The sequence below is a fragment of the Phyllobates terribilis genome, unplaced genomic scaffold, assembly GCF_046119375.1.
Source record: "Phyllobates terribilis strain yellow unplaced genomic scaffold, ASM4611937v1 Scaffold_3__8_contigs__length_932513732, whole genome shotgun sequence".
NCBI lineage: Eukaryota > Metazoa > Chordata > Amphibia > Anura > Dendrobatidae > Phyllobates > Phyllobates terribilis.
Window position 1 is genome coordinate 10,080,132 of NW_027362763.1, and position 135,646 is coordinate 10,215,777.

A 135,646-nucleotide genomic window follows, 5' to 3' on the forward strand; every position below is an offset into this window, starting at 1 on the left:
AAAACTCCACCGATGGCGGGAAGAAAGCGGAAGATGGCGCCGGATGGCGGGAATCTTCACCACGGGTAAGTTTTCACAGTCTTTTTCAGGCACGCAGTACCCGGTGGTTGCGGGCACGAGATCCTGCCGACTACGCCAAAAGTTGACGCGCCCCTGGGCCTGTGTCGCGCTGCGTTGCGCACGCGGGAGCTTACTCGGAGCCGGATCTCTTGAGGGTTGTAGTCTCGTGGCGGTGATCCGGTCCGTGCCCAGGGAGTCAGACTAAGTGGCGCTGTATCAGCGGTAGATGATGGACGACTACGCCACCCGTTGAATGCAGCTATGGAGCTGCCGCTGCAGGGCAGACCGCTGAGGCCGGTGGAAGGATGGTGCAGCGTGGATGGTATAACCCCCAACGGGAGGGGTATGGCCTCAGGGCAGCCGACGTGGATGATGGGGTAGCAGGAACCACTCGGAGACGGTACTGTGTAGTTCAGGGTCTTTACTGGTGACAAAGATAGACCCTCCCGGAGTACTGGCTAGCGATTGGGGCCTGGTCAGTCCTTGAGCAGATGGGATCTCCCCTGGCCAGGCGGAGTTGTAGGCCTCCCAAACTAACGATACTCTTCTGGCTACCTTGCTAGAGGCGGGTATAAGTAGCCCACGTCCCTGAGTGTACCGTGTGGTGCTCACCCGTATGGCCGGTGACTCGGGGCCTTCGGGTTTCTGGGCCAGAGGACCTGCAATCCCCTGCCGGTCGGTTTCTGCTGCTGGATAGGAGTTAGTCCCCACAGCCTCGGACTCCGGGTCCGGTGATAACTTCTCAGTCAGGGCGAGCTCTGCAGCTGCCAGCCCCTGACTCCTTGTAACACTGCTCCCACAGAGCTCCTGTTGTTTCTTCCTACATTTGCTTCTTTTCTCTGCTTCTCTACTCACTCACCCTGCCTCAGCCCTAGGTTTATATAGGGGAAGTTCTTCCCCTCCCAGGACTGGGCAGGAGGTGTGGCATGCATAGGATCCCTGACCAAGAGACCTCCCACCTGCTCTCAGACATAACATTGCATTACTGTGGAAAACCAGACCCCTGGGGTGCCACACTTCTGATGAGGTTGTGTGTGGCCTCCACGTGCCTGTATGACCTCCCTACAACGCCTGGGCATGCTCCTGATGAGGTTGTGTGTGGCCTCCACGTGCCTGTATGACCTCCCTACAACGCCTGGGCATGCTCCTGATGAGGCTGAGTATTGTATGTGGCCTCCACGTGCCTGTATGACCTCCCTACAATGCCTGGGCATGCTCCTGATGAGGTTGTGTGTGGCCTCCACGTGCCTGTATGACCTACCTACAACGCCTGGGCATGCTCCTGATGAGGCTGAGTATTGTATGTGGCCTCCACGTGCCAGTATGACCTCCCTACAATGCCTGGGCATGCTCCTGATGAGGCTGAGTATTGTGTGTGGCCTCCAGGTGTCTGTATGACCTCCCTACAATGCCTGGGCATGCTCCTGAAGAGGCTGAGTATTGTGTGTGGCCTCCACGTGCCTGTATGACCTCCCTACAATGCCTGGGCATGCTCCTGATGAGGCTGAGTAATGTGTGTGGCCTCCACGTGCCTGTATGACCCCCCTACAACGCCTGGGCATGCTCTTGATGAGGCTCAGTATTGTGTGTGGCCTCCACGTGCCTGTATGACCTCCCTACAACACCTGGGCTTCCTCCTGATGAGGCTGAGTATTGTGTGTGGCCTCCACGTGCCTGTATGACCTCCCTACAACACCTGGGCATGCTCCTGATAAGGCTGAGTATTGTGTGTGGCCTCCATGTGCCTGTATGACCTCCCTACAACGCCTGGGCATGCTCCTGATGAGGCTGAGTATTGTGTGTGGCCTCCATGTGCCTGTATGACCTCCCTACAACGCCTGGGCATGCTCCTGATGAGGCTGAGTATTGTGTGTGGCCTCCACGTGCCTGTATGACCTCTCTACAACGCCTGGGTATGCTCCTGATGAGGCCGAGTATTGTGTGTGGCCTCCACGTGCCTGTATGACCTCCCTACAAAGCCTGGGCATGCTCCTGATGAGGCTGAGTATTGTGTGTGGCCTCCACGTGCCTGTATGACCTCTCTACAACGCCTGGGCATGCTCCTGATGAGGCTGAGTATTGTGTGTGGCCTCCACATGCCTGTATGACCTCCCTACAACGCCTGGGCATGCTCCTGATGAGGCTGAGTATTGTGTGTGGCCTCCACGTGCCTGTATGACCTCTCTACAACGCCTGGGCATGCTCCTGATGAGGCTGAGTATTGTGTGTGGCCCCCACGTGCCTGTATGACCTCCCTACAACGCCTGGGCATGCTCCTGATGAGGCTGAGTATTGTGTGTGGCCTCCACGTGCCGGTATGACCTCCCTACAACGCCTGGGCATGCTCCTGATGAGGCTGAGTATTGTGTGTGGCCTCCACGTGCCTGTATGACCTCCCTACAACGCCTGGGCATGCTCCTGATGAGGCTGAGTATTGTGTGTGGCCTCCATGTGCCTGTATGACCTCCCTACAACGCCTGGGCATGCTCCTGATGAGGCTCAGTATTGTGTGTGACCTCCACGTGCCTGTATGACCTCCGTACAATGCCTGGGCATGCTCCTGATGAGGCTGAGTATTGTGTGTGGCCTCCACGTGCCTGTATGACCTCCCTACAACGCCTGGGCACACTCCTGATGAGGCTGAGTATTGTGTGTGGCCTCCACGTGCCTGTATGACCTCCCTACAACGCCTGGGCATGCTCCTGATGAGGCTGAGTATTGTGTGTGGCCTCCACGTGCCTGTATGAACCCCCTACAACGCCTGGGCATGCTCTTGATGAGGCTCAGTATTGTGTGTGACCTCCACGTGCCTGTATGACCTCCCTACAACGCCTGGGCATGCTCCTGATGAGGCTGAGCATTGTGTGTGGCCTCCACGTGCCTGTATGACCTCCTTACAACGCCTGGGCATGCTCCTGATGAGGCTGAGTATTGTGTGTGGCCTCCATGTGCCTGTTTGACCTCCCTACAACGCCTGGGCATGCTCCTGATGAGGCTGAGTATTGTGTGTGGCCTCCACGTGCCTGTATGACCTCCCTACATCGCCTGGGCATGCTCCTGATGAGGCCGAGTATTGTGTGTGGCCTCCCCGTGCCTGTATGACCTTCCTACAACGCCTGGGCATGCTCCTGATGAGGCTGAGTATTGTGTGTGGCCTCCATGTGCCTGTATGACCTCTCTACAACGCCTGGGCATGCTCCTGATGAGGCTGAGTATTGTGTGTGGCCTCCACGTGCCTCTATGACCTCCCTACCACGCCTGGGCATGCTCCTGATGAGGCTGAGTATTGTGTGTGGCCTCCACGTGCTTGTATGACCTCCCTACAACGCCTGGGCATGCTCCTGATGAGGCTGAGTATTGTGTGTGGCCTCCACATGCCTGTATGACCTCCCTACAACGCCAGGGCATGCTCCTGATGAGGCTGAGTATTGTGTGTGGCCTCCACGTGCCTGTATGACCTCCCTACAACGCCTGGGCATGCTCCTGATGAGGCTGAGTATTGTGTGTGGCCTCCACGTGCCTGTATGACCTCCCTACAACGCCTGGGCATGCTCCTGATGAGGCTGAGTATTGTGTGTGGCCTCCACGTGCCTGTATGACCTCCCTACAACGCCTGGGCATGCTCCTGATGAGGATGAGTATTGTGTGTGGCCTCCACGTGCCTGTATGACCTCCCTACAACGCCTGGGCATACTCCTGATGAGGCTGAGTATTGTATGTGGCCTCCACGTGCCTGTATGACCTCCCTACAACGCCTGGGCATGCTCCTGATGTGGCTGAGTATTGTGTGAGGCCTCCACGTGCTTGTATGACCTCCCTACAACGCCTGGGCATGCTCCTGATGAGGCTGAGTATTGTGTGTGGCCTCCACATGCCTGTATGTCCTCCCTACAACGCCAGGGCATGCTCCTGATGAGGCTGAGTATTGTGTGTGGCCTCCACGTGCCTGTATGACCTCCCTACAACGCCTGGGCATGCTCCTGATGAGGCTGAGTATTGTGTGTGGCCTCCACGTGCCTGTATGACCTCCCTACAACGCCTGGGCATGCTCCTGATGAGGCTGAGTATTGTGTGTGGCCTCCACGTGCCTGTATGACCTCCCTACAACGCCTGGACATGCTCCTGATGAGGCTCAGTATTGTGTGTGGCCTCCAAGTGCCTGTATGACCTTCCTACAACGCCTGGGCATGCTCCTGATGAGGCTGAGTATTGTGTGTGGCCTCCACGTGCCTGTATGACCTCCCTACAACGCCTGGGCATGCTCCTGATGAGGCTGAGTATTGTGTGTGGCCTCCACGTGCCTGTATGACCTCCCTACAACGCCTGGGCATACTCCTGATGAGGCTGAGTATTGTATGTGGCCTCCACGTGCTTGTATGACCTCCCTACAACGCCAGGACATGCTCCTGATGTGGCTGAGTATTGTGTGAGGCCTCCACGTGCCTGTATGACCTCCCTACAACGCCTGGGCATGCTCCTGATGAGGCTGAGTATTGTGTGTGGCCCCCACGTGCCTGTATGACCTCCCTACAACGCCTGGGCATGCTCCTGATGAGGCTGAGTATTGTGTGTGGCCTCCACGTGCCTGTATGACCTCCCTACAACGCCTGGGCATGCTCCTGATGAGGCTGAGTATGGTGTGTGGCCTCCACGTGCCTGTATGACCTCCCTACAACGCCTGGGCATGCTCCTGATGAGGCTGAGTATTGTGTGTGGCCTCCATGTGCCTGTATGACCTCCCTACAACGCCTGGGCATGCTCCTGATGTGGCTGAGTATTGTGTGAGGCCTCCACGTGCTTGTATGACCTCCCTACAACGCCTGGGCATTCTCCTGATGAAGCTGAGTATTGTGTGTGGCCTCCACATGCCTGTATGACCTCCCTACAACGCCAGGGCATGCTCCTGATGAGGCTGAGTATTGTGTGTGGCCTCCACGTGCCTGTATGACCTCCCTACAACGCCTGGGCATACTCCTGATGAGGCTGAGTATTGTATGTGGCCTCCACGTGCTTGTATGACCTCCCTACAACGCCAGGGCATGCTCCTGATGTGGCTGAGTATTGTGTGAGGCCTCCACGTGCCTGTATGACCTCCCTACAACGCCTGGGCATGCTCCTGATGAGGCTGAGTATTGTGTGTGGCCCCCACGTGCCTGTATGACCTCCCTACAACGCCTGGGCATGCTCCTGATGAGGCTGAGTATTGTGTGTGGCCTCCACGTGCCTGTATGACCTCCCTACAACGCCTGGGCATGCTCCTGATGAGGCTGAGTATGGTGTGTGGCCTCCACGTGCCTGTATGACCTCCCTACAACGCCTGGGCATGCTCCTGATGAGGCTGAGTATTGTGTGTGGCCTCCATGTGCCTGTATGACCTACCTACAACGCCTGGGCATGCTCCTGATGTGGCTGAGTATTGTGTGAGGCCTCCACGTGCTTGTATGACCTCCCTACAACGCCTGGGCATGATCCTGATGAGGCTGAGTATTGTGTGTGGCCTCCACATGCCTGTATGACCTCCCTACAACGCCAGGGCATGCTCCTGATGAGGCTGAGTATTGTGTGTGGCCTCCACGTGCCTGTATGACCTCCCTACAACGCCTGGGCATGCTCCTGATGAGGCTCAGTATTGTGTGTGGCCTCCACGTGCCTGTATGACCTCCCTACAACGCCTGGGCATGCTCCTGATGAGGCTGAGTATTGTTTGTGGCCTCCACGTGCCTGTATGACCTCCCTACAACGCCTGGGCATACTCCTGATGAGGCTGAGTATTGTATGTGGCCTCCACGTGCCTGTATGACCTCCCTACAACACCTGGGCATGCTCCTGATGAGGCTGAGTATTGTGTGTGGCCTCCACGTGCCTGTATGACCTCCCTACAACACCTGGGCATGCTCCTGATGAGGCTGAGTATGGTGTTTGGCCTCCACGTGCCTGCATGACCTCCCTACAACGCCTGGGCATGCTCCTAATGAGGCTGAGTATTGTGTGTGGCCTCCATGTGCCTGTATGACCTCCCTACAACGCCTGGGCATGCTCCTGATGAGGCTGAGTATTGTGTGTGGCCTCCACGTGCCTGTATGACCTCCCTACAATGCCTGGGCATGCTCCTGATGAGGCCGAGTATTGTGTGTGGCCTCCACGTGCCTGTATGACCTCCCTACAACGCCTGGGCATGCTCCTGATGAGGCTGAGTATTGTGTGTGGCCTCAATGTGCCTGTATGACCTCTCTACAATGCCTGGGCATGCTCCTGATGAGGCTGAGTATTGTGTGTGGCCTCCACATGCCTGTATGACCTCCCCACAACGCCTGGGCATGCTCCTGATGAGGCTGAGTATTGTGTGTGACCTCCACGTGCCTGTATGACCTCTCTACAACGCCTGGGCATGCTCCTGATGAGGCTGAGTATTGTGTGTGGCCTCCACGTGCCTGTATGACCCCCCTACAACGCCTGGGCATGCTCTTGATGAGGCTCAGTATTGTGTCTGACCTCCACGTGCCTGTATGACCTCCCTACAACGCCTGGGCATGCTCCTGATGAGGCTCAGTATTGTGTGTAGTCTCCACATGCCTGTATGACCTCTCTACAACGCCTGGGCATGCTCCTGATGAGGCTGAGTATTGTGTGTAGCCTCCACGTGCCTGTATGACCTCTCTACAACGCCTGGGCATGCTCCTGATGAGGCTGAGTATTGTGTGTGGCCTCCACGTGCCTGTATGACCTCCCTACAACGCCTGGGCATGCTCCTGATGAGGCTAAGTATTGTGTGTGGCCTCCACTTGCCTGTATGACCTCCCTACAACGCCTGGGCATGCTCCTGATGAGGCTCAGTATTGTGTGTGGCCTCCACGTGCATGTATGACCTCCCTACAACACCTGGGCATGCTCCTGATGCGGCTCAGTATTGTGTGTGGTCTCCACGTGCCTGATTGACCTCCCTACAACGCCTGGGCATGCTCCAGATGAGGCTGAGTATTGTGTGTGGCCTCCACGTGCCTGTATGACCTCCGTACAACGCCTGGGCATGCTCCTGATGAGGCTGAGTATTGTGTGTGGCCTCCACGTGCCTGTATGACCTCCCTACAACGCCTGGGCATGCTCCTGATGAGGTTGTGTGTTGCCTACACGTGCCTGTATGACCTCCCTACAACGCCTGGGCATGCTCCTGATGAGGTTGTGTGTGGCCTCCACGTGCCTGTATGACCTCCCTACAACGCCTGGGCATGCTCCTGATGAGGTTGTGTGTGGCCTCCACGTGCCTGTATGACCTCCCTACAACGCCTGGGCATGCTCCTGATGAGGTTGTGTGTGGCCTCCACGTGCCTGTATGACCTCCCTACAACGCCTGGGCATGCTCCTGATGAGGCCCAGTATTGTGTGTGGCCTCCACGTGCCTGTATGACCTCCCTACAACGCCTGGGCATGCTCCAGATGAGGCTGAGTATTGTGTGTGGCCTCCACGTGCCTGTATGACCTCCCTACAACGCCTGGGCATGCTCCAGATGAGGCTGAGTATTGTGTGTGGCCTCCACGTGCCTGTATGACCTCCCTACAACGCCTGGGCATGCTCCTGATGAGGCTGAGTATTGTGTGTGGCCTCCACGTGCCTGTATGACCTCCCTACAACGCCTGGGCATGCTCCTGATGAGGTTGTGTGTTGCCTACACGTGCCTGTATGACCTCCCTACAACGCCTGGGCATGCTCCTGATAAGGTTGTGTGTGGCCTCCACGTGCCTGTATGACCTCCCTACAACGCCTGGGCATGCTCCTGATGAGGCTGAGTATTGTGTGTGGCCTCCACATGCCTGTATGACCTCCCTACAACGCCAGGGCATGCTCCTGATGAGGCTGAGTATTGTGTGTGGCCTCCACGTGCCTGTATGACCTCCCTACAACGCCTGGGCATGCTCCTGATGAGGCTCAGTATTGTGTGTGGCCTCCACGTGCCTGTATGACCTCCCTACAACGCCTGGGCATGCTCCTGATGAGGCTGAGTATTGTTTGTGGCCTCCACGTGCCTGTATGACCTCCCTACAACGCCTGGGCATACTCCTGATGAGGCTGAGTATTGTATGTGGCCTCCACGTGCCTGTATGACCTCCCTACAACGCCTGGGCATGCTCCTGATGTGGCTGAGTATTGTTTGAGGCCTCCACGTGCCTGTATGACCTCTCTACAACGCCTGGGCATGCTCCTGATGAGGCTGAGTATTGTGTGTGGCCCCCACGTGCCTGTATGACCTCCCTACAACGCCTGGGCATGCTCCTGATGAGGCTGAGTATTGTGTGTGGCCTCCACGTGCCTGTATGACCTCCCTACAACACCTGGGCATGCTCCTGATGAGGCTGAGTATGGTGTGTGGCCTCCACGTGCCTGCATGACCTCCCTACAACGCCTGGGCATGCTCCTAATGAGGCTGAGTATTGTGTGTGGCCTCCATGTGCCTGTATGACCTCCCTACAACGCCTGGGCATGCTCCTGATGAGGCTGAGTATTGTGTGTGGCCTCCACGTGCCTGTATGACCTCCCTACAATGCCTGGGCATGCTCCTGATGAGGCCGAGTATTGTGTGTGGCCTCCACGTGCCTGTATGACCTCCCTACAACGCCTGGGCATGCTCCTGATGAGGCTGAGTATTGTGTGTGGCCTCAATGTGCCTGTATGACCTCTCTACAATGCCTGGGCATGCTCCTGATGAGGCTGAGTATTGTGTGTGGCCTCCACATGCCTGTATGACCTCCCCACAACGCCTGGGCATGCTCCTGATGAGGCTGAGTATTGTGTGTGACCTCCACGTGCCTGTATGACCTCTCTACAACGCCTGGGCATGCTCCTGATGAGGCTGAGTATTGTGTGTGGCCTCCACGTGCCTGTATGACCCCCCTACAACGCCTGGGCATGCTCTTGATGAGGCTCAGTATTGTGTGTGACCTCCACGTGCCTGTATGACCTCCCTACAACGCCTGGGCATGCTCCTGATGAGGCTCAGTATTGTGTGTAGTCTCCACGTGCCTGTATGACCTCTCTACAACGCCTGGGCATGCTCCTGATGAGGCTGAGTATTGTGTGTAGCCTCCACGTGCCTGTATGACCTCTCTACAACGCCTGGGCATGCTCCTGATGAGGCTGAGTATTGTGTGTGGCCTCCACATGCCTGTATGACCTCCCTACAACGCCTGGGCATGCTCCTGATGAGGCTAAGTATTGTGTGTGGCCTCCACTTGCCTGTATGACCTCCCTACAACGCCTGGGCATGCTCCTGATGAGGCTCAGTATTGTGTGTGGCCTCCACGTGCATGTATGACCTCCCTACAACACCTGGGCATGCTCCTGATGAGGCTCAGTATTGTGTGTGGTCTCCACGTGCCTGATTGACCTCCCTACAACGCCTGGGCATGCTCCAGATGAGGCTGAGTATTGTGTGTGGCCTCCACGTGCCTGTATGACCTCCGTACAACGCCTGGGCATGCTCCTGATGAGGCTGAGTATTGTGTGTGGCCTCCACGTGCCTGTATGACCTCCCTACAACGCCTGGGCATGCTCCTGATGAGGTTGTGTGTTGCCTACACGTGCCTGTATGACCTCCCTACAACGCCTGGGCATGCTCCTGATGAGGTTGTGTGTGGCCTCCACGTGCCTGTATGACCTCCCTACAACGCCTGGGCATGCTCCTGATGAGGTTGTGTGTGGCCTCCACGTGCCTGTATGACCTCCCTACAACGCCTGGGCATGCTCCTGATGAGGTTGTGTGTGGCCTCCACGTGCCTGTATGACCTCCCTACAACGCCTGGGCATGCTCCTGATGAAGCTGAGTATTGTATGTGGCCTCCACGTGCCTGTATGACCTCCCTACAACGCCTGGGCATGCTCCTGATGAGGCTCAGTATTGTGTGTGGCCTCCACGTGCCTGTATGACCTCCCTACAACGCCTGGGCATGCTCCAGATGAGGCTGAGTATTGTGTGTGGCCTCCACGTGCCTGTATGACCTCCCTACAACGCCTGGGCATGCTCCAGATGAGGCTGAGTTTTGTGTGTGGCCTCCACGTGCCTGTATGACCTCCCTACAACGCCTGGGCATGCTCCTGATGAGGCTGAGTATTGTGTGTGGCCTCCACGTGCCTGTATGACCTCCCTACAACGCCTGGGCATGCTCCTGATGAGGTTGTGTGTTGCCTACACGTGCCTGTATGACCTCCCTACAATGCCTGGGCATGCTCCTGATAAGGTTGTGTGTGGCCTCCACGTGCCTGTATGACCTCCCTACAACGCCTGGGCATGCTCCTGATGAGGCTCAGTATTGTGTGTGGCCTCCACGTGCATGTATGACCTCCCTACAACAACTGGGCATGCTCCTGATGAGGCTCAGTATTGTGTGTGGCCTCCACGTGCCTGTATGACCTCCCTACAATGCCTGGGCATGCTCCAGATGAGGCTGAGTATTGTGTGTGGCCTCCACGTGCCTGTATGACCTCCCTACAACGCCTGGGCATGCTCCTGATGAGGCTGAGTATTGTGTGTGGCCTCCACGTGCCTGTATGACCTCCCTACAACGCCTGGGCATGCTCCTGATGAGGCTGAGTATTGTGTGTGGACTCCACGTGCCTGTATGACCTCCCTACAACGCCTGGGCATGCTCCTGATGAGGTTGTGTGTTGCCTACATGTGCCTGTATGACCTCCCTACAACGCCTGGGCATGCTCCTGATGAGGTTGTGTGTGGCCTCCACGTGCCTGTATGACCTCCCTACAACGCCTGGGCATGCTCCTGATGAGGTTGTGTGTGGCCTCCACGTGCCTGTATGACCTCCCTACAACGCCTGGGCATGCTCCTGATGAGGTTGTGTGTGGCCTCCACGTGCCTGTATGACCTCCCTACAACGCCTGGGCATGCTCCTGATGAGGCTGAGTATTGTATGTGGCCTCCACGTGCCTGTATGACCTCCCTACAACGCCTGGGCATGCTCCTGATGAGGTTGTGTGTGGCCTCCACGTGCCTGTATGACCTCCCTACAATGCCTGGGCATGCTCCTGATGAGGCTGAGTATTGTATGTGGCCTCCACGTGCCTGTATGACCTCCCTACAACGCCTGGGCATGCTCCTGATGAGGTTGTGTGTGGCCTCCACGTGCCTGTATGACCTCCCTACAACGCCTGGGCATGCTCCTGATGAGGCTGAGTATTGTATGTGGCCTCCACGTGCCAGTATGACCTCCCTACAATGCCTGGGCATGCTCCTGATGAGGCTGAGTATTGTGTGTGGCCTCCACGTGTCTGTATGACCTCCCTACAATGCCTGGGCATGCTCCTGATGAGGCTGAGTATTGTGTGTGGCCTCCACGTGCCTGTATGACCTCCCTACAACGCCTGGGCATGCTCCTGATGAGGCTGAGTATTGTGTGTGGCCTCCACGTGCCTGTATGACCCCCCTACAACGCCTGGGCATGCTCTTGATGAGGCTCAGTATTGTGTGTGACCTCCACGTGCCTGTATGACCTCCCTACAACGCCTGGGCATGCTCCTGATGAGGCTGAGTATTGTGTGTGGCCTCCACGTGCCTGTATGACCTCCCTACAACGCCTGGGCACGCTCCTGATGAGGCTGAGTATTGTGTGTGGCCTCCACGTGCCTGTATGACCTCCCTACAACGCATGGGCATGCTCCTGATGAGGCTGAGTATTGTGTGTGGCCTCCACGTGCCTGTATGACCTCCCTACAATGCCTGGGCAAGCTCCTGATGAGGCTGAGTATTGTGTGTGGCCTCCACGTGCCTGTATGACCTCCCTACAACGCCTGGGCACGCTCCTGATGAGGCTGAGTATTGTGTGTGGCCTCCACGTGCCTGTATGACCTCCTTACAATGCCTTGGCACGCTCCTGATGAGGCTGAGTATTGTGTGTGGCCTCCACGTGCCTGTATGACCTCCCTACAATGCCTGGACATGCTCCTGATGAGGCTGAGTATTGTGTGTGGCCTCCACGTGCCTGTATGACCTCCCTACAACGCCTGGGCATGCTCCTGATGAGGCTGAGTATTGTGTGTGGCCTCCACTTGCCGGTATGACCTCCCTACAAAGCCTGGGTATGCTCCTGATGAGGCTGAGTATTGTGTGTGGCCTCCACGTGCCTGCATGACCTCCCTACAACGCATGGGCATGCTCCTGATGAGGCTGAGTATTGTGTGTGGCCTCCACGTGCCTGTATGACCTCCCTACAACGCCTGGGCATGCTCCTGATGAGGCTGAGTATTGTGTGTGGCCTCCACGTGCCTGTATGACCTCCCTACAACGCCTGGGCATGCTCCTGATTAGGCTGAGTATTGTGTGTGGCCTCCACGTGCCTGTATGTGACGCGCCCCTGGGCCTGTGCTGAGTAGCGTTGCGCACGCGGGAGCCTACCCGGAGCCGGATCTGATAGGGGTAGTAGTCTCGTGGCGGTGACCCGGTCCGTGCCCAGGGAGTCAAGCTGAGTGGCGGTATATTAGCAGTAGATGTAGGACGACTACGCCACCCGTTGAATGCAGCTATGGAGCTGCCGCTGCAGGGCAGACCGCTGAGGCCGGTGGTAGGATAGTGCAGCGTAGATGGTATAACCCCCAACGGGAGGGGTATGGCCTCAGGGCAGCCGACGTGGATGATGGGGGTAGCAGGAACCACTCAGAGACGATGCGGTGTAGTTCAGGGTCTTTACTGGTGACAAAGATAGACCCTCCCGGAGTACTGGCTAGCGGTCGGGGCCTGGTCAGTCCTTGAGCAGATGGGATCCCCCTTGGCCAGGCGGAGTTGTAGGCCTCCCCAACTAATTGTACTCTTCTGGCTTCCTTGCTAGAGGCGGGTAAAGGTAGCCCACGTCCCTGAGTGTACCGTGTGGTGCTCACCCGTATGGCCGGTGACTCGGGGCCTTCTAGTGGCTTCCGCTCCACGACGGCGGTGCTGGTCCCACGCGTGTGACCGTGCCTTCGGGTTTCTTGGCCAGAGGACCTGAAATCCCCTGCCGGGCGGTTTCTGCTGCTGGGTCTGGGTTAATCCCCACAGCCGCCTCGGACTCCGGGTCCGGTGGTAACTCTTCAATCAGGGCGAGCTCTTCAGCTGCCAGCCCCTGATTCCTTTTTGCACTGCTCCCACAGAGCTCCTGATCTCTCTTTCCTATAGCTGCTTCTCTTCTTCTCTCTACTCTTCCCACTAACCCTGCCTCAGCCCCAGCTTTATATAGGGGAAGTTCTTCCCCTCCCAGGACTGGGCAGGAGGTGTGGCATGCATAGGATTCCTGACCAAGAGACCTCCCACCTGCTCTCAGACATAACATTGCTATTACTGTGGAGACCAGACCCCTGGGGTGCCACATTCCCCCCTAGTGAAATTTAGTACTCCGGGACTAAACATATTTTTGTAAAACATAACAAGTAAAAACAGAAACAGTACAATAAAGAAAAACACATTAGGATGGTCACGGAACGTCCGCAACCGGGTGCAGTTTTTGAAGAAAAGCAAGGTGTCCATTTCACCAAAATAGGGAGACGTAACCAGGTAGGGGTCTGTCCTGCCCTGAGTCCTTAACAGTCTTTAGTCCATTCTTAAGTTACGCTCCAACCAATTGTACAAGGATTCCCGGTAAATCCACCAAGGACTCCTAAAAATAACGCCGGAGAGTTCCACCTGTTGCCGTCGCATCAGTGCCCGGATCTCTTTTTGGAGCACTCGCTGCTGGCCGGAGCTGGCGTTCTTGGCAACCTGCTGTAAAATAAAAATCACCTCAGCAAGACAATTTTCAATCACATTAGTTCCTAGAGTTATCTTTGGGTGACTCTCGCGCTTGTCAATGTCCACAATGATCAGTCCCTGTGCTGCCAGTTCGACTCTACCGATTTTAATGGTCATTTCTTTAAATCCGATCTGCGGCACGGGTTGACCATTGCTGGCAATGATACTCAAGTCGTCGTCAGGGTAGCGGGTTATATCCGAGTCATTCCAGTACTGCTTGAAGAGCACGTACGGGATGGTGGTGACCTGTGACCCGGTGTCCAGTAGGGCACTCATAGGGATGCCATCCAGTACCACAGGCAAGACTGGACGTCCTCCCACATATTTGTCGCGCCAGTTCGATGGGCCTGGTGATCTTTTTCCTGGGGGTTGGCCCTCTACCCCAGGTTGTGCCAGTTTAAAGGACAGTACCTTGCCATATGTCCGGGTTGATTGCAGCGGCGGCAGATAGGTTGTCCGTCCTCGTTGTACCGGTCGCTGGGTCTTCCTCTGGCCGGTGGGGTCCTCCTTGGTCGACGCCACGGGATGTCCTCCGGTCCGGATGCCAGCTGGATCTTCCCTGGAGTGGAAACCTGTAAAGACTGCACAGTTCGGGTTAGCGCAGCAACGCTTTTAGCTAGCTCTTGGACCTGATGGTGCAGGTCTGGAGCCGGGTCATTGTTCAAAGCCTGCGCATCAGCCCCCACAGGCCCTGCCGACAAGGGCGCCGCCTCCTGGTGGTAAGTGATAGCTGGGCGCCTGTGGGTCACAACGCCACCCGGTGCCGGTTCTCGGAGCACCCGGATGGCTCTGTCCTTGAACTGTGCAAAGTCCAGATGAGGATCCTGTAAGGCTATGGCCCGCAACTGGGTTCGGTGGACATTGCAATATAGTCCCTCTATAAATTGTTCGGTCAACAGCCTGTCCTCGTTTCCCACGCTGTCGGGGTCGGTCTGCTTAATGGCTCTCAGGGCCTCTTGTAGGTTTAGTGCATAGTCCCTTATACTCTCATGTGCTCGCTGCTTGCACCCATAGAATCTAAGCTTAATCTCGGCTGAGGTGCGGGTATCAAAGGTGTCCCTCAGCCGGGTTAGTATCCCTGCGACAGTCCTCCTCCCAGGTGGCCAGGACTTTACCTCCCTTTGGGCTGCCCCGGTTAGTTGGGCCACCAGGATGCTCACTTTTTGCTCTTCTGTGAGGGGGTACACCTGGAAGAGGCTATCCAGCTTTTCTTTAAAGTCATTCAGGGTATGTGACTCCCCTGAGTACTGGGGTAGCCAGGCTGCTCCCGGGATATAGGGCATGGTGAAAGGCATGACTGCAGCAGCGCTGGCGCTGGCGGGGGTTGAGGCAGTGAAGCTCTCCTCCGTATCCGACATCTTCCTCCCCCCTAGTGGACCGTGGCCTACCTTGCGATGATCCTCTTCCGTAGGCCGCGGCTCTGCAGTGGATCGTCAGGGTTGAGGACCTTCCGTCGCGCTCCTGTGATGTCAGCGTCTGCTGGGCTCCTTCCAGGACCTTACGCGACGTCTGGACGTGAGACGGGGCTTCAGTTCTCGCGCGCTTTTGGAGTCCACGCCCCTCTTCTTCCCGCGCGGCGTCTTCAAGATGGCGTCCAACGGCGGGAAAACTCCACGGAAGGCGGGAAGAAGGCTGAAAATGGCGCCGGATGGCGGGAAAACTTCACGGATGGCGGGAAGAAGGCTGAAGATGGCGCCGGATGGCGGGAATCTTCGCGGATGGCGGGACGAAGGCTGAAGATGGTGCCGGATGGTGGGAATCTTCACCACAGGTTAGTTTAAAAGTCTCTTTTTCAGGCACGCAGTACCCGGCGGTTGCGGGCACGTAATCCTGCCGACTACGCCAAAAGCTGACGCGCCCCTGGGCCTGTGCTGAGTAGCGTTGCGCACGCGGGAGCCTACCCGGAGCCGGATCTGATAGGGGTAGTAGTCTCGTGGCGGTGACCCGGTCCGTGCCCAGGGAGTCAAGCTGAGTGGCGGTATATTAGCAGTAGATGTAGGACGACTACGCCACCCGTTGAATGCAGCTATGGAGCTGCCGCTGCAGCGCAGACCGCTGAGGCCGGTGGTAGGATAGTGCAGCGTAGATGGTATAACCCCCAACGGGAGGGGTATGGCCTCAGGGCAGCCGACGTGGATGATGGGGGTAGCAGGAACCACTCAGAGACGATGCGGTGTAGTTCAGGGTCTTTACTGGTGACAAAGATAGACCCTCCCGGAGTACTGGCTAGCGGTCGGGGCCTGGTCAGTCCTTGAGCAGATGGGATCCCCCTTGGCCAGGCGGAGTTGTAGGCCTCCCCAACTAATTGTACTCTTCTGGCTTCCTTGCTAGAGGCGGGTAAAGGTAGCCCACGTCCCTGAGTGTACCGTGTGGTGCTCACCCGTATGGCCGGTGACTCGGGGCCTTCTAGTGGCTTCCGCTCCACGACGGCGGTGCTGGTCCCACGCGTGTGACCGTGCTTTCGGGTTTCTTGGCCAGAGGACCTGAAATCCCCTGCCGGGCGGTTTCTGCTACTGGGTCTGGGTTAATCCCCACAGCCTCGGACTCCGGGTCCGGTGGTAACTCTTCAATCAGGGCGAGCTCTTCAGCTGCCAGCCCCTGATTCCTTTTTGCACTGCTCCCACAGAGCTCCTGATCTCTCTTTCCTATAGCTGCTTCTCTTCTTCTCTCTACTCTTCTCACTCTACTCACTAACCCTGCCTCAGCCCCAGCTTTATATAGGGGAAGTTCTTCCCCTCCCAGGACTGGGCAGGAGGTGTGGCATGCATAGGATTCCTGACCAAGAGACCTCCCACCTGCTCTCAGACATAACATTGCTATTACTGTGGAGACCAGACCCCTGGGGTGCCACATATGACCTCCCTACAACGCCTGGGCATGCTCTTGATGAGGCTCAGTATTGTGTGTGGCCTCCACGTGCCTGTATGACCTCCCTACAACGCCTGGGCATGCTCCTGATGAGGCTGAGTATTGTGTGTGGCCTTCACGTGCCTGTATGACCTCTATACAACGCCTGGGCATGCTCCTGATGAGGCTGAGTATTGTGTGTGGCCTTCACGTGCCTGTATGACCTCCCTACAACGCCTGGGCATGATCCTGATGAGGCTGAGTATTGTGTGTGGCCCCCACGTGCCTGTATGACCTCCCTACAACACCTGGGCATGCTCCTGATGAGGCTCAGTATTGTGTGTGGCCTCCACGTGCCTGTATGACCTCCCTACAACGCCTGGGCATGCTCCTGATGAGGCTGAGTATTGTGTGTGGCCTCCACGTGCCTGTATGACCTCCCTACAACGCCTGGGCACGCTCCTGATGAGGCTGAGTATTGTGTGTGGCCTCCACGTGCCTGTATGACCCCCCTACAACGCCTGGGCATGCTCTTGATGAGGCTCAGTATTGTGTGTGACCTCCACGTGCCTGTATGACCTCCCTACAACGCCTGGGCATGCTCCTGATGAGGCTGAGTATTGTGTGTGGCCTCCACGTGCCTGCATGACCTCCCTACAATGCCTGGGCACGCTCCTGATGAGGCTGAGTATTGTGTGTGGCCTCCACGTGCCTGTATGACCTCCCTACAACGCATGGGCATGCTCCTGATGAGGCTGAGTATTGTGTGTGGCCTCCACGTGCCTGTATGATCTCCCTAAGATGCCTGGGCACGCTCCTGATGAGGCTGAGTATTGTGTGTGGCCTCCACGTGCCTGTATGACCTCCCTACAACGCCTGGGCATGCTCCTGATGAGGCTGAGTATTGTGTGTGGCCTCCACGTGTCTGTATGACCTCCCTACAATGCCTGGGCATGCTCCTGATGAGGCTGAGTATTGTGTGTGGCCTCCACGTGCCTGTATGACCTCCCTACAACGCCTGGGCATGCTCCTGATGAGGCTGAGTATTGTGTGTGGCCCCCACGTGCCTGTATGACCTCCCTACAACACCTGGGCATGCTCCTGATGAGGCTCAGTATTGTGTGTGGCCTCCACGTGTCTGTATGACCTCCCTACAACGCCTGGGCATGCTCCTGATGAGGCTGAGTATTGTGTGTGGCCTCCACGTGCCTGTATGACCTCCCTACAACGCCTGGGCATGCTCCTGATGAGGCTGAGTATTGTGTGTGGCCTCCACGTGTCTGTATGACCTCCCTACAACGCCTGGGCATGCTCCTGATGAGGCTGAGTATTGTGTGTGGCCTCCACGTGCCTGTATGACCCCCCTACAACGCCTGGGCATGCTCCTGATGAGGCTGAGTATTGTGTGTGGCCTCCACGTGCCTGTATGACCTCCCTACAACGCCTGGGCATGCTCCTGATGAGGCTGAGTATTGTGTGTGGCCTCCACGTGCCTGTATGACCTCCCTACAACGCCTGGGCACGCTCCTGATGAGGCTGAGTATTGTGTTTGGCCTCCACGTGCCTGTATGACCTCCCTACAACGCCTGGGCACGCTCCTGATGAGGCTGAGTATTGTGTGTGGCCTCCACGTGCCTGTCTGACCTCCCCACAATGCCTGGACATGCTCCTGATGAGGCTGAGTATTGTGTGTGGCCTCCACGTACCTGTATGACCTCCCTACAACGCCTGGGCATGCTCCTGATGAGGCTCAGTATTGTGTTTGGCCTCCACGTGCCTGTATGACCTCCCTACAACGCCTGGGCATGCTCCTGATGAGGCTGAGTATTGTGTGTGACCTCCACGTGCCTGTATGACCTCTATACAACGCCTGGGCATGCTCCTGATGAGGCTGAGTATTGTGTGTGGCCTTCAAGTGCCTGTATGACCTCCCTACAATGCCTGGGCATGCTCCTGATGAGGCTGAGTATTGTGTGTGGCCCCTACGTGCCTGTATGACCTCCCTACAACGCCTGGGCATGCTCCTGATGAGGCTCAGTATTGTGTGTGGCCTCCACGTGCCTGTATGACCTCCCTACAACACCTGGGCATGCTCCTGATGAGGCTCAGTATTGTGTGTGGCCTCCACGTGCCTGTATGACCTCCCTACAACGCCTGGGCATGCTCCTGATGAGGCTGAGTATTGTGTGTGGCCTCCACGTGCCTGTATGACCTCCCTACAATGCCTGGGCATGCTCCTGATGAGGCTGAGTATTGTGTGTGGCCTCCACGTGCCTGTATGACCCCCCTACAATGCCTGGGCATGCTCTTGACGAGGCTCAGTATTGTGTGTGACCTCCACGTGCCTGTATGACCTCCCTACAACGCCTGGGCATGCTCCTGATGAGGCTGAGTATTGTGTGTGGCCTCCACGTGCCTGTATGACCTCCCTACAAAGCCTGGGCATGCTCCTGATGAGGCTGAGTATTGTGTGTGACATCCACGTGCCTGTATGACCTCCCTACAACGCCTGGGAATGCTCCTGATGAGGCTGAGTATTGTATGTGGCCTCCACGTGCCTGTATGACCTCCCTACAACGCCTGGGCATGCTCCTGATGAGGCTGAGTATTGTGTGTGGCCTCCACGTGCCTGTATGACCTCCCTACAATGCCTGGGCATGCTCCTGATGAGGCTGAGTATTGTGTGTGGCCTCCACATGCCTGTATGACCCCCCTACAACGCCTGGGCATGCTCTTGATGAGGCTCAGTATTGTGTCTGACCTCCACGTGCCTGTATGACCTCCCTACAACGCCTGGGCATGCTCCTGATGAGGCTGAGTATTGTGTGTGGCTTCCACGTGCCTGTATGACCTCCCTACAACGCATGGGCATGCTCCTGATGAGGCTGAGTATTGTGTGTGGCCTCCACGTGCCTGTATGACCTCCCTACAACGCCTGGGCATGCTCCTGATGAGGCTGAGTATTGTGTGTGGCCTCCACGTGCCTGTATGACCTCCCTACAACGCCTGGGCATGCTCCTGATGAGGCTCAGTATTGTGTGTGGCCTCCACGTGCATGTATGACCTCCCTAAAACACCTGGGCATGCTCCTGATGAGGCTGAGTATTGTGTGTGGCCTCCACGTGCCTTTATGATCTCCCTACAACGCCTGGGCATGCTCCTGATGACGCTGAGTATTGTGTGTGGCCTCCACGTGCCTGTATGACCTCCCTACAACGCCTGGGCATGCTCCTGATGAGGCTGAGTATTGTGTGTGGCCTCCACGTGCCTGTATGACCTCCCTACAACGCCTGGGCATGCTCCTGATGAGGCTCAGTATTGTGTGTGGCCTCCACGTGCATGTATGACCTCCCTAAAACACCTGGGCATGCTCCTGATGAGGCTGAGTATTGTGTGTGGCCTCCACGTGCCTGTATGACCTCCCTACAACACCTGGGCATGCTCCTGATGAGGCTCAGTATTGTGTGTGGCCTCCACGTGCCTGTATGACCTCCCTACAACGCCTGGGCATGCTCCTGATGAGGCTGAGTATTGTGTGTGGCCTCCACGTGCCTGTATGACCTCCCTACAATGCCTGGGCATGCTCCTGATGAGGCTGAGTATTGTGTGTGGCCTCCACGTGCCTGTATGACCCCCCTACAATGCCTGGGCATGCTCTTGACGAGGCTCAGTATTGTGTGTGACCTCCACGTACCTGTATGACCTCCCTACAACGCCTGGGCATGCTCCTGATGAGGCTGAGTATTGTGTGTGGCCTCCACGTGCCTGCATGACCTCCCTACAACGCCTGGGCATGCTCCTGATGAGGCCGAGTATTGCGTGTGGTCTCCACGTGCCTGTATGACCTCCCTACAACGCCTGGGCATGCTCCTCATGAGGCTGAGTATTGTGTGTGGCCTCCACGTGCCTGTATGACCTCCCTACAACGCCTGGGCATGCTCCTGATGAGGCTGAGTATTGTGTGTGGCCTCCACGTGCCTGTATGACCTCCCTACAAAGCCTGGGCATGCTCCTGATGAGGCTGAGTATTGTGTGTGGCCTCCACGTGCCTGTATGACCTCCCTACAACGCCTGGGAATGCTCCTGATGAGGCTGAGTATTGTATGTGGCCTCCACGTGCCTGTATGACCTCCCTACAACGCCTGGGCATGCTCCTGATGAGGCTGAGTATTGTGTGTGGCCTCCATGTGCCTGTATGACCTCCCTACAATGCCTGGGCATGCTCCTGATGAGGCTGAGTATTGTGTGTGGCCTCCACATGCCTGTATGACCCCCCTACAACGCCTGGGCATGCTCTTGATGAGGCTCAGTATTGTGTCTGACCTCCACGTGCCTGTATGACCTCCCTACAACGCCTGGGCATGCTCCTGATGAGGCTGAGTATTGTGTGTGGCTTCCACGTGCCTGTATGACCTCCCTACAACGCATGGGCATGCTCCTGATGAGGCTGAGTATTGTGTGTGGCCTCCACGTGCCTGTATGACCTCCCTACAACGCCTGGGCATGCTCCTGATGAGGCTGAGTATTGTGTGTGGCCTCCACGTGCCTGTATTACCTCCCTACAACGCCTGGGCATGCTCCTGATGAGGCTCAGTATTGTGTGTGGCCTCCACGTGCATGTATGACCTCCCTAAAACACCTGGGCATGCTCCTGATGAGGCTGAGTATTGTGTGTGGCCTCCACGTGCCTTTATGATCTCCCTACCACGCCTGGGCATGCTCCTGATGATGCTGAGTATTGTGTGTGGCCTCCACGTGCCTGTATGACCTCCCTACAACGCCTGGGCATGCTCCTGATGAGGCTGAGTATTGTGTGTGGCCTCCACGTGCCTGTATGACCTCCCTACAACGCCTGGGCATGCTCCTGATGAGGCTCAGTATTGTGTGTGGCCTCCACGTGTATGTATGACCTCCCTAAAACACCTGGGCATGCTCCTGATGAGGCTGAGTATTGTGTGTGGCCTCCACGTGCCTGTATGACCTCCCTACAACGCCTGGGCATGCTCCTGATGAGGCTGAGTATTGTGTGTGCCCTCCACGTGCCTGTATGACCCCCCTACAATGCCTGGGCATGCTCCTGATGAGGCTGAGTATTGTGTGTGGCCTCCACGTGCCTGTATGACCTCCCTACAATGCCTGGGCATGCTCCTGATGAGGCTGAGTATTGTGTTGGGCCTCCACGTGTCTGTATGACCTCCCTACAACGCCTGGGCATGCTCCTGATGAGGCTGAGTATTGTGTGTGGCCTCCACGTGCCTGTATGACCTCCCTACAACGCCTGGGCATGCTCCTGATGAGGTTGTGTGTGGCCTCCACGTGCCTGTATGACCTCCCTACAATGCCTGGGCATGCTCCTGATGAGGCTGAGTATTGTGTGTGGCCTCCACGTGCCTGTATGACCTCCCTACAACGCCTGGGCATGCTCCTGATGAGGCTGAGTATTGTGTGTGGCCTCCACGTGCCTGTATGACCTATCTACAACGCCTGGGCATGCTCCTGATGAGGCGGAGTATTGTGTGTGGCCTCCACGTGCCTGTATGACCTCCCTACAACGCCTGGGCATGCTCCTGATGAGGCTGAGTATTGTGTGTGGCCTCCACATGCCTGTATGACCTCCCTACAACGCCTGGGCATGCTCCTGATGAGGCTGAGTATTGTGTGTGGCCTCCACGTGCCTCTATGACCTCCCTACAACGCCTGGGCATGCTCCTGATGAGGCTGAGTATTGTGTGTGGCCTCCACGTGCCTGTATGACCTCCCTACAACGCCTGGGCATGCTCCTGATGAGGCTCAGTATTGTGTGTGGCCTCCACGTGCATGTATGACCTCCCTAAAACACCTGGGCATGCTCCTGATGAGGCTGAGTATTGTGTGTGACTTCCACGTGCCTGTATGACCTCCCTACAACACCTGGGCATGCTCCTGATGAGGCTGAGTATTGTGTGAGGCCTCCACGTGCCTGTATGACCTCCCTACAACGCCTGGGCATGCTCCTGATGAGGTTGAGTATTGTGTGTGGCCTCCACGTGCCTGTATGACCTCCCTACAACGCCTGGGCCTGCTCTTGATGAGGCTGAGTATTGTGTGTGGCCTCCACGTGCCTGTATTACCTCCCTACAAGGCCTGGGCATGCTCCTGATGAGGCTGAGTATTGTGTCTGGCCTCCACGTGCCTGTATGACCTCCCTACAATGCCTGGGCATGCTCCTGATGAGGCTGAGTATTGTGTGTGGCCTCCACGTGCCTGTATGACCTCCCTACAACGCCTGGGCATGCTCCTGATGAGGTTGAGTATTGTGTGTGGCCTCCACGTGCCTGTATGACCTCCCTACAACGCCTGGGCATGCTCCTGATGAGGCTGAGTATTGTGTGTGGCCTCCACGTGCCTGTATGACCTCCCTACAACGCCTGGGCATGCTCCTGATGAGGCTCAGTATTGTGTGTGGCCTCCACGTGCATGTATGACCTCCCTAAAACACCTGGGCATGCTCCTGATGAGGCTCAGTATTGTGTGTGACCTCCACGTGCCTGTATGACCTCCCTACAACGCCTGGGCATGCTTCTGATGAGGCTGAGTATTGTGTGAGGCCTCCACGTGCCTGTATGACCTCCCTACAACGCCTGGGCATGCTCCTGATGAGGCTGAGTATTGTGTGTGGCCTCCACGTGCCTGTATGACCTCCCTACAACGCCTGGGCATGCTCTTGATGAGGCTCAGTATTGTGTGTGACCTCCACGTGCCTGTTTGACCTCCCTACAATGCCTGGGCACGCTCCTGATGAGGCAGAGTATTGTGTGTGGCCTCCACGTGCCTGTATGACCTCCCTACAACGCCTGGGCATGCTCCTGATGAGGCTGAGTATTGTGTGTGGCCTCCACGTGCCTGTATGACCTCCCTACAACGCCTGGGCATGCTCCTGATGAGGCCGAGTATTGTGTGTGGCCTCCACGTGCCTGTATGACCTCCCTACAACGCCTGGGCATGCTCCTGATGAGACTGAGTATTGCATGTGGCCTCCACGAGCCTGTATGACCTCCCTACAATGCCTGGGCATGCTCCTGATGAGGCTGAGTATTGTGTGTGGCCTCCACGTGCCTGTATGACCTCCCTACAACGCCTGGGCATGCTCCTGATGAGGTTGTGGATGGTCACCTGTGGGATCTCCTCCCAGAACTGGACTAAAGCACCCGCCATCTCCTGGACAGTCTGTGGTGCAACGTGACGTTGGTGGATGGAGCGAGACATGATGTCCCAGATGAGCTCAATCGGATTCAGGTCTGGGGAACGGGTGGGCCAGTCCATAGCTTCAATGCCTTCACCTTGCAGGAACTGCTGACACACTCCAGCCACATGAGGTCTGGAATTGTCCTGCATTAGGAGGAACCCAGGGGCAACCGCACCAGCATATGGTCTCACAAGGGGTCTGAGGATCTCGTCTCGGTACCTAATGGCAGTCAGGCTACCTCTGGCGAGCACATGGAGGGCTGTGCAGCCCTCCAAAGATCCTCCTTCATAGATGACCTCAAATCTGACCTAATAATTTTAAGACTAGAGGACAACCTCTCTACACTAACTTGGGTTGGAGGCAAAGCCGTAACCACATGGGAACATCTCTAACAATTTCCGGGTATAAAGTTTTGATAACGGTTGAATTTTTCTATTTCTTTGAGAGCAAGTGAAACATTTTGCTGAAATCTGGTCAATCTGCTATAGGAGACGGAGTGAAATCTTTTTCCTTGCGGCAGCTGTTTGCCTTCTCCATGTCATCCGAATACTTGTCAAAGTCAAATTCCTCATCTGATGAGGATGAAGATATGGCAGCAGTGGCACTGTCAGGACCCAAGTCCTCCTGCGCCTAGCAGTCCTCCGGTAGGCCAGTCATCCTAACTGCTGCCTCAGTCAGAGCTTCTTTTCCTTTAGTAAGCTGTTGATCATCAAGCAGTATACGATGACTTGGGTCCACATAAACAGCTGCCAGAAAAATTTCATTTACCACTAGCTGTGTCTCTCTCCGTTTCATTGAAGCAGAAATGGCATCTGCGATTAAACCTCCTCTTTGGGACAGGAAAAATAGCAAGTTCTTCCACTCCCTTATGAAAATCCCAGGAGTTAAACCCTCAGCTTGTAATTTTTTAGTAAATGGGTGATTTAGCAATTCCTTCAATTCAGCCACCTGTGTCCATTGACCTTCATTTAGGGTTATTAGATGGTTCGCCATATCTATAAGAAACGGGTTTTAGTTCAAGCAATCGCTCAATCCTGAAATAAGTGCTGCCCCACTGAGAGGCTTGATCGACGATGGCCCCTTTCCCAGCGCATCTCTTCAAGATGGAATCAATTTTAGGGGTTCTGGCGGCAATAACCAATTTCCTCACTTTTCCAATCAGATTTCCAGCAGGTCCCTCCTGCAGACTATCTCTTATGTGATGCATGTGATGAATAGGAAAGAGGTGTGAAGCAGCTTCAACAAGATCATCTATTTCTAAAGTATCATTTTGCTGTTCTTCTGTTGTAATATGTTTGTTCCTCATGAACAGCACTGTGACCTTCCATCTCAAACATACTGAATCCTACACTTTCTTCTAGCTGTTGTCCATTCCTCTCATTCATCAGTGTCATTGTTCATTCCTCTCATTCATCAGTGTCATTGTTCATTCCTCTCATTCATCAGTGTCATTGTTCATTCCTCTCATTCATCAGTGTCATTGCACTTCTCATGGTTGAAGCATTGTTCGTAACAATAGCAAGAACCTGTTCTTTTTTGAGTTCCATAATCTTGCAGAACTTTTCCCACTAAGGCCTGGAGTAACCGGCTGGTGTCATCAGCTTCAGTATCTGTTACTGCCAGCGTCTCGGTAACAATTTCTTTGTTGTCACAAACATTGATGGCAAAATAGTTCACTCTGTGACGCGTCCATTTCAAGAAACATGAAGCGTCTCTTGAGAGTCTTTTTAAGATCTTCCTTTTGTTTAAGGGCTTCTTCGATCACTAATTTTCTAATACTTTCATTTTCCAGAGAAACACCAAGTTTGCGGCTATTACTCCATTAAGAGCTGTAAAAGCTGGTGGTGCAAATAATGATAATGGTACAGCGTCCTTCACAACAAGCTGGATGAGCTGTCTTATAACATATCTGCTGTCATTGTTACAGTAACTTACAAAATATCTTCTTAATGATGTTTCAGATGCTCTTTCCTCCTCCTTTGCCTGGAGGAAGTGCTGGGCGCTGGTTTCTAGGCGCTGGGCTCTGGTTTCTAGTTGCTAGGCTCTGGTTTCTTGGTGCTGGGCTCTGGTTTCTTGGTGCTGGGCTCTGGTTTCTTGGCGCTGGGCTCTGGTTTCTTGGTGCTGGGCTCTGGTTTCTAGTTGCTGGGCTCTGGTTTCTTGGTGCTGGGCTCTGGTTTCTTGGTGCTGGGCGATGATTTCTTGGCGCTGGGCTCTGGTTTCTTGGTGCTGGGCTCTGGTTTCTTGGTGCTGGGCTCTGGTTTCTTGGCGCTGGGCTCTGGTTTCTTGGTGCTGGGCTCTGGTTTCTAGGCGCTGGGCTCTGGTTTCTCGGCGCTGGGCTCTGGTTTCTTGGCGCTGGGCTCTGGTTTCTAGGTGCTGGGCTCTGGTTTCTTGTCGCTGGGCTCTGGTTTCTTGGTGCTGGGCTCTGGTTTCTAGGTGCTGGGCTCTGGTTTCTTGGCGCTGGGCTCTGGTTTCTTGGTGCTCGGCTCTGGTTTCTAGGTGCTGGGCTCTGGTTTCTACGTGCTGAGCGCTGGTTTCTTGGCGCTGGGCTCTGGTTTCTTGGTGCTGGGCTCTGGTTTCTAGGCTCTGTGCTCTGGTTTCTAGGCGCTGTGCTCTGATTTCTTGGTGCTGGGCTCTGGTTTCTAGGTGCTGGGCTCTGGTTTCTTAGTGCTGTGCTCTGGTTTCTAGGTGCTGGGCTCTGGTTTCTAGGTGCTGGGCGCTGGTTTATTGGCGCTGGGCTCTGGTTTCTAGTTGCTGGGCTCTGGTTTCTTGGTGCTGGGCTCTGGTTTCTAGGTGCTGGGCGCTGGTTTCTTGGTGCTGTGCTCTGGTTTCTAGGTGCTGGGCTCTGGTTTCTTGGTGCTGGGCTCTGGTTTCTAGGTGCTGGGCTCTGGTTTCTTGGCGCTGGGCTCTGGTTTCATGGTGCTGGGCTCTGGTTTCTTGGTGCTGGGCTCTGGTTTCTTGGCGCTGGGCTCTCGTTTCTTGGTGCTGGGCTCTCGTTTCTAGGTGCTGGGCTCTAGTTTCTCGGCGCTGGGCTCTGGTTTCTTGGCGCTGGGCTCTGGTTTCTAGGTGCTGGGATCTGGTTTCTTGTCGCTGGGCTCTGGTTTCTTGGTGCTGGGCTCTGGTTTCTAGGTGCTGGGCTCTGGTTTCTTGGCGCTGGGCTCTGGTTTCTTGGTGCTGGGCTCTGGTTTCTAGGTGCTGGGCTCTGGTTTCTAGGTGCTGAGCGCTGGTTTCTTGGCGCTGGGCTCTGGTTTCTTGGTGCTGGGCTCTGGTTTCTTGGTGCTGGGCTCTGGTTTCTAGGTGCTGGGCTCTGGTTTCTCGGCGCTAGGCTCTGGTTTCTTGGCACTGGGCTCTGGTTTCTAGGTGCTGGGCTCTGGTTTCTTGGTGCTGGGCTCTGGTTTCTAGGTGCTGGGCGCTGGTTTCTTGGTGCTGGGCTCAGGTTTCTAGGTGCTGGGCGCTGGTTTCTTGGTGCTGGGCTCAGGTTTCTAGGTGCTGGGCTCTGGTTTCTAGGCGCTGGGCTCTGGTTTCTTGGTGCTGGGCTCTGGTTTCTAGGTGCTGGGCTCTGGTTTCTAGGCGCTGGGCTCTGGTTTCTAGGTGCTGGGCTCTGGTTTCTTGGTGCTGGGCTCTGGTTTCTTGGCGCTGGGCTCTGGTTTCTTGGTGCTGGGCTCTGGTTTCTAGGTGCTGGGCTCTGGTTTCTAGGTGCTGGGCTCTGGTTTCTTGGCGCTGGGCTCTGGTTTCTAGTTGCTGGGCTCTGGATTCTTGGTGCTGGGCTCTGGTTTCTAGGTGCTGGGCGCTGGTTTCTTGGTGCTGGGCTCTGGTTTCTTAGTGCTGTGCTCTGGTTTCTAGGTGCTGGGCTCTGGTTTCTTAGTGCTGGGCTCTGGTTTCTAGGTGCTGGGCTCTGGTTTCTTGTCGCTGGGCTCTGGTTTCTTGGTGCTGGGCTCTGGTTTCTAGGTGCTGGGCTCTGGTTTCTTGGCGCTGGGCTCTGGTTTCTTGGTGCTGGGCTCTGGTTTCTAGGTGCTGGGCTCTGGTTTCTAGGTGCTGAGCGCTGGTTTCTTGGAGCTGGGCTCTGGTTTCTTGGTGCTGGGCTCTGGTTTCTAGGCTCGGTGCTCTGGTTTCTAGGCGCTGGGCTCTGGTTTCTTGGTGCTGGGTTCTGGTTTCTAGGTGCTGGGCTCTGGTTTCTTAGTGCTGTGCTCTGGTTTCTAGGTGCTGGGCTCTGGTTTCTAGGCGCTGGGCTCTGGTTTCTAGGTGCTGGGCTCTGGTTTCTTGGTGCTGGGCTCTGGTTTCTAGGTGCTGGGCGCCAGTTTCTTGGCGCTGGGCTCTGGTTTCTAGTTGCTGGGCTCTGGTTTCTTGGTGCTGGGCTCTGGTTTCTAGGTGCTGGGCGCTGGTTTCTTGGTGCTGGGCTCTGGTTTCTTAGTGCTGTGCTCTGGTTTCTAGGTGCTGGGCTCTGGTTTCTTGGTGCTGGGCTCTGGTTTCTAGGTGCTGGGCGCTGGTTTCTTGGCGCTGGGCTCTGGTTTCTTGGTGCTGGGCTCTGGTTTCTTGGTGTTGGGCTCTGGTTTCTTGGCGCTGGGCTCTGGTTTCTTGGCGCTGGGCTCTGGTTTCTAGGCGCTGGGCTCTGGTTTCTCGGCGCTGGGCTCTGGTTTCTCGGCGCTGGGCTCTGGTTTCTTGTCGCTGGGCTCTGGTTTCTTGGTGCTGGGCTCTGGTTTCTAGGTGCTGGGCTCTGGTTTCTTGGCACTGGGCTCTGGTTTCTTGGTGCTGGGCTCTGGTTTCTAGGTGCTGGGCTCTGGTTTCTAGGTGCTGAGCGCTGGTTTCTTGGCGCTGGGCTCTGGTTTCTAGTTGCTGGGCTCTGGTTTCTTGGTGCTGGGCTCTGGTTTCTAGGTGCTGGGCGCTGGTTTCTTGGTGCTGGGCTCTGGTTTCTTAGTGCTGTGCTCTGGTTTCTAGGTGCTGGGCTCTGGTTTCTTAGTGCTGGGCTCTGGTTTCTAGGTGCTGGGCTCTGGTTTCTTGGTGCTGGGCTCTGGTTTCTAGGTGCTGGGCTCTGGTTTCTTGGTGCTGGGCTCTGGTTTCTAGGTGCTGGGCGCTGGTTTCTTGGCGCTGGGCTCTGGTTTCTTGGTGCTGGGCTCTGGTTTCTTGGTGTTGGGCTCTGGTTTCTTGGCGCTGGGCTCTGGTTTCTTGGCGCTGGGCTCTGGTTTCTAGGCGCTGGGCTCTGGTTTCTCGGCGCTGGGCTCTGGTTTCTCGGCGCTGGGCTCTGGTTTCTTGTCGCTGGGCTCTGGTTTCTTGGTGCTGGGCTCTGGTTTCTAGGTGCTGGGCTCTGGTTTCTTGGCACTGGGCTCTGGTTTCTTGGTGCTGGGCTCTGGTTTCTAGGTGCTGGGCTCTGGTTTCTAGGTGCTGAGCGCTGGTTTCTTGGTGCTGGGCTCTGGTTTCTAGTTGCTGGGCTCTGGTTTCTTGGTGCTGGGCTCTGGTTTCTAGGTGCTGGGCGCTGGTTTCTTTGTGCTGGGCTCTGGTTTCTTAGTGCTGTGCTCTGGTTTCTAGGTGCTGGGCTCTGGTTTCTTAGTGCTGGGCTCTGGTTTCTAGGTGCTGGGCTCTGGTTTCTTGTCGCTGGGCTCTGGTTTCTTGGTGCTGGGCTCTGGTTTCTAGGTGCTGGGCTCTGGTTTCTTGGCGCTGGGCTCTGATTTCTTGGTGCTGGGCTCTGGTTTCTAGGTGCTGGGCTCTGGTTTCTAGGTGCTGAGCGCTGGTTTCTTGGAGCTGGGCTCTGGTTTCTTGGTGCTGGGCTCTGGTTTCTAGGCTCGGTGCTCTGGTTTCTTGGTGCTGGGCTCTGGTTTCTAGGTGCTGGGCTCTGGTTTCTTACTGCTGTGCTCTGGTTTCTAGGTGCTGGGCTCTGGTTTTTAGGCGCTGGGCTCTGGTTTCTAGGTGCTGGGCTCTGGTTTCTTGGTGCTGGGCTCTGGTTTCTAGGTGCTGGGCGCTGGTTTCTTGGCGCTGGGCTCTGGTTTCTAGTTGCTGGGCTCTGGTTTCTTGGTGCTGGGCTCTGGTTTCTAGGTGCTGGGCGCTGGTTTCTTGGTGCTGGGCTCTGGTTTCTTAGTGCTGTGCTCTGGTTTCTAGGTGCTGGGCTCTGGTTTCTTGGTGCTGGGCTCTGGTTTCTAGGTGCTGGGCGCTGGTTTCTTGGCACTGGGCTCTGGTTTCTTGGTGCTGGGCTCTAGTTTCTTGGCGTTGGGCTCTGGTTTCTTGGCGCTGGGCTCTGGTTTCTTGGTGCTGGGCTCTGGTTTCTAGGTGCTGGGCTCTGGTTTCTCGGCGCTGGGCTCTGGTTTCTTGGCGCTGGGCTCTGGTTTCTAGGTGCTGGGCTCTGGTTTCTTGTCGCTGGGCTCTGGTTTCTTGGTGCTGGGCTCTGGTTTGTAGGTGCTGGGCTCTGGTTTCTTGGCGCTGGGCTCTGGTTTCTTGGTGCTGGGCTCTGGTTTCTATGTGCTGGGCTCTGGTTTCTAGGTGCTGAGCGCTGGTTTCTTGGCGCTGGGCTCTGGTTTCTTGGTGCTGGGCTCTGGTTTCTTGGTGCTGGGCTCTGGTTTCTAGGTGCTGGGCTCTGGTTTCTCGGCGCTAGGCTCTGGTTTCTTGGCGCTGGGCTCTGGTTTCTAGGTGCTGGGCTCTGGTTTCTTGGTGCCGGGCTCAGGTTTCTAGTTGCTGGGCGCTGGTTTCTTGGTGCTGGGCTCAGGTTTCTAGGTGCTGGACTCTGGTTTCTAGGCGCTGGGCTCTGGTTTCTTGGTGCTGGGCTCAGGTTTCTAGGTGCTGGGCTCTGGTTTCTAGGCGCTGGGCTCTGGTTTCTAGGTGCTGGGCTCTGGTTTCTTGGTGCTAGGTTTTGGTTTCTTGGCGCTGGGCTCTGGTTTCTTGGTGCTGGGCTCCGGTTTCTAGGTGCTGGGCTCTGGTTTCTAGGTGCTGGGCACTGGTTTCTTTCTGGTTTCTCGGCGCTAGGCTCTGGTTTCTTGGCACTGGGCTCTGGTTTCTAGGTGCTGGGCTCTGGTTTCTTGGTGCTGGGCTCTGGTTTCTAGGTGCTGGGCGCTGGTTTCTTGGTGCTGGGCTCAGGTTTCTAGGTGCTGGGCGCTGGTTTCTTGGTGCTGGTCTCAGGTTTCTAGGTGCTGGGCTCTGGTTTCTAGGCGCTGGGCTCTGGTTTCTTGGTGCTGGGCTCTGGTTTCTAGGTGCTGGGCTCTGGTTTCTAGGCGCTGGGCTCTGGTTTCTAGGTGCTGGGCTCTGGTTTCTTGGTGCTGGGCTCTGGTTTCTAGGTGCTGGGCTCTGGTTTCTAGTTGCTGGGCGCTGGTTTCTTGGTGCTGGGCTCAGGTTTCTAGGTGCTGGGCTCTGGTTTCTAGGCGCTGGGCTCTGGTTTCTTGGTGCTGGGCTCAGGTTTCTAGGTGCTGGGCTCTGGTTTCTCGGCGCTGGGCTCTGGTTTCTTGGCGCTGGGCTCTGGTTTCTAGGTGCTGGGCTCTGGTTTCTTGTCGCTGGGCTCTGGTTTCTTGGTGCTGGGCTCTGGTTTGTAGGTGCTGGGCTCTGGTTTCTTGGCGCTGGGCTCTGGTTTCTTGGTGCTGGGCTCTGGTTTCTATGTGCTGGGCTCTGGTTTCTAGGTGCTGAGCGCTGGTTTCTTGGCGCTGGGCTCTGGTTTCTTGGTGCTGGGCTCTGGTTTCTTGGTGCTGGGCTCTGGTTTCTAGGTGCTGGGCTCTGGTTTCTCGGCGCTAGGCTCTGGTTTCTTGGCGCTGGGCTCTGGTTTCTAGGTGCTGGGCTCTGGTTTCTTGGTGCCGGGCTCAGGTTTCTAGTTGCTGGGCGCTGGTTTCTTGGTGCTGGGCTCAGGTTTCTAGGTGCTGGACTCTGGTTTCTAGGCGCTGGGCTCTGGTTTCTTGGTGCTGGGCTCAGGTTTCTAGGTGCTGGGCTCTGGTTTCTAGGCGCTGGGCTCTGGTTTCTAGGTGCTGGGCTCTGGTTTCTTGGTGCTAGGTTTTGGTTTCTTGGCGCTGGGCTCTGGTTTCTTGGTGCTGGGCTCCGGTTTCTAGGTGCTGGGCTCTGGTTTCTAGGTGCTGGGCACTGGTTTCTTTCTGGTTTCTCGGCGCTAGGCTCTGGTTTCTTGGCACTGGGCTCTGGTTTCTAGGTGCTGGGCTCTGGTTTCTTGGTGCTGGGCTCTGGTTTCTAGGTGCTGGGCGCTGGTTTCTTGGTGCTGGGCTCAGGTTTCTAGGTGCTGGGCGCTGGTTTCTTGGTGCTGGTCTCAGGTTTCTAGGTGCTGGGCTCTGGTTTCTAGGCGCTGGGCTCTGGTTTCTTGGTGCTGGGCTCTGGTTTCTAGGTGCTGGGCTCTGGTTTCTAGGCGCTGGGCTCTGGTTTCTAGGTGCTGGGCTCTGGTTTCTTGGTGCTGGGCTCTGGTTTCTAGGTGCTGGGCTCTGGTTTCTAGTTGCTGGGCGCTGGTTTCTTGGTGCTGGGCTCAGGTTTCTAGGTGCTGGGCTCTGGTTTCTAGGCGCTGGGCTCTGGTTTCTTGGTGCTGGGCTCAGGTTTCTAGGTGCTGGGCTCTGGTTTCTAGGCGCTGGACTCTGGTTTCTAGGTGCTGGGCTCTGGTTTCTTGGTGCTAGGTTTTGGTTTCTTGGCGCTGGGCTCTGGTTTCTTGGTGCTGGCCTCTGGTTTCTAGGTGCTGGGCTCTGGTTTCTTGGCGCTGGGCTCTGGTTTCTTGATGCTGGGCTCTGGTTTCTAGGTGCTGGGCTCTAGTTTCTAGGTGCTGAGCACTGGTTTCTTGGAGCTGGGCTCTGATTTCTTGGTGCTGGACTCTGGTTTCTAGGCTCGGTGCTCTGGTTTCTAGGCGCTGGGCTCTGGTTTCTTGGTGCTGGGCTCTGGTTTCTTGGTGCTGGGCTCTGGTTTCTAGGTGCTGGGCTCTGGTTTCTTAGTGCTGTGCTCTGGTTTCTAGGTGCTGGGCTCTGGTTTCTAGGCGCTGGGCTCTGGTTTCTAGGTGCTGGGCTCTGGTTTCTTGGTGCTGGGCTCTGGTTTCTAGGTGCTGGGCGCTGGTTTCTTGGCGCTGGGCTCTGGTTTCTAGTTGCTGGGCTCTGGTTTCTTGGTGCTGGGCTCTGGTTTCTAGGTGCTGGGTGCTGGTTTCTTGGTGCTGGGCTCTGGTTTCTTAGTGCTGTGCTCTGGTTTCTAGGTGCTGGGCTCTGGTTTCTTGGTGCTGGGCTCTGGTTTCTAGGTGCTGGGCTCTGGTTTCTCGGCGCTGGGCTCTGGTTTCTTGTCGCTGGGCTCTGGTTTCTAGGTGCTGGGCTCTGGTTTCTTGTCGCTGGGCTCTGGTTTCTTGGTGCTGGGCTCTGGTTTCTAGGTGCTGGGCTCTGGTTTCTTGGCGCTGGGCTCTGGTTTCTTGGTGCTGGGCTCTGGTTTCTAGGTGCTGGGCTCTGGTTTCTAGGTGCTGAGCGCTGGTTTCTTGGCGCTGGGCTCTGGTTTCTTGGTGCTGGGCTCTGGTTTCTTGGTGCTGGGCTCTGGTTTCTAGGTGCTGTGCTCTGGTTTCTCGGCGCTAGGCTCTGGTTTCTTGGCGCTGGGCTCTGGTTTCTAGGTGCTGGGCTCTGGTTTCTTGGTGCCGGGCTCATGTTTGTAGGTGCTGGGCGCTGGTTTCTTGGTGCTGAGCTCAGGTTTCTAGGTGCTGGGCTCTGGTTTCTAGGCGCTGGGCTCTGGTTTCTTGGTGCTGGGCTCAGGTTTCTAGGTGCTGGGCTCTGGTTTGTAGGCGCTGGGCTCTGGTTTCTAGGTGCTGGGCTCTGGTTTCTTGGTGCTAGGTTTTGGTTTCTTGGCGCTGGGCTCTGGTTTCTTGGTGCTGGGCTCTGGTTTCTTGGTGCTGGGTTCTGGTTTATAGGTGCTGGGTGCTGGTTTCTTGGTGCTGGGCTCTGGTTTCTTAGTGCTGTGCTCTGGTTTCTAGGTGCTGGGCTCTGGTTTCTTGGTGCTGGGCTCTGGTTTCTAGGTGCTGGGCGCTGGTTTCTTGGCGCTGGGCTCTGGTTTCTTGGTGCTTGGCTCTGGTTTCTTGGTGTTGGGCTCTGGTTTCTTGGCGCTGGGCTCTGGTTTCTTGGTGCTGGGCTCTGGTTTCTAGGTGCTGGGCTCTGGTTTCTCGGCGCTGGGCTCTGGTTTCTTGGCGCTGGGCTCTGGTTTCTAGGTGCTGGGCTCTGGTTTCTTGTCGCTGGGCTCTGGTTTCTTGGTGCTGGGCTCTGGTTTCTAGGTGCTGGGCTCTGGTTTCTTGGCGCTGGGCTCTGGTTTCTTGGTGCTGGGCTCTGGTTTCTAGGTGCTGGGCTCTGGTTTCTAGGTGCTGAGCGCTGGTTTCTTGGCGCTGGGCTCTGGTTTCTTGGTGCTGGGCTCTGGTTTCTTGATGCTGGGCTCTGGTTTCTAGGTGCTGGGCTCTGGTTTCTCCGCGCTAGGCTCTGGTTTCTTGGCGCTGGGCTCTGGTTTCTAGGTGCTGGGCTCTGGTTTCTTGGTGCCGGGCTCAGGTTTCTAGGTGCTGGGCGCTGGTTTCTTGGTGCTGGGCTCAGGTTTCTAGGTGCTGGGCTCTGGTTTCTAGACGCTGGGCTCTGGTTTCTTGGTGCTGGGCTCAGGTTTCTAGGTGCTGGGCTCTGGTTTCTAGGCGCTGGGCTCTGGTTTCTAGGTGCTGGGCTCTGGTTTCTTGGTGCTAGGTTTTGGTTTCTTGGCGCTGGGCTCTGGTTTCTTGGTGCTGGGCTCTGGTTTCTAGGTGCTGGGCTCTGGTTTCTAGGTGCTGGGCACTGGTTTCTTGGCGCTGGGCTCTGGTTTCTAGTTGCTGGGCTCTGGTTTCTTGGTGCTGGGCTCTGGTTTCTAGGTGCTGGGCGCTGGTTTCTTGGTGCTGGGCTCTGGTTTCTTAGTGCTGTGCTCTGGTTTCTAGGTGCTGGGCTCTGGTTTCTTAGTGCTGTGCTCTGGTTTCTAGGTGCTGGGCTCTGGTTTCTTGGTGCTGGGCTCTGGTTTCTAGGTGCTGGGCGCTGGTTTCTTGGCGCTGGGCTCTGGTTTCTTGGTGCTGGGCTCAGGTTTCTAGGTGCTGGGCTCTGGTTTCTAGGCACTGGGCTCTGGTTTCTAGGTGCTGGGCTCTGGTTTCTTGGTGCTGGGCTCTGGTTTCTTGGTGCTGGGCTCTGGTTTCTAGGTGCTGGGCTCAGGTTTCTTGGTGCTGGGCTCTGGTTTCTTGGTGCTGGGCTCTGGTTTCTAGGTGCTTGGCTCTGGTTTCTCGGCGCTAGGCTCTGGTTTCTAGGTGCTGGGCTCTGGTTTTTAGGCGCTGGGCTCTGGTTTCTAGGTGCTGGGCTCTGGTTTCTTGGTGCTAGGTTTTGGTTTCTTGGCGCTGGGCTCTGGTTTCTTGGTGCTGGGCTCTGGTTTCTAGGTGCTGGGCTCTGGTTTCTAGGTGCAGGGCACTGGTTTCTTGGCGCTGGGCTCTGGTTTCTAGTTGCTGGGCTCTGGTTTCTTGGTGCTGGGCTCTGGTTTCTAGGTGCTGGGCGCTGGTTTCTTGGTGCTGGGCTCTGGTTTCTTAGTGCTGTGCTCTGGTTTCTAGGTGCTGGGCTCTGGTTTCTTAGTGCTGTGCTCTGGTTTCTAGGTGCTGGGCTCTGGTTTCTTGGTGCTGGGCTCTGGTTTCTAGGTGCTGGGCGCTGGTTTCTTGGCGCTGGGCTCTGGTTTCTTGGTGCTGGGCTCAGGTTTCTAGGTGCTGGGCTCTGGTTTCTTGGTGCTGGGCTCTGGTTTCTAGGTGCTGGGCGCTGGTTTCTTGGCGCTGGGCTCTGGTTTCTAGTTGCTGGGCTCTGGTTTCTTGGTGCTGGGCTCTGGTTTCTAGGTGCTGGGTGCTGGTTTCTTGGTGCTGGGCTCTGGTTTCTTAGTGCTGTGCTCTGGTTTCTAGGTGCTGGGCTCTGGTTTCTTGGTGCTGGGCTCTGGTTTCTAGGTGCTGGGCTCTGGTTTCTCGGCGCTGGGCTCTGGTTTCTTGTCGCTGGGCTCTGGTTTCTAGGTGCTGGGCTCTGGTTTCTTGTCGCTGGGCTCTGGTTTCTTGGTGCTGGGCTCTGGTTTCTAGGTGCTGGGCTCTGGTTTCTTGGCGCTGGGCTCTGGTTTCTTGGTGCTGGGCTCTGGTTTCTAGGTGCTGGGCTCTGGTTTCTAGGTGCTGAGCGCTGGTTTCTTGGCGCTGGGCTCTGGTTTCTTGGTGCTGGGCTCTGGTTTCTTGGTGCTGGGCTCTGGTTTCTAGGTGCTGGGCTCTGGTTTCTCGGCGCTAGGCTCTGGTTTCTTGGCGCTGGGCTCTGGTTTCTAGGTGCTGGGCTCTGGTTTCTTGGTGCCGGGCTCATGTTTGTAGGTGCTGGGCGCTGGTTTCTTGGTGCTGAGCTCAGGTTTCTAGGTGCTGGGCTCTGGTTTCTAGGCGCTGGGCTCTGGTTTCTTGGTGCTGGGCTCAGGTTTCTAGGTGCTGGGCTCTGGTTTGTAGGCGCTGGGCTCTGGTTTCTAGGTGCTGGGCTCTGGTTTCTTGGTGCTAGGTTTTGGTTTCTTGGCGCTGGGCTCTGGTTTCTTGGTGCTGGGCTCTGGTTTCTTGGTGCTGGGTTCTGGTTTATAGGTGCTGGGTGCTGGTTTCTTGGTGCTGGGCTCTGGTTTCTTAGTGCTGTGCTCTGGTTTCTAGGTGCTGGGCTCTGGTTTCTTGGTGCTGGGCTCTGGTTTCTAGGTGCTGGGCGCTGGTTTCTTGGCGCTGGGCTCTGGTTTCTTGGTGCTTGGCTCTGGTTTCTTGGTGTTGGGCTCTGGTTTCTTGGCGCTGGGCTCTGGTTTCTTGGTGCTGGGCTCTGGTTTCTAGGTGCTGGGCTCTGGTTTCTCGGCGCTGGGCTCTGGTTTCTTGGCGCTGGGCTCTGGTTTCTAGGTGCTGGGCTCTGGTTTCTTGTCGCTGGGCTCTGGTTTCTTGGTGCTGGGCTCTGGTTTCTAGGTGCTGGGCTCTGGTTTCTTGGCGCTGGGCTCTGGTTTCTAGGTGCTGGGCTCTGGTTTCTAGGTGCTGAGCGCTGGTTTCTTGGCGCTGGGCTCTGGTTTCTTGGTGCTGGGCTCTGGTTTCTTGATGCTGGGCTCTGGTTTCTAGGTGCTGGGCTCTGGTTTCTCCGCGCTAGGCTCTGGTTTCTTGGCGCTGGGCTCTGGTTTCTAGGTGCTGGGCTCTGGTTTCTTGGTGCCGGGCTCAGGTTTGTAGGTGCTGGGCGCTGGTTTCTTGGTGCTGGGCTCAGGTTTCTAGGTGCTGGGCTCTGGTTTCTAGACGCTGGGCTCTGGTTTCTTGGTGCTGGGCTCAGGTTTCTAGGTGCTGGGCTCTGGTTTCTAGGCGCTGGGCTCTGGTTTCTAGGTGCTGGGCTCTGGTTTCTTGGTGCTAGGTTTTGGTTTCTTGGCGCTGGGCTCTGGTTTCTTGGTGCTGGGCTCTGGTTTCTAGGTGCTGGGCTCTGGTTTCTAGGTGCTGGGCACTGGTTTCTTGGCGCTGGGCTCTGGTTTCTAGTTGCTGGGCTCTGGTTTCTTGGTGCTGGGCTCTGGTTTCTAGGTGCTGGGCGCTGGTTTCTTGGTGCTGGGCTCTGGTTTCTTAGTGCTGTGCTCTGGTTTCTAGGTGCTGGGCTCTGGTTTCTTAGTGCTGTGCTCTGGTTTCTAGGTGCTGGGCTCTGGTTTCTTGGTGCTGGGCTCTGGTTTCTAGGTGCTGGGCGCTGGTTTCTTGGCGCTGGGCTCTGGTTTCTTGGTGCTGGGCTCAGGTTTCTAGGTGCTGGGCTCTGGTTTCTAGGCACTGGGCTCTGGTTTCTAGGTGCTGGGCTCTGGTTTCTTGGTGCTGGGCTCTGGTTTCTTGGTGCTGGGCTCTGGTTTCTAGGTGCTGGGCTCAGGTTTCTTGGTGCTGGGCTCTGGTTTCTTGGTGCTGGGCTCTGGTTTCTAGGTGCTTGGCTCTGGTTTCTCGGCGCTAGGCTCTGGTTTCTAGGTGCTGGGCTCTGGTTTTTAGGCGCTGGGCTCTGGTTTCTAGGTGCTGGGCTCTGGTTTCTTGGTGCTAGGTTTTGGTTTCTTGGCGCTGGGCTCTGGTTTCTTGGTGCTGGGCTCTGGTTTCTAGGTGCTGGGCTCTGGTTTCTAGGTGCAGGGCACTGGTTTCTTGGCGCTGGGCTCTGGTTTCTAGTTGCTGGGCTCTGGTTTCTTGGTGCTGGGCTCTGGTTTCTAGGTGCTGGGCGCTGGTTTCTTGGTGCTGGGCTCTGGTTTCTTAGTGCTGTGCTCTGGTTTCTAGGTGCTGGGCTCTGGTTTCTTAGTGCTGTGCTCTGGTTTCTAGGTGCTGGGCTCTGGTTTCTTGGTGCTGGGCTCTGGTTTCTAGGTGCTGGGCGCTGGTTTCTTGGCGCTGGGCTCTGGTTTCTTGGTGCTGGGCTCAGGTTTCTAGGTGCTGGGCTCTGGTTTCTAGGCACTGGGCTCTGGTTTCTAGGTGCTGGGCTCTGGTTTCTTGGCGCTGGGCTCTGGTTTCTAGTTGCTGGGCTCTGGATTCTTGGTGCTGGGCTCTGGTTTCTAGGTGCTGGGCGCTGGTTTTTGGTGCTGCGCTCTGGTTTCTTAGTGCTGTGCTCTGGTTTCTAGGTGCTGGGCTCTGGTTTCTTAGTGCTGGGCTCTGGTTTCTAGGTGCTGGGCTCTGGTTTCTTGTCGCTGGGCTCTGGTTTCTTGGTGCTGGGCTCTGGTTTCTAGGTGCTGGGCTCTGGTTTCTTGGCGCTGGGCTCTGGTTTCTTGGTGCTGGGCTCTGGTTTCTAGGTGCTGGGCTCTGGTTTCTAGGTGCTGAGCGCTGGTTTCTTGGAGCTGGGCTCTGGTTTCTTGGTGCTGGGCTCTGGTTTCTAGGCTCGGTGCTCTGGTTTCTAGGCGCTGGTCTCTGGTTTCTTGGTGCTGGGTTCTGGTTTCTAGGTGCTGGGCTCTGGTTTCTTAGTGCTGTGCTCTGGTTTCTAGGTGCTGGGCTCTGGTTTCTAGGCGCTGGGCTCTGGTTTCTAGGTGCTGGGCTCTGGTTTCTTGGTGCTGGGCTCTGGTTTCTAGGTGCTGGGCGCCAGTTTCTTGGCGCTGGGCTCTGGTTTCTAGTTGCTGGGCTCTGGTTTCTTGGTGCTGGGCTCTGGTTTCTAGGTGCTGGGCGCTGGTTTCTTAGTGCTGGGCTCTGGTTTCTTAGTGCTGTGCTCTGGTTTCTAGGTGCTGGGCTCTGGTTTCTTGGTGATGGGCTCTGGTTTCTAGGTGCTGGGCGCTGGTTTCTTGGCGCTGGGCTCTGGTTTCTTGGTGCTGGGCTCTGGTTTCTTGGTGTTGGGCTCTGCTTTCTTGGCGCTGGGCTCTGGTTTCTTGGCGCTGGGCTCTGGTTTCTAGGCGCTGGGCTCTGGTTTCTCGGCGCTGGGCTCTGGTTTCTCGGCGCTGGGCTCTGGTTTCTAGGTGCTGGGCTCTGGTTTCTTGGTGCTGGGCTCTGGTTTCTAGGTGCTGGGCTCTGGTTTCTTGGCGCTGGGCTGTGGTTTCTTGGTGCTGGGCTCTGGTTTCTAGGTGCTGGGCTCTGGTTTCTAGGTGCTGAGCGCTGGTTTCTTGGCGCTGGGCTCTGGTTTCTAGTTGCTGGGCGCTGGTTTCTTGGTGCTGGGCTCTGGTTTCTTAGTGCTGTGCTCTGGTTTCTAGGTGCTGGGCTCTGGTTTCTTAGTGCTGGGCTCTGGTTTCTAGGTGCTGGGCTCTGGTTTCTTGTCGCTGGGCTCTGGTTTCTTGGTGCTGGGCTCTGGTTTCTAGGTGCTGGGCTCTGGTTTCTTGGCGCTGGGCTCTGGTTTCTTGGTGCTGGGCTCTGGTTTCTAGGTGCTGGGCTCTGGTTTCTAGGTGCTGAGCGCTGGTTTCTTGGAGCTGGGCTCTGGTTTCTTGGTGCTGGGCTCTGGTTTCTAGGCTCGGTGCTCTGGTTTCTAGGCGCTGGGCTCTGGTTTCTTGGTGCTGGGCTCTGGTTTCTAGGTGCTGGGCTCTGGTTTCTTAGTGCTGTGCTCTGGTTTCTAGGTGCTGGGCTCTGGTTTTTAGGCGCTGGGCTCTGGTTTCTAGGTGCTGGGCTCTGGTTTCTTGGTGCTGGGCTCTGGTTTCTAGGTGCTGGGGGCTGGTTTCTTGGCGCTGGGCTCTGGTTTCTAGTTGCTGGGCTCTGGTTTCTTGGTGCTGGGCTCTGGTTTCTAGGTGCTGGGCGCTGGTTTCTTGGTGCTGGGCTCTGGTTTCTTAGTGCTGTGCTCTGGTTTCTAGGTGCTGGGCTCTGGTTTCTTGGTGCTGGGCTCTGGTTTCTAGGTGCTGGGCGCTGGTTTCTTGGCACTGGGCTCTGGTTTCTTGGTGCTGGGCTCTAGTTTCTTGGTGTTGGGCTCTGGTTTCTTGGCGCTGGGCTCTGGTTTCTTGGTGCTGGGCTCTGGTTTCTAGGTGCTGGGCTCTGGTTTCTTGGCGCTGGGCTCTGGTTTCTAGTTGCTGGGCTCTGGATTCTTGGTGCTGGGCTCTGGTTTCTAGGTGCTGGGCGCTGGTTTCTTGGTGCTGCGCTCTGGTTTCTTAGTGCTGTGCTCTGGTTTCTAGGTGCTGGGCTCTGGTTTCTTAGTGCTGGGCTCTGGTTTCTAGGTGCTGGGCTCTGGTTTCTTGTCGCTGGGCTCTGGTTTCTTGGTGCTGGGCTCTGGTTTCTAGGTGCTGGGCTCTGGTTTCTTGGCGCTGGGCTCTGGTTTCTTGGTGCTGGGCTCTGGTTTCTAGGTGCTGGGCTCTGGTTTCTAGGTGCTGAGCGCTGGTTTCTTGGAGCTGGGCTCTGGTTTCTTGGTGCTGGGCTCTGGTTTCTAGGCTCGGTGCTCTGGTTTCTAGGCGCTGGGCTCTGGTTTCTTGGTGCTGGGTTCTGGTTTCTAGGTGCTGGGCTCTGGTTTCTTAGTGCTGTGCTCTGGTTTCTAGGTGCTGGGCTCTGGTTTCTAGGCGCTGGGCTCTGGTTTCTAGGTGCTGGGCTCTGGTTTCTTGGTGCTGGGCTCTGGTTTCTAGGTGCTGGGCGCCAGTTTCTTGGCGCTGGGCTCTGGTTTCTAGTTGCTGGGCTCTGGTTTCTTGGTGCTGGGCTCTGGTTTCTAGGTGCTGGGCGCTGGTTTCTTGGTGCTGGGCTCTGGTTTCTTAGTGCTGTGCTCTGGTTTCTAGGTGCTGGGCTCTGGTTTCTTGGTACTGGGCTCTGGTTTCTAGGTGCTGGGCGCTGGTTTCTTGGCGCTGGGCTCTGGTTTCTTGGTGCTGGGCTCTGGTTTCTTGGTGTTGGGCTCTGGTTTCTTGGCGCTGGGCTCTGGTTTCTTGGCGCTGGGCTCTGGTTTCTAGGCGCTGGGCTCTGGTTTCTCGGCGCTGGGCTCTGGTTTCTCGGTGCTGGGCTCTGGTTTCTAGGTGCTGGGCTCTGGTTTCTTGGTGCTGGGCTCTGGTTTCTAGGTGCTGGGCTCTGGTTTCTTGGCGCTGGGCTGTGGTTTCTTGGTGCTGGGCTCTGGTTTCTAGGTGCTGGGCTCTGGTTTCTAGGTGCTGAGCGCTGGTTTCTTGGCGCTGGGCTCTGGTTTCTAGTTGCTGGGCGCTGGTTTATTGGTGCTGGGCTCTGGTTTCTTAGTGCTGTGCTCTGGTTTCTAGGTGCTGGGCTCTGGTTTCTTAGTGCTGGGCTCTGGTTTCTAGGTGCTGGGCTCTGGTTTCTTGTCGCTGGGCTCTGGTTTCTTGGTGCTGGGATCTGGTTTCTAGGTGCTGGGCTCTGGTTTCTTGGCGCTGGGCTCTGGTTTCTTGGTGCTGGGCTCTGGTTTCTAGGTGCTGGGCTCTGGTTTCTAGGTGCTGAGCGCTGGTTTCTTGGAGCTGGGCTCTGGTTTCTTGGTGCTGGGCTCTGGTTTCTAGGCTCGGTGCTCTGGTTTCTAGGTGCTGGGCTCTGGTTTCTTGGTGCTGGGCTCTGGTTTCTAGGTGCTGGGCTCTGGTTTCTTAGTGCTGTGCTCTGGTTTCTAGGTGCTGGGCTCTGGTTTTTAGGCTCTGGTTTCTAGGTGCTGGGCTCTGGTTTCTTGGTGCTGGGCTCTGGTTTCTAGGTGCTGGGCGCTGGTTTCTTGGCGCTGGGCTCTGGTTTCTAGTTGCTGGGCTCTGGTTTCTTGGTGCTGGGCTCTGGTTTCTAGGTGCTGGGCGCTGGTTTCTTGGTGCTGGGCTCTGGTTTCTTAGTGCTGTGCTCTGGTTTCTAGGTGCTGGGCTCTGGTTTCTTGGTGCTGGGCTCTGGTTTCTAGGTGCTGGGCGCTGATTTCTTGGCACTGGGCTCTGGTTTCTTGGTGCTGGGCTCTAGTTTCTTGGTGTTGGGCTCTGGTTTCTTGGCGCTGGGCTCTGGTTTCTTGGTGCTGGGCTCTGGTTTCTAGGTGCTGGGCTCTGGTTTCTCGGCGCTGGGCTCTGGTTTCTTGGCGCTGGGCTCTGGTTTCTAGATGCTGGGCTCTGGTTTCTTGTCGCTGGGCTCTGGTTTCTTGGTGCTGGGCTCTGGTTTGTAGGTGCTGGGCTCTGGTTTCTTGGCGCTGGGCTCTGGTTTCTTGGTGCTGGGCTCTGGTTTCTATGTGCTGGGCTCTGGTTTCTAGGTGCTGAGTGCTGGTTTCTTGGCGCTGGGCTCTTGTTTCTTGGTGCTGGGCTCTGGTTTCTTGGTGCTGGGCTCTGGTTTCTAGGTGCTGGGCTCTGGTTTCTCGGCGCTAGGCTCTGGTTTCTTGGCGCTGGGCTCTGGTTTCTAGGTGCTGGGCTCTGGTTTCTTGGTGCCGGGCTCAGGTTTCTAGTTGCTGGGCGCTGGTTTCTTGGTGCTGGGCTCAAGTTTCTAGGTGCTGGGCTCTGGTTTCTAGGCGCTGGGCTCTGGTTTCTTGGTGCTGGGCTATGGTTTCTAGGTGCTGGGCTCTGGTTTCTAGGCGCTGGGCTCTGGTTTCTAGGTGCTGGGCTCTGGTTTCTTGGTGCTAGGTTTTGGTTTCTTGGCGCTGGGCTCTGGTTTCTTGGTGCTGGGCTCCGGTTTCTAAGTGCTGGGCTCTGGTTTCTAGGTGCTGGGCACTGGTTTCTTTCTGGTTTCTCGGCGCTAGGCTCTGGTTTCTTGGCACTGGGCTCTGGTTTCTAGGTGCTGGGCTCTGGTTTCTTGGTGCTGGGCTCTGGTTTCTAGGTGCTGGGCGCTGGTTTCTTGGTGCTGGGCTCAGGTTTCTAGGTGCTGGGCGCTGGTTTCTTGGTGCTGGTCTCAGGTTTCTAGGTGCTGGGCTCTGGTTTCTAGGCGCTGGGCTCTGGTTTCTTGGTGCTGGGCTCTGGTTTCTAGGTGCTGGGCTCTGGTTTCTAGGCGCTGGGCTCTGGTTTCTAGGTGCTGGGCTCTGGTTTCTTGGTGCTGGTCTCTGGTTTCTAGGTGCTGGGCTCTGGTTTCTAGTTGCTGGGCGCTGGTTTCTTGGTGCTGGGCTCAGGTTTCTAGGTGCTGGGCTCTGGTTTCTAGGCGCTGGGCTCTGGTTTCTTGGTGCTGGGCTCAGGTGTCTAGGTGCTGGGCTCTGGTTTCTAGGCGCTGGACTCTGGTTTCTAGGTGCTGGGCTCTGGTTTCTTGGTGCTAGGTTTTGGTTTCTTGGCGCTGGGCTCTGGTTTCTTGGTGCTGGGCTCTGGTTTCTAGGTGCTGGGCTCTGGTTTCTAGGTGCAGGGCACTGGTTTCTTGGCGCTGGGCTCTGGTTTCTAGTTGCTGGGCTCTGGTTTCTTGGTGCTGGGCTCTGGTTTCTAGGTGCTGGGCGCTGGTTTCTTGGTGCTGGGCTCTGGTTTCTTAGTGCTGTGCTCTGGTTTCTAGGTGCTGGGCTCTCTTTTCTTAGTGCTGTGCTCTGGTTTCTAGGTGCTGGGCTCTGGTTTCTTGGTGCTGGGCTCTGGTTTCTAGGTGCTGGGCGCTGGTTTCTTGGCGCTGGGCTCTGGTTTCTTGGTGCTGGGCTCAGGTTTCTAGGTGCTGGGCTCTGGTTTCTAGGCACTGGGCTCTGGTTTCTAGGTGCTGGGCTCTGGTTTCTTGGCGCTGGGCTCTGGTTTCTAGTTGCTGTGCTCTGGATTCTTGGTGCTGGGCTCTGGTTTCTAGGTGCTGGGCGCTGGTTTCTTGGTGCTGCGCTCTGGTTTCTTAGTGCTGTGCTCTGGTTTCTAGGTGCTGGGCTCTGGTTTCTTAGTGCTGGGCTCTGGTTTCTAGGTGCTGGGCTCTGGTTTCTTGTCGCTGGGCTCTGGTTTCTTGGTGCTGGGCTCTGGTTTCTAGGTGCTGGGCTCTGGTTTCTTGGCGCTGGGCTCTGGTTTCTTGGTGCTGGGCTCTGGTTTCTAGGTGCTGGGCTCTGGTTTCTAGGTGCTGAGCGCTGGTTTCTTGGAGCTGGGCTCTGGTTTCTTGGTGCTGGGCTCTGGTTTCTTGGCTCGGTGCTCTGGTTTCTAGGCGCTGGGCTCTGGTTTCTTGGTGCTGGGTTCTGGTTTCTAGGTGCTGGGCTCTGGTTTCTTAGTGCTGTGCTCTGGTTTCTAGGTGCTGGGCTCTGGTTTCTAGGCGCTGGGCTCTGGTTTCTAGGTGCTGGGCTCTGGTTTCTTGGTGCTGGGCTCTGGTTTCTAGGTGCTGGGCGCCAGTTTCTTGGCGCTGGGCTCTGGTTTCTAGTTGCTGGGCTCTGGTTTCTTGGTGCTGGGCTCTGGTTTCTAGGTGCTGGGCGCTGGTTTCTTGGTGCTGGGCTCTGGTTCCTTAGTGCTGTGCTCTGGTTTCTAGGTGCTGGGCTCTGGTTTCTTGGTGCTGGGCTCTGGTTTCTAGGTGCTGGGCGCTGGTTTCTTGGCGCTGGGCTCTGGTTTCTTGGTGCTGGGCTCTGGTTTCTTGGTGTTGGGCTCTGGTTTCTTGGCGCTGGGCTCTGGTTTCTTGGCGCTGGGCTCTGGTTTCTAGGCGCTGGGCTCTGGTTTCTCGGCGCTGGGCTCTGGTTTCTCGGCGCTGGGCTCTGGTTTCTAGGTGCTGGGCTCTGGTTTCTTGGTGCTGGGCTCTGGTTTCTAGGTGCTGGGCTCTGGTTTCTTGGCGCTGGGCTGTGGTTTCTTGGTGCTGGGCTCTGGTTTCTAGGTGCTGGGCTCTGGTTTCTAGGTGCTGAGCGCTGGTTTCTTGGCGCTGGGCTCTGGTTTCTAGTTGCTGGGCGCTGGTTTCTTGGTGCTGGGCTCTGGTTTCTTAGTGCTGTGCTCTGGTTTCTAGGTGCTGGGCTCTGGTTTCTTAGTGCTGGGCTCTGGTTTCTAGGTGCTGGGCTCTGGTTTCTTGTCGCTGGGCTCTGGTTTCTTGGTGCTGGGCTCTGGTTTCTAGGTGCTGGGCTCTGGTTTCTTGGCGCTGGGCTCTGGTTTCTTGGTGCTGGGCTCTGGTTTCTAGGTGCTGGGCTCTGGTTTCTAGGTGCTGAGCGCTGGTTTCTTGGAGCTGGGCTCTGGTTTCTTGGTGCTGGGCTCTGGTTTCTAGGCTCGGTGCTCTGGTTTCTAGGCGCTGGGCTCTGGTTTCTTGGTGCTGGGCTCTGGTTTCTAGGTGCTGGGCTCTGGTTTCTTAGTGCTGTGCTCTGGTTTCTAGGTGCTGGGCTCTGGTTTTTAGGCGCTGGGCTCTGGTTTCTAGGTGCTGGGCTCTGGTTTCTTGGTGCTGGGCTCTGGTTTCTAGGTGCTGGGCGCTGGTTTCTCGGCGCTGGGCTCTGGTTTCTAGTTGCTGGGCTCTGGTTTCTTGGTGCTGGGCTCTGGTTTCTAGGTGCTGGGCGCTGGTTTCTTGGTGCTGGGCTCTGGTTTCTTAGTGCTGTGCTCTGGTTTCTAGGTGCTGGGCTCTGGTTTCTTGGTGCTGGGCTCTGGTTTCTAGGTGCTGGGCACTGGTTTCTTGGCACTGGGCTCTGGTTTCTTGGTGCTGGGCTCTAGTTTCTTGGTGTTGGGCTCTGGTTTCTTGGCGCTGGGCTCTGGTTTCTTGGTGCTGGGCTCTGGTTTCTAGGTGCTGGGCTCTGGTTTCTCGGCGCTGGGCTCTGGTTTCTTGGCGCTGGTCTCTGGTTTCTAGATGCTGGGCTCTGGTTTCTTGTCGCTAGGCTCTGGTTTCTTGGTGCTGGGCTCTGGTTTGTAGGTGCTGGGCTCTGGTTTCTTGGCGCTGGGCTCTGGTTTCTTGGTGCTGGGCTCTGGTTTCTATGTGCTGGGCTCTGGTTTCTAGGTGCTGAGCGCTGGTTTCTTGGCGCTGGGCTCTGGTTTCTTGGTGCTGGGCTCTGGTTTCTTGGTGCTGGGCTCTGGTTTCTAGGTGCTGGGCTCTGGTTTCTCGGCGCTAGGCTCTGGTTTCTTGGCGCTGGGCTCTGGTTTCTAGGTGCTGGGCTCTGGTTTCTTGGTGCCGGGCTCAGGTTTCTAGTTGCTGGGCGCTGGTTTCTTGGTGCTGGGCTCAGGTTTCTAGGTGCTGGGCTCTGGTTTCTAGGCGCTGGGCTCTGGTTTCTTGGTTCTGGGCTATGGTTTCTAGGTGCTGGGCTCTGGTTTCTAGGCGCTGGGCTCTGGTTTCTAGGTGCTGGGCTCTGGTTTATTGGTGCTAGGTTTTGGTTTCTTGGCGCTGGGCTCTGGTTTCTTGGTGCTGGGCTCCGGTTTCTAGGTGCTGGGCTCTGGTTTCTAGGTGCTGGGCACTGGTTTCTTTCTGGTTTCTAGGCGCTGGGCTCTGGTTTCTAGGCGCTGGGCTCTGGTTTCTTGGTGCTGGGCTCTGGTTTCTAGGTGCTGGGCTCTGGTTTCTAGGTGCTGGGCTCTGGTTTCTAGGTGCTGGGCTCTGGTTTTTAGGTGCTGGGCTCTGGTTTCTTGGTGCTGGGCTCTGGTTTCTAGGTGTTGGGCTCTAGTTTCTAGGAGCTGGGCTCTGGTTCCTAGGTGCTGGGCTCTGGTTTCTAGGTGCTGGGCTCTGGTTTCTTGGTGCTGGGCTCTAGTTTCTAGGTGTAGCGCCCGCGTCCCTGCCCTCTACTAGGCAGGGACGCTGTTCCCCTCACCCCTCTGCTCCGAGCCCGGCGTCCTCCTCCCACTCTGCTGGCGTCCTCCTCCCTCTTAAAGGGGCCGCGCTCGCCGTCCTAAGGAGTCCCCGGCCAATGGCCGGAGGACTTCTCCATATATAAGGCACCTCCTCCAAAATGGAGGTGCCCGAGCAATGTTGTTGCACTGTTCACTACTCTGCTTCAGCCCTCAGGTCCCGTTGCCAGTTACCTGCCAGTTACCTGCCAGAATCCTGCCAGTTTGCTGTCTGTTTCCTGCCTGACATTCCTCCTACCTGCTTGCTAGCCTGAGGTCCGACGGTCTGCCTTCCTACTCCTGTCAGTCTGTCTATGGACCAGCTTGCCCGCTCACCTGAGAGCGCACACCTGCTACCTGCCTGCTAGCCTACCTGGAGGCTCCGCTGTCACGTGCTGTGACCACCTGCCATTCCAGAGACTCCTGCCCGCTCACCTGGGAGCGCACACCTGTTACCTGCCTGCTAGCCTACCTGGAGGCTCCGCCGTCACGTGCTGTGACCACCTGCCATTCCAGAGACTCTCGCTTGCTCACCTGGGAGCACACATCTACCATCTGCCTGCTAGCCTACCTGGAGGCTCTGCCATCACAGGTCGTACCTACCCTTTACCCAGAGACTGCCCCGGTCACTTGCCGTGACCTCCTGCCCGTTCATCCAGAGACTGCCCCGGTCACTTGCCGTGACCTCCTGCCCGTTCATCCAGAGACTGCCCCGGTCACTTGCCATGACCTCCTGCCCGTTCATCCAGAGACTGCCCCGGTCACTTTCCGTGACCTCCTGCCCGTTCATCCAGAGACTGCCCCGGTCACTTGCCGTGACCTCCAGCCCGTTCACTCAGAGACTGTCCCGGTCACCTGCTGTGACTGCCTGCCCGTCTTCCCTGGTCGCCACCCGCTCCCTTACAAGGACCGCCCCCTTGTATAGTAGCTCAGAGGTTCCGCCTCCCAGACCCGTTACAGTTTGCTCGGGCCATGGAACCCGGTGGCACCCAAGCTCCCTCACTCTCGGACCTGTGTCATGAACTGTCCCGTCAGAGGTCCCAACAGGAGTCCATCCTGGGTCACCTGAGGAATGTCAATTCTCGCCTGGACACTCTGACTGCTCCACCAGCAACCACCGCCTGTGCCATGACTCGCAATCCGGCAGCTCCGCTGCCCACCAATACTATGGTATCCTACCCCGGACCCCGGCTTTCTGCACCTCCTCGCTTCGGAGGCGACTCCGCTCAGGCTCGGGGCTTTATAAATCAGTGCACCCTGCACTTTGAACTCCTGTCCCACCAGTTTAACTCCGACCGGGCCAAAATTACTTTCATCATGTCCCATCTCACCGGGGAGGCCCTGGCCTGGCTAAATCCTCTATGGGAGAGAGGAGACCCCCTGGTGTCCGACTTGCCTGCCTTTCTCACGGCTTTCCGGAAAGTCTTCGACGAACCTGGACGGAAGACCCCATCCGCATCATCTCTGCTACGCCTCCGTCAGGGAAGTCTCACCGTGGGCCAATATGCCATACGGTTCCGTACCCTTGCCTCGGAGCTGGCCTGGGATAACGACGCTCTGGTATCTGTCTTCTGGGAGGGTCTGTCCGGCCGTATTAAAGATGAACTCTCCGGTCGAGATATTCCTACCACTCTCGATGACCTAATAACTCTTGCCACCCGGATTGACCTACGGTTCCAGGAGCGTGCCAAAGAAGTCACCCGTGAGAGGAGGTTTCCACGTCTAGCTCCTACTTTTCAGAAACCCGTCACTCCCTCCGTTTCTCCCCAGGTACACTCTCCTGAGCCTATGCAGGTCAACCAGACCAAGATGGTCAAAACCCGTCAGGACTTACGCCGTGCCGAGGGGAGCTGCTTCTACTGTGGCAGTAAGGAGCACCGGATCCGTACCTGCCCGGAGACGTCGGGAAACGCCTGTGTCTAGGTTCGCTCAGAGAGGTCGACCTAGACAAGAATAAATCCTCTCCATCTCTGCTGCTGTCAGTCTCAATTATCTGCGGGGAGAATCGTTATTTCGAACTAGCCCAACTTGACTCTGGAGCGGCCGGGAATCTTATTTCACAGGCCCTGGTAGAAAAATACCGCATTCCCACCAAACCTCTGGCTATACCATTATCTGTCGCTGCTGTGGATGGGGGCCTCTTACCACGTCCCATCCAACTCATCACCGAATCCGTAACTCTGCAGGTGGGAATGCTTCATTCTGAGAGCATCTCTTTTCATGTTCTGCCTGGACTCTCACGCCCTCTTACTAGGTCTACCTTGGCTCCAGAGACATGCACCCGTGCTTGACTGGCAGACCGGAGAAGTCCTTCGCTGGGGACAGGACTGTCATAAGACTTGTTTGGTTCCTGTTCATCCCGCCCGTCCTTCTCCTACCCCAACTAATCTACCTGGACTTCCGATTCCCTATTGATCATTTGCTGATGTCTTTAATAAAAAGGAGGCAGAGACATTACCCCCTCATAGACCATACGACTGTCCTATCGACCTGTTACCCGGTACTACGCCTCCCCGTGGGCGTATTTACCCATTGTCCGCTGCTGAGACCCGGTCGATGTCCGAATATATTGAGGAGAATTTGGCCAGGGGATTCATCCGGAAATCTACCTCCCCGGCGGGAGCAGGCTTCTTTTTCGTAAAAAAGAAGGACGGCTCTCTCCGTCCCTGTATAGACTATAGAGGCCTTAACCTGATCACGGTGAAGAATAAGTACCCCCTTCCGCTCATTCCAGAATTATTTGATCGTCTGAGGGGGGCTAGAATCTTCACCAAACTGGACCTCCGTGGGGCGTACAACCTGGTCCGTATCCGTCAAGGGGATGAATGGAAGACTGCATTCAACACCCGGGACGGCCACTATGAATATCTGGTAAAGCCCTTTGGTCTCTGTAACGCTCCTGCCGTCTTTCAAGAGTTGGTCAATGACATCTTCCGGGACCTTCTCTACTCCTGCGTAGTGGTGTACCTGGACGACATCTTGGTCTTCTCTCCGGATCTCCAGACTCACCGGAGAGACGTTCGTCAGGTCCTGCTCAGGCTCAGGCAGAATCACCTCTTCGCTAAATATGAGAAGTGCCTCTTTGAGCAGACCTCGCTTCCGTTTTTGGGCTACATTATTTCTCAGACCGGCCTACGAATGGATCCAGAGAAACTGTCTGCCATCGAGAAATGGCCCCGACCGGAGGGGTTGAAGGCCATTCAGCGGTTCCTGGGCTTCGCCAACTACTACCGCCTCTTCATACCGCATTTCTCTTCCCGGACTGCCCCAATTTCCGCGCTCACCCGTAAGGGCACTAATCCCAGAGAGTGGCCGCCCGAAGCAGAGGAGGCCTTTCTTTCCTTTAAACAGGCCTTCTCTTCCGCCCCGGTGCTGCATCGCCCAGATGGCAACAAGCAGTTCTTCCTGGAGGTTGACGCCTCCTCCTCTGGAGCCGGAGCGGTACTTATCCAAAAATCATCTTCCGGGAGAATGGTAAGTTGTGGCTTCTTCTCCAAACTCTTCTCCTCTTCTGAGCGCAACTATTCCATAGGAGATCAAGAGTTATTGGCCATCAAGCTGGCATTGGAGGAGTGGCGTTACCTGCTCGAAGGGGCTCTTCACCCGGTAATAATTTATACTGACCACAAGAACTTGGCTTACCTCCAGCATGCCCAGAGACTTAACCCGCGCCAAGCTCGGTGGTCCTTGTTTTTTGCTCGCTTTGATTTTATTCTTCATTTTCGCCCGGCTGACAAAAACATCAAGGCGGACGCCTTGTCCCGATCCTTTCTGGTGTCTGATCTCGAGGAAGAACCGAAACACATCATCGATCCCGCCAGAGTAATGCAGGTGGCTCCCGTGAGTCTAAATCGTCTCCCTCCCGGTAAGACGTTCGTATCAGTACCTGATCGGGAGAAGATCCTACACTGGGGTCACTCGTCTAAACTAGCTGGCCACGCCGGTCAGAAAAAGACCCTCCAGCTTATTACCCGGCACTACTGGTGGCCTATAAATTGAAACTCCCGGCCAACTTGCGGATCCCTAACTCCTTCCATGTATCTCTCCTCAAACCTGTGGTACTTAACTCTTTTTCCAAGTCTACAGGTACGCCTCCTGCTCCGGTTTCCGCTGAAAACGAATTTGAGGTAGAGAACATTCTGGCCACCAAAAGGGTAAGAGGGAGGACCTTTTTTCTAGTAGATTGGAAGGGGTTTGGTCCTGAAGAGAGAACGTGGAAACCCTGGGAGAACATCCATGCCCCTCTCATCCTAGCTAAATTTCTCTCTGGCCTAAAAAAGGGGGGGGCCTAAAGGGGGGGGGGTACTGTAGCGCCGGCGTCCCTGCCCTCTCCTAGGCAGGGACGCTGTTCCCCTCACCCCTCTGCTCCGAGCCCGGCGTCCTCCTCCCGCTCTGCTGGCAGCGCGCGCTCCTTCCCGGCCACTGTGCTTAGGGCGCGCGCGCGCTCCCTCCCTCTTAAAGGGGCCGCGCGCGCCGTCCTAAGGAGTCCCCGGCCAATGGCCGGAGGACTTCACCATATATAAGGCACCTCCTCCAAAATGGAGGTGCCCGAGCAATGTTGTTGCACTGTTCACTACTCTGCTTCAGCCCTCAGGTCCCGTTGCCATTTACCTGCCAATTACCTGCCAGAATCCTGCCAGTTTGCTGTCTGTTTTCTGCCTGACATTCCTCCTACCTGCTTGCTAGCCTGAGGTCCGACGGTCTGCCTTCCTACTCCTGTCAGTCTGTCTATGGACCAGCTTGCCCGCTCACCTGGGAGCGCACACCTGTTACCTGCCTGCTAGCCTACCTGGAGGCTCTGTCGTCACGTGCTGTGACCACCTGCCATTCCAGAGACTCCTGCCCGCTCACCTGGGAGCGCACACCTGTTACCTGCCTGCTAGCCTACCTGGAGGCTCCGCCGTCACGTGCTGTGACCACCTGCCATTCCAGAGACTCCTGCCCGCTCACCTGGGAGCGCACACCTGTTACCTGCCTGCTAGCCTACCTGGAGGCTCCGCCGTCACGTGCTGTGACCCCCTGCCATTCCAGAGACTCTCGCTTGCTCACCTGGGAGCACACATCTACCATCTGCCTGCTAGCCTACCTGGAGGCTCTGCCATCACAGGTCGTACCTACCCTTTACCCAGAGACTGCCCCGGTCACTTGCCGTGACCTCCTGCCCGTTCATCCAGAGACTGCCCCGGTCACTTGCCGTGACCTCCTGCCCGTTCATCCAGAGACTGGCCCGGTCACTTGCCGTGACCTCCTGCCCGTTCATCCAGAGACTGCCCCGGTCACTTGCCGTGACCTCCTGCCCGTTCATCCAGAGACTGCCACGGTCACTTGCCGTGACCTCCAGCCCGTTCACTCAGAGACTGTCCCGGTCACCTGCTGTGACTGCCTGCCCGTCTTCCCTGGTCGCCACCCGCTCCCTTACAAGGACCGCCCCCTTGTATAGTAGCTCAGAGGTTCCGCCTCCCAGACCCGTTACACTAGGTGCTGGGCTCTGGTTTCATGGTGCTGGGCTCTGGTTTCTAGGTGATGGGCTCTGGTTTCTAGGTGCTGGGCTATGGTTCCTTGGTGCTGGGCTCTGATTTCTAGGTGCTGGGCTCTGGTTTCGAGGCGCTGGGCTCTGGTTTCTAGGTGCTGGGCTCTGGTTTCTTGGTGCTGGGCTCTGGTTTCTAGGTGCTGGGGTCTGGTTTCTTGGTGCTGGGCTCTGGTTTCTAGGCACTGGGCGCTGGTTTCTTGGTGCTGGGCTCTGGTTTCTAGGTGCTGGGCTCTGGTTTCTTGGTGCTGGGCTCTGGATACTTGGAGCTGGGTTCTGGTTTCTAGGTGCTGGGCTCTGGTTTCTTGGTGCTGGGCTCTGTTTTCTTGGTGCTGGGCTCTGGTTTCTAGGTGCTGGGCTCTGGTTTCTTGGTGCTGGGCTCTGGTTTCTAGGCGCTGGGCTCTGGTTTCTTGACGCTGGGCTCTGGTTTCTTGGTGCTGGGCTCTGGTTTCTAGGTGCTGGGCTCTGGTTTCTTGGTGCTGGGCTCTGGTTTCTAGGTGCTGGGCTCTGGTTTCTTGGTGCTGGGTTCTGGTTTCTAGGTGCTGGGCTCTGGTTTCTAGGTGCTGGGCTCTGGTTTCTAGGCGCTGGGCTCTGGTTCCTTGGTGCTGGGCTCTGGTTCCTTGGTGCTGGGCTCTGGTTTCTTGGTGCTGGGCTCTGGTTTCTAGTTGCTGGGCTCTGGTTTCTTGGTGCTGGGCTCTGGTTTCTTGTTGCTGGGCTCTGGTTTCTAGGTGCTGGGCTCTGGTTTCTTGGTGCTGGGCTCTGGTTTCTAGGTGCTGGGCGCTGGTTTCTTGGTTCTGGGCTCAGGTTTCTAGGTGCTGGGCTCTGGTTTCTAGGCACTGGGCTCTGGTTTCTTGGTGCTGGGCTCAGGTTTCTAGGCGCTGGGCTCTGGTTTCTATGCGCTGGGCTCTGGTTTCTAGGTGCTGGGCTCTGGTTTCTTGGTGCTGGGCTCTGGTTTCTAGGTGCTGGGCTTTGGTTTCTAGGTGCTGGGCTCTGGTTTTTAGGCGCTGGGCTCAGGTTTCTAGGTGCTGAGCTCTGGCTTCTAGGTGCTGGGCTCTGGTTCCTAGGTGCTGGGCTCTGGTCTCTAGGTGCTGGGCTCTGGTTTCTTGGTGCTGGGCTCTGGTTTCTAGGTGCTGGGCTCTGGTTTCTTGGTGCTGGGCTCTGGTTTCTTGTCGCTGGGCTCTGGTTTCTAGTTGCTGGGCTCTGGTTTCTTGGTGCTGGCTCTGGTTTCTAGGTGCTGGGCTCTGGTTTCTAGGCGCTGGGCTCTGGTTTCTTGGTGCTGGGCTCTGGTTTCTAGGTGCTGGGCTCAGGTTTCTAGGCTCTGAGCTCTGGTTTCTAGGCGCTGGGTTTGGTTTCTTGGTGCTGGGCTCAGGTTTCTAGGCGCTGGGCTCAGGTTTCTAGGCGCTGGGCTCTGGTTTATTGGTGCTGGGCTCTGGTTTCTAGGTGATGGGCTCTGGTTTCTTGGTGCTGGGCTCTGGTTTTTAGGTGCTGGGTTCTGGTTTCTAGGCGCTGGGCTCTGGTTTCTTGGTGCTGGGCTCAGGTTTCTAGGTGCTGGGCTCCGGTTTCTAGGTGCTGGGTTCTGGTTTCTTGGTGCTGGGATCAGGTTTCTAGGTGCTGCGCTCAGGTTTCTAGGTGCTGGGCTCTGGTTTCTAGGTGCTGGGCTCTGGTTTCTTGGTGCTGGGCTCTGGTTTCTAGGTGCTGGGCTCTGGTTTCTAGGTGCTGGGCTCTGGTTTCTAGGTGCTGGGCTCTGGTTTTTAGGCGCTGGGCTCAGGTTTCTTGGTGCTGGGCTCTGGTTTCTAGGTGCTGGGCTCTGGTTCCTAGGTGCTGGGCTCTGGTTTCTAGGTGCTGGGCTCTGGTTTCTTGGTGCTGGGCTCTGGTTTCTAGGTGCTGGGCTCTCGTTTCTTGGTGCTGGGCTCTGGTTTCTAGGTGCTGGGCTCTGGTTTCTAGTTGCTGGGCTCTGGTTTCTTGGTGCTGGGCTCTGGTTTCTAGGTGCTGGGCTCTGGTTTCTAGGCGCTGGGCTCTGGTTTCTTGATGCTGGGCTCTGATTTCTAGGTGCTGGGCTCTGGTTTCTAGGTGCTGGGCTCTGGTTTCAAGGTGCTGGGCTCTGGTTTTTAGGCGCTGGGCTCAGGTTTCTTGGTGCTGGGCTCTGGTTTCTAGGTGCTGGGCTCTGGTTTCTCGGCGCTAGGCTCTGGTTTCTTGGCGCTGGGCTCTGGTTTCTAGGTGCTGGGCTCTGGTTTCTTGGTGCCGGGCTCAGGTTTGTAGGTGCTGGGCGCTGGTTTCTTGGTGCTGGGCTCAGGTTTCTAGGTGCTGGGCTCTGGTTTCTAGGCGCTGGGCTCTGGTTTCTTGGTGCTGGGCTCAGGTTTCTAGGTGCTGGGCTCTGGTTTCTAGGCGCTGGGCTCTGGTTTCTAGGTGCTGGGCTCTGGTTTCTTGGTGCTAGGTTTTGGTTTCTTGGCGCTGGGCTCTGGTTTCTTGGTGCTGGGCTCTGGTTTCTTGGTGCTGGGCTCTGGTTTCTAGGTGCTGGGTGCTGGTTTCTTGGTGCTGGGCTCTGGTTTCTTAGTGCTGTGCTCTGGTTTCTAGGTGCTGGGCTCTGGTTTCTTGGTGCTGGGCTCTGGTTTCTAGGTGCTGGGCGCTGGTTTCTTGGTGCTTGGCTCTGGTTTCTTGGTGTTGGGCTCTGGTTTCTTGGCGCTGGGCTCTGGTTTCTTGGTGCTGGGCTCTGGTTTCTAGGTGCTGGGCTCTGGTTTCTCGGCGCTGGGCTCTGGTTTCTTGGCGCTGGGCTCTGGTTTCTAGGTGCTGGGCTCTGGTTTCTTGTCGCTGGGCTCTGGTTTCTTGGTGCTGGGCTCTGGTTTCTAGGTGCTGGGCTCTGGTTTCTTGGCGCTGGGCTCTGGTTTCTTGGTGCTGGGCTCTGGTTTCTAGGTGCTGGGCTCTGGTTTCTAGGTGCTGAGCGCTGGTTTCTTGGCGCTGGGCTCTGGTTTCTTGGTGCTGGGCTCTGGTTTCTTGATGCTGGGCTCTGGTTTCTAGGTGCTGGGCTCTGGTTTCTCCGCGCTAGGCTCTGGTTTCTTGGCGCTGGGCTCTGGTTTCTAGGTGCTGGGCTCTGGTTTCTTGGTGTCGGGCTCAGGTTTCTAGGTGCTGGGCGCTGGTTTCTTGGTGCTGGGCTCAGGTTTCTAGGTGCTGGGCTCTGGTTTCTAGACGCTGGGCTCTGGTTTCTTGGTGCTGGGCTCAGGTTTCTAGGTGCTGGGCTCTGGTTTCTAGGCGCTGGGCTCTGGTTTCTAGGTGCTGGGCTCTGGTTTCTTGGTGCTAGGTTTTGGTTTCTTGGCGCTGGGCTCTGGTTTCTTGGTGCTGGGCTCTGGTTTCTAGGTGCTGGGCTCTGGTTTCTAGGTGCTGGGCACTGGTTTCTTGGTGCTGGGCTCTGGTTTCTTAGTGCTGTGCTGTGGTTTCTAGGTGCTGGGCTCTGGTTTCTTAGTGCTGTGCTCTGGTTTCTAGGTGCTGGGCTCTGGTTTCTTGGTGCTGGGCTCTGGTTTCTAGGTGCTGGGCTCTGGTTTCTAGGTGCTGGGCACTGGTTTCTTGGCGCTGGGCTCTGGTTTCTAGTTGCTGGGCTCTGGTTTCTTGGTGCTGGGCTCTGGTTTCTAGGCGCTGGGCGCTGGTTTCTTGGTGCTGGGCTCTGGTTTCTTAGTGCTGTGCTCTGGTTTCTAGGTGCTGGGCTCTGGTTTCTTAGTGCTGTGCTCTGGTTTCTAGGTGCTGGGCTCTGGTTTCTTGGTGCTGGGCTCTGGTTTCTAGGTGCTGGGCGCTGGTTTCTTGGCGCTGGGCTCTGGTTTCTTGGTGCTGGGCTCAGGTTTCTAGGTGCTGGGCTCTGGTTTCTAGGCACTGGGCTCTGGTTTCTAGGTGCTGGGCTCTGGTTTCTTGGTGCTGGGCTCTGGTTTCTTGGTGCTGGGCTCTGGTTTCTAGGTGCTGGGCTCAGGTTTCTTGGTGCTGGGCTCTGGTTTCTTGGTGCTGGGCTCTGGTTTCTAGGTGCTGGGCTCTGGTTTCTCGGCGCTAGGCTCTGGTTTCTAGGTGCTGGGCTCTGGTTTTTAGGCGCTGGGCTCTGGTTTCTAGGTGCTGGGCTCTGGTTTCTTGGTGCTAGGTTTTGGTTTCTTGGCGTTGGGCTCTGGTTTCTTGGTGCTGGGCTCTGGTTTCTAGGTGCTGGGCTCTGGTTTCTAGGTGCTGGGCACTGGTTTCTTGGCGCTGGGCTCTGGTTTCTAGTTGCTGGGCTCTGGTTTCTTGGTGCTGGGCTCTGGTTTCTAGGTGCTGGGCGCTGGTTTCTTGGTGCTGGGTTCTGGTTTCTTAGTGCTGTGCTCTGGTTTCTAGGTGCTGGGCTCTGGTTTCTTAGTGCTGTGCTCTGGTTTCTAGGTGCTGGGCTCTGGTTTCTTGGTGCTGGGCTCTGGTTTCTAGGTGCTGGGCGCTGGTTTCTTGGCGCTGGGCTCTGGTTTCTTGGTGCTGGGCTCAGGTTTCTAGGTGCTGGGCTCTGGTTTCTAGGCACTGGGCTCTGGATTCTAGGTGCTGGGCTCTGGTTTCTTGGTGCTGGGCTCTGGTTTCTTGGTGCTGGGCTCTGTTTTCTAGGTGCTGGGCTCAGGTTTCTTGGTGCTGGGCTCTGGTTTCTTGGTGCTGGGCTCTGGTTTCTAGGTGCTGGGCTCTGGTTTCTCGGCGCTAGGCTCTGGTTTCTAGGTGCTGGGCTCTGGTTTTTAGGCGCTGGGCTCAGGTTTCTTGGTGCTGGGCTCTGGTTTCTAGTTGCTGGGCTCTGGTTTCTTGGGGCTGGCTCTGGTTTCTTGGTGCTGGGCTCTGGTTTCTAGGCGCTGGGCTCTGGTTTCTAGGTGCTGGGCTCTGGTTTCTAGGCGCTGGGCTCTGGTTTCTAGGCGCTGGGCTCTGGTTTCTTGGTGCTGGGCTCTGGTTTCTAGGTGCTGGGCTCTGGTTTCTAGGTGCTGGGCTCTGGTTTCTAGGTGCTGGGCTCTGGTTTTTAGGTGCTGGGCTCTGGTTTCTTGGTGCTGGGCTCTGGTTTCTAGGTGTTGGGCTCTAGTTTCTAGGAGCTGGGCTCTGGTTCCTAGGTGCTGGGCTCTGGTTTCTAGGTGCTGGGCTCTGGTTTCTTGGTGCTGGGCTCTAGTTTCTAGGTGTAGCGCCCGCGTCCCTGCCCTCTACTAGGCAGGGACGCTGTTCCCCTCACCCCTCTGCTCCGAGCCCGGCGTCCTCCTCCCACTCTGCTGGCGTCCTCCTCCCTCTTAAAGGGGCCGCGCTCGCCGTCCTAAGGAGTCCCCGGCCAATGGCCGGAGGACTTCTCCATATATAAGGCACCTCCTCCAAAATGGAGGTGCCCGAGCAATGTTGTTGCACTGTTCACTACTCTGCTTCAGCCCTCAGGTCCCGTTGCCAGTTACCTGCCAGTTACCTGCCAGAATCCTGCCAGTTTGCTGTCTGTTTCCTGCCTGACATTCCTCCTACCTGCTTGCTAGCCTGAGGTCCGACGGTCTGCCTTCCTACTCCTGTCAGTCTGTCTATGGACCAGCTTGCCCGCTCACCTGAGAGCGCACACCTGCTACCTGCCTGCTAGCCTACCTGGAGGCTCCGCCGTCACGTGCTGTGACCACCTGCCATTCCAGAGACTCCTGCCCGCTCACCTGGGAGCGCACACCTGTTACCTGCCTGCTAGCCTACCTGGAGGCTCCGCCGTCACGTGCTGTGACCACCTGCCATTCCAGAGACTCTCGCTTGCTCACCTGGGAGCACACATCTACCATCTGCCTGCTAGCCTACCTGGAGGCTCTGCCATCACAGGTCGTACCTACCCTTTACCCAGAGACTGCCCCGGTCACTTGCCGTGACCTCCTGCCCGTTCATCCAGAGACTGCCCCGGTCACTTGCCGTGACCTCCTGCCCGTTCATCCAGAGACTGCCCCGGTCACTTGCCATGACCTCCTGCCCGTTCATCCAGAGACTGCCCCGGTCACTTTCCGTGACCTCCTGCCCGTTCATCCAGAGACTGCCCCGGTCACTTGCCGTGACCTCCAGCCCGTTCACTCAGAGACTGTCCCGGTCACCTGCTGTGACTGCCTGCCCGTCTTCCCTGGTCGCCACCCGCTCCCTTACAAGGACCGCCCCCTTGTATAGTAGCTCAGAGGTTCCGCCTCCCAGACCCGTTACAGTTTGCTCGGGCCATGGAACCCGGTGGCACCCAAGCTCCCTCACTCTCGGACCTGTGTCATGAACTGTCCCGTCAGAGGTCCCAACAGGAGTCCATCCTGGGTCACCTGAGGAATGTCAATTCTCGCCTGGACACTCTGACTGCTCCACCAGCAACCACCGCCTGTGCCATGACTCGCAATCCGGCAGCTCCGCTGCCCACCAATACTATGGTATCCTACCCCGGACCCCGGCTTTCTGCACCTCCTCGCTTCGGAGGCGACTCCGCTCAGGCTCGGGGCTTTATAAATCAGTGCACCCTGCACTTTGAACTCCTGTCCCACCAGTTTAACTCCGACCGGGCCAAAATTACTTTCATCATGTCCCATCTCACCGGGGAGGCCCTGGCCTGGCTAAATCCTCTATGGGAGAGAGGAGACCCCCTGGTGTCCGACTTGCCTGCCTTTCTCACGGCTTTCCGGAAAGTCTTCGACGAACCTGGACGGAAGACCCCATCCGCATCATCTCTGCTACGCCTCCGTCAGGGAAGTCTCACCGTGGGCCAATATGCCATACGGTTCCGTACCCTTGCCTCGGAGCTGGCCTGGGATAACGACGCTCTGGTATCTGTCTTCTGGGAGGGTCTGTCCGGCCGTATTAAATATGAACTCTCCGGTCGAGATATTCCTACCACTCTCGATGACCTAATAACTCTTGCCACCCGGATTGACCTACGGTTCCAGGAGCGTGCCAAAGAAGTCACCCGTGAGAGGAGGTTTCCACGTCTAGCTCCTACTTTTCAGAAACCCGTCACTCCCTCCGTTTCTCCCCAGGTACACTCTCCTGAGCCTATGCAGGTCGACCAGACCAAGATGGTCAAAACCCGTCAGGACTTACGCTGTGCCGAGGGGAGCTGCTTCTACTGTGGCAGTAAGGAGCACCGGATCCGTACCTGCCCGGAGACGTCGGGAAACGCCTGTGTCTAGGTTCGCTCAGAGAGGTCGACCTAGACAAGAATAAATCCTCTCCATCTCTGCTGCTGTCAGTCTCAATTATCTGCGGGGAGAATCGTTATTTCGAACTAGCCCAACTTGACTCTGGAGCGGCCGGGAATCTTATTTCACAGGCCCTGGTAGAAAAATACCGCATTCCCACCAAACCTCTGGCTATACCATTATCTGTCGCTGCTGTGGATGGGGGCCTCTTACCACGTCCCATCCAACTCATCACCGAATCCGTAACTCTGCAGGTGGGAATGCTTCATTCTGAGAGCATCTCTTTTCATGTTCTGCCTGGACTCTCACGCCCTCTTACTAGGTCTACCTTGGCTCCAGAGACATGCACCCGTGCTTGACTGGCAGACCGGAGAAGTCCTTCGCTGGGGACAGGACTGTCATAAGACTTGTTTGGTTCCTGTTCATCCCGCCCGTCCTTCTCCTACCCCAACTAATCTACCTGGACTTCCGATTCCCTATTGATCATTTGCTGATGTCTTTAATAAAAAGGAGGCAGAGACATTACCCCCTCATAGACCATACGACTGTCCTATCGACCTGTTACCCGGTACTACGCCTCCCCGTGGGCGTATTTACCCATTGTCCGCTGCTGAGACCCGGTCGATGTCCGAATATATTGAGGAGAATTTGGCCAGGGGATTCATCCGGAAATCTACCTCCCCGGCGGGAGCAGGCTTCTTTTTCGTAAAAAAGAAGGACGGCTCTCTCCGTCCCTGTATAGACTATAGAGGCCTTAACCTGATCACGGTGAAGAATAAGTACCCCCTTCCGCTCATTCCAGAATTATTTGATCGTCTGAGGGGGGCTAGAATCTTCACCAAACTGGACCTCCGTGGGGCGTACAACCTGGTCCGTATCCGTCAAGGGGATGAATGGAAGACTGCATTCAACACCCGGGACGGCCACTATGAATATCTGGTAAAGCCCTTTGGTCTCTGTAACGCTCCTGCCGTCTTTCAAGAGTTGGTCAATGACATCTTCCAGGACCTTCTCTACTCCTGCGTAGTGGTGTACCTGGACGACATCTTGGTCTTCTCTCCGGATCTCCAGACTCACCGGAGAGACGTTCGTCAGGTCCTGCTCAGGCTCAGGCAGAATCACCTCTTCGCTAAATATGAGAAGTGCCTCTTTGAGCAGACCTCGCTTCCGTTTTTGGGCTACATTATTTCTCAGACCGGCCTACGAATGGATCCAGAGAAACTGTCTGCCATCGAGAAATGGCCCCGACCGGAGGGGTTGAAGGCCATTCAGCGGTTCCTGGGCTTCGCCAACTACTACCGCCTCTTCATACCGCACTTCTCTTCCCGGACTGCCCCAATTTCCGCGCTCACCCGTAAGGGCACTAATCCCAGAGAGTGGCCGCCCGAAGCAGAGGAGGCCTTTCTTTCCTTTAAACAGGCCTTCTCTTCCGCCCCGGTGCTGCATCGCCCAGATGGCAACAAGCAGTTCTTCCTGGAGGTTGACGCCTCCTCCTCTGGAGCCGGAGCGGTACTTATCCAAAAATCATCTTCCGGGAGAATGGTAAGTTGTGGCTTCTTCTCCAAACTCTTCTCCTCTTCTGAGCGCAACTATTCCATAGGAGATCGAGAGTTATTGGCCATCAAGCTGGCATTGGAGGAGTGGCGTTACCTGCTCGAAGGGGCTCTTCACCCGGTAATAATTTATACTGACCACAAGAACTTGGCTTACCTCCAGCATGCCCAGAGACTTAACCCGCGCCAAGCTCGGTGGTCCTTGCTTTTTGCTCGCTTTGATTTTATTCTTCATTTTCGCCCGGCTGACAAAAACATCAAGGCGGACGCCTTGTCCGGATCCTTTCTGGTGTCTGATCTCGAGGAAGAACCGAAACACATCATCGATCCCGCCAGAGTAATGCAGGTGGCTCCCGTGAGTCTAAATCGTCTCCCTCCCGGTAAGACGTTCGTATCAGTACCTGATCGGGAGAAGATCCTACACTGGGGTCACTCGTCTAAACTAGCTGGCCACGCCGGTCAGAAAAAGACCCTCCAGCTTATTACCCGGCACTACTGGTGGCCTATAAATTGAAACTCCCGGCCAACTTGCGGATCCCTAACTCCTTCCATGTATCTCTCCTCAAACCTGTGGTACTTAACTCTTTTTCCAAGTCTACAGGTACGCCTCCTGCTCCGGTTTCCGCTGAAAACGAATTTGAGGTAGAGAACATTCTGGCCACCAAAAGGGTAAGAGGGAGGACCTTTTTTCTAGTAGATTGGAAGGGGTTTGGTCCTGAAGAGAGAACGTGGAAACCCTGGGAGAACATCCATGCCCCTCTCATCCTAGCTAAATTTCTCTCTGGCCTAAAAAAGGGGGGGGCCTAAAGGGGGGGGGGGGTACTGTAGCGCCGGCGTCCCTGCCCTCTCCTAGGCAGGGACGCTGTTCCCCTCACCCCTCTGCTCCGAGCCCGGCGTCCTCCTCCCGCTCTGCTGGCAGCGCGCGCTCCTTCCCGGCCACTGTGCTTAGGGCGCGCGCGCGCTCCCTCCCTCTTAAAGGGGCCGCGCGCGCCGTCCTAAGGAGTCCCCGGCCAATGGCCGGAGGACTTCACCATATATAAGGCACCTCCTCCAAAATGGAGGTGCCCGAGCAATGTTGTTGCACTGTTCACTACTCTGCTTTAGCCCTCAGGTCCCGTTGCCATTTACCTGCCAATTACCTGCCAGAATCCTGCCAGTTTGCTGTCTGTTTTCTGCCTGACATTCCTCCTACCTGCTTGCTAGCCTGAGGTCCGACGGTCTGCCTTCCTACTCCTGTCAGTCTGTCTATGGACCAGCTTGCCCGCTCACCTGGGAGCGCACACCTGTTACCTGCCTGCTAGCCTACCTGGAGGCTCTGCCGTCACGTGCTGTGACCACCTGCCATTCCAGAGACTCCTGCCCGCTCACCTGGGAGCGCACACCTGTTACCTGCCTGCTAGCCTACCTGGAGGCTCCGCCGTCACGTGCTGTGACCACCTGCCATTCCAGAGACTCCTGCCCGCTCACCTGGGAGCGCACACCTGTTACCTGCCTGCTAGCCTACCTGGAGGCTCCGCCGTCACGTGCTGTGACCCCCTGCCATTCCAGAGACTCTCGCTTGCTCACCTGGGAGCACACATCTACCATCTGCCTGCTAGCCTACCTGGAGGCTCTGCCATCACAGGTCGTACCTACCCTTTACCCAGAGACTGCCCCGGTCACTTGCCGTGACCTCCTGCCCGTTCATCCAGAGACTGCCCTGGTCACTTGCCGTGACCTCCTGCCCGTTCATCCAGAGACTGCCCCGGTCACTTGCCGTGACCTCCTGCCCGTTCATCCAGAGACTGCCCCGGTCACTTGCCGTGACCTCCTGCCCGTTCATCCAGAGACTGCCACGGTCACTTGCCGTGACCTCCAGCCCGTTCACTCAGAGACTGTCCCGGTCACCTGCTGTGACTGCCTGCCCGTCTTCCCTGGTCGCCACCCGCTCCCTTACAAGGACCGCCCCCTTGTATAGTAGCTCAGAGGTTCCGCCTCCCAGACCCGTTACACTAGGTGCTGGGCTCTGGTTTCATGGTGCTGGGCTCTGGTTTCTAGGTGATGGGCTCTGGTTTCTAGGTGCTGGGCTATGGTTCCTTGGTGCTGGGCTCTGATTTCTAGGTGCTGGGCTCTGGTTTCGAGGCGCTGGGCTCTGGTTTCTAGGTGCTGGGCTCTGGTTTCTTGGTGCTGGGCTCTGGTTTCTAGGTGCTGGGGTCTGGTTTCTTGGTGCTGGGCTCTGGTTTCTAGGCACTGGGCGCTGGTTTCTTGGTGCTGGGCTCTGGTTTCTAGGTGCTGGGCTCTGGTTTCTTGGTGCTGGGCTCTGGATACTTGGAGCTGGGTTCTGGTTTCTAGGTGCTGGGCTCTGGTTTCTTGGTGCTGGGCTCTGGTTCCTAGGTGCTGGGCTCTGGTTTCTAGGTGCTGGGCTCTGGTTTCTTGGTGCTGGGCTCTGGTTTCTAGGCGCTGGGCTCTGGTTTCTTGACGCTGGGCTCTGGTTTCTTGGTGCTGGGCTCTGGTTTCTAGGTGCTGGGCTCTGGTTTCTTGGTGCTGGGCTCTGGTTTCTAGGTGCTGGGCTCTGGTTTCTTGGTGCTGGGTTCTGGTTTCTAGGTGCTGGGCTCTGGTTTCTAGGTGCTGGGCTCTGGTTTCTAGGCGCTGGGCTCTGGTTCCTTGGTGCTGGGCTCTGGTTCCTTGGTGCTGGGCTCTGGTTTCTTGGTGCTGGGCTCTGGTTTCTAGTTGCTGGGCTCTGGATTCTTGGTGCTGGGCTCTGGTTTCTAGGTGCTGGGCTCTGGTTTCTAGGTGCTGGGCTCTGGTTTCTTGGTGCTGGGCTCTGGTTTCTAGGTGCTGGGCGCTGGTTTCTTGGTTCTGGGCTCAGGTTTCTAGGTGCTGGGCTCTGGTTTCTAGGCACTGGGCTCTGGTTTCTTGGTGCTGGGCTCAGGTTTCTAGGTGCTGGGCTCTGGTTTCTATGCGCTGGGCTCTGGTTTCTAGGTGCTGGGCTCTGGTTTCTTGGTGCTGGGCTCTGGTTTCTAGGTGCTGGGCTTTGGTTTCTAGGTGCTGGGCTCTGGTTTTTAGGCGCTGGGCTCAGGTTTCTAGGTGCTGAGCTCTGGCTTCTAGGTGCTGGGCTCTGGTTCCTAGGTGCTGGGCTCTGGTCTCTAGGTGCTGGGCTCTGGTTTCTTGGTGCTGGGCTCTGGTTTCTAGGTGCTGGGCTCTGGTTTCTTGGTGCTGGGCTCTGGTTTCTTGTCGCTGGGCTCTGGTTTCTAGTTGCTGGGCTCTGGTTTCTTGGTGCTGGCTCTGGTTTCTAGGTGCTGGGCTCTGGTTTCTAGGCGCTGGGCTCTGGTTTCTTGGTGCTGGGCTCTGGTTTCTAGGTGCTGGGCTCAGGTTTCTAGGCTCTGAGCTCTGGTTTCTAGGCGCTGGGTTTGGTTTCTTGGTGCTGGGCTCAGGTTTCTAGGCGCTGGGCTCAGGTTTCTAGGCGCTGGGCTCTGGTTTCTTGGTGCTGGGCTCTGGTTTCTAGCTGATGGGCTCTGGTTTCTTGGTGCTGGGCTCTGGTTTTTAGGTGCTGGGTTCTGGTTTCTAGGCGCTGGGCTCTGGTTTCTTGGTGCTGGGCTCTGGTTTCTAGGTGCTGGGCTCTGGTTTCTAGGCGCTGGGCTCTGGTTTCTTGGTGCTGGGCTCTGATTTCTAGGTGCTGGGCTCTGGTTTCTAGGTGCTGGGCTCTGGTTTCAAGGTGCTGGGCTCTGGTTTTTAGGCGCTGGGCTCAGGTTTCTTGGTGCTGGGCTCTGGTTTCTAGGTGCTGGGCTCTGGTTTCTAGGTGCTAGGCTCCGGTTCCTAGGTGCTGGGCTTTGGTTTCTTGTTGCTGCGCTCTGGTTTCTATTTGCTGGGCTCTGGTTTCTTGGTGCTGGGCTCTGGTTTCTAGTTGCTGGGCTCTGGTTTCTAGTTGCTGGGCTCTGGTTTCTTGGTGCTGGGCTCTGGTTTCTAGGTGCTGGGCTCTGGTTTCTTGGTGCTGGGCTCAGGTTTCTAGGCGCTGGGCTCTGGTTTCTAGGCGCTGGGCTTTGGTTTCTTGGTGCTGGGCTCAGGTTTCTAGGCGCTGGGCTCAGGTTTCTTGGTGCTGGGCTCTGGTTTCTAGGTGCTGGGCTCTGGTTTCTTGGTGCTGGGCTCTGGTTTCTAGGTGCTGGGCTCTGGTTTCTAGGTGCTGGGCTCTGGTTTCTAGGCGCTGGGCTCTGGTTTCTTGGTGCTGGGCTCTGGTTTCTAGGTGCTGGGCTCTGGTTTCTAGGTGCTGGGCTCTGATTTCTTGGTGCTGGGCTCTGGTTTCTTGGCGCTGGGCTCTGGTTTCTTGGCGCTGGGCTCTGGTTTCTTGGCGCTGGGCTCTGGTTTCTTGGCGCTGGGCTCTGGTTTCTCGGTGCTGGGCTCTTGATTTCTAGGTGCTGGGCTCTTGGTTTCTAGGTGCTGGGCTCTGGTTTCTAGGTGCTGGGCTCTGGTTTCTAGGCGCTGGGCTCTGGTGTCTAGGCGCTGGGCTCTGGTTTCTAGGCGCTGGGCTCTGGTTTCTAGGTGCTGGGCTCTGGTTTCTAGGTGCTGGGCTCTGTTTTCTTGGTGCTGGGCTCTAGTTTCTAGGTGCTGGGCTCTGGTTTCATGGTGCTGGGCTCTGGTTTCTAGGTGCTGGGCTCTGGTTTCTAGGCGCTGGGCTCTGGTTTCTTGGTGCTGGGCTCTGGTTTCTAGGTGCTGGGCTCTGGTTTCTAGGCGCTGGGCTCTGGTTTCTAGGTGCTGGGCTCTTTGTTTCTAGGTGCTGGGCTCTGGTTTCTAGGCGCTGGGCTCTGGTTTCTTGGTGCTGGGCTATGGTTTCTTGGTGCTGGGCTCTGGTTTCTTGGTGCTGGGCTCTGGTTTCTAGGTGCTGGGCTCTGATTTCTAGGCGCTGGGCTCTGATTTCTAGGTTCTGGGCTCTGGTTTCTTGGTGCTGGGCTCTGGTTTCTAGGCGCTGGGCTCTGGTTTCTAGGCGCTGGGCTCTGGTTTCTCGGTACTGGGCTCTGGTTTCTCGGTGCTGGGCTCTGGTTTCTTGGCGCTGGGCTCTGGTTTCTATGCGCTGGGCTCTGGTTTCTTGGTGCTGGGCTCTGGTTTCTAGGCGCTGGGCTCTGGTTTCTTGGAGCTGGGCTCAGGTTTCTAGGTGCTGGGCTCTGGTTTCTAGGCGCTGGGCTCTGGTTTCTAGGTGCTGGGCTCTGGTTTCTAGGTGCTGGGCTCTGGTTTCTTGGTGCTGGGCTCTGGTTTCTTGTCGCTGGGCTCTGGTTTCTAGGTGCTGGGCTCTGGTTTCTTGGTGCTGGGCTCTGGTTTCTAGGTGCTGGGCTCTGGTTTCTAGGTGCTGGGCTCTGGTTTCTAGGCGCTGGGCTCTGGTTCCTTGGTGCTGGGCTCTGGTTTCTTGGTGCTGGGCTCTGGTTTCTAGTTGCTGGGCTCTGGTTTCTTGGTGCTGGGCTCTGGTTTCTTGTTGCTGGGCTCTGGTTTCTAGGTGCTGGGCTCTGGTTTCTTGGTGCTGGGCTCTGGTTTCTAGGTGCTGGGCTCAGGTTTCTAGGTGCTGGGCTCTGGTTTCTAGGCACTGGGCTCTAGTTTCTTGGTGCTGGGCTCAGGTTTCTAGGCGCTGGGCTCTGGTTTCTAGGCGCTGGGCTCTGGTTTCTAGGTGCTGGGCTCTGGTTTCTTGGTGCTGGGCTCTGGTTTCTTGGTGCTGGGCTCTGGTTTCTAGGTGCTGGGCTCTGGTTTCTAGGTGCTGGGCTCTGGTTTTTAGGCGCTGGGCTCAGGTTTCTTGGTGCTGGGCTCTGGTTTCTAGGTGCTGGGCTCTGGCTTCTAGGTGCTGGGCTCTGGTTCCTAGGTGCTGGGCTCTGGTTTCTAGGTGCTGGGCTCTGGTTTCTTGGTGCTGGGTTCTGGTTTCTAGGTGCTGGGCTCTGGTTTCTAGGTGCTGGGCTCTGGTTTCTTGTCGCTGGGCTCTGGTTTCTAGTTGCTGGGCTCTGGTTTCTTGGTGCTGGGCTCTGGTTTCTAGGTGCTGGGCTCTGGTTTCGAGGCGCTGGGCTCTGGTTTCTTGGTGCTGGGCTCTGGTTTCTTGGTGCTGGGCTCTGTTTTCTAGGTGCTGGGCTCAGGTTTCTAGGCTCTGGGCTCTGGTTTCTAGGCGCTGGGCTTTGGTTTCTTGGTGCTGGGCTCAGGTTTCTAGGCGCTGGGCTCTGGTTTCTTGGTGCTGGGCTCTGGTTTCTAGGTGATGGACTCTGGTTTCTTGGTGCTGGGCTCTGGTTTCTAGGTGCTGGGTTCTGGTTTCTTGGTGCTGGGCTCAGGTTTCTAGGTGCTGGGCTCTGGTTTCTAGGTGCTGGGTTCTGGTTTCTTGGTGCTGGGCTCAGGTTTCTAGGTGCTGGGCTCAGGTTTCTAGGTGCTGGGCTCTGGTTTCTAGGTGCTGGGCTCTGGTTTCTTGGTGCTGGGCTCTGGTTTCTAGGTGCTGGGCTCTGGTTTCTAGGTGCTGGGCTCTGGTTTTTAGGCGCTGGGCTCAGGTTTCTTGGTGCTGGGCTCTGGTTTCTAGGTGCTGGGCTCTGGTTCCTAGGTGCTGGGCTCTGGTTTCTAGGTGCTGGGCTCTGGTTTCTAGGTGCAGGGCTCTGGTTTCTAGGTGCTGGGCTCTGGTTTCTAGGTGCTGGGCTCTGGTTTCTTGGTGCTGGGCTCTGGTTTCTTGTCGCAGGGCTCTGGTTTCTAGGTGCTGGGCTCTGGTTTCTTGGTCCTGGGCTCTGGTTTCTTGTCGCTGGGCTCTGGTTTCTAGGTGCTGGGCTCTGGTTTCTTGGTGCTGGGCTCTGGTTTCTAGGTGCTGGGCTCTGGTTTCTAGGTGCTGGGCTCTGGTTTCTAGGTGCTGGGCTCTGGTTTCTAGGCGCTGGGCTCTGGTTCCTTGGTGCTGGGCTCTGGTTTCTTGGTGCTGGGCTCTGGTTTCTAGTTGCTGGGCTCTGGTTTCTTGGTGCTGGGCTCTGGTTTCTTGGTTCTGGGCTCAGGTTTCTAGGTGCTGGGCTCTGGTTTCTAGGCACTGGGCTCTGGTTTCTTGGTGCTGGGCTCAGGTTTCTAGGCGCTGGGCTCTGGTTTCTAGGCGCTGGGCTCTGGTTTCTAGGTGCTGGGCTCTGGTTTCTTGGTGCTGGGCTCTGGTTTCTTGGTGCTGGGCTCTGGTTTCTAGGTGCTGGGCTCTGGTTTCTAGGTGCTTGGCTCTGGTTTTTAGGCGCTGGGCTCAGGTTTCTTGGTGCTGGGCTCTGGTTTCTAGGTGCTGGGCTCTGGCTTCTAGGTGCTGGGCTCTGGTTCCTAAGTGCTGGGCTCTGGTTTCTAGGTGCTGGGCTCTGGTTTCTTGGTGCTGGGTTCTGGTTTCTAGGTGCTGGGCTTTGGTTTCTAGGTGCTGGGCTCTGGTTTCTTGTCGCTGGGCTCTGGTTTCTAGTTGCTGGGCTCTGGTTTCTTGGTGCTGGGCTCTGGTTTCTAGGTGCTGGGCTCTGGTTTCGAGGCGCTGGGCTCTGGTTTCTTGGTGCTGGGCTCTGGTTTCTTGGTGCTGGGCTCTGTTTTCTAGGTGCTGGGCTCAGGTTTCTAGGCTCTGGGCTCTGGTTTCTAGGCGCTGGGCTTTGGTTTCTTGGTGCTGGGCTCAGGATTCTAGGCGCTGGGCTCTGGTTTCTTGGTGCTGGGCTCTGGTTTCTAGGTGATGGGCTCTGGTTTCTTGGTGCTGGGCTCTGGTTTCTAGGTGCTGGGTTCTGGTTTCTAGGCGCTGGGCTCTGGTTTCTTGGTGCTGGGCTCAGGTTTCTAGGTGCTGGGCTCTGGTTTCTAGGTGCTGGGTTCTGGTTTCTTGGTGCTGGGCTCAGGTTTCTAGGTGCTGGGCTCAGGTTTCTAGGTGCTGGGCTCTGGTTTCTAGGTGCTGGGCTCTGGTTTCTTGGTGCTGGGCTCTGGTTTCTAGGTGCTGGGCTCTGGTTTCTAGGTGCTGGGCTCTGGTTTTTAGGCGCTGGGCTCAGGTTTCTTGGTGCTGGGCTCTGGTTTCTAGGTGCTGGGCTCTGGTTCCTAGGTGCTGGGCTCTGGTTTCTAGGTGCTGGGCTCTGGTTTCTTGGTGCTGGGCTCTGGTTTCTAGGTGCTGGGCTCTCGTTTCTTGGTGCTGGGCTCTGGTTTCTAGGTGCTTGGCTCTGGTTTCTAGTTGCTGGGCTCTGGTTTCTTGGTGCTGGGCTCTGGTTTCTAGGTGCTGGGCTCTGGTTTCTAGGCGCTGGGCTCTGGTTTCTAGGTGCTGGGCTCTGGTTTCTTGGTGCTGGGCTCTGGTTTCTAGGTGCTGGGCTCTGGTTTCTAGGTGCTGGGCTCTGGTTTCAAGGTGCTGGGCTCTGGTTTTTAGGCGCTGGGCTCAGGTTTCTAGGTGCTGGGCTCTGGTTTCTAGGTGCTGGGCTCTGGTTTCTAGGTGCTGGGCTCTGGTTCCTAGGTGCTGGGCTTTGGTTTCTTGTTGCTGCGCTCTGGTTTCTATTTGCTGGGCTCTGGTTTCTTGGTGCTGGGCTCTGGTTTCTAGTTGCTGGGCTCTGGTTTCTAGTTGCTGGGCTCTGGTTTCTTGGTGCTGGGCTCTGGTTTCTAGGTGCTGGGCTCTGGTTTCTTGGTGCTGGGCTCTGGTTTCTTGGTGCTGGGCTCAGGTTTCTAGGCGCTGGGCTCTGGTTTCTAGGCGCTGGGCTTTGGTTTCTTGGTGCTGGGCTCAGGTTTCTAGGCGCTGGGCTCAGGTTTCTTGGTGCTGGGCTCTGGTTTCTAGGTGCTGGGCTCTGGTTTCTTGGTGCTGGGCTCTGGTTTCTAGGTGCTGCGCTCTGGTTTCTAGGTGCTGGGCTCTGGTTTCTAGGCGCTGGGCTCTGGTTTCTTGGTGCTGGGCTCTGGTTTCTCGGTGCTGGGCTCTGGTTTTTAGGTGCTGGGCTCTGGTTTCTTGGTGCTGGGCTCTGGTTTCTTGGTGCTGGGCTCTGGTTTCTTGGCGCCTGGCTCTGGTTTCTTGGCGCTGGGCTCTGGTTTCTAGGTGCTGGGCTCTTGGTTTCTAGGTGCTGGGCTCTGGTTTCTAGGCGCTGGGCTCTGGTTCCTTGGTGCTGGGCTCTGGTTTCTAGGTGCTGGGCTCTGATTTCTAGGCGCTAGGCTCTGGTTTCTAGGTGCTGGGCTCTGGTTTCTAGGCGCTGGGCTCTGGTTTCTCGGCACTGGGCTCTGGTTTCTCGGCGCTGGGCTCTGGTTTCTCGGCGCTGGGCTCTGGTTTCTTGGCGCTGGGCGCTGGTTTCTTGGTGCTGGGCTCTGGTTTCTAGGCGCTGGGCTCTGGTTTCTTGGAGCTGGGCTCAGGTTTCTAGGTGCTGGGCTCTGGTTTCTAGGCGCTGGGCTCTGGTTTCTAGGCGCTGGGCTCTGGTTTCTAGGTGCTGGGCTCTGGTTTCTAGGTGCTGGGCTCTGTTTTCTAGGTGCTGGGCTCTAGTTTCTAGGTGCTGGGCTCTGGTTTCATGGTGCTGGGCTCTGGTTTCTAGGTGCTGGGCTCTGGTTTCTAGTTGCTGGGCTCTGGTTTCTTGGTGCTGGGCTCTGGTTTCTAGGTGCTGGGCTCTGGTTTCTAGGTGCTGGGCTCAGGTTTCTTGGTGCTGGGCTCTGGTTTCTAGGTGCTGGGCTCTGGTTCCTAGGTGCTGGGCTCTGGTTTCTAGGTGCTGGGCTCTGGTTTCTAGGTGCTGGGCTCTGGTTTCTAGGTGCTGGGCTCTGGTTTTTAGGCGCTGGGCTCAGGTTTCTTGGTGCTGGGCTCTGGTTCCTAGGTGCTGGGCTCTGGTTTCTAGGTGCTGGGCTCTGGTTTCTTGGTGCTGGGCTCTGGTTTCTAGGTGCTGGGCTCTCGTTTCTTGGTGCTGGGCTCTGGTTTCTAGGTGCTTGGCTCTGGTTTCTAGTTGCTGGGCTCTGGTTTCTTGGTGCTGGGCTCTGGTTTCTAGGTGCTGGGCTCTGGTTTCTAGGCGCTGGGCTCTGGTTTCTAGGTGCTGGGCTCTGGTTTCTTGGTGCTGGGCTCTGGTTTCTAGGTGCTGGGCTCTGGTTTCTAGGTGCTGGGCTCTGGTTTCAAGGTGCTGGGCTCTGGTTTTTAGGCGCTGGGCTCAGGTTTCTAGGTGCTGGGCTCTGGTTTCTAGGTGCTGGGCTCTGGTTTCTAGGTGCTGGGCTCTGGTTCCTAGGTGCTGGGCTTTGGTTTCTTCTTGCTGCGCTCTGGTTTCTATTTGCTGGGCTCTGGTTTCTTGGTGCTGGGCTCTGGTTTCTAGTTGCTGGGCTCTGGTTTCTAGTTGCTGGGCTCTGGTTTCTTGGTGCTGGGCTCTGGTTTCTAGGTGCTGGGCTCTGGTTTCTTGGTGCTGGGCTCTGGTTTCTTGGTGCTGGGCTCAGGTTTCTAGGCGCTGGGCTCTGGTTTCTAGGCGCTGGGCTTTGGTTTCTTGGTGCTGCGCTCAGGTTTCTAGGCGCTGGGCTCAGGTTTCTTGGTGCTGGGCTCTGGTTTCTAGGTGCTGGGCTCTGGTTTCTTGGTGCTGGGCTCTGGTTTCTAGGTGCTGCGCTCTGGTTTCTAGGTGCTGGGCTCTGGTTTCTAGGCGCTGGGCTCTGGTTTCTTGGTGCTGGGCTCTGGTTTCTAGGTGCTGGGCTCTGGTTTCTAGGTGCTGGGCTCTGGTTTCTTGGTGCTGGGCTCTGGTTTCTTGGCGCCTGGCTCTGGTTTCTTGGCGCTGGGCTCTGGTTTCTAGGTGCTGGGCTCTTGGTTTCTAGGTGCTGGGCTCTGGTTTCTAGGCGCTGGGCTCTGGTTCCTTGGTGCTGGGCTCTGGTTTCTAGGTGCTGGGCTCTGATTTCTAGGCGCTGGGCTCTGGTTTCTAGGTGCTGGGCTCTGGTTTCTAGGCGCTGGGCTCTGGTTTCTCGGCACTGGGCTCTGGTTTCTCGGCGCTGGGCTCTGGTTTCTCGGCGCTGGGCTCTGGTTTCTTGGCGCTGGGCGCTGGTTTCTTGGTGCTGGGCTCTGGTTTCTAGGCGCTGGGCTCTGGTTTCTTGGAGCTGGGCTCAGGTTTCTAGGTGCTGGGCTCTGGTTTCTAGGCGCTGGGCTCTGGTTTCTAGGCGCTGGGCTCTGGTTTCTAGGTGCTGGGCTCTGGTTTCTAGGTGCTGGGCTCTGTTTTCTTGGTGCTGGGCTCTAGTTTCTAGGTGCTGGGCTCTGGTTTCATGGTGCTGGGCTCTGGTTTCTAGGTGCTGGGCTCTGGTTTCTAGGCGCTGGGCTCTGGTTTCTTGGTGCTGGGCTCTGGTTTCTAGGTGCTGGGCTCTGGTTTCTAGGTGCTGGGCTCTGGTTTCTAGGTGCTGGGCTCTGGTTTCTTGGCGCTGGGCTCTGGTTTGTTGGCGCTGGGCTCTGGTTTCTAGGTGCTGGGCTCTTGGTTTCTAGGTGCTGGGCTCTGGTTTCTAGGCGCTTGGCTCTGGTTTCTTGGTGCTGGGCTCTGGTTTCTTGGTGCTGGGCTCTGGTTTCTTGGTGCTGGGCTCTGGTTTCTAGGTGCTGGGCTCTGATTTCTAGGTGCTGGGCTCTGGTTTCTTGGTGCTGGGCTCTGGTTTCTAGGCGCTGGGCTCTGGTTTCTAGGCGCTGGGCTCTGGTTTCTCGGTACTGGGCTCTGGTTTCTCGGTGCTGGGCTCTGGTTTCTTGGCGCTGGGCTCTGGTTTCTATGCGCTGGGATCTGGTTTCTTGGTGCTGGGCTCTGGTTTCTAGGCGCTGGGCTCTGGTTTCTTGGAGCTGGGCTCAGGTTTCCAGGCGCTGGGCTCTGGTTTCCAGGCGCTGGGCTCTGGTTTCTAGGTGCTGGGCTCTGGTTTCTAGGTGCTGGGCTCTGGTTTCTTGGTGCTGGGCTCTAGTTTCTAGGTGCTGGGCTCTGGTTTCTAGGTGCTGGGCTCTGGTTTCTAGATGCTGGGCTATGGTTCCTTGGTGCTGGGCTCTGATTTCTAGGTGCTGGGCTCTGGTTTCGAGGCGCTGGGCTCTGGTTTCTAGGTGCTGGGCTCTGGTTTCTTGGTGCTGGGCTCTGATTTCTAGGTGCTGGGCTCTGGTTTCTTGGTGCTGGGCTCAGGTTTCTAGGCGCTGGGCTCTGGTTTCTTGGTGCTGGGCTCTGGTTTCTTGGTGCTGGGCTCTGGTTTCTAGGTGCTGGGCTCTGGTTTCTTGGTGCTGGGCTCTGGTTTCTAGGTGCTGGGCTCTGGTTTTTAGGCGCTGGGCTCTGGTTTCTAGGTGCTGGGCTCTGGTTTCTTGGTGCTGGGCTCTGGTTTCTAGGTGCTGGGCTCTGGTTTCTTGGTGCTGGGCTCTGGTTTCTAAGTGCTGGGCTCTGGTTTCTTGGTGCTGGGCTCTGGTTTCTTGGTGCTGGGCTCTGGTTTCTAGGTGCTGGGCTCTGGTTTCTTGGTGCTGGGCTCTGGTTTCAAGGTGCTGGGCTCTGGTTTCTTGGCGCTGGGCTCTGGTTTGTTGGCGCTGGGCTCTGGTTTCTAGGTGCTGGGCTCTTGGTTTCTAGGTGCTGGGCTCTGGTTTCTAGGCGCTTGGCTCTGGTTTCTTGGTGCTGGGCTCTGGTTTCTTGGTGCTGGGCTCTGGTTTCTTGGTGCTGGGCTCTGGTTTCTAGGTGCTGGGCTCTGATTTCTAGGCGCTGGGCTCTGGTTTCTAGGTGCTGGGCTCTGGTTTCTTGGTGCTGGGCTCTGGTTTCTAGGCGCTGGGCTCTGGTTTCTAGGCGCTGGGCTCTGGTTTCTCGGTACTGGGCTCTGGTTTCTCGGTGCTGGGCTCTGGTTTCTTGGCGCTGGGCTCTGGTTTCTATGCGCTGGGATCTGGTTTCTTGGTGCTGGGCTCTGGTTTCTAGGCGCTGGGCTCTGGTTTCTTGGAGCTGGGCTCCGGTTTCTAGGTGCTGGGCTCTGGTTTCCAGGCGCTGGGCTCTGGTTTCTAGGTGCTGGGCTCTGGTTTCTAGGTGCTGGGCTCTGGTTTCTTGGTGCTGGGCTCTAGTTTCTAGGTGCTGGGCTCTGGTTTCTAGGTGCTGGGCTCTAGTTTCTAGATGCTGGGCTATGGTTCCTTGGTGCTGGGCTCTGATTTCTAGGTGCTGGGCTCTGGTTTCGAGGCGCTGGGCTCTGGTTTCTAGGTGCTGGGCTCTGGTTTCTTGGTGCTGGGCTCTGGTTTCTAGGTGCTGGGCTCTGGTTTCTTGGTGCTGGGCTCAGGTTTCTAGGCGCTGGGCTCTGGTTTCTTGGTGCTGGGCTCTGGTTTCTTGGTGCTGGGCTCTGGTTTCTAGGTGCTGGGCTCTGGTTTCTTGGTGCTGGGCTCTGGTTTCTAGGTGCTGGGCTCTGGTTTCTAGGCGCTGGGCTCTGGTTTCTAGGTGCTGGGCTCTGGTTTCTTGGCGCTGGGCTCTGGTTTCTTGGTGCTGGGCTGTGGTTTCTAGGTGCTGGGCTCTGGTTTCTTGGTGCTGGGCTCTGGTTTCTAAGTGCTGGGCTCTGGTTTCTAGGTGCTGGGCTCTGGTTTCTAGGCGCTGGGCTCTGGTTTCTTGGTGCTGGGCTCTGGTTTCTTGGTGCTGGGCTCTGGTTTCTAGTTGCTGGGCTCTGGTTTCTTGGTGCTGGGCTCTGGTTTCTTGGTGCTGGGCTCTGGTTTCAAGGTGCTGGGCTCTGGTTTCGAGGTGCTGGTCTCTGGTTTCTAGGCGCTGGACTCTGGTTTCTAGTTGCTGGGCTCTGGTTTCTTGGTGCTGGGCTCTGGTTTCTTGGCGCTGGGCTCTGGTTTCTAGGCGCTGGGCTCTGGTTTCTAGGTGCTGGGCTCTGGTTTCTAGGCGCTGGGCTCTGGTTTCTTGGTGCTGGGCTCTGGTTTCTAGGTGCTGGGCTCTGGTTTCTAGGTGCTGGGCTCTGGTTTCTTGGTGCTGGGCTCTGGTTTCTTGGTGCTGGGCTCTGGTTTCTTGGCGCCTGGCTCTGGTTTCTTGGCGCTGGGCTCTGGTTTCTAGGTGCTGGGCTCTTGGTTTCTAGGTGCTGGGCTCTGGTTTCTAGGCGCTGGGCTCTGGTTCCTTGGTGCTGGGCTCTGGTTTCTAGGTGCTGGGCTCTGATTTCTAGGCGCTGGGCTCTGGTTTCTAGGTGCTGGGCTCTGGTTTCTAGGCGCTGGGCTCTGGTTTCTCGGCACTGGGCTCTGGTTTCTCGGCGCTGGGCTCTGGTTTCTCGGCGCTGGGCTCTGGTTTCTTGGCGCTGGGCGCTGGTTTCTTGGTGCTGGGCTCTGGTTTCTAGGCGCTGGGCTCTGGTTTCTTGGAGCTGGGCTCAGGTTTCTAGGTGCTGGGCTCTGGTTTCTAGGCGCTGGGCTCTGGTTTCTAGGCGCTGGGCTCTGGTTTCTAGGTGCTGGGCTCTGGTTTCTAGGTGCTGGGCTCTGTTTTCTTGGTGCTGGGCTCTAGTTTCTAGGTGCTGGGCTCTGGTTTCATGGTGCTGGGCTCTGGTTTCTAGGTGCTGGGCTCTGGTTTCTAGGCGCTGGGCTCTGGTTTCTTGGTGCTGGGCTCTGGTTTCTAGGTGCTGGGCTCTGGTTTCTAGGTGCTGGGCTCTGGTTTCTAGGTGCTGGGCTCTGGTTTCTTGGCGCTGGGCTCTGGTTTGTTGGCGCTGGGCTCTGGTTTCTAGGTGCTGGGCTCTTGGTTTCTAGGTGCTGGGCTCTGGTTTCTAGGCGCTTGGCTCTGGTTTCTTGGTGCTGGGCTCTGGTTTCTTGGTGCTGGGCTCTGGTTTCTTGGTGCTGGGCTCTGGTTTCTAGGTGCTGGGCTCTGATTTCTAGGTGCTGGGCTCTGGTTTCTTGGTGCTGGGCTCTGGTTTCTAGGCGCTGGGCTCTGGTTTCTAGGCGCTGGGCTCTGGTTTCTCGGTACTGGGCTCTGGTTTCTCGGTGCTGGGCTCTGGTTTCTTGGCGCTGGGCTCTGGTTTCTATGCGCTGGGATCTGGTTTCTTGGTGCTGGGCTCTGGTTTCTAGGCGCTGGGCTCTGGTTTCTTGGAGCTGGGCTCAGGTTTCCAGGCGCTGGGCTCTGGTTTCCAGGCGCTGGGCTCTGGTTTCTAGGTGCTGGGCTCTGGTTTCTAGGTGCTGGGCTCTGGTTTCTTGGTGCTGGGCTCTAGTTTCTAGGTGCTGGGCTCTGGTTTCTAGGTGCTGGGCTCTGGTTTCTAGATGCTGGGCTATGGTTCCTTGGTGCTGGGCTCTGATTTCTAGGTGCTGGGCTCTGATTTCGAGGCGCTGGGCTCTGGTTTCTAGGTGCTGGGCTCTGGTTTCTTGGTGCTGGGCTCTGATTTCTAGGTGCTGGGCTCTGGTTTCTTGGTGCTGGGCTCAGGTTTCTAGGCGCTGGGCTCTGGTTTCTTGGTGCTGGGCTCTGGTTTCTTGGTGCTGGGCTCTGGTTTCTAGGTGCTGGGCTCTGGTTTCTTGGTGCTGGGCTCTGGTTTCTAGGTGCTGGGCTCTGGTTTTTAGGCGCTGGGCTCTGGTTTCTAGGTGCTGGGCTCTGGTTTCTTGGTGCTGGGCTCTGGTTTCTAGGTGCTGGGCTCTGGTTTCTTGGTGCTGGGCTCTGGTTTCTAAGTGCTGGGCTCTGGTTTCTTGGTGCTGGGCTCTGGTTTCTTGGTGCTGGGCTCTGGTTTCTAGGTGCTGGGCTCTGGTTTCTTGGTGCTGGGCTCTGGTTTCAAGGTGCTGGGCTCTGGTTTCTTGGCGCTGGGCTCTGGTTTGTTGGCGCTGGGCTCTGGTTTCTAGGTGCTGGGCTCTTGGTTTCTAGGTGCTGGGCTCTGGTTTCTAGGCGCTTGGCTCTGGTTTCTTGGTGCTGGGCTCTGGTTTCTTGGTGCTGGGCTCTGGTTTCTTGGTGCTGGGCTCTGGTTTCTAGGTGCTGGGCTCTGATTTCTAGGCGCTGGGCTCTGGTTTCTAGGTACTGGGCTCTGGTTTCTTGGTGCTGGGCTCTGGTTTCTAGGCGCTGGGCTCTGGTTTCTAGGCGCTGGGCTCTGGTTTCTCGGTACTGGGCTCTGGTTTCTCGGTGCTGGGCTCTGGTTTCTTGGCGCTGGGCTCTGGTTTCTATGCGCTGGGATCTGGTTTCTTGGTGCTGGGCTCTGGTTTCTAGGCGCTGGGCTCTGGTTTCTTGGAGCTGGGCTCCGGTTTCTAGGTGCTGGGCTCTGGTTTCCAGGCGCTGGGCTCTGGTTTCTAGGTGCTGGGCTCTGGTTTCTAGGTGCTGGGCTCTGGTTTCTTGGTGCTGGGCTCTAGTTTCTAGGTGCTGGGCTCTGGTTTCTAGGTGCTGGGCTCTAGTTTCTAGATGCTGGGCTATGGTTCCTTGGTGCTGGGCTCTGATTTCTAGGTGCTGGGCTCTGGTTTCGAGGCGCTGGGCTCTGGTTTCTAGGTGCTGGGCTCTGGTTTCTTGGTGCTGGGCTCTGGTTTCTAGGTGCTGGGCTCTGGTTTCTTGGTGCTGGGCTCAGGTTTCTAGGCGCTGGGCTCTGGTTTCTTGGTGCTGGGCTCTGGTTTCTTGGTGCTGGGCTCTGGTTTCTAGGTGCTGGGCTCTGGTTTCTTGGTGCTGGGCTCTGGTTTCTAGGTGCTGGGCTCTGGTTTCTAGGCGCTGGGCTCTGGTTTCTAGGTGCTGGGCTCTGGTTTCTTGGCGCTGGGCTCTGGTTTCTTGGTGCTGGGCTCTGGTTTCTAGGTGCTGGGCTCTGGTTTCTTGGTGCTGGGCTCTGGTTTCTAAGTGCTGGGCTCTGGTTTCTAGGTGCTGGGCTCTGGTTTCTAGGCGCTGGGCTCTGGTTTCTTGGTGCTGGGCTCTGGTTTCTTGGTGCTGGGCTCTGGTTTCTAGTTGCTGGGCTCTGGTTTCTTGGTGCTGGGCTCTGGTTTCTTGGTGCTGGGCTCTGGTTTCAAGGTGCTGGGCTCTGGTTTCGAGGTGCTGGTCTCTGGTTTCTAGGCGCTGGACTCTGGTTTCTAGTTGCTGGGCTCTGGTTTCTTGGTGCTGGGCTCTGGTTTCTTGGCGCTGGGCTCTGGTTTCTAGGCGCTGGGCTCTGGTTTCTTGGTGCTGGGCTCTGGTTTCTAGGTGCTGGGCTCTGGTTTCTTGGTGCTGGGCTCTGGTTTCTTGGTGCTGGGCTCTGGTTTCTAGGTGCTGGGCGCGGTTTCTTGGTGCTGGGCTCTGGTTTCTAGGCGCTGGGCTCTGGTTTCTTGGTGCTGGGCTCTGGTCTCTAGGTGCTGGGCTCTGGTTTCTTGGTGCTGGGCTCTGGTTTCTAGGTGCTGGGCTCTGGTTTCTAGTTGCTGGGCTCTGGTTTCTTGGTGCTGGGCTCTGGTTTCTAGGTGCTGGGCTCTGGTTTCTAGGCGCTGGGCTCTGGTTTTTAGGTGCTGGGCTCTGGTTTCTTGGTGCTGGGCTCTGGTTTCTAGGTGCTGGGCTCTGGTTTCTAGGTGCTGGGCTCTGGTTTTTAGGCGCTGGGCTCAGGTTTCTTGGTGCTGGGCTCTGGTTTCTAGGTGCTGGGCTCTGGTTCCTAGGTGCTGGGCTCTGGTTTCTAGGTGCTGGGCTCTGGTTTCTTGGTGCTGGGCTCTGGTTTCTAGGTGCTGGGCTCTGGTTTCTAGGTGCTGGGCTCTGGTTTCTTGGTGCTGGGCTCTGGTTTCTAGGTGCTGGGCTCTGGTTTCTAGTTGCTGGGCTCTGGTTTCTTGGTGTTGGGCTCTGGTTTCTAGGTGATGGGCTCTGGTTTCTAGGCGCTGGGCTCTGGTTTCTTGGCGCTGGGCTCTGGTTTCTTGGTGCTGGGCTGTGGTTTCTTGGTGCTGGGCTCAGGTTTCTAGGCGCTGGGCTCTGGTTTCTAGGCGCTGGGCTTTGGTTTCTTGGTGCTGGGCTCAGGTTTCTAGGCGCTGGGCTCAGGTTTCTTAGTGCTGGGCTCTGGTTTCTTTGTGCTGGGCTCTGGTTTCTTGGTGCTGGGCTCTGGTTTCTAGGTGCTGGGCTAGGGTTCCTTGTTGCTGGGCTCTGATTTCTAGGTGCTGGGCTCTGGTTTCGAGGCGCTGGGCTCTGGTTTCTAGGTGCTGGGCTCTGGTTTCTTGGTGCTGGGCTCTGGTTTCTAGGTGCTGGGCTCTGGTTTCTTGGTGCTGGGCTCTGGTTTCTAGGCGCTGGGCTCTGGTTTCTTGGTGCTGGGCTCTGGTTTCTAGGTGCTGGGCTCTGGTTTCTTGGTGCTGGGCTCTGGATTCTTGGTGCTGGGCTCTGGTTTCTAGGTGCTGGGCTCTGGTTTCTTGGTGCTGGGCTCTGGTTTCTTGGTGCTGGGCTCTGGTTTCTAGGTGCTGGGCTCTGGTTTCTAGGCGCTGGGCTCTGGTTTCTTGGTGCTGGGCTCTGGTTTCTAGGTGCTGAGCTCTGGTTTCTAGGTGCTGGGCTCTGGTTTCTTGGTGCTGGGCTCTGGTTTCTAGGTGCTGGGCTCTGGTTTCCAGGTGCTGGGCTCTGGTTTCTAGGCGCTGGGCTCTGGTTTCTTGGTGCTGGGCTCTGGTTTCTTGGTGCTGGGCTCTGGTTTCTTGGTGCTGGGCTCTGGTTTCTTGGTGCTGGGCTCTGGTTTCTAGGTGCTGGGCTCTGGTTTCTAGGTGATGGGCTCTGGTTTCTAGGCGCTGGACTCTGGTTTCTAGGTGCTGGGCTCTGGTATCTTGGTGCTGGGCTCTGGTTTCTAGGCGCTGGGCTCTGGTTTCTTGGTCCTGGGCTCTGGTTTCTAGGTGCTGGGCTCTGGTTTTTTGGTGCTGGGCTCTGGTTTCTAGGTGCTGGGCGCGGTTTCTTGGTGCTGGGCTCTGGTTTCTAGGCGCTGGGCTCTGGTTTGTTGGTGCTGGGCTCTGGTTTCTAGGTGCTGGGCTCTGGTTTCTTGGTGCTGGGCTCTGGTTTCTAGGTGCTGGGCTCTGGTTTCTAGTTGCTGGGCTCTGGTTTCTTGGTGCTGGGCTCTGGTTTCTAGGTGCTGGGCTCTGGTTTCTAGGCGCTGGGCTCTGGTTTTTAGGTGCTGGGCTCTGGTTTCTTGGTGCTGGGCTCTGGTTTCTAGGTGCTGGGCTCTGGTTTCTAGGTGCTGGGCTCTGGTTTCTAGGCGCTGGGCTCTGGTTTCTTGGTGCTGGGCTCTGGTTTCTAGGTGCTGGGCTCTGGTTTCTAGGTGCTGGGCTCTGGTTTCTAGGTGCTGGGCTCTGGTTTTTAGGCGCTGGGCTCTGGTTTCTAGGTGATGGGCTCTGGTTTCTAGGTGCTGGGCTCTGGTTTCTTGGTGCTGGGCTCTGGTTTCTAGGTGCTGGGCTCTGGTTTCTAGGAGCTGGGCTCTGGTTTCTAGGTGCTGGGCGCTGGTTTCTAGGTCCTGGGCTCTGGTTTCTAGGTGCTGGGCTCTGGTTTCTAGGTGCTGGGCTCTGGTTTCTAGGCGCTGGGCTCTGGTTTCTAGGCGCTGGGCTCTGGTTTCTTGGTGCTGGGCTCTGGTTTCTAGGTGCTGGGCTCTGGTTTTTTGGTGCTGGGCTCTGGTTTCCTGGTGCTGGGATCTGGTTTCTAGGTGCTGGGCGCGGTTTATTGGTGCTGGGCTCTGGTTTCTAGGCACTGGACTCTGGTTTCTTGGTGCTGGGCTCTGGTTTCTAGGTGCTGGGCTCTGGTTTCTAGGTGCTGGGCTCTGGTTTCTAGTTGCTGGGCTCTGGTTTCTTGGTGCTGGGCTCTGGTTTCTTGGTGCTGGGCTCTGGTTTCTAGGCGCTGGGCTCTGGTTTTTAGGTGCTGGGCTCTGGTTTCTTGGTGCTGGGCTCTGGTTTCTAGGTGCTGGGCTCTGGTTTCTAGGCGCTGGGCTCTGGTTTCTAGGCGCTGGGCTCTGGTTTCTTGGTGCTGGGCTCTGGTTTCTACGTGCTGGGCTCTGGTTTCTAGGTGCTGGGCTCTGGTTTTTAGGCGCTGGGCTCTGGTTTCTAGGTGCTGGGCTCTGGTTTCTAGGTGCTGGGCTCTGGTTTCTAGGTGCTGGGCTCTGGTTTCTAGGAGCTGGGCTCTGGTTTCTAGGTGCTGGGCGCTGGTTTCTAGGTGCTGGGCTCTGGTTTCTAGGTGCTGGGCTCTGGTTTCTAGGCGCTGGGCTCTGGTTTCTAGGCGCTGGGCTCTGGTTTCTAGGTGCTGGGCTCTGGTTTCTTGGTGCTGGGCTCTGGTTTCTAGGTGCTGGGCTCTGGTTTCTTGGTGCTGGGCTCTGGTTTCTAGGTGCTGGGCTCTGGTTTCTTGGTGCTGGGCTCTGGTTTCTAGGTGCTGGGCTCTGGTTTCTTGGTGCTGGGCTCTGGTTTCTAGGTGCTGGGCTCTGGTTTCTTGGTGCTGGGCTCTGGATTCTTGGTGCTGGGCTCTGGTTTCTAGGTGCTGGGCTCTGGTTTCTTGGTGCTGGGCTCTGGTTTCTTGGTGCTGGGCTCTGGTTTCTAGGTGCTGGGCTCTGGTTTCTAGGCGCTGGGCTCTGGTTTCTTGGCGCTGGGCTCTGGTTTCTTGGTGCTGGGCTCTGGTTTCTAGGTGCTGAGCTCTGGTTTCTAGGTGCTGGGCTCTGGTTTCTTGGTGCTGGGCTCTGGTTTCTAGGTGCTGGGCTCTGGTTTCCAGGTGCTGGGCTCTGGTTTCTAGGCGCTGGGCTCTGGTTTCTTGGTGCTGGGCTCTGGTTTCTTGGTGCTGGGCTCTGGTTTCTAGTTGCTGGGCTCTGGTTTCTTGGTGCTGGGCTCTGGTTTCTTGGTGCTGGGCTCTGGTTTCTAGGTGCTGGGCTCTGGTTTCTAGGTGATGGGCTCTGGTTTCTAGGCGCTGGACTCTGGTTTCTAGGTGCTGGGCTCTGGTATCTTGGTGCTGGGCTCTGGTTTCTAGGCGCTGGGCTCTGGTTTCTTGGTCCTGGGCTCTGGTTTCTAGGTGCTGGGCTCTGGTTTTTTGGTGCTGGGCTCTGGTTTCTTGGTGCTGGGCTCTGGTTTCTAGGTGCTGGGCGCGGTTTCTTGGTGCTGGGCTCTGGTTTCTAGGCGCTGGGCTCTGGTTTCTTGGTGCTGGGCTCTGGTTTCTAGGTGCTGGGCTCTGGTTTCTTGGTGCTGGGCTCTGGTTTCTAGGTGCTGGGCTCTGGTTTCTAGTTGCTGGGCTCTGGTTTCTTGGTGCTGGGCTCTGGTTTCTAGGTGCTGGGCTCTGGTTTCTAGGCGCTCGGCTCTGGTTTTTAGGTGCTGGGCTCTGGTTTCTTGGTGCTGGGCTCTGGTTTCTAGGTGCTGGGCTCTGGTTTCTAGGTGCTGGGCTCTGGTTTCTAGGTGCTGGGCTTTCGTTTCTAGGCGCTGGGCTCTGGTTTCTTGGTGCTGGGCTCTGGTTTCTAGGTGCTGGGCTCTGGTTTCTAGGTGCTGGGCTCTGGTTTCTAGGTGCTGGGCTCTGGTTTTTAGGCGCTGGGCTCTGGTTTCTAGGTGATGGGCTCTGGTTTCTAGGTGCTGGGCTCTGGTTTCTTGGTGCTGGGCTCTGGTTTCTAGGTGCTGGGCTCTGGTTTCTAGGAGCTGGGCTCTGGTTTCTAGGTGCTGGGCGCTGGTTTCTAGGTGCTGGGCTCTGGTTTCTAGGTGCTGGGCTCTGGTTTCTAGGCGCTGGACTCTGGTTTCTAGGTGCTGGGCTCTGGTTTCTTGGTGCTGGGCTCTGGTTTCTAGGCGTTGGGCTCTGGTTCCTAGGCGCTGGGCTCTGGTTTCTTGGTCCTGGGCTCTGGTTTCTAGGTGCTGGGCTCTGTTTTTTTGGTGCTGGGCTCTGGTTTCTTGGTGCTGGGCTCTGGTTTCTAGGTGCTGGGCGCGGTTTCTTGGTGCTGGGCTCTGGTTTCTAGGCGCTGGGCTCTGGTTTGTTGGTGCTGGGCTCTGGTTTCTTGGTGCTGGGCTCTGGTTTCTAGGTGCTGGGCTCTGGTTTCTAGTTGCTGGGCTCTGGTTTCTTGGTGCTGGGCTCTGGTTTCTAGGTGCTGGGCTCTGGTTTCTAGGCGCTGGGCTCTGGTTTTTAGGTGCTGGGCTCTGGTTTCCTGGTGCTGGGATCTGGTTTCTAGGTGCTGGGCGCGGTTTATTGGTGCTGGGCTCTGGTTTCTAGGCACTGGACTCTGGTTTCTTGGTGCTGGGCTCTGGTTTCTAGGTGCTGGGCTCTGGTTTCTAGGTGCTGGGCTCTGGTTTCTAGTTGCTGGGCTCTGGTTTCTTGGTGCTGGGCTCTGGTTTCTTGGTGCTGGGCTCTGGTTTCTAGGCGCTGGGCTCTGGTTTTTAGGTGCTGGGCTCTGGTTTCTTGGTGCTGGGCTCTGGTTTCTAGGTGCTGGGCTCTGGTTTCTAGGCGCTGGGCTCTGGTTTCTAGGCGCTGGGCTCTGGTTTCTTGGTGCTGGGCTCTGGTTTCTACGTGCTGGGCTCTGGTTTCTAGGTGCTGGGCTCTGGTTTTTAGGCGCTGGGCTCTGGTTTCTAGGTGCTGGGCTCTGGTTTCTAGGTGCTGGGCTCTGGTTTCTAGGTGCTGGGCTCTGGTTTCTAGGAGCTGGGCTCTGGTTTCTAGGTGCTGGGCGCTGGTTTCTAGGTGCTGGGCTCTGGTTTCTAGGTGCTGGGCTCTGGTTTCTAGGCGCTGGGCTCTGGTTTCTAGGCGCTGGGCTCTGGTTTCTAGGTGCTGGGCTCTGGTTTCTTGGTGCTGGGCTCTGGTTTCTAGGTGCTGGGCTCTGGTTTCTTGGTGCTGGGCTCTGGTTTCTAGGTGCTGGGCTCTGGTTTCTTGGTGCTGGGCTCTGGTTTCTAGGCGCTGGGCTCTGGTTTCTTGGTGCTGGGCTCTGGTTTCTAGGTGCTGGGCTCTGGTTTCTTGGTGCTGGGCTCTGGATTCTTGGTGCTGGGCTCTGGTTTCTAGGTGCTGGGCTCTGGTTTCTTGGTGCTGGGCTCTGGTTTCTTGGTGCTGGGCTCTGGTTTCTAGGTGCTGGGCTCTGGTTTCTAGGCGCTGGGCTCTGGTTTCTTGGCGCTGGGCTCTGGTTTCTTGGTGCTGGGCTCTGGTTTCTAGGTGCTGAGCTCTGGTTTCTAGGTGCTGGGCTCTGGTTTCTTGGTGCTGGGCTCTGGTTTCTAGGTGCTGGGCTCTGGTTTCCAGGTGCTGGGCTCTGGTTTCTAGGCGCTGGGCTCTGGTTTCTTGGTGCTGGGCTCTGGTTTCTTGGTGCTGGGCTCTGGTTTCTAGTTGCTGGGCTCTGGTTTCTTGGTGCTGGGCTCTGGTTTCTTGGTGCTGGGCTCTGGTTTCTAGGTGCTGGGCTCTGGTTTCTAGGTGATGGGCTCTGGTTTCTAGGCGCTGGACTCTGGTTTCTTGGTGCTGGGCTCTGGTTTCTTGGTGCTGGGCTCTGGTTTCTAGTTGCTGGGCTCTGGTTTCTTGGCGCTGGGCTCTGGTTTCTAGGTGCTGGGCTCTGGTATCTTGGTGCTGGGCTCTGGTTTCTAGGCGCTGGGCTCTGGTTTCTTGATCCTGGGCTCTGGTTTCTAGGTGCTGGGCTCTGGTTTTTTGGTGCTGGGCTCTGGTTTCTTGGTGCTGGGCTCTGGTTTCTAGGTGCTGGGCGCGGTTTCTTGGTGCTGGGCTCTGGTTTCTAGGCGCTGGGCTCTGGTTTCTTGGTGCTGGGCTCTGGTTTCTAGGTGCTGGGCTCTGGTTTCTTGGTGCTGGGCTCTGGTTTCTAGGTGCTGGGCTCTGGTTTCTAGTTGCTGGGCTCTGGTTTCTTGGTGCTGGGCTCTGGTTTCTAGGTGCTGGGCTCTGGTTTCTAGGCGCTCGGCTCTGGTTTTTAGGTGCTGGGCTCTGGTTTCTTGGTGCTGGGCTCTGGTTTCTAGGTGCTGGGCTCTGGTTTCTAGGTGCTGGGCTCTGGTTTCTAGGTGCTGGGCTTTCGTTTCTAGGCGCTGGGCTCTGGTTTCTTGGTGCTGGGCTCTGGTTTCTAGGTGCTGGGCTCTGGTTTCTAGGTGCTGGGCTCTGGTTTCTAGGTGCTGGGCTCTGGTTTTTAGGCGCTGGGCTCTGGTTTCTAGGTGATGGGCTCTGGTTTCTAGGTGCTGGGCTCTGGTTTCTTGGTGCTGGGCTCTGGTTTCTAGGTGCTGGGCTCTGGTTTCTAGGAGCTGGGCTCTGGTTTCTAGGTGCTGGGCGCTGGTTTCTAGGTGCTGGGCTCTGGTTTCTAGGTGCTGGGCTCTGGTTTCTAGGCGCTGGACTCTGGTTTCTAGGTGCTGGGCTCTGGTTTCTTGGTGCTGGGCTCTGGTTTCTAGGCGCTGGGCTCTGGTTCCTAGGCGCTGGGCTCTGGTTTCTTGGTCCTGGGCTCTGGTTTCTAGGTGCTGGGCTCTGTTTTTTTGGTGCTGGGCTCTGGTTTCTTGGTGCTGGGCTCTGGTTTCTAGGTGCTGGGCGCGGTTTCTTGGTGCTGGGCTCTGGTTTCTAGGCGCTGGGCTCTGGTTTGTTGGTGCTGGGCTCTGGTTTCTAGGTGCTGGGCTCTGGTTTCTTGGTGCTGGGCTCTGGTTTCTAGGTGCTGGGCTCTGGTTTCTAGTTGCTGGGCTCTGGTTTCTTGGTGCTGGGCTCTGGTTTCTAGGTGCTGGGCTCTGGTTTCTAGGCGCTGGGCTCTGGTTTTTAGGTGCTGGGCTCTGGTTTCTTGGTGCTGGGCTCTGGTTTCTAGGTGCTGGGCTCTGGTTTCTAGGTGCTGGGCTCTGGTTTCTAGGCGCTGGGCTCTGGTTTCTTGGTGCTGGGCTCTGGTTTCTAGGTGCTGGGCTCTGGTTTCTAGGTGCTGGGCTCTGGTTTCTAGGTGCTGGGCTCTGGTTTTTAGGCGCTGGGCTCTGGTTTCTAGGTGATGGGCTCTGGTTTCTAGGTGCTGGGCTCTGGTTTCTTGGTGCTGGGCTCTGGTTTCTAGGTGCTGGGCTCTGGTTTCTAGGAGCTGGGCTCTGGTTTCTAGGTGCTGGACGATGGTTTCTAGGTCCTGGGCTCTGGTTTCTAGGTGCTGGGCTCTGGTTTCTAGGCGCTGGGCTCTGGTTTCTAGGCGCTGGGCTCTGGTTTCTTGGTGCTGGGCTCTGGTTTCTAGGTGCTGGGCTCTGGTTTTTTGGTGCTGGGCTCTGGTTTCCTGGTGCTGGTATCTGGTTTCTAGGTGCTGGGCGCGGTTTATTGGTGCTGGGCTCTGGTTTCTAGGCGCTGGACTCTGGTTTCTTGGTGCTGGGCTCTGGTTTCTAGGTGCTGGGCTCTGGTTTCTAGGTGCTGGGCTCTGGTTTCTAGTTGCTGGGCTCTGGTTTCTTGGTGCTGGGCTCTGGTTTCTTGGTGCTGGGCTCTGGTTTCTAGGCGCTGGGCTCTGGTTTTTAGGTGCTGGGCTCTGGTTTCTTGGTGCTGGGCTCTGGTTTCTAGGTGCTGGGCTCTGGTTTCTAGGCGCTGGGCTCTGGTTTCTAGGCGCTGGGCTCTGGTTTCTTGGTGCTGGGCTCTGGTTTCTACGTGCTGGGCTCTGGTTTCTAGGTGCTGGGCTCTGGTTTTTAGGCGCTGGGCTCTGGTTTCTAGGTGCTGGGCTCTGGTTTCTAGGTGCTGGGCTCTGGTTTCTAGGTGCTGGGCTCTGGTTTCTAGGAGCTGGGCTCTGGTTTCTAGGTGCTGGGCGCTGGTTTCTAGGTGCTGGGCTCTGGTTTCTAGGTGCTGGGCTCTGGTTTCTAGGCGCTGGGCTCTGGTTTCTAGGCGCTGGGCTCTGGTTTCTAGGTGCTGGGCTCTGGTTTCTTGGTGCTGGGCTCTGGTTTCTAGGTGCTGGGCTCTGGTTTCCAGGTGCTGGGCTCTGGTTTCTTGGTGCTGGGCTCTGATTTCTAGGTGCTGGGCTCTGGTTTTTTGGTGCTGGGCTCTGGTTTCCTGGTGCTGGTATCTGGTTTCTAGGTGCTGGGCGCGGTTTATTGGTGCTGGGCTCTGGTTTCTAGGCGCTGGACTCTGGTTTCTTGGTGCTGGGCTCTGGTTTCTAGGTGCTGGGCTCTGGTTTCTAGGTGCTGGGCTCTGGTTTCTAGTTGCTGGGCTCTGGTTTCTTGGTGCTGGGCTCTGGTTTCTTGGTGCTGGGCTCTGGTTTCTAGGCGCTGGGCTCTGGTTTTTAGGTGCTGGGCTCTGGTTTCTTGGTGCTGGGCTCTGGTTTCTAGGTGCTGGGCTCTGGTTTCTAGGCGCTGGGCTCTGGTTTCTAGGCGCTGGGCTCTGGTTTCTTGGTGCTGGGCTCTGGTTTCTACGTGCTGGGCTCTGGTTTCTAGGTGCTGGGCTCTGGTTTTTAGGCGCTGGGCTCTGGTTTCTAGGTGCTGGGCTCTGGTTTCTAGGTGCTGGGCTCTGGTTTCTAGGTGCTGGGCTCTGGTTTCTAGGAGATGGGCTCTGGTTTCTAGGTGCTGGGCGCTGGTTTCTAGGTGCTGGGCTCTGGTTTCTAGGTGCTGGGCTCTGGTTTCTAGGCGCTGGGCTCTGGTTTCTAGGCGCTGGGCTCTGGTTTCTAGGTGCTGGGCTCTGGTTTCTTGGTGCTGGGCTCTGGTTTCTAGGTGCTGGGCTCTGGTTTCCAGGTGCTGGGCTCTGGTTTCTTGGTGCTGGGCTCTGATTTCTAGGTGCTGGGCTCTGGTTTCTTGGTACTGGGCTCTGGTTTCTAGGTGCTGGGCTCTGGTTTCTAGGTGCTGGGCTCTGGTTTCTTGGTGCTGGGTTCTGTTTTCTAGGTGCTGGGCTCTGGTTTCTAAGCTCTGGGCTCTGGTTTCTAGGCGCTGGGCTCTGCTTTCTTGGTGCTGGGCTCTGATTTCTAGGCGCTGGGCTCTGGTTTCTTGGTGCTGGGTTCTGGTTTGTAGGCGCTGGGCTCTGGTTTCTCGGCGCTGGGCTCTGGTTTCTAGGCGCTAGGCTCTGGTTTCTAGGTGCTGGGCTCTGGTTTCTTGGTGCTGGGCTCTGGTTTCTTGGTGCTGGGCTCTGGTTTCTAGGCGCTGGGCTCTGGTTTCTTGGTGCAGGGCTCTGGTTTCTTGGTGCTGGGCTCTGGTTTCTTGGTGCTGGGCTCTGGTTTCTAGGTGCTGGGCTCTGGTTTCTAGGTGCTCGGTTCTGGTTTCTTGGTGCTGGGCTCTGGTTTCTAGGTGCTGGGCTCTGGTTTCTCGGCACTGGGCTCTGGTTTCTAGGCGCTGGGCTCTGGTTTCTAGGTGCTGGGCTCTGGTTTCTAGGTGCTGGGCTCTGGTTTCTAGGACCTGGGTTCTGGTTTCTTGGTGCTGGGCTCTGGTTTCTAGGCGCTGGGATCTGGTTTCTTGGTGCTGGGCTCTGGTTTCTTGGTGCTGGGCTCTGGTTTCTAGGTGCTGGGCTCTGGTTTCTAGGCGCTGGGCTCTGGTTTCTTGGTGCTGGGCTCTGGTTTCTAGGTGCTGGATTCTGGTTTCTTGGTGCTGGGTTCTGGTTTCTTGGTGCTGGGCTCTGGTTTCTAGGTGCTGGGCTCTGATTTCTTGGTGCTGGGCTCTGGTTTCTAAGCTCTGGGCTCTGGTTTCTAGGTGCTGGGCTCTGGCTTCTTGGTGCTGGGCTCTGGTTTCTAGGTGCTCGGCTCTGGTTTCTAGGTGCTGGGCTCTGGTTTCTTGGTGCTGGGCTCTGGTTTCTAGGTGCTGGGCTCTGGTTTCTAGGTGCTGGGCTCTGGTTTCTAGGTGCTGGGCTCTGGTTTCTAGATGCTGGGCTCTGGTTTCTAGGCTCTGGGCTCTGGTTTCTAGGCGCTGGGCTCTGGCTTCTTGGTGCTGGGCTCTGGTGTCTTGGTGCTGGGCTCTGGTTTCTAGGTGCTGGGCTCTGGTTTCTAGGCGTTGGGCTCTGGTTTCTAGGTGCTGGGCTCTGGTTTCTTGGTGCTGGGCTCTGGTTTCTAGGCGCTGGGCTCTGGTTTCTAGGCGCTGGGCTCTGGTTTCTAGGCGCTGGGCTCTGGTTTCTAGGCGCTGGGCTCTGGTTTCTTGGTGCTGGGCTCTGGTTTCTAGGTGCTGGGCTCTGGTTTCTATGTGCTTGGCGCGGGTTTCTAGGTGCTGGGCTCTGGTTTCTAGGCGCTGGGCTCTGGTTTCTTGGTGCTGTGCTCTGGTTTCTTGGTGCTGGGCTTTGGTTTCTAGGTGCTGGGCTCTGGTTTCTTGGTGCTGGGCTCTGGTTTCTAGGTGCTGGGCTCTGGTTTCTTGTTGCTGGGTTCTGGTTTCTAGGTGCTGGGCTCTGGTTTCTAAGCTCTGGGCTCTGGTTTCTTGGTGCTGGGCTCTGGTTTCTAGGCACTGGGCTCTGGTTTCTAGGCACTGGGCTCTGCTTTCTTGGTGCTGGGCTCTGATTTCTAGGCGCTGGGCTCTGGTTTCTTGGTGCTGGGTTCTGGTTTGTAGGCGCTGGGCTCTGGTTTCTCGGCGCTGGGCTCTGGTTTCTAGGTGCTAGGCTCTGGTTTCTAGGTGCTGGGCTCTGGTTTCTTGGTGCTGGGCTCTGGTGTCTTGGTGCTGGGCTCTGGTTTCTAGGCGCTGGGCTCTGGTTTCTTGGTGCAGGGCTCTGGTTTCTTGGTGCTGGGCTCTGGTTTCTTGGTGCTGGGCTCTGGTTTCTAGGTGCTGGGCTCTGGTTTCTAGGTGCTCGGTTCTGGTTTCTTGGTGCTGGGCTCTGGTTTCTAGGTGCTGGGCTCTGGTTTCTCGGCACTGGGCTCTGGTTTCTAGGCGCTGGGCTCTGGTTTCTAGGTGCTGGGCTCTGGTTTCTAGGTGCTGGGCTCTGGTTTCTAGGACCTGGGTTCTGGTTTCTTGGTGCTGGGCTCTGGTTTCTAGGCGCTGGGATCTGGTTTCTTGGTGCTGGGCTCTGGTTTCTTGGTGCTGGGCTCTGGTTTCTAGGTGCTGGGCTCTGGTTTCTAGGCGCTGGGCTCTGGTTTCTTGGTGCTGGGCTCTGGTTTCTAGGTGCTGGATTCTGGTTTCTTGGTGCTGGGTTCTGGTTTCTTGGTGCTGGGCTCTGGTTTCTAGGTGCTGGGCTCTGATTTCTTGGTGCTGGGCTCTGGTTTCTAAGCTCTGGGCTCTGGTTTCTAGGTGCTGGGCTCTGGCTTCTTGGTGCTGGGCTCTGGTTTCTAGGTGCTCGGCTCTGGTTTCTAGGTGCTGGGCTCTGGTTTCTTGGTGCTGGGCTCTGGTTTCTAGGTGCTGGGCTCTGGTTTCTAGGTGCTGGGCTCTGGTTTCTAGGTGCTGGGCTCTGGTTTCTAGATGCTGGGCTCTGGTTTCTAGGCTCTGGGCTCTGGTTTCTAGGCGCTGGGCTCTGGCTTCTTGGTGCTGGGCTCTGGTTTCTTGGTGCTGGGCTCTGGTTTCTAGGTGCTGGGCTCTGGTTTCTAGGCGTTGGGCTCTGGTTTCTAGGTGCTGGGCTCTGGTTTCTTGGTGCTGGGCTCTGGTTTCTAGGCGTTGGGCTCTGGTTTCTAGGCGCTGGGCTCTGGTTTCTAGGCGCTGGGCTCTGGTTTCTAGGCGCTGGGCTCTGGTTTCTAGGTGCTGGGCTCTGGTTTCTATGTGCTTGGCGCGGGTTTCTAGGTGCTGGGCTCTGGTTTCTAGGCGCTGGGCTCTGGTTTCTTGGTGCTGTGCTCTGGTTTCTTGGTGCTGGGCTTTGGTTTCTAGGTGCTGGGCTCTGGTTTCTTGGTGCTGGGCTCTGGTTTCTAGGTGCTGGGCTCTGGTTTCTAGGCGCTGGGCTCTGGTTTCTTGGTGCTGGGCTCTGGTTTCTAGGTGCTGGATTCTGGTTTCTTAGTGCTGGACTCTGGTTTCTAGGTGCTGGGCTTTGGTTTCCAGGTGCTGGGCTCTGGTTTCTTGGTGCTGGGCGCAGGCTTTTAGGCGCTGGGCTCTGGTTTCTTGGTACTGGGCACAGGTTTCTTGGTGCTGGGCTCTGGTTTCTAGGTGCTGGGCTCTGGAATCTTGGTGCTGAGCACAGGTTTCTTGCTGCTGGGCTCTGGATTCTAGGCGCTGGGCTCTGGTTCCTAGGCGCTGGGCTCTGGTTCCTAGGCGCTGGGCTCTGGTTCCTAGGCACTGGGCTCTGGTTTCTAGGCTCTGGGCTCTGGTTTCTTGGTGCTGGACTCTGGTTTCTAGGTGCTGGACTCTGATTTCTTGGTGCTGGGCTCTGGTTTCTAGGCGCTGGGCTCTGGTTTCTTGGCGCTGGGTGCAGGTTTCTTGGCGCTGGGCTCTGGTTTCTTGGTGCTGGGCTCTGGTTTCTAGGCGCTGGGCTCTGGTTTCTAGGTGCTGGGCTCTGGTTTCTAGGTGCTGAGCTCTGGTTTCTAGGAGCTGGGCTCTGGTTTCTAGGTGCTGGGCGCTGGTTTCTAGGTGCTGGGCTCTGGTTTCTAGGCGCTGGGCTCTGGTTTCTAGGCGCTGGGCTCTGGTTTCTAGGTGCTGGGCTCTGGTTTCTTGGTGCTGGGCTCTGGTTTCTAGGTGCTGGGCTCTGGTTTTCAGGTGCTGGGCTCTGGTTTCTTGGTGCTGGGCTCTGATTTCTAGGTGCTGCGCTCTGGTATCTTGGTGCTGGGCTCTGGTTTCTAGGTGCTGGGCTCTGGTTTCTAGGTGCTGGGCTCTGGTTTCTTGGTGCTGGGTTCTGGTTTCTAGGTGCTGGGCTCTGGTTTCTAAGCTCTGGGCTCTGGTTTCTTGGTGCTGGGCTCTGGTTTCTAGGCACTGGGCTCTGGTTTCTAGGCGCTGGGCTCTGGTTTCTAGGCGCTGGGCTCTGCTTTCTTGGTGCTGGGCTCTGATTTCTAGGCGCTGGGCTCTGGTTTCTAGGTGCTGGGCTCTGGTTTCTTGGTGCTGGGTTCTGGTTTCTAGGCGCTGGGCTCTGGTTTCTAGGCGCTGGGCTCTGGTTTCTCGGCGCTGGGCTCTGGTTTCTAGGCGCTAGGCTCTGGTTTCTAGGTGCTGGGCTCTGGTTTCTTGGTGCTGGGCTCTGGTTTCTTGGTGCTGGGCTCTGGTTTCTTGGTGCTGGGCTCTGGTTTCTAGGCGCTGGGCTCTGGTTTCTTGGTGCAGGGCTCTGGTTTCTTGGTGCTGGGCTCTGGTTTCTTGGTGCTGGGCTCTGGTTTCTAGGTGCTGGGCTCTGGTTTCTAGGTGCTCGGTTCTGGTTTCTTGGTGCTGGGCTCTGGTTTCTAGGTGCTGGGCTCTGGTTTCTCGGCACTGGGCTCTGGTTTCTAGGCGCTGGGCTCTGGTTTCTAGGTACTGGGCTCTGGTTTCTAGGTGCTGGGCTCTGGTTTCTAGGACCTGGGCTCTGGTTTCTTGGTGCTGGGCTCTGGTTTCTAGGCGCTGGGATCTGGTTTCTTGGTGCTGGGCTCTGGTTTCTTGGTGCTGGGCTCTGGTTTCTAGGTGCTGGGCTCTGGTTTCTAGGCGCTGGGTTCTGGTTTCTTGGTGCTGGGCTCTGGTTTCTAGGTGCTGGGCTCTGATTTCTTGGTGCTGGGCTCTGGTTTCTAAGCTCTGGGCTCTGGTTTCCAGGTGCTGGGCTCTGGCTTCTTGGTGCTGGGCTCTGGTTTCTAGGTGCTCGGCTCTCGTTTCTAGGTGCTGGGCTCTGGTTTATAGGTGCTGGGCTCTGGTTTCTAGGTGCTGGGCTCTGGTTTCTAGGTGCTGGGCTCTGGTTTCTAGGTGCTGGGCTCTGGTTTCTAGGCGCTGGGCTCTGGTTTCTTGGTGCTGGGCTCTGGTTTCTAGGCGCTGGGCTCTGGCTTCTTGGTGCTGGGCTCTGGTTTCTTGGTGCTGGGCTCTGGTTTCTAGGTGCTGGGCTCTGGTTTCTAGGCGTTGGGCTCTGGTTTCTAGGTGCTGGGCTCTGGTTTCTTGGTGCTGGGCTCTGGTTTCTAGACGCTGGGCTCTGGTTTCTAGGCGCTGGGCTCTGGTTTCTAGGCGCTGGGCTCTGGTTTCTTGGTGCTGGGCTCTGGTTTGTAGGTGCTGGGCTCTGGTTTCTATGTGCTTGGCGTGGGTTTCTAGGTGCTGGGCTCTGGTTTCTAGGCGCTGGGCTCTGGTTTCTTGGTGCTGTGCTCTGGTTTCTTGGTGCTGGGCTTAGGTTTCTAGGTGCTGGGCTCTGGTTTCTTGGTGCTGGGCTCTGGTTTCTAGGTGCTGGGCTCTGGTTTCTAGGCGCTGGGCTCTGGTTTCTTGGTGCTGGGCTCTGGTTTCTAGGTGCTGGATTCTGGTTTCTTGGTGCTGGGCTCTGGTTTCTTGGTGCTGGGCTCTGGTTTCTTGGTGGTGGGCTCTGGTTTCTTGGTGCTGGGCTCTGGTTTCTTAGTGCTGGACTCTGATTTCTAGGTGCTGGGCTTTGGTTTCCAGGTGCTGGGCTCTGGTTTCTTGGTGCTGGGCGCAGGCTTTTAGGCGCTGGGCTCTGGTTTCTTGGTGCTGGGCACAGGTTTCTTGGTGCTGGGCTCTGGTTTCTAGGTGCTGGGCTCTGGTTTCTTGGTGCTGAGCACAGGTTTCTTGCTGCTGGGCTCTGGTTTCTAGGCGCTGGGCTCTGGATTCTAGGCGCTGGGCTCTGGTTCCTAGGCGCTGGGCTCTGGTTCCTAGACACTGGGCTCTGGTTTCTAGGCTCTGGGCTCTGGTTTCTTGGTGCTGGACTCTGATTTCTTGGTGCTGGGCTCTGGTTTCTAGGCGCTGGGCTCTGGTTTCTTGGCGCTGGGTGCAGGTTTCGTGGCGCTGGGCTCTGGTTTCTTGGTGCTGGGCTCTGGTTTCTAGGCGCTGGGCTCTGGTTTCTAGGTGCTGGGCTCTGGTTTCTAGGTGCTGGGCTCTGGTTTCTAGGTGCTGGGCTCTGGTTTCTAGGCTCTGTGCTCTGGTTTCTAGGTGCTGGGCTCTGGCTTCTTGGTGCTGGGCTCTGGTTTCTAGGAGCTGGGCTCTGGTTTCTAGGTGCTGGGCGCTGGTTTCTAGGTGCTGGGCTCTGGTTTCTAGGTGCTGGGCTCTGGTTTCTAGGCGCTGGGCTCTGGTTTCTAGGCGCTGGGCTCTGGTTTCTAGGTGCTGGGCTCTGGTTTCTTGGTGCTGGGCTCTGGTTTCTAGGTGCTGGGCTCTGGTTTCCAGGTGCTGGGCTCTGGTTTCTTGGTGCTGGGCTCTGATTTCTAGGTGCTGGGCTCTGGTATCTTGGTGCTGGGCTCTGGTTTCTAGGTGCTGGGCTCTGGTTTCTAGGTGCTGGGCTCTGGTTTCTTGGTGCTGGGTTCTGGTTTCTAGGTGCTGGGCTCTGGTTTCTAAGCTCTGGGCTCTGGTTTCTTGGTGCTGGGCTCTGGTTTCTAGGCACTGGGCTCTGGTTTCTAGGCGCTGGGCTCTGCTTTCTTGGTGCTGGGCTCTGATTTCTAGGCGCTGGGCTCTGGTTTCTAGGTGCTGGGCTCTGGTTTCTTGGTGCTGGGTTCTGGTTTCTAGGCGCTGGGCTCTGGTTTCTAGACGCTGGGCTCTGGTTTCTCGGCGCTGGGCTCTGGTTTCTAGGCGCTAGGCTCTGGTTTCTAGGTGCTGGGCTCTGGTTTCTTGGTGCTGGGCTCTGGTTTCTTGGTGCTGGGCTCTGGTTTCTGGGCGCTGGGCTCTGGTTTCTTGGTGCAGGGCTCTGGTTTCTTGGTGCTGGGCTCTGGTTTCTTGGTGCTGGGCTCTGGTTTCTAGGTGCTGGGCTCTGGTTTCTAGGTGCTCGGTTCTGGTTTCTTGGTGCTGGGCTCTGGTTTCTAGGTGCTGGGCTCTGGTTTCTCGGCACTGGGCTCTGGTTTCTAGGCGCTGGGCTCTGGTTTCTAGGTGCTGGGCTCTGGTTTCTAGGTGCTGGGCTCTGGTTTCTAGGACCTGGGCTCTGGTTTCTAGGCGCTGGGATCTGGTTTCTTGGTGCTGGGCTCTGGTTTCTTGGTGCTGGGCTCTGGTTTCTAGGTGCTGGGCTCTGGTTTCTAGGCGCTGGGCTCTGGTTTCTTGGTGCTGGGCTCTGGTTTCTAGGTGCTGGATTCTGGTTTCTTGGTGCTGGGTTCTGGTTTCTTGGTGCTGGGCTCTGGTTTCTAGGTGCTGGGCTCTGATTTCTTGGTGCTGGGCTCTGGTTTCTAAGCTCTGGGCTCTGGTTTCTAGGTGCTGGGCTCTGGCTTCTTGGTGCTGGGCTCTGGTTTCTAGGTGCTCGGCTCTCGTTTCTAGGTGCTGGGCTCTGGTTTATAGGTGCTGGGCTCTGGTTTCTAGGTGCTGGGCTCTGGTTTCTAGGTGCTGGGCTCTGGTTTCTAGGTGCTGGGCTCTGGTTTCTAGGCGCTGGGCTCTGGTTTCTTGGTGCTGGGCTCTGGTTTCTAGGCGCTGGGCTCTGGCTTCTTGGTGCTGGGCTCTGGTTTCTTGGTGCTGGGCTCTGGTTTCTAGGTGCTGGGCTCTGGTTTCTAGGCGTTGGGCTCTGGTTTCTAGGTGCTGGGCTCTGGTTTCTTGGTGCTGGGCTCTGGTTTCTAGACGCTGGGCTCTGGTTTCTAGGCGCTGGGCTCTGGTTTCTAGGCGCTGGGCTCTGGTTTCTTGGTGCTGGGCTCTGGTTTCTAGGTGCTGGGCTCTGGTTTCTATGTGCTTGGCGTGGGTTTCTAGGTGCTGGGCTCTGGTTTCTAGGCGCTGGGCTCTGGTTTCTTGGTGCTGTGCTCTGGTTTCTTGGTGCTGGGCTTAGGTTTCTAGGTGCTGGGCTCTGGTTTCTTGGTGCTGGGCTCTGGTTTCTAGGTGCTGGGCTCTGGTTTCTAGGCGCTGGGCTCTGGTTTCTTGGTGCTGGGCTCTGGTTTCTAGGTGCTGGATTCTGGTTTCTTGGTGCTGGGCTCTGGTTTCTTGGTGCTGGGCTCTGGTTTCTTGGTGGTGGGCTCTGGTTTCTTGGTGCTGGGCTCTGGTTTCTTAGTGCTGGACTCTGATTTCTAGGTGCTGGGCTTTGGTTTCCAGGTGCTGGGCTCTGGTTTCTTGGTGCTGGGCGCAGGCTTTTAGGCGCTGGGCTCTGGTTTCTTGGTGCTGGGCACAGGTTTCTTGGTGCTGGGCTCTGGTTTCTAGGTGCTGGGCTCTGGTTTCTTGGTGCTGAGCACAGGTTTCTTGCTGCTGGGCTCTGGTTTCTAGGCGCTGGGCTCTGGATTCTAGGCGCTGGGCTCTGGTTCCTAGGCGCTGGGCTCTGGTTCCTAGACACTGGGCTCTGGTTTCTAGGCTCTGGGCTCTGGTTTCTTGGTGCTGGACTCTGATTTCTTGGTGCTGGGCTCTGGTTTCTAGGCGCTGGGCTCTGGTTTCTTGGCGCTGGGTGCAGGTTTCGTGGCGCTGGGCTCTGGTTTCTTGGTGCTGGGCTCTGGTTTCTAGGCGCTGGGCTCTGGTTTCTAGGTGCTGGGCTCTGGTTTCTAGGTGCTGGGCTCTGGTTTCTAGGTGCTGGGCTCTGGTTTCTAGGCTCTGTGCTCTGGTTTCTAGGTGCTGGGCTCTGGCTTCTTGGTGCTGGGCTCTGGTTTCTAGGAGCTGGGCTCTGGTTTCTAGGTGCTGGGCGCTGGTTTCTAGGTGCTGGGCTCTGGTTTCTAGGTGCTGGGCTCTGGTTTCTAGGCGCTGGGCTCTGGTTTCTAGGCGCTGGGCTCTGGTTTCTAGGTGCTGGGCTCTGGTTTCTTGGTGCTGGGCTCTGGTTTCTAGGTGCTGGGCTCTGGTTTCCAGGTGCTGGGCTCTGGTTTCTTGGTGCTGGGCTCTGATTTCTAGGTGCTGGGCTCTGGTATCTTGGTGCTGGGCTCTGGTTTCTAGGTGCTGGGCTCTGGTTTCTAGGTGCTGGGCTCTGGTTTCTTGGTGCTGGGTTCTGGTTTCTAGGTGCTGGGCTCTGGTTTCTAAGCTCTGGGCTCTGGTTTCTTGGTGCTGGGCTCTGGTTTCTAGGCACTGGGCTCTGGTTTCTAGGCGCTGGGCTCTGCTTTCTTGGTGCTGGGCTCTGATTTCTAGGCGCTGGGCTCTGGTTTCTAGGTGCTGGGCTCTGGTTTCTTGGTGCTGGGTTCTGGTTTCTAGGCGCTGGGCTCTGGTTTCTAGGCGCTGGGCTCTGGTTTCTCGGCGCTGGGCTCTGGTTTCTAGGCGCTAGGCTCTGGTTTCTAGGTGCTGGGCTCTGGTTTCTTGGTGCTGGGCTCTGGTTTCTTGGTGCTGGGCTCTGGTTTCTGGGCGCTGGGCTCTGGTTTCTTGGTGCAGGGCTCTGGTTTCTTGGTGCTGGGCTCTGGTTTCTTGGTGCTGGGCTCTGGTTTCTAGGTGCTGGGCTCTGGTTTCTAGGTGCTCGGTTCTGGTTTCTTGGTGCTGGGCTCTGGTTTCTAGGTGCTGGGCTCTGGTTTCTCGGCACTGGGCTCTGGTTTCTAGGCGCTGGGCTCTGGTTTCTAGGTGCTGGGCTCTGGTTTCTAGGTGCTGGGCTCTGGTTTCTAGGACCTGGGCTCTGGTTTCTAGGCGCTGGGATCTGGTTTCTTGGTGCTGGGCTCTGGTTTCTTGGTGCTGGGCTCTGGTTTCTAGGTGCTGGGCTCTGGTTTCTAGGCGCTGGGCTCTGGTTTCTTGGTGCTGGGCTCTGGTTTCTAGGTGCTGGATTCTGGTTTCTTGGTGCTGGGTTCTGGTTTCTTGGTGCTGGGCTCTGGTTTCTAGGTGCTGGGCTCTGATTTCTTGGTGCTGGGCTCTGGTTTCTAAGCTCTGTGCTCTGGTTTCTAGGTGCTGGGCTCTGGCTTCTTGGTGCTGGGCTCTGGTTTCTAGGTGCTCGGCTCTGGTTTCTAGGTGCTGGGCTCTGGTTTCTTGGTGCTGGGCTCTGTTTCTAGGTGCTGGGCTCTGGTTTCTAGGTGCTGGGCTCTGGTTTCTAGGTGCTGGGCTCTGGTTTCTAGGTGCTGGGCTCTGGTTTCTAGGCGCTGGGCTCTGGTTTCTTGGTGCTGGGCTCTGGTTTCTAGGCGCTGGGCTCTGGCTTCTTGGTGCTGGGCTCTGGTTTCTTGGTGCTGGGCTCTGGTTTCTAGGTGCTGGGCTCTGGTTTCTAGGCGTTGGGCTCTGGTTTCTAGGTGCTGGGCTCTGGTTTCTTGCTGCTGGGCTCTGGTTTCTAGACGCTGGGCTCTGGTTTCTAGGCGCTGGGCTCTGGTTTCTAGGCGCTGGGCTCTGGTTTCTAGGCGCTGGGCTCTGGTTTCTTGGTGCTGGGCTCTGGTTTCTAGGTGCTGGGCTCTGGTTTCTATGTGCTTGGCGCGGGTTTCTAGGTGCTGGGCTCTGGTTTCTAGGCGCTGGGCTCTGGTTTCTTGGTGCTGTGCTCTGGTTTCTTGGTGCTGGGCTTAGGTTTCTAGGTGCTGGGCTCTGGTTTCTTGGTGCTGGGCTCTGGTTTCTAGGTGCTGGGCTCTGGTTTCTAGGCGCTGGGCTCTGGTTTCTTGGTGCTGGGCTCTGGTTTCTAGGTGCTGGATTCTGGTTTCTTGGTGCTGGGCTCTGGTTTCTTGGTGCTGGGCTCTGGTTTCTTGGTGGTGGGCTCTGGTTTCTTGGTGCTGGGCTCTGGTTTCTTAGTGCTGGACTCTGGTTTCTAGGTGCTGGGCTTTGGTTTCCAGGTGCTGGGCTCTGGTTTCTTGGTGCTGGGCGCAGGCTTTTAGGCGCTGGGCTCTGGTTTCTTGGTGCTGGGCACAGGTTTCTTCGTGCTGGGCTCTGGTTTCTAGGTGCTGGGCTCTGGTTTCTTGGTGCTGAGCACAGGTTTCTTGCTGCTGGGCTCTGGTTTCTAGGCGCTGGGCTCTGGATTCTAGGCGCTGGGCTCTGGTTCCTAGGCGCTGGGCTCTGGTTCCTAGGCACTGGGCTCTGGTTTCTAGGCTCTGGGCTCTGGTTTCTTGGTGCTGGACTCTGATTTCTTGGTGCTGGGCTCTGGTTTCTAGGCGCTGGGCGCTGGTTTCTTGGCGCTGGGTGCAGGTTTCTTGGAGCTGGGCTCTGGTTTCTTGGTGCTGGGCTCTGGTTTCTAGGCGCTGGGCTCTGGTTTCTAGGTGCTGGGCTCTGGTTTCTAGGTGCTGGGCTCTTGTTTCTAGGTGCTGGGCTCTGGTTTCTAGGCTCTGTGCTCTGGTTTCTAGGTGCTGGGCTCTGGCTTCTTGGTGCTGGGCTCTGGTTTCTAGGTGCTGGGCTCTGGTTTCTAGGTGCTGGGCTCTGGTTTCTTGGTGCTGAGCTCTGGTTTCTAGGTGCTGGGCTCTGGTTTCTAGGTGCTGGGCTCTGGTTTCTAGGTGCTGGGCTCTGGTTTCTAGATGCTGGGCTCTGGTTTCTAGGCGCTGGGCTCTGGTTTCTTGGTGCTGAGCTCTGGTTTCTAGGCGCGGGGCTCTGGTTTCTTGGTGCTGGGCTCTGGTTTCTTGGTGCTGGGCTCTGGTTTCTAGGCGCTGGGCTCTGGTTTCTAGGCGCTGGGCTCTGGTTTCTAGGTGCTGGGCTCTGGTTTCTTGGTGCTGGGCTCTGGTTTCTAGGCTCTGGGCTCTGGTTTCTAGGCGCTGGGCTCTGGTTTCTAGGAGCTGGGCTCTGGTTTCTAGGCGCTGGGCTCTGTTTTCTAGGTGCTGGGCTCTGGTTTCTTGGTGCTGGGCTCTGGTTTCTAGGTGCTGGGCGCGGTTTTCTAGGTGCTTGGCGCGGGTTTCTAGGTGCTGGGCTCTGGTTTCTAGGTGCTGGGCTCTGGTTTCTAGGCTCTGTGCTCTGGTTTCTAGGTGCTGGGCTCTGGCTTCTTGGTGCTGGGCTCTGGTTTCTAGGTGCTGGGCTCTGGTTTCTAGGTGCTGGGCTCTGGTTTCTTGGTGCTGGGCTCTGGTTTCTAGGTGCTGGGCTCTGGTTTCTAGGTGCTGGGCTCTGGTTTCTAGGTGCTGGGCTCTGGTTTCTAGGTGCTGGGCTCTGGTTTCTAGATGCTGGGCTCTGGTTTCTAGGCGCTGGGCTCTGGTTTCTTGGTGCTGGGCTCTGGTTTCTAGGCGCTGGGCTCTGGTTTCTTGGTGCTGGGCTCTGGTTTCTTGGTGGTGGGCTCTGGTTTCTAGGCGCTGGGCTCTGGTTTCTAGGTGCTGGGCTCTGGTTTCTTGGTGCTGGGCTCTGGTTTCTAGGCTCTGGGCTCTGGTTTCTAGGCGCTGGGCTCTGGTTTCTAGGAGCTGGGCTCTGGTTTGTAGGCGCTGGGCTCTGTTTTCTAGGTGCTGGGCTCTGTTTTCTAGGTGCTGGGCTCTGGTTTCTTGGTGCTGGGCTCTGGTTTCTAGGTGCTGGGCGCGGTTTTCTAGGTGCTTGGCGCGGGTTTCTAGGTGCTTAGCGCGGGTTTCTAGGTGCTGGGCTCTGGTTTATTGGTGCTGGGCTTTGGTTTCTAGGTGCTGGGCTCTGGTTTCTTGGTGTTGGGCTCTGGTTTCTAGGTGCTGGGCTCTGGTTTCTAGGCATTGGGCTGTGGTTTCTTGGTGCTGGGCTCTGGTTTCTAGGTGCTGGATTCTGGTTTCTTGGTGCTGGGCTCTGGTTTCTTGGTGCTGGGCTCTGGTTTCTTGGTGCTGGACTCTGGTTTCTAGGTCCTGGGCTTTGGTTTCCAGGTGCTGGGCTCTGGTTTCTTGGTGCTGGGCGCAGGTTTCTAGGCGCTGGGCTCTGGTTTCTTGGTGCTGGGCACAGGTTTCTTGGAGCTGGGCTCTGGTTTCTAGGTGCTGGGCTCTGGTTTCTTGGTGCTGGGCACAGGTTTTTTGGTGCTGGGCTCTGGTTTCTTGGTGCTGGACTCTGGTTTCTAGGTGCTGGGCTCTGGTTTCTTGGTGCTGGGCTCTGGTTTCCAGGTGCTGGGCTCTCGTTTCTTGGTGCTGGGCGCAGGTTTCTAGGCGCTGGGCTCTGGTTTCTTGGTGCAGGGCGCGGGTTTCTAGGTGCTTGGCGCGGGTTTCTAGGTGCTGGGCTCTGGTTTCTAGGCGCTGGGCTCTGGTTTCTTGGTGCTGTGCTCTGGTTTCTTGGTGCTGGCCTTTGGTTTCTAGGTGCTGGGCTCTGGTTTCTTGGTGCTGGGCTCTGGTGTCTAGGTGCTGGGCTCATTTTTCTAGGCGCTGGGCTCTGGTTTCTTGGTGCTGGGCTCTGGTTTCTAGGTGCTGGATTCTGGTTTCTTGGTGCTGGGCTCTGGTTTCTTGGTGCTGGGCTCTGGTTTCTTGGTGCTGGGCTCTGGTTTCTAGGTGCTGGACTCTGGTTTCTAGGTGCTGGGCTTTGGCTTCCAGGTGCCTCGCTCTGGTTTCTTGGTGCTGGGCGCAGGTTTCTAAGCGCTGGGCTCTGGTTTCTTGGTGCTGGGCACAGGTTTCTTGGTACTGGGCTCTGGTTTCTAGGTGCTGGGCTCTGGTTTCTTGGTGCTGGGCACAGGTTTCTTGGTGCTGGGCTCTGGTTTCTAGGCGCTGGGCTCTGGCTTCTAGGTGCTGGGCTCTGGTTTCTAGGTGCTGGGCTCTGGTTTCTAGGACCTGGGCTCTGGTTTCTTGGTGCTGGGCTCTGGTTTCTAGGCGCTGGGATCTGGTTTCTTGGTGCTGGGTTCTGGTTTCTTGGTGCTGGGCTCTGGTTTCTAGGTGCTGGGCTCTGATTTCTTGGTGCTGGGCTCTGGTTTCTAAGCTCTGGGCTCTGGTTTCTAGGTGCTGGGCTCTGGCTTCTTGGTGCTGGGCTCTGGTTTCTAGGTGCTCGGCTCTGGTTACTAGGTGCTGGGCTCTGGTTTCTTGGTGCTGGGCTCTGGTTTCTAGGTGTTGGGCTCTGGTTTCTAGATGCTGGGCTCTGGTTTCTAGGCGCTGGGCTCTGGTTTCTTGGTGCTGGGCTCTGGTTTCTAGGCGCTGGGCTCTGGCTTCTTGGTGCTGGGCTCTGGTTTCTTGGTGCTGGGCTCTGGTTTCTTGGTGCTGGGCTCTGGTTTCTAGGTGCTGGGCTCTGGTTTCTAGGCGTTGGGCTCTGGTTTCTAGGTGCTGGGCTCTGGTTTCTTGGTGCTGGGCTCTGGTTTCTAGACGCTGGGCTCTGGTTTCTAGGCGCTGGGCTCTGGTTTCTAGGCGCTGGGCTCTGGTTTCTTGGTGCTGGGCTCTGGTTTCTAGGTGCTGGGCTCTGGTTTCTATGTGCTTGGCGCGGGTTTCTAGGTGCTGGGCTCTGGTTTCTAGGCGCTGGGCTCTGGTTTCTTGGTGCTGTGCTCTGGTTTCTTAGTGCTGGGCTTTGGTTTCTAGGTGCTGGGCTCTGGTTTCTTGGTGCTGGGCTCTGGTTTCTAGGTGCTGGGCTCTGGTTTCTAGGCGCTGGGCTCTGGTTTCTTGGTGCTGGGCTCTGGTTTCTAGGTGCTGGATTCTGGTTTCTTGGTGCTGGGCTCTGGTTTCTTGGTGCTGGGCTCTGGTTTCTTGGTGGTGGGCTCTGGTTTCTTGGTGCTGGGCTCTGGTTTCTTAGTGCTGGACTCTGGTTTCTAGGTGCTGGGCTTTGGTTTCCAGGTGCTGGGCTCTGGTTTCTTGGTGCTGGGCGCAGGCTTTTAGGCGCTGGGCTCTGGTTTCTTGGTGCTGGGCACAGGTTTCTTGGTGCTGGGCTCTGGTTTCTAGGTGCTGGGCTCTGGTTTCTTGGTGCTGAGCACAGGTTTCTTGCTGCTGGGCTCTGGTTTCTAGGCGCTGGGCTCTGGATTCTAGGCGCTGGGCTCTGGTTCCTAGGCGCTGGGCTCTGGTTCCTAGGCACTGGGCTCTGGTTTCTAGGCTCTGGGCTCTGGTTTCTTGGTGCTGGACTCTGGTTTCTAGGTGCTGGACTCTGATTTCTTGGTGCTGGGCTCTGGTTTCTAGGCGCTGGGCTCAGGTTTCTTGGCGCTGGGTGCAGGTTTCTTGGCGCTGGGCTCTGGTTTCTTGGTGCTGGGCTCTGGTTTCTAGGCGCTGGGCTCTGGTTTCTAGGTGCTGGGCTCTGGTTTCTAGGTGCTGGGCTCTGGTTTCTAGGTGCTGGGCTCTGGTTTCTAGGCTCTGTGCTCTGGTTTCTAGGTGCTGGGCTCTGGCTTCTTGGTGCTGGGCTCTGGTTTCTAGGTGCTGGGCTCTGGTTTCTAGGTGTTGGGCTCTGGTTTCTTGGTGCTGAGCTCTGGTTTCTAGGTGCTGGGCTCTGGTTTCTAGGTGCTGGGCTCTGGTTTCTAGGTGCTGGGCTCTGGTTTCTTGGTGCTGAGCTCTGGTTTCTACGCGCTGGGCTCTGGTTTCTTGTTGCTGGGCTCTGGTTTCTTGGTGCTGGGCTCTGGTTTCTAGGCGCTGGGCTCTGGTTTCTAGGCGCTGGGCTCTGGTTTCTAGGTGCTGGGCTCTGGTTTCTTGGTGCTGGGCTCTGGTTTCTAGGCTCTGGGCTCTGGTTTCTAGGCGCTGGGCTCTGGTTTCTAGGAGCTGGGCTCTGGTTTCTAGGCGCTGGGCTCTGTTTTCTAGGTGCTGGGCTCTGGTTTCTTGGTGCTGGGCTCTGGTTTCTAGGTGCTGGGCGCGGTTTTCTAGGTGCTTGGCGCGGGTTTCTAGGTGCTGGGCTCTGGTTTCTAGATGGTGGGCTCTGGTTTCTAGGCGCTGGGCTCTGGTTTCTTGGTGCTGGGCTCTGGTTTCTAGGCGCTGGGCTCTGGTTTCTTGGTGCTGGGCTCTGGTTTCTTGGTGCTGGGCTCTGGTTTCTTGGTGCTGGGCTCTGGTTTCTAGGTGCTGGGCTCTGGTTTCTTGGTGCTGGGCTCTGGTTTCTAGGCTCTGGGCTCTGGTTTCTAGGCGCTGGGCTCTGGTTTCTAGGAGCTGGGCTCTGGTTTGTAGGCGCTGGGCTCTGTTTTCTAGGTGCTGGGCTCTGGTTTCTTGGTGCTGGGCTCTGGTTTCTAGGTGCTGGGCGCGGTTTTCTAGGTGCTTGGCGCGGGTTTCTAGGTGCTTAGCGCGGGTTTCTAGGTGCTGGGCTCTGGTTTCTTGGTGCTGGGCTTTGGTTTCTAGGTGCTGGGCTCTGGTTTCTTGGTGTTGGGCTCTGGTTTCTAGGTGCTGGGCTCTGGTTTCTAGGCGTTGGGCTCTGGTTTCTTGGTGCTGGGCTCTGGTTTCTAGGTGCTGGATTCTGGTTTCTTGGTGCTGGGCTCTGGTTTCTTGGTGCTGGACTCGGGTTTCTAGGTCCTGGGCTTTGGTTTCCAGGTGCTGGGCTCTGGTTTCTTGGTGCTGGGCGCAGGTTTCTAGGCGCTGGGCTCTGGTTTCTGGGTGCTGGGCACAGGTTTCTTGGTGCTGGGCTCTGGTTTCTAGGTGCTGGGCTCTGGTTTCTTGGTGCTGGGCTCTGGCTTCTTGGTGCTGGGCTCTGGTTTCTTGGTGCTGGACTCTGGTTTCTAGGTGCTGGGCTCTGGTTTCTTGGTGCTGGGCTCTGGTTTCCAGGTGCTGGGCTCTCGTTTCTTGGTGCTGGGCGCAGGTTTCTAGGCGCTGGGCTCTGGTTTCTTGGTGCAGGACGCGGGTTTCTAGGTGCTTGGCGCGGGTTTCTAGGTGCTGGGCTCTGGTTACTAGGCGCTGGGCTCTGGTTTCTTGGTGCTGTGCTCTGGTTTCTTGGTGCTGGGCTTTGGTTTCTAGGTGCTGGGCTCTGGTTTCTTGGTGCTGGGCTCTGGTTTCTAGGTGCTGGGCTCATTTTTCTAGGCGCTGGGCTCTGGTTTCTTGGTGCTGGGCTCTGGTTTCTAGGTGCTGGATTCTGGTTTCTTGGTGCTGGGCTCTGGTTTCTTGGTGCTGGGCTCTGGTTTCTTGGTGCTGGGCTCTGGTTTCTAGGTGCTGGACTCTGGTTTCTAGGTGCTGGGCTTTGGTTTCCAGGTGCCTCGCTCAGGTTTCTTGGTGCTGGGCGCAGGTTTCTAAGCGCTGGGCTCTGGTTTCTTGGTGCTGGGCACAGGTTTCTTGGTACTGGGCTCTGGTTTCTAGGTGCTGGGATCTGGTTTCTTGGTGCTGGGCACAGGTTTCTTGGTGCTGGGCTCTGGTTTCTAGGCGCTGGGCTCTGGCTTCTAGGCGCTGGGCTCTGGTTTCCTAGGCGCTGGGCTCTGGTTCCTAGGCGCTGGGCTCTGGTTTCTAGGCGCTGGGCTCTGTTTTCTTGGTGCTGGACTCTGGTTTCTAGGTGCTGGACTCTGATTTCTTGGTGCTGGGCTCTGGTTTCTAGGCGCTGGGCTCTGGTTTCTTGGCGCTGGGTGCAGGTTTTTTGGCGCTGGGCTCTGGTTTCTTGGTGCTGGGCTCTGGTTTCTTGGTGCTGGGCTCTGGTTTCTAGGTGCTGGGCTCTGGTTTCTAGGTGCTGGGCTCTGGTTTCTAGGTGCTGGGCTCTGGTTTCTAGGCTCTGTGCTCTGGTTTCTAGGTGCTGGGCTCTGGTTTCTAGGTACTGGGCTCTGGTTTCTTGGTGCTGGGCTCTGGATTCTAGGCGCTGGGCTCTGGTTCCTAGGCGCTGGGCTCTGGTTCCTAGGCACTGGGCTCTGGTTTCTAGGCTCTGGGCTCTGGTTTCTAGGTGCTGGACTCTGGTTTCTAGGTGCTGGACTCTGATTTCTTGGTGCTGGGCTCTGGTTTCTAGGCGCTGGGCTCTGGTTTCTTGGCGCTGGGTGCAGGTTTCTTGGCGCTGGGCTCTGGTTTCTAGGCGCTTGGCTCTGGTTTCTAGGCGCTGGGCTCTGGTTTCTAGGTGCTGGGCTCTGGTTTCTAGGTGCTGGGCTCTGGCTTCTTGGTGCTGGGCTCTGGTTTCTAGGTGCTGGGCTCTGGTTTCTAGGTGCTGGGCTCTGGTTTCTTGGTGCTGAGCTCTGGTTTCTAGGTGCTGGGCTCTGGTTTCTAGGTGCTGGGCTCTGGTTTCTAGATGCTGGGCTCTGGTTTCTAGGCGCTGGGCTCTGGTTTCTTGGTGCTGAGCTCTGGTTTCTTGGTGCTGGGCTCTGGTTTCTTGGTGCTGGGTTCTGGTTTCTAGGCGCTGGGCTCTGGTTTCTAGGTGCTGGGCTCTGGTTTCTTGGTGCTGGGCTCTGGTTTCTAGGCTCTGGGCTCTGGTTTCTAGGCGCTGGGCTCTGGTTTCTAGGAGCTGGGCTCTGGTTTCTAGGCGCTGGGCTCTGTTTTCTAGGTGCTGGGCTCTGGTTTCTTGGTGCTGGGCTCTGGTTTCTAGGTGCTGGGCGCGGTTTTCTAGGTGCTTGGCGCGGGTTTCTAGGTGCTGGGCTCTGGTTTCTAGGTGCTGGGCTCTGGTTTCTAGGCTCTGTGCTCTGGTTTCTAGGTGCTGGGCTCTGGCTTCTTGGTGCTGGGCTCTGGTTTCTAGGTGCTGGGCTCTGGTTTCTGGTGCTGGGCACAGGTTTCTTGGTACTGGGCTCTGGTTTCTAGGTGCTGGGCTCTGGTTTCTTGGTGCTGGGCACAGGTTTCTTGGTGCTGGGCTCTGGTTTCTAGGCGCTGGGCTCTGGCTTCTAGGCGCTGGGCTCTGGTTTCCTAGGCGCTGGGCTCTGGTTCCTAGGCGCTGGGCTCTGGTTTCTAGGCTCTGGGCTCTGGTTTCTTGGTGCTGGGCTCTGGTTTCTAGGCGCTGGGCTCTGGTTTCTTGGCGCTGGGTGCAGGTTTCTTGGCGCTGGGCTCTGGTTTCTTGGTGCTGGGCTCTGGTTTCTTGGTGCTGGGCTCTGGTTTCTAGGCGCTGGGCTCTGGTTTCTAGGTGCTGGGCTCTGGTTTCTAGGTGCTGGGCTCTGGTTTCTAGGTGCTGGGCTCTGGTTTCTAGGCTCTGTGCTCTGGTTTCTAGGCTCTGTGCTCTGGTTTCTAGGTGCTGGGCTCTGGTTTCTAGGTACTGGGCTCTGGTTTCTTGGTGCTGGGCTCTGGTTTCTAGGTGCTGGGCTCTGGTTTCTAGGTGCTGGGCTTTGGTTTCTTGGTACTGGGCACAGGTTTCTTGGTGCTGGGCTCTGGTTTCTAGGTGCTGGGCTCTGGTTTCTTGGTGCTGGGCACAGGTTTCTTGGTGCTGGGCTCTGGTTTCTAGGTGCTGGGCTCTGGTTTCTAGGCGCTGGGCTCTTGTTTCTTGCTGCTGGGCGCAGGTTTCTTGGTGCTGGGCTCTGGTTTCTTGGTGCTGGGCTCTGGTTTCTAGGAGCTGGGCTCTGGTTTCTTGGTGCTGGGCTCTGGTTTCTTGGTGCTGGACTCTGGTTTCTAGGTGCTGGGCTCTGGTTTCTTGGTGCTGGGCTCTGGTTTCCAGGTGCTGGGCTCTGGTTTCTTGGTGCTGGGCGCAGGTTTCTAGGCGCTGGGCTCTGGTTTCTTGGTGCAGGGCGTGGGTTTCTAGGTGCTTGGCGCGGGTTTCTAGGTGCTGGGCTCTGGTTTCTAGGCGCTGGGCTCTGGTTTCTTGGTGCTGTGCTCTGGTTTCTTGGTGCTGGGCTTTAGTTTCTAGGTGCTGGGCTCTGGTTTCTTGGTGCTGGGCTCTGGTTTCTAGGTGCTGGGCTCATTTTTCTAGGCGCTGGTTTCTTGGTGCTGGGCTCTGGTTTCTAGGTGCTGGATTCTGGTTTCTTGGTTCTGGGCTCTGGTTTCTTGGTGCTGGGCTCTGGTTTCTAGGTGCTGGGCTCTGGTTTCTAGGTGCTGAACTCTGGTTTCTAGGTGCTGGGCTTTGGTTTCCAGGTGCCTCGCTCTGGTTTCTTGGTGCTGGGCACAGGTTTCTAAGTGCTGGGCTCTGGTTTCTTGGTGATGGGCACAGGTTTCTTGGTACTGGGCTCTGGTTTCTTGGTGCTGGGCACAGGTTTCTTGGTGCTGGGCACAGGTTTCTTGGTGCTGGTCTCTGGCTTCTAGGCGCTGGGCTCTGGTTTCCTAGGCGCTGGGCTCTGGTTTCCTAGGCGCTGGGCTCTGGTTCCTAGGCGCTGGGCTCTGGTTTCTAGGCTCTGGGCTCTGGTTTCTTGGTGCTGGACTCTGGTTTCTAGGTGCTGGACTCTGATTTCTTGGTGCTGGGCTCTGGTTTCTAGGCGCTGGGCTCTGGTTTCTTGGCGCTGGGTGCAGGTTTCTTGGCGCTGGGCTCTGGTTTCTTGGTGCTGGGCTCTGGTTTCTTGGTGCTGGGCTCTGGTTTCTAGGCGCTGGGCTCTGGTTTCTAGGTGCTGGGCTTTGGTTTCTAGGTCCTGGGCTCTGGTTTCTAGGTGCTGGGCTCTGGTTTCTAGGCTCTGTGCTCTGGTTTCTAGGTGCGGGGCTCTGGCTTCTTGGTGCTGGGCTCTGGTTTCTAGGTGCTGGGCTCTGGTTTCTAGGTGCTGGGTTCTGGTTTCTAGGTGCTGGGCTCTGGTTTCTAGGTGCTGGGCTCGGGTTTCTAGGTGCTGGGCTCTGGTTTCTAGATGCTGGGCTCTGGTTTCTAGGCGCTGGGCTCTGGTTTCTTGGTGCTGGGCTCTGGTTTCTAGGCGCTGGGCTCTGGTTTCTTGGTGCTGGGCTCTGGTTTCTTGGTGCTGGGCTCTGGTTTCTAGGTGCTGGGCTCTGGTTTCTAGGCGCTGGGCTCTGGTTTCTAGGTGCTGGGCTCTGGTTTCTTGGTGCTGGGCTCTGGTTTCTAGGCTCTGGGCTCTGGTTTCTAGGCGCTGGGCTCTGGTTTCTAGGAGCTGGGATCTGGTTTCTAGGCGCTGGGCTCTGTTTTCTAGGTGCTGGGCTCTGGTTTCTTGGTGCTGGGCTCTGGTTTCTAGGTGCTGGGCTCTGGTTTGTAGGCGCTGGGCTCTGGTTTCTTGGTGCTGGGCTCTGGTTTCTAGGTGCTGGATTCTGGTTTCTTGGTGCTGGGCTCTGGTTTCTTGGTGCTGGGCTCTGGTTTCTTGGTGCTGGACTCTGGTTTCTAGTTGCTGGGCTTTGGTTTCCAGGTGCTGGGCTCTGGTTTCTTGGTGCTGGGCGCAGGTTTCTAGGCGCTGGGCTCTGGTTTCTTGGTGCTGGGCACAGGTTTCTTGGTGCTGGGCTCTGGTTTCTAGGTGCTGGGCTCTGATTTCTTGGTGCTGGGCTCTGATTTCTAGGCGCTGGGCTCTGGTTTCTTGGCGCTGGGTGCAGGTTTCTTGGCGCTGGGCTCTGGTTTCTTGGTGCTGGGCTCTGGTTTCTAGGCGCTGGGCTCTGGTTTCTAGGTGCTGGGCCCTGGTTTCTAGGTGTTGGGCCCTGGTTTCTAGGTGCTGGGCTCTGGTTTCTAGGCTCTGTGCTCTGGTTTCTAGGTGCTGGGCTCTGGCTTCTTGGTGCTGGGCTCTGGTTTCTAGGTGCTGGGCTCTGGTTTCTTGGTGCTGGGCTCTGGTTTCTAGGTGCTGGGCTCTGGTTTCTAGGTGCTGGGCTCTGGTTTCTAGGTGCTGGGCTCTGGTTTCTAGATGCTGGGCTCTGGTTTCTAGGCGCTGGGCTCTGGTTTCTTGGTGCTGGGCTCTGGTTTCCAGGCGCTGGGCTCTGGTTTCTTGGTGCTGGGCTTTGGTTTCTTGGTGCTGGGCTCTGGCTTCTAGGTGCTGGGCTCTGGTTTCTAGGCGCAGGGCTCTGGTTTCTAGGTGCTGGGCTCTGGTTTCTTGGTGCTGGGCTCTGGTTTCTAGGCTCTGGGCTCTGGTTTCTAGGTGTTGGGCTCTGGTTTCTAGGCGCTGGGCTCTGTTTTCTAGGTGCTGGGCTCTGGTTTCTTGGTGCTGGGCTCTGGTTTCTAGGTGCTGGGCGTGGGTTTCTAGGTGCTTGGCGCAGGTTTCTAGGTGCTTGGCGCGGGTTTCTAGGTGCTGGGTTCTGGTTTCTAGGTGCTGTGCTCTGGTTTCTTGGTGCTGGGCTTTGGTTTCTAGGTGCTGGGCTCTGGTTTCTTGGTGCTGGGCTCTGGTTTCTAGGTGCTGGGCTCTGGTTTCTAGGCGCTGGGCTCTGGTTTCTTGGTGCTGGGCTCTGGTTTCTAGGTGCTGGATTCTGGTTTCTTGGTGCTGGGCTCTGGTTTCGTGGTGCTGGGCTCTGGTTTCTTGGTGCTGGACTCTCGTTTCTAGGTGCTGGGCTTTGGTTTCCAGGTGCTGGCCTCTGGTTTCTTGGTGCTGGGCGCAGGTTTCTAGGCGCTGGGCTCTGGTTTCTTGGTGCTGGGCACAGGTTTCTTGGTGCTGGGCTCCAGTTTCTAGGTGCTGGGCTCTGGTTTATTGGTGCTGGGCACAGGTTTTTTGGTGCTGGGCTCTGGTTTCTAGGCGCTGGGCTCTGGTTTCTTGGCGCTGGGCTCTGGTTCCTAGGCGCTGGGCTCTGGTTTCTAAGCGCTGGGCTCTGGTTTCTTGGTGCTGGACTCTGGTTTCTAGGTGCTGGGCTTTGGTTTCTTGGTGCTGGGCTCTGGTTTCCAGGTGCTGGGCTCTGGTTTCTTGGTGCTGGGCACAGGTTTCTTGGTGCTGGGCTCTGGTTTCTAGGTGCTGGGCTCTGGTTTCTTGGTGCTGGGCACTGGTTTCTTGGTGCTGGGCTCTGGTTTCTAGGTGCTGGGCTCTGGTTTCTAGGCGCTGGGCTCTTGTTTCTTGCTGCTGGGCGCAGGTTTCTTGGTGCTGGGCTCTGGTTTCTTGGTGCTGGGCTCTGGTTTCTAGGAGCTGGGCTCTGGTTTCTTGGTGCTGGGCTCTGGTTTCTTGGTGCTGGACTCTGGTTTCAAGGTGCTGGGCTCTGGTTTCTTGGTGCTGGGCTCTGGTTTCCAGGTGCTGGGCTCTGGTTTCTTGGTGCTGGGCGCAGGTTTCTAGGCGCTGGGCTCTGGTTTCTTGGTGCTGGGCACAGGTTTCTAGTTGCTGGGCTCTGTTTTCTAGGTGCTGGGCTCTGGTTTCTAGGTGCTGCGCTCTGGTTTCTAGCCGCTGGGCTCTGGTTTCTATGTGCTGGGCTCTGGTTTCTTGGTGCTGCGCTCTGGTTTCTTGGTGCTGGGCTCTGGTTTCTAGGTGCTGGGCTCTGGTTTCTAGGCGCTGGGCTCTGGTTTCTAGGTGCTGGGCTCTGGTTTCTAGGTGCTGGGCTGTGGTTTCTAGGCGCTGGACTCTGGTTTCTTGGTACTGGGCTCTGGTTTCTAGGCGCTGGGCGCAGGTTTCTTGGTGCTGGGCACAGGTTTCTTGGTGCTGGGCTCTGGTTTCTAGGTGCTGGGCTCTGGTTTTTTGGTGCTGGGCTCTGGTTTCTAGGCGCTGGGCTCTGGTTTCTAGGTGCTGGGCTCTGGTTTCTAGGTGCTGGGCTCTGGTGTCTAGGTGCTGGGCTCTGGTGTCTAGGTGCTGGGCTCTGGTTTCTTGGTGCTGGGCCCTGGTTTCTTGGTGCTGGGCTCTGGTTTCTAGGTGCTGGGCTCTGGTTTCTAGGTGCTGGGCTTTGGTTTCTTGGTACTGGGCACAGGTTTCTTGGTGCTGGGCTCTGGTTTCTAGGTGCTGGGCTCTGGTTTCTTGGTGCTGGGCACAGGTTTCTTGGTGCTGGGCTCTGGTTTCTAGGTGCTGGGCTCTGGTTTCTAGGCGCTGGGCTCTTGTTTCTTGCTGCTGGGCGCAGGTTTCTTGGTGCTGGGCTCTGGTTTCTTGGTGCTGGGCTCTGGTTTCTAGGAGCTGGGCTCTGGTTTCTTGGTGCTGGGCTCTGGTTTCTTGGTGCTGGACTCTGGTTTCTAGGTGCTGGGCTCTGGTTTCTTGGTGCTGGGCTCTGGTTTCCAGGTGCTGGGCTCTGGTTTCTTGGTGCTGGGCGCAGGTTTCTAGGCGCTGGGCTCTGGTTTCTTGGTGCAGGGCGTGGGTTTCTAGGTGCTTGGCGCGGGTTTCTAGGTGCTGGGCTCTGGTTTCTAGGCGCTGGGCTCTGGTTTCTTGGTGCTGTGCTCTGGTTTCTTGGTGCTGGGCTTTAGTTTCTAGGTGCTGGGCTCTGGTTTCTTGGTGCTGGGCTCTGGTTTCTAGGTGCTGGGCTCATTTTTCTAGGCGCTGGTTTCTTGGTGCTGGGCTCTGGTTTCTAGGTGCTGGATTCTGGTTTCTTGGTTCTGGGCTCTGGTTTCTTGGTGCTGGGCTCTGGTTTCTAGGTGCTGGGCTCTGGTTTCTAGGTGCTGAACTCTGGTTTCTAGGTGCTGGGCTTTGGTTTCCAGGTGCCTCGCTCTGGTTTCTTGGTGCTGGGCACAGGTTTCTAAGTGCTGGGCTCTGGTTTCTTGGTGATGGGCACAGGTTTCTTGGTACTGGGCTCTGGTTTCTTGGTGCTGGGCACAGGTTTCTTGGTGCTGGGCACAGGTTTCTTGGTGCTGGTCTCTGGCTTCTAGGCGCTGGGCTCTGGTTTCCTAGGCGCTGGGCTCTGGTTTCCTAGGCGCTGGGCTCTGGTTCCTAGGCGCTGGGCTCTGGTTTCTAGGCTCTGGGCTCTGGTTTCTTGGTGCTGGACTCTGGTTTCTAGGTGCTGGACTCTGATTTCTTGGTGCTGGGCTCTGGTTTCTAGGCGCTGGGCTCTGGTTTCTTGGCGCTGGGTGCAGGTTTCTTGGCGCTGGGCTCTGGTTTCTTGGTGCTGGGCTCTGGTTTCTTGGTGCTGGGCTCTGGTTTCTAGGCGCTGGGCTCTGGTTTCTAGGTGCTGGGCTTTGGTTTCTAGGTCCTGGGCTCTGGTTTCTAGGTGCTGGGCTCTGGTTTCTAGGCTCTGTGCTCTGGTTTCTAGGTGCTGGGCTCTGGCTTCTTGGTGCTGGGCTCTGGTTTCTAGGTGCTGGGCTCTGGTTTCTAGGTGCTGGGTTCTGGTTTCTAGGTGCTGGGCTCTGGTTTCTAGGTGCTGGGCTCGGGTTTCTAGGTGCTGGGCTCTGGTTTCTAGATGCTGGGCTCTGGTTTCTAGGCGCTGGGCTCTGGTTTCTTGGTGCTGGGCTCTGGTTTCTAGGCGCTGGGCTCTGGTTTCTTGGTGCTGGGCTCTGGTTTCTTGGTGCTGGGCTCTGGTTTCTAGGTGCTGGGCTCTGGTTTCTAGGCGCTGGGCTCTGGTTTCTAGGTGCTGGGCTCTGGTTTCTTGGTGCTGGGCTCTGGTTTCTAGGCTCTGGGCTCTGGTTTCTAGGCGCTGGGCTCTGGTTTCTAGGAGCTGGGATCTGGTTTCTAGGCGCTGGGCTCTGTTTTCTAGGTGCTGGGCTCTGGTTTCTTGGTGCTGGGCTCTGGTTTCTAGGTGCTGGGCTCTGGTTTGTAGGCGCTGGGCTCTGGTTTCTTGGTGCTGGGCTCTGGTTTCTAGGTGCTGGATTCTGGTTTCTTGGTGCTGGGCTCTGGTTTCTTGGTGCTGGGCTCTGGTTTCTTGGTGCTGGACTCTGGTTTCTAGTTGCTGGGCTTTGGTTTCCAGGTGCTGGGCTCTGGTTTCTTGGTGCTGGGCGCAGGTTTCTAGGCGCTGGGCTCTGGTTTCTTGGTGCTGGGCACAGGTTTCTTGGTGCTGGGCTCTGGTTTCTAGGTGCTGGGCTCTGATTTCTTGGTGCTGGGCTCTGATTTCTAGGCGCTGGGCTCTGGTTTCTTGGCGCTGGGTGCAGGTTTCTTGGCGCTGGGCTCTGGTTTCTTGGTGCTGGGCTCTGGTTTCTAGGCGCTGGGCTCTGGTTTCTAGGTGCTGGGCCCTGGTTTCTAGGTGTTGGGCCCTGGTTTCTAGGTGCTGGGCTCTGGTTTCTAGGCTCTGTGCTCTGGTTTCTAGGTGCTGGGCTCTGGCTTCTTGGTGCTGGGCTCTGGTTTCTAGGTGCTGGGCTCTGGTTTCTTGGTGCTGGGCTCTGGTTTCTAGGTGCTGGGCTCTGGTTTCTAGGTGCTGGGCTCTGGTTTCTAGGTGCTGGGCTCTGGTTTCTAGATGCAGGGCTCTGGTTTCTAGGCGCTGGGCTCTGGTTTCTTGGTGCTGGGCTCTGGTTTCCAGGCGCTGGGCTCTGGTTTCTTGGTGCTGGGCTTTGGTTTCTTGGTGCTGGGCTCTGGCTTCTAGGTGCTGGGCTCTGGTTTCTAGGCGCAGGGCTCTGGTTTCTAGGTGCTGGGCTCTGGTTTCTTGGTGCTGGGCTCTGGTTTCTAGGCTCTGGGCTCTGGTTTCTAGGTGTTGGGCTCTGGTTTCTAGGCGCTGGGCTCTGTTTTCTAGGTGCTGGGCTCTGGTTTCTTGGTGCTGGGCTCTGGTTTCTAGGTGCTGGGCGTGGGTTTCTAGGTGCTTGGCGCAGGTTTCTAGGTGCTTGGCGCGGGTTTCTAGGTGCTGGGTTCTGGTTTCTAGGTGCTGTGCTCTGGTTTCTTGGTGCTGGGCTTTGGTTTCTAGGTGCTGGGCTCTGGTTTCTTGGTGCTGGGCTCTGGTTTCTAGGTGCTGGGCTCTGGTTTCTAGGCGCTGGGCTCTGGTTTCTTGGTGCTGGGCTCTGGTTTCTAGGTGCTGGATTCTGGTTTCTTGGTGCTGGGCTCTGGTTTCGTGGTGCTGGGCTCTGGTTTCTTGGTGCTGGACTCTCGTTTCTAGGTGCTGGGCTTTGGTTTCCAGGTGCTGGCCTCTGGTTTCTTGGTGCTGGGCGCAGGTTTCTAGGCGCTGGGCTCTGGTTTCTTGGTGCTGGGCACAGGTTTCTTGGTGCTGGGCTCCAGTTTCTAGGTGCTGGGCTCTGGTTTATTGGTGCTGGGCACAGGTTTTTTGGTGCTGGGCTCTGGTTTCTAGGCGCTGGGCTCTGGTTTCTTGGCGCTGGGCTCTGGTTCCTAGGCGCTGGGCTCTGGTTTCTAAGCGCTGGGCTCTGGTTTCTTGGTGCTGGACTCTGGTTTCTAGGTGCTGGGCTTTGGTTTCTTGGTGCTGGGCTCTGGTTTCCAGGTGCTGGGCTCTGGTTTCTTGGTGCTGGGCACAGGTTTCTTGGTGCTGGGCTCTGGTTTCTAGGTGCTGGGCTCTGGTTTCTTGGTGCTGGGCACTGGTTTCTTGGTGCTGGGCTCTGGTTTCTAGGTGCTGGGCTCTGGTTTCTAGGCGCTGGGCTCTTGTTTCTTGCTGCTGGGCGCAGGTTTCTTGGTGCTGGGCTCTGGTTTCTTGGTGCTGGGCTCTGGTTTCTAGGAGCTGGGCTCTGGTTTCTTGGTGCTGGGCTCTGGTTTCTTGGTGCTGGACTCTGGTTTCAAGGTGCTGGGCTCTGGTTTCTTGGTGCTGGGCTCTGGTTTCCAGGTGCTGGGCTCTGGTTTCTTGGTGCTGGGCGCAGGTTTCTAGGCGCTGGGCTCTGGTTTCTTGGTGCTGGGCACAGGTTTCTAGTTGCTGGGCTCTGTTTTCTAGGTGCTGGGCTCTGGTTTCTAGGTGCTGCGCTCTGGTTTCTAGCCGCTGGGCTCTGGTTTCTATGTGCTGGGCTCTGGTTTCTTGGTGCTGCGCTCTGGTTTCTTGGTGCTGGGCTCTGGTTTCTAGGTGCTGGGCTCTGGTTTCTAGGCGCTGGGCTCTGGTTTCTAGGTGCTGGGCTCTGGTTTCTAGGTGCTGGGCTGTGGTTTCTAGGCGCTGGACTCTGGTTTCTTGGTACTGGGCTCTGGTTTCTAGGCGCTGGGCGCAGGTTTCTTGGTGCTGGGCACAGGTTTCTTGGTGCTGGGCTCTGGTTTCTAGGTGCTGGGCTCTGGTTTTTTGGTGCTGGGCTCTGGTTTCTAGGCGCTGGGCTCTGGTTTCTAGGTGCTGGGCTCTGGTTTCTAGGTGCTGGGCTCTGGTGTCTAGGTGCTGGGCTCTGGTGTCTAGGTGCTGGGCTCTGGTTTCTTGGTGCTGGGCCCTGGTTTCTTGGTGCTGGGCTCTGGTTTCTAGGTGCTGGGCTCTGGTTTCTAGGTGCTGGGCTGTGGTTTCTAGGCGCTGGACTCTGGTTTCTAGGTGCTGGGCTCTGGTTTCTTGGTGCTGGGCTCTGGTTTCTAGGCGCTGGGCTCTGGTTTCTAGGTGCTGGGCTCTGGTTTCCTGGTGCTGGGCTCTGGTTTCTAGGCGCTGGGCTCTGGTTTCTAGGCGCTGGGCTCTGGTTTCTATGCGATGGGCTCTGCTTTCTAGGTGCTGGGCTCTGGTTTCTTGGTGCTGGACTCTGGTTTCTATGTGCTGGGCGCGGGTTTCTTGGTGCTGGGCTCTGGTTTCTAGGTGCTGGGCTCTGGTGTCTAGGTGCTGGGCTCTGGTGTCTAGGTGCTGAGCTCTGGTTTCTAGGTGCTGGGCTCTGGTTTCTAGGTGCTGGGCTCTGGTGTCTAGGTGCTGGGCTCTGGTTTCTTGGTGCTGGGCTCTGGTTTCTTGGTGCTGGGCTCTGGTTTCTAGGTGCTGGGCTCTGGTTTCTAGGCGCTGGGCTCTGGTTTCTTGGTGCTGGGCTCTGGTTTCTAGGTGCTGGATTCTGGTTTCTTGGTGCTGGGCTCTGGTTTCTTGGTGCTGGGCTCTGGTTTCTTGGTGCTGGACTCTCGTTTCTAGGTGCTGGGCTTTGGTTTCCAGGTGCTGGCCTCTGGTTTCTTGGTGCTGGGCGCAGGTTTCTAGGCGCTGGGCTCTGGTTTCTTGGTGCTGGGCACAGGTTTCTTGGTGCTGGGCTCCAGTTTCTAGGTGCTGGGCTCTGGTTTCTTGGTGCTGGGCACAGGTTTTTTGGTGCTGGGCTCTGGTTTCTAGGCGCTGGGCTCTGGTTTCTTGGCGCTGGGCTCTGGTTCCTAGGCGCTGGGCTCTGGTTTCTAAGCGCTGGGCTCTGGTTTCTTGGTGCTGGACTCTGGTTTCTAGGTGCTGGGCTTTGGTTTCTTGGTGCTGGGCTCTGGTTTCCAGGTGCTGGGCTCTGGTTTCTTGGTGCTGGGCACAGGTTTCTTGGTGCTGGGCTCTGGTTTCTAGGTGCTGGGCTCTGGTTTCTTGGTGCTGGGCACTGGTTTCTTGGTGCTGGGCTCTGGTTTCTAGGTGCTGGGCTCTGGTTTCTAGGCGCTGGGCTCTTGTTTCTTGCTGCTGGGCGCAGGTTTCTTGGTGCTGGGCTCTGGTTTCTTGGTGCTGGGCTCTGGTTTCTAGGAGCTGGGCTCTGGTTTCTTGGTGCTGGGCTCTGGTTTCTTGGTGCTGGACTCTGGTTTCAAGGTGCTGGGCTCTGGTTTCTTGGTGCTGGGCTCTGGTTTCCAGGTGCTGGGCTCTGGTTTCTTGGTGCTGGGCGCAGGTTTCTAGGCGCTGGGCTCTGGTTTCTTGGTGCTGGGCACAGGTTTCTAGTTGCTGGGCTCTGTTTTCTAGGTGCTGGGCTCTGGTTTCTAGGTGCTGCGCTCTGGTTTCTAGCCGCTGGGCTCTGGTTTCTATGTGCTGGGCTCTGGTTTCTTAGTGCTGCGCTCTGGTTTCTTGGTGCTGGGCTCTGGTTTCTAGGTGCTGGGCTCTGGTTTCTAGGCGCTGGGCTCTGGTTTCTAGGTGCTGGGCTCTGGTTTCTAGGTGCTGGGCTCTGGTTTCTAGGCGCTGGACTCTGGTTTCTTGGTACTGGGCTCTGGTTTCTAGGCGCTGGGCGCAGGTTTCTTGGTGTTGGGCACAGGTTTCTTGGTGCTGGGCTCTGGTTTCTAGGTGCTGGGCTCTGGTTTTTTGGTGCTGGGCTCTGGTTTCTAGGTGCTGGGCTCTGGTTTCTAGGTGCTGGGCTCTGGTTTCTAGGTGCTGGGCTCTGGTTTCTAGGTGCTGGGCTCTGGTGTCTAGGTGCTGGGCTCTGGTGTCTAGGTGCTGGGCTCTGGTTTCTTGGTGCTGGGCTCTGGTTTCTTGGTGCTGGGCTCTGGTTTCTAGGTGCTGGGCTCTGGTTTCTAGGTGCTGGGCTGTGGTTTCTAGGCGCTGGACTCTGGTTTCTAGGTGCTGGGCTCTGGTTTCTTGGTGCTGGGCTCTGGTTTCTAGGCGCTGGGCTCTGGTTTCTAGGCGCTGGGCTCTGGTTTGTTGGTGCTGGGCTCTGGTTTCTAGGCGCTGGGCTCTGGTTTCTAGGCGCTGGGCTCTGGTTTCTATGCGATGGGCTCTGCTTTCTAGGTGCTGGGCTCTGGTTTCTTGGTGCTGGACTCTGGTTTCTATGTGCTGGGCGCGGGTTTCTTGGTGCTGGGCTCTGGTTTCTAGGTGCTGGGCTCTGGTGTCTAGGTGCTGGGCTCTGGTGTCTAGGTGCTGAGCTCTGGTTTCTAGGTGCTGGGCTCTGGTTTCTAGGTGCTGGGCTCTGGTGTCTAGGTGCTGGGCTCTGGTTTCTTGGTGCTGGGCTCTGGTTTCTTGGTGCTGGGCTCTGGTTTCTAGGTGCTGGGCTCTGGTTTCTAGGTGCTGGGCTCTAGTTTCTAGGCGCTGGGCTCTGGTTTCTAGGTGCTGGGCTCTGGTTTCTAGGTGCTCGGCTCTGGTTTCTAGGTGCTGGGCTCTGGTTTCTAGGTGCTGGGCTCTGGTTTCTAGGTGCTGGGCTCTGGTTTCTTGGTGCTGGGCTCTGGTTTCTTGGTGCTGGGCTCTGGTTTCTAGGTGCTGGGCTCTGGTTTCTAGGTGCTGGACTCTGGTTTCAAGGCGCTGGACTCTGGTTTCAAGGCGCTGGACTCTGGTTTCTTGGTGCTGGGCTCTGGTTTCTTGGTGCTGGGCTCTGGTTTCTAGGTGCTGTGCGTGGGTTTCTTGGTGCTGGGCTCTGGTTTCTAGGTGCTGGGCGCGGGTTTCTTGGTGCTGGGCTCTGGTTTCTAGGTGCTGGATTCTGGTTTCTTGGTGCTGAGTGTAGCGCCGGCGTCCCTGCCCTCTGCTAGGCAGGGACGCTGTTCCCCTCACCCCTCTGCTCCGAGCCCGGCGTCCTCCTCCCGCTCTGCTGGCAGCGCGCGCTCCTTCCCGGACACTGTGCTTAGGGCGTGCGCGCGCTCCCTCCCTCTTAAAGGGGCCGCGCGCGCCGTCCTAAGGAGTCCCCGGCCAATGGCCGGAGGACTTCACCATATATAAGGCACCTCCTCCAAAATGGAGGTGCCCGAGCAATGTTGTTGCACTGTTCACTACTCTGCTTCAGCCCTCAGGTCCCTTGGCCAGTTACCTGCCAGATTCCTGCCAGTTGCTGTCTGATTCCTGCCTGATATTCCGCTTACCTGCCTGCTAGCCTGAGGTCCGACGGTCTGCCTACCGACTCCTGTCAGTCTGTCTAAGGACCAGCTTGCCCGCTCACCTGGGAGCGCTCTTCTGCTACCTGCCTGCTAGCCTGAGGTCCGACGGTCTACCCTCCAACTCCTGTCAGTCTGTCTATGGACCAGCTTGCCCGCTCACCTGGGAGCACACATCTGCTACCTGCCTGCTAGCCTACCTGGAGGCTCCGCCGTCACGTGCTGTGACCACCTGCCATTCCAGAGACTCCTGCCCGCTCACCTGGGAGCGCACACCTGTTACCTATCTGCTAGCCTACCTGGAGGCTCCGCCGTCACGTGCTGTGACCACCTGCCATTCCAGAGACTCCTGCCCGCTCACCTGGGAGCGCACACCTGTTACCTATCTGCTAGCCTACCTGGAGGCTCCGCCGTCACATGCTGTGACCACCTGCCATTCCAGAGACTCTCGCTTGCTCACCTGGGAGCACACATCTACCATCTGCCTGCTAGCCTACCTGGAGGCTCTGCCATCACAGGTCGTACCTACCCTTTACCCAGAGACTGCCCCGGTCACTTGCCGTGACCTCCTGCCCGTTCATCCAGAGACTGCCCCGGTCCCTTGCCGTGACCTCCTGCCCGTTCATCCAGAGACTGCCCCGGTCACTTGCCGTGACCTCCTGCCCGTTCATCCAGAGACTGCCCCGGTCACTTGCCGTGACCTCCTGCCCGTTCATCCAGAGACTGCCCCAGTCACTTGCCGTGACCTCCTGCCCGTTCATCCAGAGACTGCCCCGGTCACTTGCCGTGACCTCCTGCCCGTTCATCCAGAGACTGCCCCGGTCACTTGCCGTGACCTCCAGCCCGTTCACTCAGAGACTGTCCCGGTCACCTGCTGTGACTGCCTGCCCGTCTTCCCTGGTCGCCACCCGCTCCCTTATAAGGACCGCCCCCTTGTATAGTAGCTCAGAGGTTCCGCCTCCCAGACCCGTTACAGTTTGCTCGGGCCATGGAACCCGGTGGCACCCAAGCTCCCTCACTCTCGGACCTGTGTCATGAACTGTCCCGTCAGAGGTCCCAACAGGAGTCCATCCTGGGTCACCTGCGGAATGTCAATTCTCGCCTGGACACTCTGACTGCTCCACCAGCAACCACCGCCAGTGCCATGACTCGCAATCCGGCAGCTCCACTGCCCACCAATACTATGGTATCCTACCCCGGACCCCGGCTTTCTGCACCTCCTCGCTTCGGAGGCGATTCCGCTCAGGCTCGGGGCTTTATAAATCAGTGCACCCTGCACTTTGAATTCCGGTCCCACCAGTTTAACTCCGACCGGGCCAAAATTGCCTTCATCATGTCCCATCTCACCGGGGAGGCCCTGGCCTGGCTAAATCCTCTATGGGAGAGAGGAGACCCCCTGGTGTCCGACTTGCCTGCCTTTCTCACGGCTTTCCGGAAAGTCTTCGACGAACCTGGACGGAAGACCTCATCCGCATCATCTCTGCTATGCCTCCGTCAGGGAAGTCTCACCGTGGGCCAATATGCCATACGGTTCCGTACCCTTGCCTCGGAGCTGGCCTGGGATAACGACGCTCTGGTATCTGTCTTCTGGGAGGGTCTGTCCGGCCGTATTAAAGATGAACTTGCCGGTCGAGACATTCCTACCACTCTCGATGACCTAATAACTCTTGCCACCCGGATTGACCTACGGTTCCAGGAGCGTGCCAAAGAAGTCACCCGTGAGAGGAGGTTTCCACGTCTAGCTCCTACTTTTCAGAGATCCGTCACTCCCTCCGTTTCTCCCCAGGTACACTCTCCTGAGCCTATGCAGGTCGACCAGACCAAGATGGTCAAAACCCATCAGGACTTACGCCGTGCCGAGGGGAGCTGCTTCTACTGTGGCAGTAAGGAGCACCGGATCCGTACCTGCCCGGAGAGGTCGGGAAACGCCTTTGTCTAGGTTCGCTCAGAGAGGTCGACCTAGACAAGAATAAATCCTCTCCATCTCTGCTGCTGTCAGTCGCAATTATCTGCGGGGAGAATCGTTTTTTCGAACTAGCCCAACTTGACTCTGGAGCGGCCGGGAATCTTATTTCACAGGCCCTGGTAGAAAAATACCGCATTCCCACCAAACCTCTGGCTATACCATTATTTGTCGCTGCTGTGGATGGGGGCATCTTACCATGTCCCATCCAACTCATCACCGAATCCGTAACTCTGCAAGTGGGAATGCTGCATTCTGAGAGCATCTCTTTTCATGTTCTGCCTGGACTCTCTCACGCCCTCTTACTAGGTCTACCTTGGCTCCAGAGACATGCACCCGTGCTTGACTGGCAGACCGGAGAAGTCCTTCGCTGGGGACAGGACTGTCATAAGACTTGTTTGGTTCCTGTTCATCCCGCCCGTCCTTCTCCTACCCCAACTAATCTACCTGGACTTCCGATTCCCTATTGGTCATTTGCTGATGTCTTTAATAAAAAGGAGGCAGAGACATTACCCCCTCATAGACCATACGACTGTCCTATCGACCTGTTACCCGGTGCTACGCCTCCCCGTGGGCGTATTTACCCATTGTCCGCTGCTGAGACCCGGTCGATGTCCGAATATATTGAGGAGAATTTGGCCAGGGGATTCATCCGGAAATCTACCTCCCCGGCGGGAGCAGGCTTGTTTTTCGTAAAAAAGAAGGACGGCTCTCTCCGTCCCTGTATAGACTATAGAGGCCTTAACCAGATCACGGTGAAGAATAAGTACCCCCTTCCGCTCATTCCAGAATTATTTGATCGTCTGAGGGGGGCTAGAATCTTCACCAAACTGGACCTCCGTGGGGCGTACAACCTGGTCCGTATCCGTCAAGGGGATGAATGGAAGACTGCATTCAACACCCGGGACGGCCACTATGAATATCTGGTAATGCCCTTTGGTCTCTGTAACGCTCCTGCCGTCTTTCAAGAGTTGGTCAATGACATCTTCCGGGACCTTCTCTACTCCTGCGTAGTGGTGTACCTGGACGACATCTTGGTCTTCTCTCCGGATCTCCAGACTCACCGGAGAGACGTTTGTCAGGTCCTGCTCAGGCTCAGGCAGAATCACCTCTTCGCTAAATATGAGAAGTGCCTCTTTGAGCAGACCTCGCTTCCGTTTTTGGGCTACATTATTTCTCAGACCGGCCTACGAATGGATCCAGAGAAACTGTCTGCCATCGAGAAATGGCCCCGACCGGAGGGGTTGAAGGCCATTCAGCGGTTCCTGGGCTTTGCCAACTACTACCGCCTCTTCATACCGCACTTCTCTTCCCGGACTGCCCCAATTTCCGCGCTCACCCGTAAGGGCACTAATCCCAGAGAGTGGCCGCCCGAAGCAGAGGAGGCCTTTCTTTCCTTAAAACAGGCCTTTTCTTCCGCCCCGGTGCTGCATCGCCCAGATGGCAACAAGCAGTTCTTCCTGGAGGTTGACGCCTCCTCCTCTGGAGCCGGAGCGGTACTTACCCAAAAATCATCTTCCGGGAGAATGGTAACTTGTGGCTTCTTCTCCAAACTCTTCTCCTCTTCTGAGCGCAACTATTCCATAGGAGATCGAGAGTTATTGGCCATCAAGCTGGCATTGGAGGAGTGGCGTTACCTGCTCGAAGGGGCTCTTCACCCGGTAGTAATTTACACTGACCACAAGAACTTGGTTTACCTCCAGCATGCCCAGAGACTTAACCCGCGCCAAGCTCGGTGGTCCTTGTTTTTTGCTCGCTTTGATTTTATTCTTCATTTTCGCCCGGCTGACAAAAACATCAAGGCGGACGCCTTATCCCGATCCTTTCTGGTGTCTGATCTCGAGGAAGAACCGAAACACATCATCGATCCCGCCAGAGTAATGCAGGTGGCTCCCGTGAGTCTAAATCGTCTCCCTCCCGGTAAGACGTTCGTATCAGTACCTGATCGGGAGAAGATCCTACACTGGGGTCACTCGTCTAAACTAGCTGGCCACGCCGGTCAGAAAAAGACCCTCCAGCTTATTACCCGGCACTACTGGTGGCCTACCCTGCACAAGGACGTAATAGACTTTGTTTCTGCCTGTGTGTCCTGCGCCCGCAACAAGGTTCCGAGACATCTGCCAGCCGGTCGCCTCCTTCCGCTCCCAGTACCTGCTGCCCCCTGGCAGCATATAGCAATGGACTTTATAACTGATCTCCCCCGTCTCTGCCGGTTGTACGGTCATTTGGGTGGTCGCTGACCGCTTTTCCAAGATGGCTCATTTCGTTCCCCTGCCAGGCCTCCCGTCTGCACCCGAGGTGGCTAAAGACTTTATCCGCCACATCTTCCGTCTTCATGGCCTGCCCCTCCACATCGTGTCGGATCGTGGGGTACAGTTCACCTCACGCTTCTGGAGAGCCACTTGTAAACTGCTAGACGTCACCCTGGACTTCTCCTCCGCTTACCACCCACAGTCTAATGGTCAAGTGGAGCGGATCAATCAGAACCTGACCAGTTACCTCCGGCACTTCGTTAATGCCCACCATTCAGACTGGGTGGATCTCCTGCCATGGGCCGAATTTTCTTACAACAATCACGAGAGCGAATCTTCCTCCAAATCCCCGTTTTTTGTAGTCTTCGGTCAGCATCCTCGGATGCCATTTCCCGTCTCCACCTCGGTGGACAATCCGGCTGCGGAATCTCTTGTTAACAAATTTTCCTCCATATGGGAGAGTACCCGATCCGCACTCCTTCTGTCATCCGAGCGTATGAAAAGACATGCTGACAAAAAACGTCTGGATCCTCCTCAATTCCGTCCAGGGGATAAGGTCTGGCTCTCGTCCAAGTATGTCCGGCTCAAGATTCCTTCCTATAAGTTAGGGCCTCGGTTCATCGGTCCTCTGGGGGTCATCAGTCAGATCAACCCGGTGGCCTATAAATTGAAACTCCCGGCCAACTTGCGGATCCCTAACTCCTTCCATGTATCTCTCCTCAAACCTGTGGTACTTAACTCTTTTTCCAGGTCTACAGGTACGCCTCCTGCTCCGGTTTCCGCTGAAAACGAATTTGAGGTAGAGAACATTCTGGCCACCAAAAGGGTAAGAGGGAAGACCTTTTTTCTAGTAGATTGGAAGGGGTTTGGTCCTGAGGAGAGAACGTGGGAGCCCCGGGAGAACATCCATGCCCCTCTCATCCTAGCTAAATTTCTCTCTGGCCTAAAAAAGGCGGGGCCTAAAGGGGGTTGTACTGTAGCGCCGGCGTTCCTGCCCTCTGCTAGGCAGGGACGCTGTTCCCCTCACCCCTCTGCTCCGAGCCCGGCGTCCTCCTCCCGCTCTGCTGGCAGCGCGCGCTCCTTCCCGGACACTGTGCTTAGGGCGCGCGCGCGCTCCCTCCCTCTTAAAGGGGCCGCACGCACCGTCCTAAGGAGTCCCCGGCCAATGGCCGGAGGACATCACCATATATAAGGCACCTCCTCCAAAATGGAGGTGCCCGAGCAATGTTGTTGCACTGTTCACTACTCTGCTTCAGCCCTCAGGTCCCGTTGCCAGTTACCTGCCAGATTCCTGCCAGTTGCTGTCTGATTCCTGCCTGATATTCCGCTCACCTGCCTGCTAGCCTGAGGTCCGACGGTCTGCCTACCAACTCCTGTCAGTCTGTCTAAGGACCAGCTTGCCCGCTCACCTGGGAGCGCTCTTCTGCTACCTGCCTGCTAGCCTGAGGTCCGACGGTCTGCCCTCCAACTCCTGTCAGTCTGCCTATGGACCAGCTTGCCCGCTCACCTGGGAGCGCACATCTGCTACCTGCCTGCTAGCCTACCTGGAGGCTCCGCCGTCACGTGCTGTGACCACCTGCCATTCCAGAGACTCCTGCCCGCTCACCTGGGAGCGAACACCTGTTACCTGCCTGCTAGCCTACCTGGAGGCTCCGCCGTCACGTGCTGTGACCACCTGCCATTCCAGAGACTCCTGCCCGCTCACCTGGGAGCGCACACCTGTTACCTGCCTGCTAGCCTACCTGGAGGCTCCGCCGTCACGTGCTGTGACCACCTGCCATTCCAGAGACTCTCGCTTGCTCACCTGGGAGCACACATCTACCATCTGCCTGCTAGCCTACCTGGAGGCTCTGCCATCACAGGTCGTACCTACCCTTTACCCAGAGACTGCCCCGGTCACTTGCCGTGACCTCCTGCCCGTTCATCCAGAGACTGCCCCGGTCACTTGCCGTGACCTCCTGCCCGTTCATCCAGAGACTGCCCCGGTCACTTGCCGTGACCTCCTGCCCGTTCATCCAGAGACTGCCCCGGTCACTTGCCGTGACCTCCTGCCCGTTCATCCAGAGACTGCCCCGGTCACTTGCCGTGACCTCCAGCCCGTTCATCCAGAGACTGCCCCGGTCACCTGCTGTGACTGCCTGCCCGTCTTCCCTGGTCGCCACCCGCTCCCTTACAAGGACCGCCCCCTTGTATAGTAGCTCAGAGGTTCCGCCTCCCAGACCCGTTACACTGGGCTCTGGTTTCTAGGTGCTTGGCGCGGGTTTCTAGGTGCTGGGCTCTGGTTTCTAGGCGCTGGGCTCTGGTTTCTAGGCGCTAAGCTCTGGTTTCTTGGTGCTGGGCTCTAGTTTCTAGGTGCTGGATTCTGGTTTCTTGGTGCTGGGCTCTGGTTTCTTGGTGCTGGGCTCTGGTTTCTTGGTGCTGGACTCTGGTTTCTAGGTGCTGGGCTCTGGTTTCTAGGTGCTGGGCTCTGGTTTCTAGGTGCTGGGCTCTGGTTTCTAGGCTCTGTGCTCTGGTTTCTAGGCGCTGGGCTCTGGTTTCTTGGTGCTGGGCTCTGGTTTCTAGGTGCTGGGCTCTGGTTTCTAGGCGCTGGGCTCCGGTTTCTAGGTGCTGGGCTCTGGTTTCTTGGTGCTGGGCTCTGGTTTCTAGGCGCTGGGCTCTGGTTTCTAGGCGCTGGGCTCTGGTTTCTAGGCGCTGGGCTCTAGTTTCTAGGCGCTGGGCTCTAGTTTCTAGGTGCTGGGCTCTGGTTTCTTGGTGCTGGGCTCTGGTTTCTAGGTGCTGGGCACGGGTTTCTAGGTGCTTGGCGCGAGTTTCTAGGTGCTGGGCTCTGGTTTCTAGGCGCTGGGCTCTGGTTTCTTGGTGCTGTGCTCTGGTTTCTAGGTGCTGGGCTTTGGTTTCTAGGTGCTGGGCTCTGGTTTCTTGGTGCTGGGCTCTGGTTTCTAGGTGCTGGGCTCTGGTTTCTAGGCGCTGGGCTCTGGTTTCTAGGCGCTGGGCTCTGGTTTCTTGGTGCTGGGCTCTGGTTTCTTGGTGCTGGGCTCTGGTTTCTTGGTGCTGGGCTCTGGTTTCTAGGTGCTGGGCTCTGGTTTCTAGGTGCTGGGCTCTGGTGTCTAGGTACTGGGCTCTGGTTTCTTGGTGCTGGGCTCTGGTTTCTTGGTGCTGGGCTCTGGTTTCTAGGCGCTGGGCTCTGGTTTCTAGGCGCTGGGCTCTGGTTTCTTGGTGCTGGGTCTGGTTTCTAGGCGCTGGGCTCTGGTTTCTAGGCGCTGGGCTCTGCTTTCTATGCGCTGGGCTCTGGTTTCTTGGTGCTGGACTCTAGTTTCTTGGTGCTAGACTCTGGTTTCTATGTGCTGGGCGCGGGTTTCTTGGTGCTGGGCGCGGGTTTCTTGGTGCTGGGCTCTGGTGTCTAGGTGCTGAGCTCTGGTTTCTAGGTGCTGGGCTCTGGTTTCTAGGTGCTGGGCTCTGGTTTCTAGGCGCTGGGCGCAGGTTTCTAGGCGCTGGGCTCTGGTTTCTTGGTGCTGGGTCTGGTTTCTAGGCGCTGGGCTCTGGTTTCTAGGCGCTGGGCTCTGCTTTCTATGCGCTGGGCTCTGGTTTCTTGGTGCTGGACTCTAGTTTCTTGGTGCTAGACTCTGGTTTCTATGTGCTGGGCGCGGGTTTCTTGGTGCTGGGCGCGGGTTTCTTGGTGCTGGGCTCTGGTGTCTAGGTGCTGAGCTCTGGTTTCTAGGTGCTGGGCTCTGGTTTCTAGGTGCTGGGCTCTGGTTTCTAGGCGCTGGGCGCAGGTTTCTTGGTGCTGGGCACAGGTTTCTTGGTGCTGGGCACAGGTTTCTTGGTGCTGGGCTCTGGTTTCTAGGTGCTGGGCTCTGGTTTCTAGGTGCTGGGCTCTGGTTTCTAGGTGCTGGGCTCTGGTGTCTAGGTGCTGGGCTCTGGTTTCTTGGTGCTGGGCTCTGGTTTCTAGGTGCTGGGCTCTGGTTTCTAGGTGCTGGGCTGTGGTTTATAGGCGCTGGACTCTGGTTTCTAGTTGCTGGGCTCTGGTTTCTAGGCGCTGGGCTCTGGTTTCTAGGCGCTGGGCTCTGGTTTCTTGGTGCTGGGCTCTGGTTTCTTGGTGCTGGGTCTGGTTTCTAGGCGCTGGGCTCTGGTTTCTAGGCGCTGGGCTCTGCTTTCTATGCGCTGGGCTCTGGTTTCTTGGTGCTGGACTCTGGTTTCTATGTGCTGGGCGCGGGTTTCTTGGTGCTGGGCTCTGGTTTCTAGGTGCTGGGCTCTGGTGTCTAGGTGCTGAGCTCTGGTTTCTAGGTGCTGGGCTCTGGTTTCTAGGTGCTGGGCTCTGGTTTCTTGGTGCTGGGCTCTGGTTTCTTGGTGCTGGGCTCTGGTTTCTAGGCGCTGGGCTCTGGTTTCTAGGCGCTGGGCTCTGGTTTCTTGGTGCTGGGTCTGGTTTCTAGGCGCTGGGCTCTGGTTTCTAGGCGCTGGGCTCTGCTTTCTATGCGCTGGGCTCTGGTTTCTTGGTGCTGGACTCTGGTTTCTATGTGCTGGGCGCGGGTTTCTTGGTGCTGGGCTCTGGTTTCTAGGTGCTGGGCTCTGGTGTCTAGGTGCTGAGCTCTGGTTTCTAGGTGCTGGGCTCTGGTTTCTAGGTGCTGGGCTCTGGTTTCTAGGTGATGGGCTCTGGTTTCTTGGTGCTGGGCTCTGGTTTCTAGGTGCTGGGCTCTGGTTTCTAGGTGCTGGGCTCTGGTTTCTAGGTGCTGGGCTCTGGTTTCTAGGCGCTGGGCTCTGGTTTCTAGGTGCTGGGCTCTGGTTTCTAGGTGCTGGGCTCTGGTTTCTAGGCGCTGGGCTCTGGTTTCTAGGTGCTGGGCTCTGGTTTCTAGGTGCTGGGCTCTGGTGTCTAGGTACTGGGCTCTGGTTTCTTGGTGCTGGGCTCTGGTTTCTTGGTGCTGGGCTCTGGTTTCTAGGTGCTGGGCTCTGGTTTCTAGGTGCTGGGCTCTGGTTTCAAGGCGCTGGGCTCTGGTTTCTAGGTGCTGGGCTCTGGTTTCTTGGTGCTGGGCTCTGGTTTCTTGGTGCTGGGCTCTGGTTTCTAGGTACTGGGCGTGGGTTTCTTGGTGCTGGGCTCTGGTTTCTAGGTGCTGGGCTCTGGTTTCTAGGTGCTGGGCGTGGGTTTCTTGGTGCTGGGCTCTGGTTTCTTGGTGCTGGGCTCTGGTTTCTAGGTGCTGGGCTCTGGTTTCTTGGTGCTGGGCTCTGGTTTCTTGGTGCTGGGCTCTGGTTTCTAGGTGCTGGGCTCTGGTTTCTTGGTGCTGGGCTCTGGTTTCTAGGTGCTGGGCGTGGGTTTCTTGGTGCTGGGCTCTGGTTTCTAGGTGCTGGGCGTGGGTTTCTTGGTGCTGGGCTCTGGTTTCTAGGTGCTGGGCTCTGGTTTCTAGGCGCTGGGCTCTGGTTTCTAGGTGCTGGGCTCTGGTTTCTTGGTGCTGGGCTCTGGTTTCTAGGCGCTGGGCTCTGGTTTCTTGGTGCTGGGCTCTGGTTTCTTGGTGCTGGGCTCTGGTTTCTTGGTGCTGGGCTCTGGTTTCTTGGTGCTTGGCTCTGGTTTCTAGGTGCTGGGCGTGGGTTTCTTGGTGCTGGGCGTGGGTTTCTTGGTGCTGGGCTCTGGTTTCTTGGTGCTGGGCTCTGGTTTCTTGGTGCTGGGCTCTGGTTTCTAGGTGCTGGGCGCGGGTTTCTTGGTGCTGCTGTTATCTTTGTCAGTCACAGCTTTGAAAACTTCTGGGTGGAAGCGTTGTAAATGTCTTTTTAGATTGGAAGCTCCTGTAGGAGCATTTTTTATCACTGCCTGAGTATGCACTGATTTTGGCATCCCAGCATTTGTTTTCCTCTGGGTCACTTGTCATACATTGACACACACAATATTTTTCCTCTTGAGTCACCGTGAAATGCTCAAATACATCTGACTTCATGGGGAGCTTCTTAGACATTTTGTAATCATATAAATTCACTCTCAAAATAATTTTGTCCTATAAAATAAAATAATGTATATTATAATTCCAGCAAGAACAGGGAACCATGTACAGTGGGGAAAATAAGTAATTGATACACTGACAATTTTGCAAGTTTTCCCACCTACAAAGAATGGAGAGGTCTGTAATTGTACACTTTACCTGTGAGAGACAGACTAAAAAAAATCCAGAAAATCACATTGTATGATTTAAATAATTTGCATTTTTATTGCATGAAATACGTATTTGATACAATAGAAAAACAGAACTTAACATTTGGTCCAGAAACCTTTGTTACAATCACAGAGGTCGGACGTTTCCTGTAGATTCTGTCTCTCACAGGTGAAGTGACCTATGATTAAAAGTTTCAGACCTCTCCATTCTTTGTAGGTGGGAATCGACAATGTATCAAATACATACTTTCTCCACTGTATAAATTTAGATAGAAATAAAACAAACTTTGCATAAATCAATAGTACAGATGACAAGTATAAAGTTTGTAAAATATGTTATTTTAGGGGAGGAGGGAGGGAGCAAGTTTGTTGTGTATCGTACTCCAGGAACAAAGAAACTGATAACAGAGCTAATAACTTGATGGTTTGGCTTCTATACCTATATAAGTCCTCATATAAGTCCTCATCAATCCTGTTGCTGTATTTTCCCTGTATATTGTATGTATATTGTATAGAAGCTAGCTTCCCAAAAGTATATGAGCTCAAAGAAAAAACCAAACAAGCATCAAGCATACAGAGAGAACATACAGTATACTGGACTATTGGAAAGTTTAAATATGCTTTAAGAAGTAATTACCTCAATCTTGTTATCCTGTTCACTCTAGCAGTTCTTCTGAGATGAGTGCAGGCCTTTCTTCTTTCTGAGTCTGGTTACTTTTTACCCTTGTCTGTAGAGGAGCTTCACTGGTGCTGGAGACAGTGCAGCACTGACTTATCTCAGCTAAGACAAAGCCGAGATCCTGAGGCTGCATTCACACCATGGGCGTAGCCAGGATCAAAACTAGAAAACTAGGGGGGGAACCTCATACTGTTCCACAGAACCTCATACTGCACACCTCAGCTGCTGCAGAACCTCATACTGCACACCCCTACACTTGAAAATAAAGCCTGCACCTTAAGAAGATGTGCTGAATGCAGTCTATTTATTCCAACTATCAATTGATGTTGATGTGTTACTGAAGACGAGCAATGCCTGTCCTGGGCGTCCTTTTGGGCAGCTATGAGGTGTACCTGACTGGTGTTAAAAAAAAGGAGTGTTAGTCTGTGTGCTACCCGGCTTTCATTCTTTTGGTACAGATAAGATATGGATAGACAGATATGGATAAATGGATGGATAGATAGATAGATAGATATATAGATAGATAGATAAAGTCATAGAGGGATAGATAGATAGATAGATAGATAGATAGATAGATAGATAGATAGTGGGATAGATGGAGGAATAGATGGATGGTTAGATGGAGAGATAGATACAGGGATGGATGGATGGTTAAATATATGGATAGATAGATGATAGCCATATGGATAGATAGATGGAGGGATAGATGAAGGTATGGATGAAAGGATGGGTAGATAGATAAGATAGATAAAGTCATAGATGGAGGGATGGATAGATAGATAGTGGGATAGATGGAGGAATAGATAGATTAATAGAGGGATGGATAGGTAAATAGAGGGATGGAGAGATAGATGCAAGGATGGATGGATGGATAAATATATGGCTAGATAGATGATAGATAGCCATATGGATGGATAGCTGGAGGCATAGATGAAAGGATGGATGGATAGATAGAGGGATGGATGGATAGATAGAGGGATAAATGAAAGGATAGATGAACGGATAGATGGAGGGATAGAAGGATAGATAGAGGGATGGATAGACAGATGAATACATGGAGGGATAGATAGAGTGTGATAGACAGATGACAGCTACAGGCAGCAAATAGTACATTGCACATATCGCACATATAGTTCACACATTGTACAGAGAGCACATAATAATCACCTACAATATTAGCATTAGTTACCTTCCTGTGACAGAGATGAGCAGTAGTACTTTCACTTTCTCACTTTCTACAGCTCGGGGCCCAGGAATCGGATCCTGTGCAGGGCAGGCACCCCTCCCCCTCCTCTCTCTGGTGAAGACAGCAGAAGACAGGACAGAGGAGGGGAGATTGCCCCCTGCAGTCTGGAGCAGGTGCAGGACGGGAGCACTGCAGCATACAAGTGAGTTTTGATAGGTGCATGCCCCTGCTTCTAGGGGGGGGGGCAGCGGCCCCCCCTGCCCCTCGCTGGCTACAGCCATGATTCACACACAGCGTTTTTGCGGATCTGTTTTGTGCAGTAAAATGCAGTGACTCTGGGCATCCCAGCAAAGTCAATGGGTTTCAAGATATGACATTCAGACACATCGTTTTGTGAGGATCCGTTTTTGAGCTCACAAACGGATCCTCACAAAGAATGAGCATGTCAGTTTGTGCGGCATTTTTCTAATCTGCTTTTGCTACTGAAAACATTATCTATGAGCTCAAAAACCTTTCAGGTGATGCGTTTTTTTTAAAAGCTGATCTGCTTTTGCAGCTGAAAAACGTATCCTCAAAAAACGCAGCAAAAACGCTGTGTGTGAATGTAGCCTTAGATCAGGAATAGTACAGCCATTTATAGGACATTTCATAACTTTCCCAAATTCCTATGAAAAAATATTTAGCACATTCTGCATTGAACTACTGTACCCAATTTATTATATATTTTAGGAGTCGGAATCGGTCCATTTTATACCGACTCGACCAAAATGAGCACCGACTCCACAGCCCTGCTCATACAGCACCGTCCTCACACGGCGGCATCCTCATACAGCACCATCATACCAACCCGTCCTCACACCGCGCCGTCCTCATACAGCACCATCATACCAAACCATCCTCATACAGCTCCGTCCTCACACCGCACCGTCCTCATACAGCACCATCATGCCAAACTGTCCTACAGCACCGTCCTCACACCGAGCCATCCTCATACAGCACCATCATACCAAACCGTCCTCATACAGCTCTGTCCTCACACTGCGCCGTCCTCATACAGCACCATCATACCAAACCGTCCTCATACAGCTCTGTCCTCACATCGCACCATCATACCAAACCATCCTCACACCGCGCCTTCCTCACATCGCACCATCATACTAAACCGTCCTCATACAGCACCGTCCTCATACAGCACCATCATACCAAACAGTCCTCATAGAGCACCGTCCTCATATAGCACCGTCCTCACACCGCACCGTCCTCATACAGGACCGTCCTCACACCGCGCCTTCCTCATGCAGCACCATCATACCAAACCTTCCTCACATCGCGCCTTCCTTACACAGCACCATCATACCACGCCGTCCTCATACAGCACTGTCCTCATACAGCACCATCATAACAAGCCATTCTCATACAGGACCGTCCTCACACCACGCCGTCCTCATACAGCACCTTCATACCAAACCGTCCTCACACCGCGCCTTCCTCACAATGTTCCGTCCTCACACAGCACCATCCTTATACTGCTTCGTCCTCATACCTCCCACTCCTCTTTCTGCACCATCCTCATACTGAACCATTCTCATACAGCTCCATCCTCATACAGCACCATCCTCACACCGCGCCTTCCTCATGCAGCACCAACATACCAAACCATCCTCATACAGCACCGTTCTCACACCGCACCGTCCTCATACAGCACCATCATACCAAACAGTCCTCATACAGCACCGTTCTCACACCGCGCCGTCCTCATACAGCACCATCATGCCAAACCGTCCTCATACTGCACCGACCTCACACTGCGCCGTCCTCATAAAGTACCATCATACCAAACCGTCTTTACACCGCGCCATCCTCATACAGCACTGTCACAAAAACATACTTGGTCAGACCTTGCAGCCCTCTGGCGCCCCCTTATCCTGCTGGTCAAACTCGGTATTGACCGAGGATAAGCACGGGCGCAGCTGCTTTAATTTATGTAGACTATTGTGGCATGTGATGTGACAGGACGTATATATACCACCAGTTCCTTCCAGGAACTTATATAAACCTCCGTCCAGCCACCCTTAAACCACAATATCACATAAATACTAGTATACTGCCACCACCGATCGCTTAACAGGTGGATCGGGTACCCGTTAGGTAACGTGAATTAGCGGGTGAGGAATGTGTTTGCTCGACATAGGACAAGAAGAACGAAGCTGGTAAATAATAATGATTTACTCCCGAAAGTGGGCAGTGTTTACAAAAGATATACAAGATATTATATTGATGGTCTCAGATTCTGTGGGTGGGACGGCTACCCGGAAATTAGGTGTGATTCCTCCACGCAGCGAGGAGTGCATGCGTCTGACGTCCCGGGGTAAGAATGAAGTAAAATGGCCGTTCTGGTTTTTAGTAAGGGGCCAAAACACTAAGAGACACCCATGTTGTTTACCTCACACGGGGGCTCGGTTTTGTGAACCCACCCAGCTGCCTAAGACATAAAAATCCTTCAGATTTCATATCTTGGTATGGGGGGGTCCCACATCCAAGATGGAAACATCATGTTTGCCGTCACCAATATTCATGAAGATGGATATCAAATATGATTAGTGTTGAACGATACCTTCCGATATCGGGAAATATCGGATCGGATTGGATCGGACCGATACCCAAAAAATATCGGATATCGCCGATTCCGATACCGGAAACCAATGCAAGTCAATGGGACATAAATATCGGAATGAAAATAAACCCTTTCTTCCCTTGTAGGTTAATTCTACATGAAAGAAAACAACTAAGAATAATGTAGAATGTATTACATGAAAAGCCGGCAATTCAGCAGCGGCATACACCGGTACCCGACAATTTAGAACAGAAAGAATAGAGCATCACACATAGATTAGATAGATAGAAACATGTCAGTCACATATATAATGAGTACAGTGACAGTGTTGGTTACTGTACTTTTCATTTAGTGTTAAAGGATTTATTAAAAAAAATAATAGTGTTTTCATGCACTGTCTCTTTAAAAAAAGCCGGCTGGCAATTCAGCATCGGTACCCGACAATTTATAACAGAAAGAATAGAGCATCACACATAGGTTAGATAGATAGAAACATGTCAGTCACATATATAAGAAGTACAGTGACAGTGTTGGTTACTGTACTTGTCATTTAGTGTTAAAATAAAGGACTTATTTAAAAAAAAATTGGCGTGGAGTTCCCCGTAATTTTAGTCTCTAGGGGAGGTTAAGCAGACAGCTGGGGCAGATGTTTGAAGCCTGGGAAGGGGGTAATACCCACGGAGCTTCCCAGGCTACTAATATCAGCCCCCAGCTGAATACCTAGCCTTTACTAGCTATTAAAATGGGGGACCCCCAAAAAAATGATGTTGGGTCCCCTCTATTTTAATAGCTAGCAAAGGCTAGGCAGACAGCTGGGGGCTGATATTAATAGCCCAGGAAGGGTGCCATGAATATTGGCCCCCTCCCAGGCTAGAAACACCAGCCGTCAGCCGCCCCAGAAATGGTGCATCCATAGGATGCGCCAATTCTGGCACTTAGCCTCGCTCTTCCCACTGCCCTGTAGCGGTGGCAGTGGGGTAATAGGGCTGGGGTTGATGTCAGCTTATAATGCCAGCTGACATCAAGCCCAGGTTAGTAATGGAGAGGCGTCTATAAGACACCCCCATTACTAACCCCATAGTCAAAGTTAAAAAAAAACACAAACACCCAGAATAAAGTCCTTTAATTGAAATAAAGACACAATTCTTTATTGTTCTAAATTAAACCAAACTTACCATCACGCCCATTCCAGCTGAAGCCAACGATCTCCTGCAATAAAAATAAAGTAATAAACCAACCTCATCCTTACCTTTCCATGGTTCCCACGACAGCTTCAGCTCTGCTACATTCACATGACAGGCTGGATCGCAGCCGAAAGCTGCCATCCTGCTTGCCATGCCGCAGACACTGAGAAGCGCAGACATGCTTGTGCTCCTCAGTGTCTCGCTGTGACGGCATAAAGATGAGCCGAGGTCATGTCCAATGAACTCAGCTCACCTCATGCACATCACTGACAGCGTGGAAAAATTCTCCTGCGCTCAGCACTTCAGCAGGAGAATTCTCCCACGCTGGGATGGCATTGAGATGACAATCTGGATCACAGCTGAGCGCTGCCATCCAGCTTGTCATCCTTCAGAGACACTACAGAGCGCAAGCATGCCTGTGCTCTGCAGTGTCTATGAAGGATGGCATGCTGGATGGCAGCGCTCAGCTGCCATCCAACCTGTCATCTCAATGCCATCCCAGCGTGGGAGAATTCTCCTGCTGAAGTGCTGAGCGCAGGAGAATTTTCCTACGCTGTCAGTGACGTGCATGAGGTGAGCTCATGTCCAATGATCTCAGCTCACCTCATGCACGTCACTGACAGCGTGGGAGAATTGCCTGCGCTCTGCAGTGTCTATGAAGGATGGCATGCTGGATGGCAGCGCTCAGCTGCCATCCAGCCTGTCATCTCAATGCTATCCCAGCGTGGGAGAATTCTCCTGCTCAAGTGCTGAGCGCAGGAGAATTTTCCCACGCTGTCAGTGACGTGCATGAGGTGAGCCGAGTTCATTGGACATGACCTCGGCTCATCTGGATGCCGTCACAGGCAGACACTGAGGAGCACAAGCATGCCTGTGCTTCTCAGTGTCTGCGGCATGGCAAGCAGGATGGCAGCTTTCGGCTGCGATCCAGCCTGTCATGTCAATTTAGCAGAGCTGATGCTGTCGTGGGAACCATGGAAAGGTAAGGATGTCGTTGCTTTATTATTTTACTTTTATTGCAGAAGACATTGGCTTCAGCTGGAATGGGCGTGATGGTAAGTTTGGTTTAATTTAGAACATTAAAAAATTGTGTGTTTATTTATTCTGGGTGTTGTGTTTTTTTAAATACTTTACTAGAAATTCATGACGGTCATGTCTAATATTGGCGTGACCCCATGAATTTCGGGCTTAGGGCCAGCTGATAATGCCTAGCTGGCCCTAACCCCTTTATTACCCAGTGAGCCACCGCACCAGGGCCCTGGATGAGTTGGGTACAGCGCCAGAAGGTGGCGCTTCTATGAACGCGCCATTTTCTGGGGTGGCTGCAGACTGCAATTTGGAGCGGGGGGGCCCAGAAAGCTTGGGCCTCCCTGCGCTGGGGATTCCAGCCCCCAGCTGCCTAGTTGTACCTGGCTGGACACAAAAATAGTGCGAAGCCCCACGTATTTTTTT